At 39.2% G+C, this 144179-nt stretch overlaps 3 protein-coding genes across 3 annotated transcripts in view; 1 reads left to right on the top strand and 2 right to left on the bottom strand.

Moving 5' to 3' along the window:
• The window catches only part of FIRRM (FIGNL1 interacting regulator of recombination and mitosis), a 34756-nt gene extending 16729 nt beyond the window's left edge, over nt 1–18027 (top strand). The window contains exons 10-24 of the mRNA XM_063298559.1: nt 469–533; nt 1856–2004; nt 2640–2769; nt 3174–3360; nt 3975–4057; nt 4315–4366; nt 5168–5257; nt 6203–6388; nt 7062–7184; nt 7864–7959; nt 10750–10863; nt 12837–12941; nt 13864–13944; nt 16096–16215; nt 17607–18027. Of these exons, the coding sequence (XP_063154629.1) occupies nt 469–533; nt 1856–2004; nt 2640–2769; nt 3174–3360; nt 3975–4057; nt 4315–4366; nt 5168–5257; nt 6203–6388; nt 7062–7184; nt 7864–7959; nt 10750–10863; nt 12837–12941; nt 13864–13944; nt 16096–16215; nt 17607–17792 (1767 nt within the window). The 3' untranslated portion in view covers nt 17793–18027. The remainder of the gene's footprint in view (nt 1–468; nt 534–1855; nt 2005–2639; nt 2770–3173; nt 3361–3974; nt 4058–4314; nt 4367–5167; nt 5258–6202; nt 6389–7061; nt 7185–7863; nt 7960–10749; nt 10864–12836; nt 12942–13863; nt 13945–16095; nt 16216–17606) is intronic.
• Nucleotides 18028–18301: 274 nt separating this feature from the next.
• SCYL3 (SCY1 like pseudokinase 3) lies at nt 18302–53776 on the bottom strand. Its single transcript, XM_063298556.1, has 14 exons — nt 53622–53776; nt 50116–50327; nt 47338–47523; nt 45336–45449; nt 44329–44385; nt 32957–33059; nt 31893–32004; nt 30659–30736; nt 25193–25332; nt 24518–24705; nt 22587–22758; nt 21328–21486; nt 19802–20517; nt 18302–18648 (listed from the first exon to the last, which is right to left on the bottom strand). Exons 2-14 carry the CDS (start codon nt 50278–50280, stop codon nt 18589–18591), a joined length of 2250 nt encoding a protein of 749 aa, XP_063154626.1. The 5' UTR covers nt 50281–50327; nt 53622–53776; the 3' UTR covers nt 18302–18588.
• Nucleotides 53777–62250: 8474 nt separating this feature from the next.
• On the bottom strand, nt 62251–134871 carry KIFAP3 (kinesin associated protein 3). The gene is made up of 20 exons (XM_063298555.1): nt 134711–134871; nt 133714–133845; nt 130126–130280; nt 129707–129762; nt 128505–128646; nt 124457–124556; nt 124174–124298; nt 123009–123107; nt 121089–121267; nt 119856–120018; nt 111643–111743; nt 100159–100267; nt 97922–98034; nt 91783–91948; nt 81531–81656; nt 79755–79853; nt 77977–78062; nt 76458–76647; nt 71299–71398; nt 62251–62729 (listed from the first exon to the last, which is right to left on the bottom strand). Exons 1-20 carry the CDS (start codon nt 134740–134742, stop codon nt 62618–62620), a joined length of 2385 nt encoding a protein of 794 aa, XP_063154625.1. The 5' UTR covers nt 134743–134871; the 3' UTR covers nt 62251–62617.
• Nucleotides 134872–144179: the final 9308 nt, after the last annotated feature.

Below are 144179 nucleotides of genomic sequence, written 5' to 3'. Positions count from 1 at the left end.
TAAGCCAGCTGGGTTTTTAAAAGTTAACATTAACACTCTAAACAGTGCTTGGAAAGCAACGAGTAACCAGGGCAGATCTTTCAGTATAGGCATCTTTGACTCTTGCAGCTTGTGCTAATCTATACCTAACTGCCACGTTTTGAGCCAGTTGAACTTTGCAGTACTTTTCAAGGCCGGCTCTAAGTAGTATACATTGCAGCAGCTGAGATGGAATGCGATCAAGTTGTAGATAACATTTGCTAAATTTGAATGACTCAAGAAGTAGCATTCTAGACACAATTGCACAAATAGGTTTCTCAGCACAGCTGAGGATCAAGGAGTATTCCCAGTTTGTAGACTTGGTGTTCTAGAGGGAGCACAACCCTACGTGGACTCTCAGCCTCTGATTCCAGTTTACTGTTGCTCAGTATCCCCTCTGTCTGGGTTTTTTTTTTTTGGCATTTGTATTTAACACTGTTTGCTTTTCAGGAGTTCACTTCTTTCCTGGTGGATTCTTGCTATCAGCTTCATCAGACATACCTTCATATATACAGGTAAATGAAGCATAGCTAGCAACTAACTTGATTTTACTGTAGAATGCTCCCTCCATCAGTGATTTGTGTGCTTAAATTTGGAACTAATTTGAAAGCCATTTTCCTGGTATAATTTTCAAATTTGGAATTACCAAGTATCAAGAAATGAGCCACATAAGCTAAAGTCCAGTGCTGAATGAGTTTGTAATGGTGTTGCTATATTATGGATTATAATAAGAGAAAAGATAATCTCTTGCCTTCCAAAATCGTATGCCTTACTACATGTGTGTTGGTTTATAACATCCGTGGTAACTAGCCACAATAGCCAGTATGGAATTTAAAAATATTAAATTGTTTCCCTATAAGCCAGATATTTTTTTTCCAGGGGATTTCTGGTTCTGATAGCAACAACATCTCCAGACAAAAACCATTCTACTACTTCTCTGCTGTTCCTCAGATTTAACTGTTAAATTAATGGGGGTACTAACATCCAGGAAAAAATTCTTTGCTGCCAGTTCTGGAGTCTTTGGGATGTATATTATTCTGTCAGATAACAGGTAGTTGAAAAACATGTAGCAAACACATTAATCACTAGAAGAGAGAATGCTAGCTGTCATGTTTAGGATGGGCTGGAAAGGGCCAAAGCTTTATATTATTCAGAACTGGAACAGAAAGTAAACCAAAGACAGAGAAGCTCAAAATGTTTATATAGTATGTATTAATGCCCTCCCAGATATTAGTATTTCATGTAAACAAATCATTTTTATTACATTTCTGTCTACCACCAGTTCTTGCCTAGCCAAATTTAAGCCAATTTAGGATCTTTGTCCTCTCTAGGCACACCAACAGACTGCAATTTACCACATAGCAAGAAGAATGGGTGGCCAGCCATGATGTCCCTGTGTTGAAACAAAAGCTGTTGAAAGATGTTAGTTGCTAGGTACATCATTGAAGAGAAAGCGGGTTGAATTATGCCCAGACAAGGACCAAACCCAGTGTATTTATTTAAAAAGTGGCTATTTCCATACATTTGTTTTCAGTCCCTTATTGTAACCTAAGCAATATATTACCAATGGATAGATATTTCTGTGATCAGGATATCAGTTTTTAGGAGACGTTGCAATTGAGGTTTTAATCTAAGTCTCTAAGGCCGCCTGATCGTTCTGCAATGACATTTAGTGTATTTGTAAATGTCTCAGCTTTCTACTATTTTGAATCCTAAAAATTTATTTTTAGTATTTAATATTATACTTCAGTGGTTAGTGGCATATGAAGTACAGTATAAGAAATTGAAGTTGCATAATGCATACAGTAATGAGACATTCTGCATTCTTTTTCAACAGTAAGTTTCCACCGAGTCTTCATGCTTTGGTGATTTCTGAGGCTCATCAGGTTGAAATAGCCAGGGGATTCCTAATGTCACTGGACTCTCTCCTCCTCCCATTGCTTTCCTTTAGGCCTTTCCTAGAAGTGGTGTTAAGTAAAACTTTAGGTAGGTTTAACAGTCCTGAATGTGCTCTAGTACATTAGCTTGCGGCAGAGAACTGTTATTGTATATCCAAAACCTTTTTTCCTTACTAGTTTATTGTAGAATATAGACTCACTGCAACAGTATTGCATGCATTTTCAAATCAGATGTTGACATAATCTAATCAGTTCAAGTTCTTTTATTTTCTTATCATAGCTAATGGGATTTTCAGACAAAAACAAAGGAAGGGAATATGTCAGCTGCATTTGATTTCTGTAGTTTTTTAGGTACATTGTAGGTCAAGCATGAGTAACCATGACTGGTTCTAACTTTTCAAACTGCTAAATAGAACTGACCAAAGCAGAAAAGAAAGAAAGATGCAGTTTAAACTTTTGGAAAATCAACAGCAAGTATTTTAAAAAGATAGGATTCCTAGTAAGATAGTTTAGGTTGTCATTAAAAATTTCAGTCCCATGCTTGTTAGATGCACTATGGTTAAGATATAGATTCTCGTATCTCTAGGGTTGTAAATTTTTGCATGTGGATTTGTTGGGCCTGTCAAACATGAGAACACAATAGAATTTATTTATTTATTTATTTATTTGCTTTCTTATTTATTTAAACAAAATGCATATGCTGTCTGTTCTTCCAAACTTCAGCTCTCTCTCCTGAGCTGCATTTTCCACAGTGTCAGCTTCTTATTTCTATAATGGACATGTTACCATCCCAGCCCCATGAGGTCCAGGCTCTTTGGAACAGAGGAAGTCAGTTCCCAGAAGAGATTCCCAGGTGATTTCTTCCTATTGCCATTAATCTGTGTTGGCATGTATGGGTGTATTTGAGCCAGACTATTCTCTGCTGATAAGCCAAGGTCTTGACATGTCCTGAACTTGTTTTATGGAAACAGATTACATTGTTTTAAGGAAGTGTAGTGTCTGGTTTTAATGAAGCAAGTGAAATTCAACATTGATTTTTAAATTAATCTGTTTTAGAAGACTAACTATTGCTTTCTGTGACATACTGATTTTCCTTTGGCTTATATAATTACTGTCAGACTTGATTTCGTTTTTTTCTGGAAATCTAGTGGTTAATAACATGCTTCAGTCTCTATCTTAGTGCTGTGTGAGGGCTAGTGCCAAGGATCTGGTCACTGATTTGTAGAGCAAGAACTGTTTTGTTTCATTTCCTTACAGGTTCCCCTTGTTTGCAGCCCTACTGCTCAGTCTTCAGCAGTGCTCTAGTGAGCTTTCCCTTCCTGTCTTCTTGCAAGGAGCAACAGAGACAGAACAAGCTGAGGGCCCTCTCACCTTTTACCGCTATGTTTGCATCCACTTGTGTACCTTTATAACATCCCTTCCAGTTTCACATTTCTACTTACTGGTAAGGAAAATTGCAACTCTTGACTTGGAAGAGCTCAAAGATTTTGAACCTTTTTAATCAGGCATTAATTTTGGGAGATTTGGATAGGTCATGCTATACTGATGCATATGTGGATTATGCTAGTATTATCAAGAAATTTGATTTTTTTAAAAAGAAACACACATACCACATACTATACTGTTTTCATTACCACTGTTAAAATTGAGCCCTTATTAGCTTCAACTTTTCAGTACATTGTTGCTCTCTCCTCTATCTGTTCCCCTGTTGCCCCCAATCCAAGTAATTTGCTCATTGTTTAGCTTACTAACTCCTTACTCAGATCGTATCTTCTCTAGGGCTATAAATTACATATTGCAGCATTGTGTTGTTTGCTTGCAATAATTCGATATACATGGCCAGAAGTCTACTCTTTCCCCCAAATTAAATCACTGTGATTTCTTAATGCAACTATTATTATTTATAATTTCAAAATATGCTCAAGGCTGGTAATCAAATCCTAAAGTATTTTTCTGTAGTCCTCTTCAGCTGCAAGTCTACCTTTTCTCTTTATTGCCTGTGGGATGACAGTTAAAAAAACCCTTTTCTTTCTCTGCATGTGTTTGTTTCATTTTTAGGAATCCTCCCTGCTGGAAACTGTATTAGGTCCAAACATGAACACAGCTCTCCTGGCTATGGATGTCTGGTGTTTCCTTGCCCGGTAAGATCAAAGAAGTATTGAAAGATGTGTAGGTATAACAAAGGGTGGCACTAGAGTGACTTATCTACTTATCCTTTACATTTGAAAATCAAGAAGGGTATTCCAATTTCTTCCACTCAGCCTAAAACTGTGCTTGCTTGGAGCCATGCTAAGCTAAATAAGAACTTGAGTCCAAATGTTCCCCTTGAAAGATCACTAATAGTGACTGGCTGGACATTGATTCATATACTAATCTTGCTGTCTTTCTCATCTTCTAGATATGGAACAGAAGACCTTTGTGCTCACCATGCATTTGTAATAGCTTATTTGGTAAGCAGCGTTTGGTTTTGCTTATGAAAAGATACATTTGAACAGGGCAGAAATAGTAAATGGCAAAGAACAATGTGAAGTTGAAATATGTCCACATTCTAATTCCAGAGTTTCTGATACCTTGGAAAGTGTTACTGTACAATATAGGAAAAATGCTAATTTCCCCCCTCCATTGCCTGACTGCTTGTGCACAAAGTGGTAAATACTGGTGTCGTAATTTAGAAAATCAGGAATAGAGAAAAGATAGTCAAAATGATTACTGCACTGGTGATACTGGGCACATATCCAAGCAGAGTGCTTTTGGGTTACATAAAGCAGTATTCCTGGCCCAGTCATTGTTTCTCCGGGGGCCTCTTTCCCTGAATGTTGCCACCTGGATGAAATGCTTTTGGGAGTGCTTGGTCGTGATTAATTTTGGTAAGCGTTTTTCTTTAGAATGGATTTGGCTCCTTTATTAAGCTGCCAGGAGACCTTTACTAAACTATTCCTCGTCTTTGTGTGCTCTGATACTAAACTCCTGAATAAGAAGAAATTCTTGTTTTTTCTTATGAAAACAAAATAAGTGAATTTGAAGTGGTTGATATGAAAGGGATATTGGTTAGTTAGGCTAGATAGTCTTTATGGCAGACATTCTGCATTTCTGATGATGAATCTATAATGTTAAGGAGATAATTATGATGTTGGACTGGTTGCTGCCTAGAATTAGGCCAATGTGTGCGTAGCTGCAGGTTCTGGACATTCGAATAACATTTACTAAATATCCTTTCCTTTAAAAACCAGTTGTTTTGTGTTCCAATTTAGATAAAAGCTTGTCCTGCTGAATGTTATCAAGTCTCTCTCCTAGGGGTGCTATTAAGACGTTTGCTCTTTCTGATGGCCCCTGATCACCAGGCAAGTCTCTTCTGATGTGGGGCAGCTTATAAATATTGGGCTTTCCTTCTTCAGTGTGAATATCAACTCACCAGCTAATATGAATCAGTTTGAATTGATGATAACGTATGGTAAAATATACCTGCTCCTTATTGCAGGACAGTTTATTTCTGATGCATAATTATAACATGGAATGAAAAAGAAAGATTTTCTTTTCCTTTAATATGACTATTACTTTTCCACCTGGTATTAAACCTTTAGGGTGGCTAGAAATACATTTCAGCGTTCTTCATTGTGGCCTCTGGGTTTCTACTGTGTACCCTTTGTGGCTGCTCATGACATCATTCAGAATATTTCAGAGGAGGGTGGCAGGATACAGCAGACTTCTGTGCAGCTCCCAGGGCCTCCTCTGATAGGTATTGCTGAAAATTAGTGGCATAATTCCCATCATTTTGAGACAACAAGCACATGAAAATTATAGTGTAAGTCCCCAAATAGGCTTTGTATAACTTAAAAACCAGAGCCCTCACCACAAAAAAACTCTTCCAAAAAATCAGGCAGACCTCCCCCACACACACACATACACACTTTGGGTTTCTGCGTTCGGTAAACAACTTATAAAAGATGATGGGCTGAAAGTGGCACTGGTGGCTTGTGAAAGTGTCTTGCTTGTCTCTATGAGAGAAGAGGAGTAGCGGAACATGACTCCAGAAAATCACTGGGCACAGTCTGTGAGCAGTTGCATCCCTCAGAATATCTCACAGTACTGACTGAAGCTTTATAGTCTTTTCTTTCAGTTAAAGTATAAATATATTTTAGGCTTATTGCTATGGGTAGGTTTTTAATCTTGGAAAAAAAGAGCAAGTCATATCTTGGATAGTGGAATAAGCTGTGTATTTGAACTTTTTCCACTTTCATGGAGCACTTATCTCACGCTTTTCTGTTTTTGTTTTAACCTCTTTGTAGTTAAAATTCACCCAAAAGTTTCCTCCAAAAGATACTGAGAACCTGCCACTGTGGCAACACCTTTCTCTTCAGGCTCTGATACCACTGCACAGACAGCAGGTTGCTCATGAGCTTTTTGCGGCAGGACTTGTGCGATGTCAGGAGTGGCTGAATAGTGAAAAGTCGTTGAATGAACTTCCACAGGTGGTAAGAAACAACATGAATCGAAGGATTCCTGTCTATGCATTAAAAACTCTTGGGGATTATTTTGTCTTCCTTAGTCCCTACCTTTTCTGGGAAGCCTGTACATCACAGGCCAGTATCCTGTGGTTTTTCTTCATGATACGGGGTTTAGTCTTTCCTGGCTTACAAGGAGGAGTGGCCTGGCTGTGTCCAGGCATCCAGAACTATCTACTGCAGTAAATCTGCATAGAAGATGGAGAGCTCTGAATTCCAGAGCTATTGCTTGAAAGGAGAGTGCAGTTAGTTGTTTTTCTCCTCCTTGTGGTTGCCGAGAAAAACCAGAACATACAGAAATAGCTTCTGCTGCTTTCAGCGAGCAGAATATTCCAGCAAAGAAAAAGTGTAATTGATTTGCTTTAATTTTGGTTTTTATAGCCTCTGAACCTCTCTTAAGTGCTCCTACTAGGCCAGTGTCTCCCAATCTCAGCAACTTTAAGAAGTGTGGACTTCAACTCCAGAATTCCCCAGCCAGCATGACGTCCACTCATCTTGAACTTGCTGAGGCTGAGAAACACCGCACTAGGCACTTAATCTTTGAAGGTAATTTCACCAGGACTCCATACTGGAGGAGCTGTGCGGTTGGAGGACGAGTCCTAGATTATTTCTAACTTCTTGCAACTCTTTCTCTGGTTGCTAGAACGCAGCTCTCTCGGCCTTGCTGTCTATGTGCCAGAGTGCGAGGGAGACCCTGGCGGTGGAGGAGCAAGCTGCACTTGTGGGAGCTCTTGGCCAGATTGCAGCTCACCTGCCAGCTGCACAGGTAAAGAGTGTTTGTTTCAGCGGCCGCTTTAGAGGCAATGAGTCAGAATCAGGGGAGGTACAACATTTTTGTACTTGGAAATCATATTCCACGACAGCAAGTGAATGGTACGTCTTGTTCCTGCTTTTTGTTACAATACCTGTGGTTGTATCTCATTATACTTGCTTCTCATATAAATGACAGCATTTAAGACGTGATGACAATAATCTCTGTTGTCTGCCAGAAGAGGAAGAAAAATGCTGTGTGCAGCCCCCATTTCTCCTTGGCAAAATGACAGTTTTCAGTGGCGTGATCCCCCCTCCCCCCCATTTTCTATTAAATAAGCCCTTAAATAAGTGTATTAAGCTCCTCTCATTACATTACTGCCATGTTCCCTGAAATCTTAGAAGCCAATGGACACATTTAAAAAATGTGTCCACCCTCTTATTTAGAAGGTAGTTTACTTCATAATTCACTATACAAGAAGGGCACATACTCTTGTAAACAGTTTTAAAATATGGCTTTTAATAAGCTGAAAGTTGATCAGTAATAAAAGTGACTGCTACCACAAAGAAACGGTATCTCTCTTCCTGGTGTTAATATTACTAACCACTGTATCTGTAGTTCCAAGAACCTCATTTAGTTTAAACAATGAAACTGGTGCTTGTGGTAACGCAAAATGTTACTTTTATCGATGAAGGTATCCAGTCTAGCCTGTTTCCAGCAAACATTTTGCTTCGTAGTTCAACTTCTCCAGCTTTTCATTGAAAGACTGGAACCACAGTTGCTAATTCAGGTAAGCAAAGATTTGGTGGGTAGGCTTCATGCACAAATGACTAATGTGCTGCTTTTCAGAGACAGTTTTAGCTGAATACAGTAATCGGGGGTTTTATCAATTATGGGAATATGAGAATGCCACATTCCTGCCCTCTGACAATTATGGAAAGTCTGGCTATAAATAGCCAAACTACTTCATATTTCCCAAAGTTCCTATGTCCCTGTTCAGTGAATAACTCCACATTAAAACATCTGAGACAGAGAGCCAGCTAGCCTACATTTGAACACAACCAGTGAAGAAGAGCCTTCTGTCTCTCTGAGTAACTGGTTCTGCTGTCAAAATGCTCTCACTGTTAGGAAGTTCTTTCTAACATTCCATCGGAATCTTCTGTCCTGTAATAAAAAAACCCATTTTTCTATGTCCCACCCTCTAGAACAAGAAATAACAAACACATCTTGACTTTCTTCTGTGTGACATACTTTCTGGCATTTGAAATCTGCTATCCTCCTCCTGTCATCTTTTCTTAAGGCTAAAAATAATTTTTCACAATTACTATCACCAAGAATAGTACCCTCCATTTTATTCCTATGCACTTGATTTGTTTATTTAAAGCTTAATTTTTCATGTATCATTGTTAAATTTTAATCTATTTCTTTCAACTTATTTCTGTAACCTTTGGTGTTAATTGCAGTGCTGCCTTCTAAATATCTCAATCAGTTTTGTGTCATCTACAACTTTGATAACTGTATCATTCTCTCCATCTATTTCAGTAATGAAATTACTGAAGGATTGATCCTTATGGTATTTTGATACCTCTTTCCTGTTGATGAGGAAATGTTGATGAGTGCTCTTTGAGTACAAGCTTTGTATCATCTGCAGATTTGATAAGCATTCCCTTTATTTTCTCATAAAAATTCAATCTTGTTGTATCTCAACTCGCTATTACTTAATGACTTCTCAACAAGTAATTTTTCAAAGGTATTTCATAAGGATTTATGTTTCAAAATATATTTTGATCAAAAATATATGAAATATTTGTATAAACATTTTATATAATTTTAGAATATTTAAAATTACACATAAATATAAATATTCTATTTCATAAGGATTTATATTCTAAAAGCATTTCACAAGAATTCAGTGAGATCTGAAGAACTCATTCAAATTAAGAGGTGTTCCTCAACTTGATCTGTGTATTCCACTGTGCATGCCTTATACAGGCATGATAATTATGGCTAGGGTATTCTTTCTCTACTCTCTGTCTTAAATTTCTCCACTTCCCCTCCTTTGTGGGCTTTAACTTTTAGGTCTGTGTCAGTACCGATCCTTACCAACACTAATTGTGACTGGCTATGGGTGATTTCCTCAGAATAGGGGTAATTTACTCTGCCTGTATTTTTGAAAGATTATCTGGCATCTATTCCATCTTTTGTCCTTCCTGAAATATCCATCAATTTTAAGTCTACCCTCAGCCATGGAAACTCACTGGGTGACTTTGGAGCTATCACTATCTCTCAGCTTAGTCTATCTTCTGAGAAGAAAGTAATTTAAAAGTGTGATGGGTGTGGGAGGATAAGGACTGTTGCTTGGGGCCCCACACATGGAGACTTCCCCATCCAAAGTGTATTTTAATATCTGAACTATCCAAGTAAGAGTTTTCATTCAAGGCAACAAAACGAATCAGTTAAATTATAACAGTACGAGTTATATCAATATTTCAGATTTTCCCACAATTACATAGGTGTACAATGCAGTAAGAAAAAAAAGGGGTGTCCAAATGTCTGTTCTGCCCCCGAGCCTCTCGGAATCTTAAAAAGTCCCTGTTCACAAGGCAGTGATTTTGACAAGGAAAAAAATAGTGTGTGTGTGTGGGGGGGGGGGCAATGGAATACTACATAGACCACCTTGGGCTCCTGGAAGAAAAGTAGAATATAAATCTAATGAATAACAAACAAATACAGGTAGTCCTTGCTTAATGACCACTTGTTCAGCAACCATACAGACTTATGACGACGCTGAACAAGTGTTCCTTACAAGTGGTCCTTGTAGTTACAAAGGTCGCAGTGTCCCCACAGTCACACGATTACAACGTTGCAGCATCCTGTGGTCATGGGATCACCATCTGTGAACTTCTTTGCTGGCTTCCTACAAGCAAAATCAATGGGGAAGCCAACATGAGGTTGCAAATGGCGACCACGTGATGTCTTCGCTTAATAGCGATGTGTGATTCGCTTAACAATGGTGACTGAAAGTGCTGGAATTGCTGTCACTAAGTGGCATGGTCACATGACATTGCACTTTACAACTGTGTCACTTAGTAACAGATATTCCAGTCCCAATTGCCGTTGTTAACAGAGAACTACCTGTAATATTGACCCATTTCAGTTTAGGTTCACATTTTGGATGAGCATAGTGTTATACTATGTTGATGACATTAAATTCCATTTCTGTGTTACCATAAAATCAGGACAAATCGAGCACTAATATGTATATGTGAGTGTGGAATTCATAAAACATGATATGACTATTTCAGTTCTGAGACAAAGTACAAAATCAGTCCAAGCTGACCTGCTACTTACATAAATGAGTTTTTCAAAATGCTTTAGCATTTTTTTTTTTACTTTCTTCAATACTGTATTCAGTGGTGTCTGCATGAGATAAAGGCACAAGAGTTTATCTTATGAAAAGGAGGAAAGGATAAATGTCTGAGCAAGTTGAATCTTGATCATAATAAGTATCAGGCATTATTTTTCAGTGTGACTTATTTTCTGCAATTTTTCTTATGTTTGATACTTATTTTCTCTGTAGATACTTTCACTACAAACTTCCCTTCTGCAACTGAATTCCCCTGATCATGTTGTGGTTGCAGTCTTAGATTTTCTTTCTTCAGTGGGAAAACCTTTCATTCCTCCAGATTTCCAGGTAAATAAAGTGAACTGTCATTCTGTTCTCTCTTTTCTATATGTATTTTCTTTGATGTAACCTTTGGAACTGTTATAGTGAAAATAAGAAATAGCGGTTGTGCTGTTCTTGAGATGTTACTTTTCAGCATTGGCTACTGGATACTATATTAATCCAAAGAAGAGCAATAACCCTTCTCTGAGCTGTCATCCATGCAGTCAAACATGCAGCTCTGTGCTTACACAAAGTCTTCTAAAGCTGAGAAATGTTGATGATGGGGCAGAATTCCCTCCCAATCCTCAATAATCAATGTAGAAGTGATGTAACCCTGCAGTGGAAGGGGCAGGTGGATTACCATTTGCAGATAACCAATCTGTTATCTAACTAATAGGAGGGTTAACCTAACTCTCCTATTAGTTGGTAATGATAATTGTTTCAGGCCAAGTCAAAGTTTGGGTAGATCTACGATAAAAAGCCATGGACAGAGCTGTTGTTCTGGTAGCATGTGAGGATGAAGGGGCCAATTTGGCTTACTGGTAATAACATAATATGGAAGAACTTACTTAACAAGAAGCTTGAAAGAAATGAGAGTGCTTCACTTAGGCCATAATAACAAAGACAAATCCTAAGAATGTCAAAAGGAAGCAATTTTCTTGATGTAATAGGCAATAATTCTGCAGATACCTATATTCCACAACTATAGAGAACTCTATGATCTTGAACATTAAAGAGGAAAGAAATAATGGTCAATGTATGATAGGCTGAGCAACCAATAACTGACTGATGCATGGGAATATAACCACCTTATTAAGATCGACTCCCATAAATTTTGTGAACAACTTTATTGGATGCAAGTCTAAAAGAAAGCATTCAAAACGGAAAAGGATGCAAAATAAATCCATGATTCAGATCTCATCTGAGATCAATATACCAATCTGCATATCTGCCCAACATCAAAGATATTTGGCAGGGTGACCATGCAAAACATTCATGATGAGATGACTTTGTGGAAAGCAAAAATAGGTTGAGTCAAAATCAGGAATTCTTTCTCAGATGGTGTTCACTAGATAGAAGAGGGATTACTGCCTGCTTTTCTGCAAGAACTACTACAGAAGTGTGAAAAAGAATCTATCTTTGTGGTAATAATGAGAATCAAATAGTCTGAATTGGTATATTCTGAGTTGTTAGCAAAGGATCAGTATCTCTTTGGAGTAAGACCCACAGATTCTTACAGTCATAACTCCCTGTCCCACCCAACTCCCCCTGCCCCCCCTCCCTGCTCAGCATAGATTTGGATTGCAATCAACTTTATAATGTAGAAAATTCAGACAAGCTCTTTCAGAAGCTACAAACAACTCAACTTTTTCCCACCAAAAGATTTCATACCAGGCTATTCATATTGGAGGAATTTGAGATTGATCAGAAAAAAAAATCAGTTAGTAAATCATATAGCAACTTGGAGCAATACAAGTAACCTTAGGTTTCCTACAAATGTATAAAAATATGCAAGATTAGGTAAATCTCTCAAGTAAAGATTTGACAGTGAGGACTGTGTTGGTTTTCCTCTCTTTACTGGAAAATTGAAGAATGTAGCAGCTGAGGTCAATTTGCAAGTGAGTGTTAGGCCACAAAGAATGACTTACTACGTAGCTGTAGTTTTCTCACAGGGCAGAAATTTGGTGAAGACACTCCATCTGGACTTGACTCTGAATTTATTTTAAACTGACAGTCATTGATATGTGAGATATTTCCATTTCTTTACTCCTGATGAATATAGTTTGTTGATATACATGAATACATTTTAACAGCTGTGATACGTTATTGCAAGTTTGTTGGTTTGTTCTGGAGGGAGTGAAATGCCTTTTTGTTATTAACAAGCACTGTCATGATTTAATTCTAAGAGCTGTATATGAATTATATAGGTCTCCTTCTGTAATTATTACTTTAATGCATAGATTTAAACGAAAATAATAATTGTATTATTCATTTGTTAGGTTCAGTTTCTGTCCAAGTTGTCCTGTTTGTTTGGTTCTTTGCTGGCTAACAATGGCTGGCTAATACAACAGCATGCCATAGAGTCATTCACTCAGTTTGCAGAGGTAAGAAGTCCAACTGTGCTTTTCAAGTTTTAGATAGTCCAAGTTAAATTGTTTCAAACTCCTATCTGTTGCAAGTAACTAACTTGGGATGTGTATTCCACTTGTGAAGCAAATCCTTTAGAGGACTGATTTGTAATGTAATTTGGAGCAATTAGAAGCAGCAGAAACACTTACCTTGCCCAAAGTACAAGTCCAAAATGTCTGCATTTACCGTAGTTTTGAGAAAAGGCAGAATTATCTTTCATAACCTGAGGTTTGGAGAAAGTGAGGAAACAGAGGAAGGGTTTTCTCTTTTGCCTTGAGATTTGCAGATTTTATTTAAAAAACAAGTATTCTTCCCTCTTCTGCAAGCCTTTTTTTGCATGATAGAATTTAGGGATGGGAACAGTAGGCTGATCACTAGCAATACAATTGTTAGGAAGATTTAACTTTTGCTAGATCAGCATCCTTGAATTGCTTATCATGGTCATGACTGTGTTTCATCGTAACACATCACATTTGCTCAGTACCAAGTCATGTTTCTGGATAAGTATTTTAAATCTTAAAATATGAACTGTTGAAGACACGAAAAAGTGTATGGAGAAGTGGTGTAGCATTTCTATTTCTTCTGAAGTGTATTTTGGTTGTAATGTTTGTTGTTTACATAAGATAATTAGGTACATTGTGAAAAGAATTTTAAAATGGTTACATTAAAATGAATGTATAGGCAGAAAATAAAGATAAGGAAATATGAGCAGAGCAGAATCTTAAGTACCTGACTTTCAGTATTAAACTTACTGGAACATAAATTTCTCCAATGCTGAATATATTCAGTACTTAGTAGATATTCCTTGATCTTGCTTGATTGTTGCACCTAATAAAGAAACCAAATAGCCATTGGTATAAACTGTTCCTTACTTTCCTGTTTTGTCTTTGTATCGAGGGAACAAGCCATGAAGAAATACTTCAGAAATGTCTGAACTCTGTTGAAATTAAAAGCAAAGTTGTTGGCTTTCTCTCCAAGGTATTTAAGAAAACGTAAAAGTGACAATGCAATGCTAGTGTCAAATCTACTTTTAAATTAATGTTTCGTAAGTAAGTATGCATGCTGCATTTATTATTTTAAAACACATTGAGCCTGCAGAACAGGTAGAGCCTTTATGAATCTTGGAACATAATCTAGAACTTTGGCTGGACAAGCCACAAGGCCCTGTGCATTACAGAATTCTGAGTGAGATGACAAGATTTCTGTCTTGTTTTCCTTTACAGTACACATTTGAATACCCAAAGCAAGGTCTCTATAGCCTGTGTGTAGCTATACACTTTTATTTTAAATATTTATATTGTAAAGCAACCACAATTGGGCCTGGCAACTTGGTCACTAAGTGCAAAATCACGTGACTGTGACTGGGCTTACAATTTTACTTCAGCTTTCCTTTCTCCCCAGTCCTCCACTCTTTGGAATCTCACCCTGGCGCTGGGATAATTAGAAGGAAGAGAATTAATGTTTGTATTTACATTCATTGGAGAGGAAGGGATTACAAGAGAGGAAGCAGGCACACAGTGGGGAATACACATCGAAAGCAACGTGCTGGTGGCGGATATTTGCCTAGTGTGCTCAGGGCTCCCAGACCAAGCAGCTTAGGAGGCAAACAAAAGCTGAAACTGATTAAAGTCCTGTCAGTTACAGGCAGCAGCTGCCACTAACTAAGATTACAGAGCTGAAGTTGTTAGCTTACCATTGGCACCTATTGAGGAAGTACCAAGAAAAGCAGCTCAGGAAGAGACTGCTGAGAAGGTAGTAAATGCAGGCATTGGCCGCAAAGTTACTTTTTCATCACTGTTGTAACTTTGAATGGTCACTGCCCGAGGCAGTCGCTGAGGTCTACCTGTACTTTTCTGACTGAAGACAACTTGGGAAAAAATAAACATTAGAGTTTTAAGTTGGATCTTTATTCCTCCCCACCTGAGTGTCCACATAATTTTATTCCTCCTTGCCCACTTCTAGGGCTAAACTAAGGTAACTCCTATGATACAGATCCAATAGAATTATCCATTCAGTCGTATCCAACCCTTGGTGATTCCATAAGCCAGCTCCCTCCATGATTTCCGATCTTGTACAGCTTTTTTCAGTTGTTTTATATTTTGGCCTGTGTCTGCTTTGATTACATCCAACCAGCTTTGACTAAAACCATTTGTTCAGCGACCATTCAAAGTCCCTGCTGAATGGACTTACAACTGGTCCCTGAAGTTACGGCTGTTGCAGTGCCCCCATGGTCATATGATCGCAATCTGGGTGCTTGGCAACCCATTGGCACTTACAACCAGTTGCCAAGCACCCCATGATCACGTGACTGCCATTTGAAATCTGCCCTGCCAAAAGGTGGGGAAGCCAGGAGGGAAGGGCACAAGTCGCCGGGACCTGCACACCCTCCCCAGACCCTCTGTGGTCGTGCTGTGCTGGCCACTTGCATATTTCTGCACACCCACCCTAACCTGTGCTGTACCCCTGCGCATCCTCCCTGACCTGCATGGCACCTCTCGTGCACCCCCACGCACCCTTCCTGACCTGTGCCACACCCTTCCTGACCCCCGCTGCACCCTTGCCAGCCCTTCCCAGAGTGGCGCATCTTGTACGCCCCCGTGCCCTCCCCAACCTTTATAGCACCTCTCACACCCATCCTTCCCAACCCGTCACACCCATGCGTCCTCCCTGACCCGCACAGCACCTCGCGCACCCCCTGAACCCTCCCCAACCCACACAGCACCTCCCATGCATCCCCGTGCATCCTTCCCAATCCACGCCGCACCCACGTGCCCCCCCGGCCCATGCGGCACCTCTTGCGTATCCCTGCACACCCTTCCCACACCCCCGCACCCCGCCCTACCCAGCAGCAGCCACTTGCCTGCCTGCCAGCCTGGGACTTGCAACGTCCTGCTAGCTTCCCACTGACTTGATTGTGAGAAGCTGGCAGGAAGTTGCCTTGCCTAACAACTGTGGGATTCAGTTAACGACAGCTACCAGGACTGCAGGGATTGCTGTTGCTACGTTTTATGACCACATCACTTTGTAATGGAAATTCCGGTCCCAATTGTTGCCATAAGTCGAGGACTACCAGTAGTAGGAATTATTAACAGTCATTAATAGTCATTTTTCTTTGTTATTCTCTCACAGACCAAACACATGGAGGAGATGCCAAAAGCAAAAGCAGATCGAATGAAAGAAGAAAATGCTCTTTTTATGCACTTCTTCCTGGAGGCCAGAGCAGATGGGCAAAGAGCTGTTATTGGAGAGGTATATTGTAGTCTTTTCAGTGTGAAAGTCTAACTTCAGAATGACAAGGGGTATCACAGTGTTATTTTTATGTTGGAAAATTTAGGGTTCTCACCAATACTGTGACATTAACAACTATTTACATGATCTTAGTTTTTTCATTCATGGAAATTAACTCCAATTAAAGCTTATATATCTAAGATGTATATACAGAGGGAGTCACATTTACTAAAGTGGTTGCTAGCAGGATGAAATCTTACTTGCAAGAAGGTGCACCTGCCAGTCATTTATTTAACAATGTTCTAATTCACAAGGTGGTCCCTAATCTTATATTAGGTTATCTGCCTTGAAATTTATTTTTACATTCTAGCAGATCTTCCTAGGCTTATATCATTCTCAGAAGAGAAAGTCTGTTCAGTTCCTCCTAATCTTCTCTGTGTAATAGAAAGGACTACAGAATTGTCATAATACTGCTGTAGGGTTTGTATTTAGAGGAGTCATTTCAAGTAGGGCAGGTAAGTTTTGACCATCTGAAGTCTGTTGAAGCTTTATATTTACAGGTAGTCCTCACTGAACAACCATTCACTTGATAGTTTGGACTTAAAGTACAATGGTGTTGAAAAAAATGACTTACAACCGGTTCTCACACTTATGACCGTTGCAGTGTCCCTGCGGTCACATGATCACAATTTGGGTGCTTGGCAACCGATTCACATTGATGACCAACATAGCGTCACGTGATCGCCATTTTTGACCTTCCCGGCCAGCTTCTGGCAAACAAAATCAATGGGGAATGGAGTGATTCGCTTAATGACCAGGTGGTTTGCTTAATGCCTGCAATGATTTGCTTAACGACCACCACAAAAAAGGTTGTGAAATCAGGTTGGATTTGCTTAATGACCGTTTTGCTTACCAACCAAAATCCCGGTCCCAATTGTGGTGGTTAAGCGAGGACTACCTGTATACAGTAATCTTTTCCCCAAAACTCAGTTTGTAGCAATTGGACTACAGGTGCTTCTATAGACCTACTATTACATGGCTCACACTGGCTTTTGTTTCCAAACTGCCATCTTCACTAAGCAACTGCATAAACAGCCAGTAGTATCAGAGCAGCTTTACAAGAATGTAAGTGAAAAGATGCTACATATCTGCATGTGAAGGAGCTTCCCTCAGCCATACAATCTATTCTTTTTGGTTGCCAAGGAGGACTAATTTCAGGCAGTCTACCCATACAGTTAAAACAGAGCCACTTTGAACCTGCCTATAAGAAACATTATGTAAGCAATGTGGGGCTTGAAAATCAAAAAGCATTATAGAAAGTTGTTGGGTTTTATTGCATTGACTGGGTTCATTTTACATCTCCCTGCTTAAAATCCTTGTTACAGAACTACTCTTCTGTTTTTTAATTGTAGCCCTCCCCCAAGAGGACTTGCTATTCACCCAGTGAGATGCAATATAAGTCAACAGTTGACACTGCTGAAAGGATGTTGGAGACCATGAAGCAGTTGTTACAGAAAGGTCCACCCCCCGCTTGGCTTGCAAAGAAACTGGAAGCATTACAGACAACACTGAACAGCTTAAAGAACAGTATATGTTGATCTGACCAAGGTGCCCTTGGTGGGTGCTTTTAGTACTGTACTGTAAACTGGAGTCGCACACTTACGGTTTGAATTCACACAGGCAGAACTAGTAGTAATTCTGGATCTAGAAAGTTGCATGTTAATTTTATGTTTATAACTTGTAATGGCTTTCTAGTTGAAAAATATTGCAACTGAGTGAAAATAATGATTTAAAAATGTCACGCATGTTAATTCATGCCATTTCTTTAGTTTGTTTTTGTTGTCTTTACTACCAAAACATAAACATTACAAATATATTCAATGATCCCCTTCAGGACATTTTATCTAGGAAATAAACTGTCCAATATAAGAACCAAGATTTGCTGCTATCCTGTGGTATTTCTCTCCTGTCCTAATTTAATCTCATAGTTATTCTACAATTAGCCTTGTAAAAACAGTTGTCATAGGATTCTCTTGTATGCTGATTGTGGAATCAACAGAAACATGTTGAAGCCTAGTTTTCTCATAAAAATAAGTTGCACAAAAAGTTAGTTATTTATCCATTTATTTTTCCTAGAATTTTCCACAAACAAAACAATTGTGGAAATATAAAGCCACATATCTGCAACAACCCCCTTTGTCCAATAATTCCTTGTTAGCAACCAGGGCAGGGAATTCCCTGCTGTAGTTTTGGCCTAAAAGTTTTAACTCAGAAAGGCAAGCACTTGCACTGGTATGCAAATACCGAGTTCTCACTGCCTGGGGCGGGGGATAAAAATGTCCAGGATACTGTGAAAGAAGCTACTGAATTGTAACCAACAGAAGATCTCCATCATCACCAGTTAGTATCTTCTTCCCAATTCAGGTCGTCGTCTTCCCAGCCAACACCATCTACCTGAAATAATGATCAAATCTTGAATTACAGCAGAGACATTATTGAACTGTTTGCACCACTGTTATTTAATGGCAGTTAGCGAGAAAGTGCATTTTTTCGCAGGGTGTCATTTTTCCTTCCCAGGAATAGCAATAGGAATATTAGACACAACCATCTTGGGGGTTGTGATTATCTTGAATCTAACACAATTAAACTCCTACTGATCAAAACAATCTCTTCTTAAAACCCTACCAAGAACCTGTGTGACTTTCCTACATTACTAACTGAAACAGGGATGCTACATCCAACTCAGACACAGAACCCTTCCTGTTGAAGCTAGTCAGTTGCTTACCAACAATATCATGCCTTTTCTCTAACGTTATTACAAGAACTATTTTAGGTTTGTATCTTTTCTCCATTATGAGACTGGTGCTAATAGCTGTTTCCTTTAAGCAGTCACCTGCCAAGAAAAGTCATTTACTCTCTTTGCCAGTGCCATTACTGAAAAACAGAACGCAAGGATTAGGGTTGTACAAAACAGCCAAATTCTGGTGATACGTGTCCTGTCCATGTACAGATGTGGAACACAAGTGTTTGGAGGGGGTAGCAAAAAGTGACTGGTGGTTGGCAGCAGCAGCTAAAGGAATTTATTTATTCTTCAAATTTTGCCACCGCCCATCTTCCCCAAGAAGAGGGACTCTGGGCGGTTTACAGTATGTAAGGAGAAGGAAGGTACTGGCAAGTTTGGAGCCATTAGACATGCTGCATTTGAACTAAAACATGGTGCCTAAGGCAAGGAAAGCACCTGGGAGATTAGTGGGTGGGTGACCTGGCACAAAGGCCACACAGGAGAAGATGGGAGGGGGGGAAAAGCATACCAACCTTATTCATCCCCTGAACCCCCGCAGAAATATGTCTCATCTGAAAATGGAATCAACCAAGTTATTCAAGTTTCAATTCAATCAGATCGTGATCTGTCCTAAACTGTTCAACTGAATCTGTGTTGTTTGAGCACCTCTACTAAGAATGTAGCTGACAGAATGTCATGCCACATCTCTCATGTAACCAACCTGATATAACAACCTTAGTAGCCAACTGATACACAGCATGAGTTTCATAGAATACTGTACTGGAATTCCATGCCCCAGCAGCATTCTGTTCTCCAAATCCTTACCTCCGTAATTTCTGTGGCCGCAAATTTAGAAGAAAACTGCGCTTCTTGTGCATTACTCATAGAGCTCGAAACTGTGTCTGAGTTACTCTGAATAGTAGAATGGGTCTCTAGTTCTGGTAGAACTAAGAGAGATGATGAAGATTTGATATCTGGGACCATATCTGCAAACCAGTCCAGCTCTGTGTCATGCAATTCTTTCCTCTTCACCTGGATCACAAATTCTTCTCCTAAACCACTTTCTAACTTGGAAGACTTCTCTAGAAATGAAGTTTTAGTCAAATAAGACATTTGATTCTGGTCTCTGGGGTAACACCCAACACTGTTGCTGATGGACTCTGGCAAAGGATTGTTTTTTGCAGCTTTGAGTTCTTCTTTGAGCTCAAACATACTTGGAGGCAGCTGCGGCTCTGTGACGTCATTTATCCCTCTAGCATAGGGCCTGTTTCCTGAGGATAGCTGAAAGTTAGGGCTAGAAGCCTCTTGTGTCCAAGATTTCTCTTCTCCATCACGATTGGCAAGACATGGATGGCTGTTAACACAAAAGTCTTTCAGTTTGGTATCAGCAATTCGACTTTTTTCTGGCTTGGGTTCTTCACACTCATTCCAGTCTGGCCATTCCTCTGTCTTCGTCTCAGTCACATGGTGGCAGTTTTTGCCATTACTCATTGTATCCACTCCACTAGGAATATTATGTAAGTGCAGAGAGTCTTGCTCCCCTAGAGAAGACAGAACATACGCAAGCTTTGATTAGTGATTTATTTTCCTGGGAATATATGTATCTACCTACCCCCCCACATACACAAACACACAGGCATATTACTTCCGCTCAGAGACCTGACTATAATACAAGGTAAGAAAACATTCTCTAAAGCTGAATAACAGTTTCCTAGCCTGGAATTCACCTTGTCAGAGTTCAGCATTCAGGCACAATAGGTGTCTGAACGCAAAACTCAAACATGTAGAAATAGAAAGTTAGATAGAGGAACACTGAGATTAGGAATGTGAAACTGAAGCAGCAAGTAAGAGAACTGCCTGCATTCCAAAGACACTGGGATTGTTTGGGAAAAACTTCTTATCAAAGGAAAACAAATTGAGGCCATTACAGAACGGTTGTAAATCTTCAAAGGAAAGGGGGAGAACCATGCAAGGAGTGATGGAATAGTACCAGGCTGTGACGTAGGGGTGTAGAGACTGTTTGAATGAGCTGTTTAGGTACGCAAATTTTATTCAAGGCTTTGACCGGCTTTGTGATCACCTATTCTATTATCCTAATAAAGGCTTTTATCCTATCCTTAATGGCTTATGGCAAAAGTTCTTAGGCAATAGAATTAAGGCATTACAGACCTCACACACCTACTGCTATGAAATTTCATTTCTTTCAGTTCAAAAGAAACAGAGTATGGTGTCACAGAGTTCCCAATCTATTAGCCAAAAGGTACAGATCTGGATTTTGGTTTATTTTGGCAGATGTAATAGTTTGTAGCAGGAAAAGCGAACAGGTTTGTAGCAGGCAGGGCCAAGGTTACCTTTTCTTAAGGCAATGCGAGGACTTTCCCCTGGTACATTTTTCTTGTTGCTGAAGGACAAATTTCCAGAATTGGGGCACTTGAGGAACATACTTGAATTATGCTGTAGTGGCAGATAGATTAGCTTACCCTCACAGCTCATTACATCATCGGGAGAGTCTGTAAGGATATAAAAGACATCTATACCAGAAAAAAAAACAGCAACCCAGTAATATCAAAGCATTTAAAACATTTAGTATTTTTCAGAATACTGTTTTATTGATTTTCTTTAAAAAGATAAGAATTATATGCTCTTATCATAAGATAGGTAAAGTGTTATAAAAACTGCAAGCAAAACAATAAACCAAAGATGGGGAGTCTTTGATCTGTATGCCCAATTTGGCCTTCCAAGGCAATCCATCTGAACAAGAATCCTCACCCCCAGCAGCATGAGTTACCCTACGCTTTTCCCACATCACCCTGCACAAATAAACTGATCGCAGAAACGGAGCCTTCAGCCTTCACTCCTGACACCACAGTGCAACCTGCCTGAACAGATCTGGCATTTGTACTGCTGAATGAAATGTGTTGATTCTATATTTTTTAGAGCTTCTGGGACTGATGCGATCTGACACCTTGTTTACTAGATGATGATGAGTCTCTTACACCACTTTATAACTTGTGAAATCTCGCTGTGAGTGAGATAGGAAAAATAATAAGAAGCTAAGTAAATTGAGCTGAGCAGACAAGTCCTTCCTAGGAAGTTTTAAATTAAAAAATTATTTCCAGAGTCCAGAAGCTGTTCACCCACATATTTTCCATTAAAATATCAATTCAGTGAAACCCAGAAGCATGTCTGAGATCAGTAGACGATCAGTCGTAATGCCAGTTCCTTGATGATTCAGCATATTCAGCAAGCAGCCAGAATAAAATAAAACAGTATTACATTATTACGACTAAGGACTTGCTGTATAAAGTTAATGATTTCTATCTACTAGCTATGCAATTATTCCAAGTTATGTAACATAATTAAACTTTATCTTTGTTTAGAACTCATTAAGTAAACAACCTTTTATCTCAAGGAGAAAATTACTGCAATTTAATGATTCAGTAACTATCCCCATAGGAGTCCTAAGCATATAATTTTGTCCCTGGTGTTTTCCTTTTTAAAGTATAGCACAAATTGTGATTAAGTTGCTCCAATTACAATTACTGTTCCAGCTTCATCAATAGAGCTTGTTTTGTTTGTAGGAGAGCTAAAACTGGCTATATTTATTTACCTTCAGAGGAAAGATCCATGATTTTAGTGAAACTTGGTGCTGAACGCTTGAAGATCTTCGTTCTGTCACCCCCCACAACAATATCAGGTCCAAGTAGTGAGACCAGCACTCCTAAGCTTTGCAGTGTCACAGCCACTAGAGAATCACTAGTATCTCGCAGGCCAAGTAAAACCTAGAATAAGGATATGCTGTCAAATGGAGTTGGCTTCCTACTCTCATTCAGCTAAAAAAAGCAACTTATTGAGGTTAAAAAAATCCCTTCCTTAATAGCTCCAGTACTTGGGGGGGGGGATATTTCCAACAAATTTGGTTTATTGTGAAAACTTATTACCACAACCACACTTACAACTTGGTTTTTTTTTGTAACTCACCCCAAGTTACACCCCAGGTCCCCACTTGGGACTGCACAGCATAGATAAGACTTTGTAGGTGTAGCTACTTAAACCAAAAAAGGTGGGTAAAGGGGAAAATCAGTCCAGATTGAGAAGATGGATAGAACTTCAGAATCATATTCCTGAAGAGAAATGAAAAAGATTGGTGCCAGATAAGGGGCTGACTTTACCTTTGTAAATAATCTCACTGGAAATCAAGTGCTTCCTTAATAATTGTGTTCACTAGAAAGAAAATTTCCCCTCCCCCAACCCCCCCCCCCATAATTATCTGTGCATTGAGGTGGTCATCCACAGCTATCCACAATGACAACATGACAAAATGTGCATCGTGATATCATGAAGCAAACTCCACCCTTTCATACTAGTATCGTATTGTTGCGTGCAAGTACTTCAGGGACAGAGTTTGTGTTGTGAGGTTGCAATGCATTTTGTCACTTGACCTCCTTTGGTCAAAGTGATGAACTGCCTATTTTACCTAGAACATGGTAACAAAATGGACAGGCAGAGAATGTAAATAATTAAGAGCAAGCAGCTGAAATGGAGGGGGAGAAGCAGCTGTTCTCACTTCAAGGGGCGGTGATGAGCACCCTTGTCTTCTCCTCCATGTGCAAAGGACGCAACCAAGAGTCTCCTCTATCCATGAAGGCTATCTGTGTGAATGAGAATGCTGGAAAATTAGCATCCTTAATCATTTGAGAGTTTCGATGATAAACTTTCCTTTACTCACTGTCTACGTAAGAGCAACTGAACTCACTAGGACTTACTGCGGAGTACTGCATAAGATGACTTGTCCTGCAGCCCAGCACAAAAATCAACCATACATAAACCAACCATTTAAGTTTGGAGGGTTTTTTGCAAACAGAAAGAAAAAGCAGGTTAATATTGCAAGGGTCTGTTCTCCAGGTTCCTCCCTCACTTACTTGGAGAAAGTAAGGTAAACAGACCTATTCCTAGCATAAGTAGTTTCTTATCACTCAACTCAGTGAGATTTACTACAGAGTGAGCACACAGAGGTTTCTGCTTCCTGAACTCTAATTACTTCACTCTCCCTATGTGTTTAGTTACCCGTATCTATGGATGCAAGAGGGAAATTCATGTGCAAGAAAGTATGTGTGTAAATGTACATTCAAATCAATTTTACATTGGCGCCTTATTTTACAGGCAGTTAATTTTAATTAGTAACCATTAATTAAATTAATAACTTTTCATCCTATCCCTGCCCTTTTTGGGAATATGACCTCTAGCCAGTTTGTATATCCAGAAACACATATGTGCATGCTCGCGCACGTACACACACACACATACATATCCCACATGCATACATTGGTTGGGAAAAAAGCCTCCAGAATATATCTCAATGAAAGTTGGCAACCCTACCTGACAAAGCAGGGCAGTAGGTTCAATGTTTATGTGTGTGTATATATATATATATATATTCTGTTGAATTTTCTTTTGGGGGAGGGTTGACATAAATTCAGAGTTGCCTCCCTTCCAGATCAGTAAAATAGACTGCTCTAGGTTCCTATCTGCCCTGTTCACCTGTGGCAATATGATGTTTTTCAGCTCTTTCTGTGTAAACAGTTCCGCATAGGCATCTAGGTGAGACAGCAGTACGATCCGAACATGTTCTTCGTGCACCTCAAAGAGTTTCAGCAGTACCGGGCTGACATGTGCTTGGAACACAGCTGGAGACAGCAAGCCATTGATCTGGTTTTCGCTCAATTTATCTGGGGTGAAGAAGTTGGAGAGTTAACATGATGCCAACCAAAACTGGCAATTCAAAGTTGCTGCCACAACTATTATCACAAAGCTTTCAATTTTACATTTAAATATTTTTCTCTGGTTTGTTGAAGCGGAACTTAAAACTAAAAGTCTTTAAAGAGATCCGCTGTCTTTTCTAATGTTTGAAGCACTATGCGAAAAACAGAATAGACAGCTACCTGCTTACTGAAGCCAACTGGAATGAGGAAAGGGGTCAGTATGGCAACTTTCATTAATCTCTAAGGGACAAAAATCCCACTAGACTATATCATCTCAGTGAAAGAGTTAGAGAATCAAGATAGAAAACACGGCAGAAGAGGTGAAAACAGCCATAGCAACTTCTGTCCCCCAATGTATATAACCTGGTTAATCATTTCATCCTGTGGCACTTCATCTAGGGTACGCCAACTCTCAGACTCAATGCATGCTGGAGAGATAGTATTCAATGTTTACCCTTCTTGGGCCCCAAAAGATGAGGAAGAAAACTCTTCACAGCTACTGGCTCAGCAAACACAAGCTGATTGAGCAAGAGAGGTACCAAGCGCAAAGCAATCAGCTTCTCTGACAAGCCAGCCACTCTGTCTAGCAGGAATCTGTATTAAGAAAGAAACTGGTCAGTGCCTCACAGACAGTTTCTACATTTATATTTTACATTTACCACCTCTCACCTCTTTCTAGCATTTCTTAAAATAAAAAAATAGGTCAAACCCATTGCATATAAGAACAAGCTCCATAATTCCTTCCACTGCTTTTTAGCCTCAAGTATAGAAATGTAGTTTTGTAGATATGAAAACTATTAACAATCTAGGAATTGAATTTGTCATGCTTACACTGTTTTTTTAATAACAGCATTTATAGCATTCAGTCAAATCCCATCAAAAAGGCAATCAAAACTTGTCACATAATTAAATATACAGGTTCCTTATCTTATTCCTCCACCCCCCATAACAAAACACAATCTCTATCCACCTCTTCTCCATACCAAGACATAACCATGGATTTGAATGGATCAGAAGTCTCTAATTCATGACATCTGACCAGTAGGAAATTCATATAGACAACCCCAGTGGCGGTGCTAATTTGGACTAGAATATCTGTGGATTACAACTCCTTATCAATCATCAAGTGATCCTCCTGAATACCTGAATCAACTTCAGATACACCTTGAGCATGTACCTTTGGCATTGACAGATGATGCCTGTTTTCTATTTTATGTTCATTCCATAGAAAATATTATTTCGGTGTAGCTGAACTGGAAGATGGCTGGGAATGTTCATACAGCCATTCGTTTTAAGATGTTCCTATATAATGACTTACGTGAACATTATTTCATTTAATAAATATATTTAACAGTTTTAATATTTGATATTAACAGTATTAATATTTGATATTAACAGATCCATATTCAAATACTGTTGTTGTTTATTCGTTTAGTCGCTTCCGACTCTTCATGACTTCATGGACCAGCCCACGCCAGAACTTCCTGTCGGTCGTCAACACCCCCAGCTCCCCAAGGGACGAGTCTGTCACCTCTAGAATATCATCCATCCACCTTGCCCTTGGTCGGCCCCTCTTCCTTTCGCCCTCCACTCTCCCTAGCATCAGCATCTTCTCCAGGCTGTCCTGTCTTCTCATTATGTGGCCAAAGTATTTCAGTTTTGCCTTTAATATCGTTCCCTCAAGTGAGCAGTCTGGCTTTATTTCCTGGAGGATGGACTGGTTTGATCTTCTTGCAGTCCAAGGCACTCTCAGAATTTTCCTCCAACACCACAGTTCAAAAGCATCTATCTTCCTTCTCTCAGCCTTCCTTATGGTCCAGCTCTCGCAGCCATATGTTACTACGGGGAACACCATTGCTTTAACTATGCGGACCTTTGTTGTCAGTGTGATGACTCTGCTCTTAACTATTTTATCGAGATTGGTCATTGCTCTTCTCCCAAGGATTAAGCCTCTTCTGATTTCCTGACTTCAGTCAGCATCTGCAGTAATCTTTGCACCTAGAAATACAAAGTCTTTCACTGCTTCTACATTTTCTCCCTCTATTTGCCAGTTATCAATCAAGCTGGTTGCCATAATCTTGGTTTTTTTGAGGTTTAGCTGCAGGCCAGCTTTTGCACTTTCTTCTTTCACCTTCATCATAAGGCTCCTCAGTTCCTCTTTGCTTTCAGCCATCAAAGTGGTATCATCTGCATATCTGAGATTGTTAATGTTTCTTCCAGCGATTTTAACTCCAGCTTTGGATTCCTCAAGCCCAGCATGTCGCATGATATGTTCTGCATACAAGCTGAATAGGGAGGGTGAGAGTATACAGCCCTGCCGTACTCCTTTCCCAATCTTAAACCAGTCTGTTGTTCCCTGGTCTGTTCTTACTGTTGCTACTTGGTCGTTATACAGATTCTTCAGGAGGCAGACAAGATGACTTGGTATCCCCATACCACTAAGAACTTGCCACAATTTGTTATGGTCCACCCAAAGGCTTTAGAATAGTCAATAAAACAGAAATAGATGTTTTTCTGAAACTCCCTGGCTTTTTCCATTATCCAGCAGATATTGGCAATTTGGTCTCTAGTTCCTCTGCCTTTTCTAAAGCCAGCTTGTACATCTGGCAATTCTCACTCCATGAATTGCTGAAGTCTACCTTGCAGGATCTTGAGCATTACCTTACTGGCATGTGAAATGAGTGCTACTGTTCGATAGTTTGAACACTCTTTAGTGTTTCCCTTTTTTGGTATGGGGATATAAGTTGATTTTTTCCAATCTGATGGCCATTCTTGTGTTTTCCAAATTTGCTGGCATATAGCATGCATTACCTTGACAGCATCATCTCGCAAGATTTTGAACAGTTCAGCTGGGATGCCGTCGTCTCCTGCTGCCTTGTTATTAGCAATGCTTCTTACGGCTCACTCAACCTCACTCTTCAGGATGTCTGGCTCTAGCTCACTGACCACACCATCAAAGCTATCCCCGATATTGTTATCCTTCCTATACAGGTCTTCTGTATATTCTTGCCACCTTTTCTTGATCTCTTCTTCTTCTGTTAGGTCCTTACCATCTTTGTTTTTGATCATACCCATTTTTGCTTGGAGTTTACCTCCGATGTTTCTAATTTTCTGGAAGAGGTCTCTTGACCTTCCTATTCTATTGTCTTCTTCCACTTCCACGCATTGCTTGTTTAAAAATAATTCCTTATCTCTTCTGGCTAACCTCTGGAATTTTGCATTTAATTGGGCATATCTCCCCCTATCACTGTTGCCTTTTGCTTTCTTTCTTTCTTGGGCTACTTCTAGTGTCTCAGCAGACAGCCATTTTGCCTTCTTGGTTTTCTCTTTCTTTGGGATATATTTTGTTGCCGCCTCCTGAACAATGTTGCAAACCTCTGTCCAGAGTTCTTCCGGGACCCTATCTACTAAGTCCAGTCCTTTAAATTGACTCTTCACCTCCACTGCATATTCCTTAGGAATATTAGTGAGCTCATATCTAGCTGATCTGTGCGTCTTCCCTAATCTCTTTAGTCTGATCCTAAATTGTGCAATAGGAAGTTCGTGATCTGAACTACAGTCAGCTCCAGGTCTTGTTTTTACCCACTGTATAAATGTCCACCACCTTTGGCTGCAATGATGTAGTCAAACTGATTTCGGTGTTGACCATCTGAGGAAGTCCATGTATAAAGCCGTCTCTTAGGTTGTTGGAAGAGAGTGTTTGTTATGCAGAGTGAGTTGTCTTGGCAAAATTCTATCAGCCTATGTCCTGCTTCGTTTTGTTCCCCCAGGCCATGCTTACCTGTAATTCCAGGTGTCATTTGACTGCCCACCTTAGCATTCCAGTCTCCTGTGATGAAAATAACATCTCTTTTAGGCGTGTTGTCCAGTAGGTGCTGCAGATCCTCATAGAACTGCTCTACTTCAGCTTCTTCAGCATCTGTGGTTGGGGCGTATATTTGGATCAATGTGATGTTAGATGGCTTGCCCTGAATTCGAATTGAGATCATTCTATCCTTTTTTGGATTGTATCCAAGCACTGCTTTAGCCACTTTACTATTAATTATGAAGGCTACTCCATTTCTTCTGTGGTCCTCTTGTCCACAGTAGTAAATCTGGTGGTCATTTGATGTGAAGTGGCCCATTCCAGTCCATTTCAGTTCACTGACGCCCAGAATGTCTATCTTTAATCTTGACATCTCACCAATAACCACATCCAATTTGCCCTGGCTCATAGATCTTACATTCCAGGTTCCAGTGGAGTGTTGATCCTTAGAACATCGGATTTGCTGTTCACCACCAGCACCGTTGGCCGCTAGCCGTCCTTTCGGCTTTGAGCTAGCTGCGTCATCACGTCTGGGGCTAGTTGAGCTCATCCTCTGTTCCTCCCCAGTAGCATTTTGACCATCTTCCGACCTGGGGGTCTCATCTTCCGATGGTATATCGACATATCTCTGGTTGTACTGATCCATTTAGTTTTCACGGCAAGAATACTGGGGTGGGTTGCCATTACCTTCCCCAGGGATCACATTTAGTCTGACCTCTCTGTCATGACCTTCCCGTCTTGGGTGGTCCTTCACGGTTTAGCTCATGGCATCATTGAGGTGCTCAAGCTCCAGCACCACGACAATGTAACGATCCTTTGCTGAAGATTCAAATATTAAAGAAGCTATAAAGACTAAATTTATCTCCCTTTCAAATAGTCAAGAAAGCAGAGCAATTTTTACTCTGGAGAACATTCCATAATTTAGAAAGAAATACTGGGAAAAGCCTTTTCATATGTTCTTGCCAAATAGGCCTCACTGAATAATGGTGTTCCCCAAATGGTTTCTGCTACAGATCTACTAAACCACAAGGAAAAAGTAAGAGAAGCAACCTCATAACAAGCAACTTCCTAAGTTGTTCAGCATTTCTTTGAAAGGTTGAAACCAAGAGCTTGGGAATTTGCAGATATTCTAATACTGGACCAGTATGATCTTGAAAGAGCCAGTTTGGAGTAGTGCTTAAGGCATCAAGCTATAAACTGGGAGACCCTGAATTCTAGTCCCGCCTTAGCCTGAAGCTAGCTGAGTGACCTTAGGCCAGTCACTCTCTCTCAGCCCTAGGAAGAAGGCAATGGCAAACCACTTTCTTGCCGAGAAAATTGCAAGAACTTGTCCAGGCAGTCGCCAGGAGTCCAGACTGACTCAAAGGTACAAGGGAAAAAAAATCTTGAAGCCAAGAATTGTTTAGCAGCCTAATTCATCATTATATGCTCACGAAAACTTCTGGACTCTTCATAACATAATATAAAATAGCTTTTATATTATTTGTTTGGAAATTATTTTTTATGTTTTGAAGAAAATGACACCACTTGCAAATAAATTGAATGAAATTTTAAAACCTATTTCCTTCATGTGCAAATCTTTATGAAAATGCCAATAAATAGATGCTAATCATTCCAGCTATATTAAGCAACATCATAGGTCAATAGCAGAATACATAAAGCTAATGTAAAAGGCTTCAGGTTCATCCTTTATTCTTTTTCACTGGAAAGGTATAGTACTGGAGAAAATAATGATGCATGTTATTAATTCAGACAAAAGTTCCTGATCTATTCATCAGAATATAATGCTGTAATGAAAATTACAGTGGTAACTTGCTTCAGAACTGCCTTTTTGAAGATGTTCTTCTAATCTTTTTCTAGATTTTTATAAGTTGACTTAACTGCTTGCACAAATGAAAAAAGGGATTAGTTTCTTGCAATTTGATGCTACTAACCAATTTTCAGAAGGTTGTCTGAACTATAAATGAAATCTTTAGCATCTTCCTCAGGTATTTTTAGTCTCAGTTTCTCAGGTTAATATACTATATATTGTAGTCAATCAAACAAAAAAAACTTTATAAAATGCCATGGAAACGAAAATACAAAAGTCAGTAAACAGTCAACGTTTATTCTTACTTGAAAAATTCTGTTTTTTCCTCCTCAGATTTCAGTGTTAAACTATTCAGAAAGCTCACAACTTCTAAGAAATCATTTCTGAAAAAGTTTAAATGGTCATTATTGAGCAAGAACATACAAACAGAATAACTCAATATCCACAAATAAAAATGACCCATATGCAGATAGAATTTCATGCTAGAAAGAGGCAGTCATGCTCCACAGTGCAATGATGCCAGCACACAAATTAAGTAGAGACTGCTCCCAAGAACAATTCAAGTTGAAGGATTTAATATGGATTCCAATATACATAAGAGGACCCCTGCCTCCATGTTTCTATCTAAACTCAGTCAAAATCAGACTTCTAAGAGTGGTCTCTGTACACCAGGCATAAATAAAAATCAAAAATACACACAGTCACATGTACATTGTTGCAGCTTCTTTCAAGATTGTCTTAAATTTGCTAGATGTAAAAATATTAACACACTATTGGATATAAATTTGAAAGACAAATCATGGCATTTTTTCATCTATGGATTGATCATTTTATCTCTAACAGACCATTACAGGTCCAATTCTCAGTTTGCAAAATAAGAATACTTCACTGCAGGCATACATTAAAAAACAGACCTAAATAAAGCACTAATTCCATATTTGTGTAATTATAGTCAGGGGTATAATAAGAAAGCCAGCATGGTGTAGTGGTTAAGGTGCTGAACTAAGAGCACAGAGACCTGGCTTCTAGTTCTCCCTTAGGCACGGAAGCCAGATGAGTGACTTTGGGCCAATCGCTCCCTCTCAACCCTAATCAGCATCAGGCTCTGGCACAGTTTTTTTTTAAACAAATGAACTAACCTATGTCACATCAGAAGCTATGCAATAAAAACTGGGTGAGCACAGTACAAAAACATGTAGACACTGCTACTAAGTGGGACAAATGCTAAGAACAACAATATAATCAGAACCTTGATCATTCTTTTCACCAAAGCTTATTTTGTCAATCAGTGTTGTTTAGGCACTGACTGCATACTGAACACCAGATCTCCTCAAAGCATTGATCATATCTTACCTATCACCAGGACCGAAGCATTGCAGTTGCAGTATTATTAATTAGTTCCTAATGCAAAGCACAATAGAAATTAACTAAGAATACTCTTATTCATTATTACTAGGATCCTTTCACCCATGCTAATTAAAAAAAAACATGTTCAGTAAAGCTTTGACGAGTCAGTTTATATTTCAGCAACTTGCTTACCTAAAATATTCATGAGACAGTAGGCTGGACAATGGAGAGCGGCATGTTAGATCTGGATTTAGCAAAGTAGAGTGTAAGGTATGCTGAAAGCTGGAGAGAACATCTTCTGAAACTAAAACACAAAGTTTAGCAATAAATTCTCTTAGAAACTGAGAACAAAAAGTTTTGTCAACTCAAGAGAGTACAGTATAATGAAAAAGCAGGATGTTATGATATATTCTTTTGCACCTTAAGCAAATACTGTCTCCAGAACAGCAATAATTGCTTTTTCCTTATAGTGGCTATAGAAAGAAAATAAAATGAAGCTAAATAAAGATGGAAGCTAAATATCATGGAAGATTATTTCAAAAGAATGGAAGAGAAGAACATGTTTTCCTACTTAATAATTATGGGAATATAAAACTTTCATGGATACACAGCAAAGTTTGGTAGATTATTTGCTCCACACGCCAAAAAGCACAGAATTATTTTGTTTGGGGTCAGGAAGGGAGATTCCACGTTTTAAAACTAAAGAGAAAAAATAACTTCTCTAAAATTTGTCAACTTTTCTATCAATTCCTGGTCCAATCTATACAGACAGGATATTCAAACCACTGCTGCCTTGATTAATTTTTTGTGTTAAATAACATATAAGACTGATTTTGGAAAAATCTCTCATAGAGGATTCTGATAAACAATCCCTGAAGTCATTCATTGCTGGCTTTAAAAGGCAGCATTTTACAATTGTGAATTGCAGGAGTTCGTAAAGAAACCTACTCTGTTTAATTTAATAACATTGCCTGTTAAAAAATAGCATGGCAGAAATAATGGTCAACTCAGTTCCTTCAGAAAGAAAGAAAGTTCTGCTATGATTCTACATGGACTTTTTTATTTACTAAAATCAGAACTTTCTAATCCTGTGTTCTCTAGGGAGTGACCAACAAGATCACTACAGAAGCCCACAAGCAGAATCATGTTTCACAGTTCCACTAAGCATTTTTTATAAAACTATTTCCTTTTAGCCATTCTGAACTGTGAGTGCATTTATGTCTGAAACAATACATTTTATTTCTGAGGATTCTTACCTTCTTCATTTAAAAAAGTAAGCAGATTTTCTACCATTACACCAAATGAATAGGCATCTCGGGAATGTCCATGGCCTTCCGGAAGAAGCTGGAAGTCTACAGACTGGAGAATAAAAATATTATATGGCAGACACTAATCATTTCAGAAACATTACCTTTCAGTATATAATATTTCCTAAAGAATGTAAAAATATATGTACTTTATCTTTCTACTAAAATAGCCAGAGTACCATATAATAGTTAAAAACAATAAAATCATACCTAAAATACCTAAAATTCTTTCTCAATTGAAGGTCTTAACATGCAGAATGCCACTGGAAAACCCCACTACTGCTACCATCCCTGGAAGGACATTCCAGAGCCACAGACTTTGATAAAGAAATTATAATAATTATTTAAAAGAATTATTTTTAATTCTTTTCCTAGTAAGCCCAAATATGAAATTTGCTTTTTTTTCACAGCAGTTGCAGAGTGTCATGAGTGCCGTTGAGCTGAAGACATCAGCGCAATGGCACACATGACAATAGAAATGAAACAGGGGAAGGGGCTCAAGATAAGTCGCCATCAACTCACAAAGACTGAAGGTCAAGAAACAATGGCTAAACGGATCGCGAGGCACACCCAAGCTGTTAGCGCTAACGCAACGGAGATCGCCCAGCTGACAGCAATCACCGGAGGAATAGAGAAACCGATGATGGGCGATCCCGGAACACCAGCGGGGCCTCGCAACCCCTCACCTACCGGCAGGACGTGTTGGACAAAGGGGGGTGACGTAACCGCGAGTGAGGGGGCACTGACCGGCGCGGGGTATTTAAACCCCGCACCGGCGCGCTCCTGTCACTCTCAGCTTTTTTCCTAAACTGCATCTATGCTGTGAATAAATCAGAGCCTGTTCCACAGAACCAGTGTCTGAGAATTATTCAGAGGTAGGCAGCGCGTGACATAAAGCTGAGAGTCATAAACTCAGCCTCGCCGAGCCCCACCGGACGACAACGAGCCGCGGGAGGAGTAGACGGCGAGAAGACCAGGAAGATGAGGCCGGCGCGACGCGGACAAGGAGGGCGAGCTGCACGGCAAGAAGCGGAGGAGGACCGACCGAGGCCAGAGGCACCGCGGACTCCCGGAGCCATGGACGCCCACCCGACCCAACCCGAGCCTCAGCTCCAACCCCAAGGGGAGATGGCGACGGAGGCAACCCGACCACGGGAGGGAGCAACATACCTCCCGAAACCAGCGGAGAACCCCGCGCCCCACATCGCACCCCAGCAACGGGCGTGGAGCGACAGCCCAACGGCGGAAAGCACGGAGGAGGACGATGGAGACACCCAGCAGATGGCGGAGGAAGCGGACCAACGGCCGAGAGAGACTGAACCCCACCGGCAACCCACCCCCGCCGACACACCGACAGAACCGACCCCAGCAGCGGCGCGGATCGTGGACGAGGAAGCATGAGCGGGTCTCGCGGCCATGCAGACCCAACTGGAGGAACTCCGGACCATGCTTCAGTCGCTCATGCCCCCCGCGCCGCCCAACGACGTCCCCGCACAGGTCCGCACCCCGAGCGAAGCGCCGAACCCCCACGGGCCAAATGAAGGTCAACAGACGGCCCAGGCGGACGACACCACAGGCCAGGAAGCAAGAGGAAGGGCCGCACAAAACGCCCGGGCCCCAAAGGACTTCCCCATCTTCTTTGATGGGAACCCCGCGAAACTGTCGTTCTTTATTACAAACGCCAGGGAGTTCATGGGGAGGCACGGACACTCCTACGACTCCGAAGCGGACAAAATCGCTGCCGTGGCGATCAAAGTACAAGACCGGGCGGCGGACTGGTACGTCCAACTGTACGAGTCCAGCTCCCCCGCCCTCGCCAACTTCCCCGCCTTCATCAAGGAGATGAGAAGCTACTTCGAAGACCCACTAGCCAAAGTGAGGGCGAAGAGCGCACTCCAAAGACTTAAACAGGGCACACGCACTGTCCCAGACTACGCCCTCGAGTTCAAAGCCCTCGCGGGGAAGGTCAGCGACTGGTCCGAGACCACCCTGCTGGAAATGTTCAAAAGGGGGCTCAACCACGACGTACTCCAATGGGCCCTCTACCGCGACGACCCAGAAACTCTACACGGGTGGATCCACCTCGCGGGGAAAGCCGAACACGCGCACCGCACCTTCCTCATGACAACTACGGAAGACGCGAACTACAGCGGCAAAAAGGTACCCGCACCACACGTGGGGACGGCCGGCCCCACATACCCAAAGAAGAAATTTAATCGGGAGCCCTGCGGGAGGTGTGGAAAACTTGGGCACAAGACGGCGGATTGCTTCGCCAACCGACTGCCGACCAGTGCGCCTAAACCCACCCCGAAAGCTAGCCCCAAACCACCTAACCTGGTGCCGCCCCCTCACCGCCGAATGACCGTAGCCACAGCGACACCAGAGGAAGGCTGGGACGCCTACTGGGGGGAAGAGGACAACGTAGACCCAGACCAGCCGGCGGGAAAAGCTCCCCGCCTGCCCTGAGACGCGTTGCGAGGCAGGCGGTGGGACAGCAGCGCGGACCACCTCGACGGAACGACGAAAGCTCCGTGATAATGGCGGCAATTAAACTCTCTGCCGGCAACGGAGCCACCACGGCCGCGGCACTAGTGGACTCGGGGTGCTCAAAAAACCTCATCCACCCCGACTTAGTCGCCAAACTCGACCTCCGCTGCTTCCCCCTCCCCACGCCGCTGGCATTCCACCAGCTGGACGGCTCTACAGCGGGAGGGAAACCAGCTACGATGCAAACCGAGCCAGTCACCCTGCAAATGGGCACTCACACCGAACGCACATCGTTCGTCGTCACCCACATCGGGCGGCCCATTGCAGTCCTGGGAATGCCATGGCTCGCGACAAACAACCCGCGCATCAACTGGGAGACCCGCACCTTCACATTTGGCGACGGCAAGTATCGGGCACCAGTTCCAGCGGGCAGAACCAACCCCACTGTGGGACGAGCAGAGGCGACTACGCACGACAACGCCGCTACCACAGCAGACCTACCGGAACAATACGCCGACTTCTCCGAGGTCTTCGGAGAGGCGGAAGCTGACCAACTACCCCCCCACCGCAAGACGGATTGCCGGATCGACCTGCTGCCCGACGTCCCCTTACCTAGACCAAAGATCTACTCGATGACCCCGAAGGAGATGGCAACCCTCCGGGAGTTCATCGATAAAAACCTAGACAGGGGATTCATAGAGCCAGCATGCTCACCGGTCGGAGCCCTCGTCTTATTCCGGGAGAAGAAAGACGGCACCCTATGGCTCTGCACCGACTACCGGGGCCTAAACGCGGCTTCCCTGTCCAACAAATACCCCTTACCCCTGGTGAAAGACATGCTCGCCCACCTGTCCACGGGCAAAGTCTTTTCCAAATTGGACCTTCGCGAGGCGTACTACCGCATCCGAATCAGGGAGGGGGACGAATGGAAGACTGCGTTCAACTGCCCTCTAGGCGCCTTCCAGTACAAAGTGCTGCCGTTCGGACTCGCGGGGGCCCCCGGGGTGTTTATGCAGCTCATCAATGAGGTACTGCATGAACACCTGTTCAAAGGGGTCCTTGTCTACATAGACGACGTCCTCATCTACACGAAAACGCACAAAGAACATGTGACCCTACTCAGGCAAGTCCTCGACAAGCTCAGAAGGGCACAGCTCTACGCCAAACCTACAAAGTGCGAATTTCATAAAGCGCGCCTAGACTACCTGGGGTACCGAATCTCCGGAGACGGCATAGAAATGGACCCCACAAAAGTCGAGGCGGTGCTGAACTGGGAACGCCCCCGCAACAGACGCCAACTCCAGAGCTTCCTCGGCTTCGCGAATTTTTACAGGTCATTCGCCCGGGGGTTCGCAGAGATAGCCCTCCCCCTAACGGACCTCCTCAAAACCAAAGGGGTGGGGGACACCCGACGCGCCAAGAACCCGGGCACAGTATTGAATTGGACTCCCGCGTGCCAGACCGCATTCAACAAGCTGAAAGCGCTGTTCACCACGGAGCCAATCCTCGCGCACCCGGACCCAGAACGGCCGTTCGTGGTCCAAGCCGACGCCTCAGACTTCTCCCTGGGGGCCATCCTACTCCAAAAGGACCCCACGGGACTCCTGAAACCATGCGCCTACCTGTCGAGGAAATTTTCCGAGACAGAAAGGCGATGGCACGTCTGGGAGAAAGAAGCCTTCGCTGTAAAATCGGCGCTAGAAACATGGCGACACCTACTCGAGGGAGCCACCCAACCATTCGAGGTCTGGACTGACCACCGGAACCTCGAGGCCCTACGAACGCCCAGACGCCTTAGCCCAAAACAGGTCCGATGGGCCCAATTCTTCAGCCGCTTTAATTTCCAGCTGAAGTTCATGCCGGGCAAAAAGAACTTCCTGGCCGACGCCCTCTCCCGACTGCCCCAAGACGAAGAACCCGCCCCAGACACCATTGGGACAGTCCTATCTGCCTCGCAACTGGGGATGGCCGTGACCACCCGAAGCGGCGCTCGGAGGCAGCTCGACTCTACGGCGCAGCCGACGGCGGGACAACCTGCGACCAGACGAAGCCAACCGCAACTACCAGGGGGAATACGCACGGACCTCGCCGCCGCCCTCAAAACCGACCCCTGGTTCCTGGCAAACCCCAACAAGGTAACGATGGCACAGGACCTGGCATGGGGGGAAGGCAGAATCTATGTCCCGGACTCGCAACGCCAAGCGATCTTGCATAGGTCGCACGACGCCAAGCAAGCGGGACACTTTGGGTTCCTCAAGACCCTACACCTAACAAGGCGTCAATTCTGGTGGCCCGCGCTCAGACGAGACGTGAAAGCATACGTAGCGTCCTACCCAACGTGTGCTAGGGCCAAACGGGCACCAGGCAAACCCGCGGGGCTATTACAACAGGTGGCAGAACCCTCCCGCCCATGGGAGGAAATCTCTATGGATTTTATAGTGGACCTCCCACCCAGCCAGAAGAAAACGGCCATTTGGGTGGTGAAGGATTACTTCTCGAAACAGGCCCACTTCATCCCCTGCACGTCGGTCCCGTCCGCACAACAACTAGCCAAACTCTTCCTCATCCACGTGTACAGGTTACACGGATGTCCCGCACGTGTGGTGACCGACAGGGGTACACAGTTCACCTCTAAATTCTGGCGGGCCTTCCTAAAGCTGACGGGGACCCAACAGGCCCTATCCACTGCTTGGCACCCCCAGACGGACGGAGCCACAGAGGTCCTTAATGCCACCCTAGAGCAATTCATACGCTCATACACCAACTATCATCAAGACGACTGGGCCGAACTGCTCCCGTTTGCCGAAGTCGCATACAACAACGCCGTCCACACGAGCACGGGGAAAACTCCGTTCGAGGTAGTCTCGGGGCGCGACTTCGTCCCCATACCGGAGCTACCACAACCCCCGGAACCCCAGGTGGACGCTAGCGACTGGGGACGGAAGATTGCGGAATCGTGGCCAATAATTACGGCAGCGCTAAAGGATGCACAGGCGGCCTACAAAGAGCAGGCCGACAAGCACCGGCGCCAACAACCGACGTTCCAGGCGGGGGATATGGTCTACCTATCCACCAAATTTCTAAAGTCACCCCAACCCTCGAAAAAACTGGGGCCTAAGTACATCGGGCCGTTCCGAGTCACGCAAATAGTGAACCCGGTGGCAATACGCTTGGACCTGCCACACAACCTACGGAGACTCCACCCGGTGTTCCACACCAGCCTCCTGAAACCGGCAACCACCTCACGATGGCACCCAAGCACGCCACAGCCCTCACCGGTGATGATCGACGGGCAACATCACTTTGACGTAAGGGACATACTCGACTCTCGCAGGCAACGGGGAACTTTACACTATTTGGTCAGGTGGAAACACTTCCCCCACCCAGAATGGGTGGTGGCGCACAACGTTAACGCGCCTGACCTGACCCGGGCTTTTCACCGGGCATACCCCGACAAGCCAAAACCAAGGCCAACAAGCCGTCACCTGCAAAACCCCTCCCCCGCGGGCCCCCCCCGCCTCCCGTGCCCCAAGGGAAAGGGCCCCCCCAAGCCCGCGACTTGGGTGGACCTCCCCCCCCGCCCCGGGCCCACGAGGCAGTAACAAGCGTTCGCCAGCACCCTCCCCCCGCCCCGGGCCCACGGGGGAGTGGCAAGCAAGTCAACGGGGCATCCTGGGGGCAACGCCCAGGAGCACACATAACAAAGGCGACGCACTTTGAATAAAAAAGAAGGGCCCTACCTGGAGCCGATAAGCACCCGACCAGCCACGCCTCTCTCCTCGCCGAACTGAGCCAAAGTAGCAGGGTGTGGCCGGAGCATGCGCACGCCAGGGGGTGACCTGGGTGTGCGCACTAAGGACACACCCTAGGAAGGCACGTGGTAGAGGGCGGAACAAAGGGAGGGGCGAAAAATACTCCAGCGGGAATTTCAGAAGTTTCTTTTGACAGCTCTCCTGAGAGAAAAAAAAAAAAAAAAAAACCCAGAAAACTGGGGGGGGGGCACTATTCGGACAGGGGGCAGTATGTCATGAGTGCCGTTGAGCTGAAGACATCAGCGCAATGGCACACATGACAATAGAAAGGAAACAGGGGAAGGGGCTCAAGATAAGTGGCCATCAACTCACAAAGACTGAAGGTCAAGAAACAATGGCTAAACGGATCGCGAGGCACACCCAAGCTGTTAGCGCTAACGCAACGGAGATCGCCCAGCTGACAGCAATCACCGGAGGAATAGAGAAACCGATGATGGGCGATCCCGGAACGCCAGCGGGGCCTCGCAACCCCTCACCTACCGGCAGGACAACGTGTTGGACAAAGGGGGGTGACGTAACCGCGAGTGAGGGGGCGCTGACCGGCGCGGGGTATTTAAACCCCGCACCGGCGCGCTCCTGTCACTCTCAGCTTTTTTCCTAAACTGCATCTACGCTGTGAATAAATCAGAGCCTGTTCCACAGAACCAGTGTCTGAGAATTATTCAGAGGTAGGCAGCGCGTGACACAGAGAGTCAATCAAGCTTTTCATCAAGCTACTATAATCCCAAGTTCCCTTTCATATTCAGTCATCATCAGCTTGGATTCTTTATATGTAAATGTGAGTTCAAACTACTTGAACCAATATGGAAAAAAGAAAGAAAAAACAGAACCAAAAAATCAGAGGGAGGGAGGGAGGGAGGGAGAAATAAACTGGATATGCATAGGAGATAGAAGAGACAGCATATAATCTAGAAGGAGCTGATTGACATATAATAATGGTTTCAGAAAGGTTATGGCCAGAGTAACATGGCACTTGGCAAGAGATATATTAACAACTAAATAACTTTTTGGGCTACGAGATCAAGGACATAATCAGGGAAGGAGTAGATGTGCTGCTTATGGATAGTAAATTCTTGACAATGACGGAGAAAAAGTAACACTATTGGATTGCTTATTTCCCCTATTACCCTTGCATTAGGTGGAGTTGCATTAAGTAGGACAAGACAAAAAACAAGAAGAGGCTCTGGTTTAAGGAAAATGTAGCTAAGTTTTTAAAAGTTCAGGTTTTCAGAACCAGATGAGTTATGCCCAGGATGATAAAAGAGCTTGCAGACATTATTTGAGAAATAATGGAAAAAGGTGATACAGAATACTCAAAACAGGTAATTTCTACCATCTTCAATTAGAGGAATAAACTGAAAATTACAGATGAGAGCCTGGTATCTGTAAAATTCCAGGAAAAAATATTAAGTGATCAAGTTTGTATCTAGAAAAGAATGCATTGGTTTCTAAGACCAACATACGTTTGTCAAAGATAATATTCTTGATTTCAAAATTTCTACTGCTACAGCTAGGTGGGTCAGCAGCTAGCTGAGTAAGCATACTTGACATGCTCATTAATGGTTCTTCTTTAGTTTGAAATGACATCTTGAACAGTGTGTCACAGAATTTTTTCTTAGACCTATGCTAACCAAAATTGTTTAGATACAGGATAGAGGGATTTCTGATAAAACCGACATATGACATAAAAGCTAGAAAGAGCAAAATCAAGCAGGAAGAATCAGTTGAAATTAACAAGATGAAATTCCACAGAGACAATATTGTGGATCTGCAAATTCCTTTCAAAGTTTCATAAAAATTCATCCTTATACCCCAACATGATATTGCCTCCAATTTGATAAGAACTGTTGATGAGCAGTGTTTGAGTACTACTTTTATATACATATATCCATTTAATTGTCAAGTCATCCAGCCAATACTTAATTAGCTTGCTAACCAGAATGTCACTGGTTATTTTGTCAAATACTCACTGAAGTCAAGATATATTATGTCTACAGCATTCCCACTTTCTATTATGGAAGTTATCAAATCAAAATATGAGATAGGTTCATCTGGCACGATTTGTTCTTGACAAATTCATGTTGGCTAAGCAATTTTTAATGTGCTTATAGATAATCTTTTTATGATCTACTTCCGTAATCTTCCCAGGTTTTGATGTCAAGCTGAATAGACTATGTTTGTTGTATCATTTCCCCCCCACTCTCTGAATGTAAGGACAATACTGAGTCTCCTCCATTCATCTGGTACTTTACAAGTTCTCCATAATTTCCTAAAGATTATACATATAGGTTTGGCCAGAATATCAGCTATTTTCTTTAGTACCCTGGGATGCAATTCCTCTGGCTCTGGAAATCTAAACTCATTCAGAGTAAAGGAATGTTTTCTGACCACGATCTATTGTCTTATTCCCTGACATGATCAGTATATTATATTGTTTAAGGTTTGTACAAGCATAATTATGGTTTATGGTATATAGATTGTCTTCGTTCTACCTTAAATTTTTCCACCTTCCCTCCTTATTTGGTCTTAACTCTGGTTCAATCGCTTAGTTGCATTGTTGCAATCCTTGCTAACACTAATCTTTGTTCCTATCGAGCAGACTACAGATTATCTCATTAAACTATTGTACCCTTGAAAGATTATCTGGGGTCTATTCGATCTTCTTTTCCATCCTGGATTATCTAACCAGGTTCAAGTCTACCTTCAGCCATGGAAACTCACTTGGTGACTTTTGGGCAGTCACCATCTCAGCTCAGTCTACTTCACAGAGAGGGCCTTTTAAAAAGTGGATAGTGGAGAATGGCCTAAACTGCTTTGGGCTCCATACATGGAGAGTGTTTCATCCAAAGTACAATTTAATGTTTGAAATATCAAATGGATAAATATTTTTCATTCTAGGTAGCTTTGCTTTGCTGAGGTCAAGATGTATTATGATTAGAACATTTCCACAATCTATTAAGGAAGTTACCAGACCCTAAAATAAAATAAATTTAATCTGATTAAAGCTGTTCTTAACAAATTCATACGGACATCTGGTGATTAACTAATTGTTTTCAAATAGCTTACAGATCATTATTTTTATAATTTGCTTTTCCCAGGCTTTGATGTTAGAATGAGTAGGAACTTACTAGTTCTCCAGAATTTCTGAAAGATAAACTTAGTGGCTCAGTAAGACCATCAGTAAGTTCTTCAGAACCTTAGGATGTAACTCAACTGGCATACTTCTTAACTATGTTTCTTGATTATATTTTAATTAGTCTTACACTTCAGTGTTGCCCTTTTATTCTCTCTTCATAATAGCTTGATAGAACACATATCATTTTCTTAAAGAAGATTGAGTTAAAATAGGGGTAGTTTTGCCTTTATTTTTGTTTTGTTATTTGTTAGCATTTTGCTATGTTCATTGACCAGCTGGTGTTCTTTTAAGTACCTTTTTTACACGTTTCAGAATAAGCCTTTTTTTATTGTTCTTAGCATCATTCACCAACTACAGCCTATTTTGAGCTTTTGCATTATGACACCAACTCTATGATTCCAGGCTACTTCTGTCCTTCCATCCACCCACCCTTTTTGTTTTTAATTTTCACTAACCTTTTTGTGTAGCCACATAGGGCTGCTCTATTCCCCCCTACCTCCCCACCCCCAAACTGGAATTGCATTTAAGTATAACAACTCAAAAGCACAGGTATGTTGTTTGAGAAAATTGGCTTTGGAGCAGTACATGTGAAAAACCTCCAAATGTCATAATAAATTAAGACAAAATTCCAGAGTTAGCAGTGTGTCTAGAAAAAGTAATTAAATTTTAGGGTATATTGCAGAAGCATAATGTCACTGCTAGACTGCCAATTCTGGGCACCATATCATAAGAAAGATGTTGGTAAAGTGAAGGGCATTCAAAGAACAGAAACCAGGAAACTGAGGAGGCTGGAAATTAAATACTATGAGGTTTAACAGAAAGAGCTAGATATATTTATCATGGAAAAGAAAACTTAACAAGGTAACATAACAGATGTTACATATTTCTTGAAGTATACAACTAGAATTTGGAGCAGAATTGTTTTTTATTCCTCCAGAGAGTAAAACTAGAACCCATGAGTGGACATTTGTGCAGATTTTGGTTAAATATCAGAAGAAACTTCCGAAGAGTTGATGATCTAAAAATCATAGTAAATAATGAGATTTGTGTGTATTTTCACTCAATATTGGCATGTTGTTTTTACTCAGTTTGGCAGACCTCAACGCAACAGACTTCAATTGCAACAAAAATCCCCCCTGTACTTAAGAAATCTTACATCATTTATATAATGATGTTATTATATAACTGATGTAAAATGACACAAATTATGCATCATGTGTGTTAAACGATATAAAATTTCATAAACACATTATATAATTTGCATAGTGGCATCATTATGGATGATGTGTTCTTCAATTTAATGGATAACAGGAAGTAACAGACAAGGGAACCCATCCCTGAACTTTCCCATTAAATCAAAGTCTCAATGTACCTGCATAATTCAGAAAAACATGGATTTTGAATTAAAAAAATTATCCTGGTTCACACAGATTTTATGTCACAGACATTTTAAAAATACAAGTAAGTAAGTTATTGTAAAAAATCTGTCTGAATGAATATTTGCCTCAGTTCCTAAATGAAAGTCTTCAGAACTTCAAAAGACATCACATATTAAATTTGCTTTTAAAAGGCACACTGGACTTCTGGATCTGATAAATTTGGAATTCAGAATAAAGATATTTAGGGAAGGAACTCCAGAACCAACATTCTTAAGAATGTAATTCTTACATCAATTTTCTTAGTTTTCCTTACCGATAGGTCCAACATTGCACGGCACCATATCATCACTTTAATATCTTCTATAACATACATGCAACAGATGAAAAGTTACCTTTTGATTGCTGCGCATGTCCAATTAAACACACATTAACAAAAACTATTTTCTGAAGTTATCTTTCAGATTGGCCTCAGCAGAGTTCTCCTGTATAAACAATGATAACACCTACCTGTTCTTCAGGTGGAATTCCTGTCTTCTCTCGTATTGACTTAATACTGTGCAGGAACTACAATGGGTGAAACAATGGAAAGCTGTATTAATGCAGAGCAACATCTGTCAAAAAGAGAAGCTACAGAAGCCTGCACATGTTATCCCTGACCTTCCCTTACCACACGTCCAAATATTTATTACAATACCAAAAACAGCATTTCTCTACCCCTCTACCATTGATACATTATCTGACATTCCAAAATGCCAATGCATTATTCCAAGCTATGTTGCATATAACCAAAAACTTCTGTAATAAGATTGTTAAATTTCAAAATAAGAGGTAGCTTTATCACAGAACAAAATCACTCTACACAAAGGACTAGAACTAACTTGCCTGAAAGGAACAGGAAGTGCAACTGATTGATGTATACTGGATAATAAGAAATGTTGATAACTACTGAAACTTAACAGTAGCTTCTATCCCATCTCTGTTCATTGTACACTGCACAAGTACAGAAAGTCAGGCACTGCTCATTCTTACAGCCTTAATTGTGAAGAGTATAATTTTACTTTTTTCATTTGGTCAAAGCTGGGAAAGCTAAACCCTCACATGCCACAGCAATTAGAAAACAGTAGTGAATCCTAATTTAAAATTATTTTATATCAGGGGCCCACAGAAGATCATGTTCTTTCATCTTTTGCAAAGTATTGTCTTCATTAGAACTAAATATATGTGTGGAATAAGTAATTACACAGTAATTACAAGGTTGCAACAATATCCTTAAATAATTGTTCACTGAACCCTATCAACTGTCTTCAACCTTGTTCAGTGCTGTTAGTTTAAGGACTCTGCTTATGGCTTTGAAATGAGAAATAAGGCAGCATGATGGCTAATGAGCCCAATACACCTTTGAATCTAAAAAAATTCAAACTATTCAAGAGGGTGGAATGCAATGGTGTAGACCATCCAAGGAATAGCAAGTAGTGCCCTTGGGTGTGACAACAGAATAGGATGCTTGACTCTACCTCTGCTGTTGCTTCATTCTGCTTGCAGACAGTTTCCATGCCTCCTAATTTCCAGTGTCCATCCTCACTCACAAATACAGAGGATAAGCAGACATTGTTGTGTGTTAGGTTTCCCTAATAAGTGTTTTTAAAAAGATGAAAAATACACAGTAAGACTGGGAATAGCTAGGCATAAAACTCTTGTTAGTACTAATTAGATATCATGAGACTACAAAGAACAGAGGTCAAAACCACAGAGGAATTTTATATCCCATTGGAGAACTAGAAGGAAGGGAGCTTTAGGCCAGGCCAAGTTTAACTAGTACCTATCAGTTTATTACTGACACACATCTGGACAAAAAGAACAAGTTATGCTGCTTAGAGATTTTCTTACTTTAGTTACAAAAAAACTCTCACCAAAAATCACTAAACAAACTAGTTAAAGGCACTCTGCTCAAATACAGCTCCAAATATGAAGAGCTGAAATCAACAATTCTGCAGTTTCAGTTGCCTATTACATTAAGCAAATACTTTTATTCTGCCGCTTCTTATTGTTACTTTATTTACACAAGGCATCTAGGGCCAGATAATTATTTCCACCACCAAGTATGTGTTTAATTAGAAGAAATTCATCTCCCACCCCGAGGCACAAATTAAAATCATGCTGTTATTTCTATCCAATATGGCTACCTTTTTTCTCCTACATGGTCTCTTATTCCTTATTCTTCCCACCAACCCTTTCTAGTCCATCTTAACGAAGTCTAATGTAAAATTCAGAATAAAACCTAATAGGCTGTTTTAAATTATTACATTTGTATGAAATTGTGTTTTATCTGGGTTTGAAACAGAGCATGCGACAATAAGAATTTGTTTGATTTTGAAAATAAACCTATCTGCCCATGAACCGAGTAAGTCAGACATAAAATAGTGACTTAAAAGATTGAAGGACTTCTTTGTGCCACTCCCAGATTTACTCCAGACGTGCCTGTCCTCATAACATTGGCTTGTTTCAAGAGATGAATCAGTACTTTTTCCACTCTGTGCCGGTTTATTCAAAACTGGAGCAAAGGTGGAGGTGTTTTTTTGTTTTTGTTATTCCTGGACTTGTAGGCAATTTGTTTTTATGTTTGGTTTTCCTCTTACTTCACTAAACTTCCCAGCTGCTGGGTACAAAAAGCAGTGTCTGCAACTTAACTGTGCTAGAGAAGGAATACAACCACCTTTATCAGCAAGCCTTTGAGTAAGTTTCATCATCCCTATTTAAAATGCCCACTCTGATTTTCCCTCCTTGTATAAGCAGTACGCTAAATTCTTGTTCACCCTGTCTCTCAGCCTCTAGCTTAGGTAAAATATTACATTTTCTCCCTCCCTCCCTCCCTTCTGCAGTCTCTAGACATCAACCTACAACCATTGTCAGAGCGACTCTGAAAATGTTTGGTTGTAATAATGCTGACGTATTATTCTTCCAGCAACCCAGCTAACAAAGGCTTTTTAATTGAGATAGAATGGCACTTGACAAAAAGGTAGCTCCCCCTCCTGTAATGATGTAGCTGCTTATTTTCTTTCAGAGAGCCACATAAATGAAATGAAAATGTGATGGGGGGCAATTAATTTTCTATTATGTGGATGAGGTTGAAAGGATTTTTCTTACTCTGGAAGCTGTGGCAGCTCAGGGGGCAGGACAAAGTTTTGGTACCATTTTTGAACTCTCCTATTGGTCAGCCTGAAAGATAATTGATTGGCTCATGAGTTTTCTTTGCCTCTTCTCAGCTTTCTGAGGCTGACAAAAGTGGAGATGATCAAAGGGTGACTCCAGAATGAAAACTGTGCTGTGGGCACATGCCCTAAATCAGGCCTATGATTTAGGGTTGAAAAATGAGAAAACTAAAGGAGTAAAAACAAATATCTGACATTTGATAGACACACTAGCCTAGATTACACTACCTTGTAATCAAGGTAACAAAATAATAAAGCCTGTCTCTATATGCAAACTGCCTCTCCCTTTATTTTGACTGGAACTTACCCTGTCATGGAGGAACACAAGAGCCTGCAAAACATCATAGATTCCAGCACATATCTCTGAAGAAGAGAGAGTCTCCAGGACTTTCTCCAGTGCTTGCACATGCTCTGTAACCAGATGGATTCCATCTACCTCCACAGTACATGAAAGGAAGCGCAGAAGGCAAGGGTGGCGTAAAGTTTTCAGGTGCTTTCAAAACGCAAAACAAACAAACAAACCACTCAGTAAGAAATACCTATTATCGTACACAGACACACCATACCCAACAGTGAAAAGGGAAGGAAGACAAATATTGCACAGTTTCATTCTGCGTCGCATGATTTCCATATGGTTACTAAGCAAATTGAATATTTCATCAGAATATTTGGACAAAATTAATTCTAGTTTCCTCTTTTGCAGTCAGAATTTCCACCTATATATTTATATCAAACTCTAGCCTCATACAGTACAGAAAATCCTGGCACTCCAAAAGCCTAATTTCAAACAGCATCAAACAGGTGATTTACATGCAGGCTATGCTATATTTTTCTGTAAGTCTCTAGTGCTTTTAAAGGCAACTCACTTAAGAATTCCATGAAATGTTTCGGTTTCCAGTAGCAAATGCTCTACGCACAAAATGTCTGCACACATCACTTACTATGATCCAGATAATATAAATGCAGTCACAAAATCAAGAACCTTTAGGGCTCCCAAAATACAATAGTTTTGACATTTACTTCTTAGAAATTTTCATAGGTTTCTATTTGACGTGTATAATAATTTTAGCCCACTTTTCTTAAAAGTAATTCCATATTCTTATTACATATTCCATAAAAATAAGGATAAAATCCACTTGGATTTTCTTATTTTTATATTTATTTATTAAGGGTAATTATATATTTATACATTGTATTTATATTTTATGCTCACTGTTTTAATTGACTATTTTATTATAAACCGCCCAGAGTCCCTCCGGTGGGAGGAGATGGGCGGGGACAAATTTGATAGATAAACAAACAAACAAACTTACATATTTATAGAATCTAAGAATACTTAAAACTTTTCCAACTATGTTTAAGATCATATTACAAAAACTAACCCCACATGATCTGATCATGCCTTTATTTCTTAAAAGAGATTAAAGCAATGGAAAAGGCACTAATAAAATTACAATTGGTAGAATTATTTTTGAGTTCACCTAACTTGAAAATATTTATAATAAAAGAATTTTGAAGGCAAATTGTACTATAATTTCACCTTCCTTTACTAAAGATATGCAAAACTGATGATGTTACCCAGTCAGGCAATGAAATGTCTGTAGGCAAACAACCAAGCTCAGAGAGCATCAAGAACTCCACATATGCAAAATATTTTGAGACTGAAATGTCCAAATACTGAAACATTCCATTCCAATTTTACCAAAAAGATTCTGATGTCAGAATGGCCTGTTTGAGGGTGGAATACTTCCAATAAAATTAGAACACATCTTGAAAACTGAAGAAAATATTTTGGTCTTAGAACATTGCAACCTTGAAATATTTTGCCCATGTCTACTTATACAGGTGAAACCGTATATATTTCTTTTCATTCACTGTAAGTTTTTATTGAACTAAAAACATTGAACAAGGTATTCATAAACCACAGCAATTTGGGGGAAGAGCTCAAATTCACAGCTAATCTGTCTGAATTTATTTAACAAAATATGTAAGAAATATGTATAATTTATTCTGCAATGCCTGTAATTTACTAAAGAACAGCCAGCCTAAACAGCTACAAACCAGCAGAACTTTATCATAGCACTGTGATCCAGAAACAAGAATCAAGCCCTCAGATGCCAACTCTGCCCCCATGTTAAGCTCTAGTGTAAGACTTAACAACAGCACCAACAACATCAAGAGCTTACACTTGCCTGTCACTGTAGTATAAGCTATCATCCCAGGCAATGTTTTATTGTGCAAAGGACAAGCCAGTCAATCTTGATGCAAAATATATGGATAGAAACCTGATATCAGAAATGGCAGTATCAAAAAAGCAGTAATAGAACACTTCAGCTCCCAGGGGTATGCTGTCATTGGTTTCAAGATGGCAATTCTTGAGCAAAAATAATTAGAAATACCATATATATATAAAATATGTGTGTGTGTGTGTGTGTTTGTGTATAGTACTCTCTCTATATATATATATAGTAAAACAACTAGGCTGAATTTATTAGGGAATTTCTCTTGCATTTAACAGAAATAAAAGTTCCTAATTATATCACACAAAGTTAAGTCACCAGAGTAAGATCTGTGTCACAGCCAGCAACTATTATGTAAAATGGCTAGTTTCTACAGATAATTATCAGTGTCTGAGGCACTTATATTTATATATCTAACCATTATTATTATTTTCTTCCCGTGCCTAGCCTTGAATGTAAATAGAACATAAAATGCTAAGCATACTGTAACTGCTGACTGAGCTTCTTGTGAGAATACAGTCACTATCTTTTGTAAAATGGTTTAATGTTTCTACAAATCCAGCAAATATATTTAATAAACTATAGGAAAGCAACTATGACCAAGCAAATTATATGAAGATAACCATATTCCTCTCTCAGAATAATACTCTGTGCATCTGAAGATACATACTACAGTATCTACAGTATACAGCAGTAATCACTAGGAATTAAGCTCTTTATCTTTTTTTTACTGCCATTTCAAAGGCCATGTGTCTTTTCCCTATAAATTGCCCTTGAAATTTCTACTGCAAAGAGACTACAGAAATGTCTAAGCAAATAGTAATAATGTAATAAATATTAAATACCTTGGCAGCTCTGTTAACATTGTCTTCATTCTCTCTCTTGTAAACAAAGACTGAAGCAAGTTTGTCATGCTGCAATATTGCTGAGTAAATATTAACTCCAGAAGGTAGTGTAAATGGAGGTTCTTCCACTGCATCACGCTTTAAAGCACTGTTCTCTGATCCCATTACCTAACTCAAGGTGTCTTGGAATATATTTTATAGTGACAAAGAAGCTTTAAAGAGAAGTAATTTCAGACAAATTATTCCAAATATTAACGTAAAATTCCTTACATTCAGCAGCATCCATACCAAATTGTGATGATGCCATCATGCAAATGTTACAATTACATATTGTGTTGCAAGTGTGATCCAAATACATATGTCACAGCCTTTACATGATGTCATCATGCACATGTCACTTGAACACCCCACACCCATTTCCTCTTTGTACAAAGCAGGAAGAACATAAGAAAAAACAACTTTCCACTGTTTTATGCTGACAGAAGTGAGATTAAAACTGAAAATGTAAACAGATTAGTTACAGAGTAACCTGTATTAATCAGAGTAGGTCTTCCAAGTAAATATGCCTATGGCTATACTGAATTAACCTTAAGGAAAATGTCCAAATGTCCACCAATGCCTTGAACATAAACATTTCAAGTTTTTAAATATACTGTGCATATCTTAAAGTAAACACAACATTGTTACTGAGGACACTTTAACCGAAAACACTGAAAGTACATTGTACCAGAATTTGTCTTTTTTGCCAATTCTGGAAAGAAAGAAGTTACCACATACAGATTATAAAGAAGGTTAGGCATACCTGGTCAATTTGTATGTGCCACTGAATCTCTAAATGAACAGAAGTTGACACAGGCTCTACATGATACAAATTTAAATACAACAGATCTAAAACACATCTCCAAATCAACTATGAGGTATTACAGGAAGGAAAGATCAAAATTTTGAAATGGTCTTCACAGTAACCAGATTTGAATATTGTTGAAAATCTGTGGGGAGAGCTCAGATATTCAGTACATGCAAAAAACCAAAGTACATTTTGAGCCCCGTAAAGAAGACAAATAGGCAAATATAAAGACTTTTAACTCACTATAAGAAATGTATGAAAACTGTTATTTCAGCCAAAGGAGGTTTACAAAGTTCTGACTGAGTTTCCAAGGGTTTGCATCTGCCCTATATATGGTTTTCTTACTTTGCATCTGCAAGCAACTGCACATAAATAGTAAGTATGCATTCAAGTTTGTAGAAAGATGTATTTAAATTTGTATACATGGTACAAAGGTTATCAGCTTCTTTTCACCTAGGGATTCATTGAAATATTTTGTAAACGTTTTTTTCTTATTATATAAGCGCATATATAAGTATCAGTCAAAGCAAATATTTGTAGGTCAGGGTTGAACTGTGGAGTCCTTGGTGCTCTCTGAGCCTTGTTGTTTTCTTGCAGACCTTTCATTGCCAGACTAGGCAACATCTTCAGTGCGAAGTATCTTCACACTGAAGATGTTGCCTAGTCTGGCAATAAAACGTCTGCAAGAAAACAACAAGGCTCAGAGAGCACCAAGGACTCCATATATTTTTTATTTATCCAATTTGTCCCTGCCCATCTCTTCCCATCGGGGGACATATATAAGTATGTATGTATGGATATTCTCTATTCCTATAGGCTTCACAAATTTGTCTTTCTCTTTGACTTAAAAGAATACAAAAATAACTGAAAATCATTTCAAAATCAGTGACTGACCATATGAACTAAGGCCCTCTGGTGGTTGCTTATTGTTTGTTAATTATGTTTTGGCAAAATTGTTTGGCTTTTTTTCCTCCCTAGTCATAGGCTTATACAATGAAAAAAGTACATTCATAATATTCCAGCAACTGTTAAAGAACACTTTTTGTGCTTAAATTAGCCAATAAGACATTTGTTATCAAAAAGACAAGTACAAGTTTCCCTTGCATTAAGCAACTTAAATTCTTCTTTGTGAAAGGTGAAAGGTCCCCTGTGCAAGCACCGAGTCATGTCTGACCCTTTGGGGGGATGCCACTTTCGCAATGATTTTTCGGCAGACTATAGAGGGGTGGTTTGCCACTGCCTTCCCCAGTCGTCGCCTTCCCCAGCAAGCTGGGTACGGACCTCGGAAGGATGGAAGGCTGAGTTGACCTGAGCTGGCTACCCGAGAATCCAGCTTCCGCTGGGATCGAACTCAGGTTGTGGGGAGAGTTTCGGTTGCAATACTGCCATCTATCACTCTGTGCCACACGAGGTTGTGTTAAATTCTTCTTTACCCATGTATTTTTAATTGACTTGGTTGATTATTTGTTATATTTAACTGGCTTTCTGTGTCCAAGTAGAGATAATGGATGGAAAACATAAAGCACAAATTGAACTGATAAACAGTAAATGGTGATAAACAATAAACATTTCAATCACAGAAAACTGAAAGTTCTGAGGCTCATAGAACAAATCAAATCAAATCAAATCAAATCAAATCAAATCAAATCAATTCATATTTATTCGGTCAATGACCAGCAAAATTTAAAAAGAGAAAAGCAAAGTAAAACAAAGAAATACAATAATATACTACCGACTACCACCACTGCCCCTTTTTTACAATGTGAAGCAGCACCTTCACCAAAAAGGCCAAAACAGTCTCATTACTCTTATTTATTTGTAAATGCACAAGCCACTCATTTCCATTTTGTGGCTCTAGGTGGCTTACAACATACTATTTATGTGTTCACTCTTAACTCTCAAGATTTCACTCTGCTTTCGAGCTCAGCTATGTCACTAAGTGAAATTCTGATTCATTCACTCACAGAGACATACACAAGTTTTGGCCACCTATCTAAAAGGTTGTATATTGTGGCATGCCTTTTTGTTGATCAAAGTCCACTGTCAGAAGTAAGGAATAGTTGCTCTAAGCAGAAAAAACGTGCTTCACACACAAAAGGGCCAGAAGATCATGAAATGAAATTATATTAAGTCTGTAACTTAATGTCAAACCATCAGACCTACTCTTATGTATCATTATATATATTTCATTGCATTGCATTGCATTATTTTTGATAATGGCAATTTATCCCATTATCTTTTCTGCAACTCCATTCATACACAAGGGTGTGAAAGAGACAGAGAGAGGGAGAGAGAAACTGACTTATCTAACTGGACTCTGGTCCACAAATGTTTCTATTAATATTTAAATGTCACAAGACTCTCCACCTTTCTGGAATAAAATTCTATGACGATAAAACAGGGCACAAATAATGCTTTGACGTTGGGCGGCTCTCTTCCTTTGCTAAACTGCGCCCCAGCGCTGATGACAGGCAGCCTACTTACTGCATGGTAAGCAAATCACCCGGACCGGGACGAGGGCTATCCTGAGGAGATAGCGATCCCAAAGTTAATCCTTTCCCGTCAGCTCCGAACTGAGCAATCATCCCCCGGTTACCGGGAAATCAAGTCTCCCTGAACTGCCCGGGCTGTCCCCGCCGGTTGGCTCGCGCCCTCTCACCTGCGGCCCCACGGAGGGGGAAGGAAAGAACCGAGCTGTCCTCGCCTCCCCGGTTCCTCAACAACCACTTCCACAACAAGCGCTGCGGGAAGGGGAAAGTAAATTTCCGGCTTACGCAAACCATAGAATCACACCGGAGGATCGACTGACGCCCACGAGATCGTCCTTTGCTCCGCGCAGTGGTCGGTGGCGCCATATTGATTGAGGGCACGAGAAACTGGCAAAGAGCGCTTCGTCGACGGAGCGGGACCTCGGTAGACTGTTAATCACGGGCACGCGAAAATGTCGGGAGGGAGGAAAGAATATCGGTTAGGCAGCTAGGGAAAAGGCTAGTATGTCCCTATTGCAACTCCTGCTACAGGTAACTTCTAATAGCATATTGCCTTTTCATGCTGTTCGGGATTGTCGCCTTATTACGTGGCAAGCAGCGATGCCTGGAATGCATCGCGTTGTCCCCGACGGCACTTTCACGCGGCAGCACTAAAGCGCCGTTCTCCGGTGCAGCAGCAGAAAAGTGCGCCTGCGGGAAGCATCGCGGAGTGCCCTTCCGACAGTCATTGACGTTGCAGAACTTCAAGGCAACGAAGCAGGGGAGCAGCTCTGCCTGGAGGGAGGCAAGTGGGGAGTGCCTCCTTTGGGCCCCTTTCCCTTGGGTCTGCTGCTCTCAGTTCTGCGATCCCCGCGGGCTGCATCAAATGAGTTCTTCTACCCGCTTCTCCTGCCACCCATGGCAACAGAAGGAGGAGGGAAGAAGGGACCCAGTTGCTCCTTTTTTCCCTTCTGCTTTGCTTGCCAAGGATGCCAGGTGAAGGGGGAAAGAGAAGGAGGGGAGGCAGGTATTCTTCAGGCCACAATTTCAGAGAAGCTTTTTCCCCCTTTTGCCACAAGGGGAAGAAAGTGGGGAAAGATACCAGGTCTGTACTGAGATGGCTTTGGTTGCACTGGTGGATGGCTTTTGGCGGGATTGGGATGGGAACAGTGCATGCTTCCTGGCCCTCCTTGACTGCTCAGCTGCCTTGGTAGTCCTTCTGTACTGGCCTAGAGGGTTGTGAGTGAAGGGCATTGTTTTGCAGTGGTTCTCCTCCTTCCCCCATGGCCACTCCCACTTTGTATTGGTGGGGAAAAGAATGGTCTAACCCCAGGTCACTCAGAGCTCTACCCTCTTCCCCTTCCTCTTCAACACCTTTAATATCTATGGAGCTTCTGGGAGAGGTCATCCATCAGCCTCAAGTGCAGTATCATCAGTATACTGCATCTGACTATACTGAAGACACTCAGTTGTACATCTCTGCCCCTGGCTGTCCTGACAAAGCTGCTAGGGGTCTGTCCCAGTGCCTGGAGGCTGTGGGGGCTTGGGTGGGGAAGAACAGCTTTGGCTCAACCCTGGCAAAACTGAATGGCTGTCGGTTTTGGGCCCTGTGGCTCCTGGAATTGGAGAGTTTCCATCCTTGACTCTGAGTGGGGTTGGCACTACCTAGCTCAGACTCAGTGCACAATATGGAAGTCCCCTGGACTTTAGGAACGGGTGGCAACTGTGGCTAGGGGGGCTTTGCACAACTTTATCTTGTGCACCAATTGTGTTCCTTCTTGGATTGGGAAGCTCTGCTCATGGTCGCTCATGCCTTAGTCATCTCCTAATTACATTATTGCAACACACTCTAAATGGGGCTGCCCTTGAAGACCATCCTGAATGCAGTGTTAACAAATGGTTGTGGGCGTTTACCACTATGCAATTCAAGGTGCTGGTTATCACCTTTAAAGCCCTATATGGTACAGGATAGGATTACTTGAGAGACCCTTGTCCTTAGGGTATCTGCCTGTCCCACAAGCTCAGATAAGGAGGGCACACTCTGGGTCCCTTCACTGAAATAATGCCGTCTTGTGGGACCCAGGAGATGTGTCTTGGTGGTGGCTCCTATCTTATGGAATGAGCTTCCTCCTGAAAGGAAGTTGGCCCTTGTTTCAAAGTCTCTTCCAATAATAATGTGTTGGAGGTTCATTTATACTAAATGTCTTTATTAGCTAGTAACTCCCACATACAGCCTCCTGTTCTAACTACTTGTTGAATAAAACGAACTACTTCCAGGGCCAAAGGCCGTACTTCCCAGCAGAGGGTGTGCTTCCTCAATCTCAGTCCTTCCCCTGTGTTACCAACTTTGTCCTCCTGACTCTTCCACTTAGTTCCACCTATTGATACAGCCCTGGCCCTGCTGGCCTTTAGAAAGGCTGTTAAGACCTGGCTCTTTCCTTGGGCCTTTGGGTCATGATGTGTTGGAGCACCAATTGAATGATGTTTGGATCACCCATTTTATTATGATTTTATAATAAATGGGTATTGCCCATTTGTATTTTCTATTGAATTTCTGTAAGCTGTCCAAAGTCACTTTGTTTCAGGTGGGTGGATATGAAGATGTAATTAATTAATTAATAAAATAACCTCCTGTTGAATTCTAAAATACTGTTGATCCAGCTCATGCTCTTCTAACTTGTGGAATTGCTCCTTAAGTTCAGGAAGAATTTCAAGGATTTGTTTCTGATTCCCTGCTAATCTCTTAAAGGATGTATAGGCCGCTGCATCAAATCCCCGAGTTTTCGTATAAACCAGGATGATATTCCAGGTTGCACCTTGCCCATCTGTCAACTTCCTTTTTTTTTTTTTGGTCAATTGTCCAAATGCCAGCTCAGATACAATTATTTTAAATTTTTTCTTAGGTTTTCTTCCAAGCCACCTTCCCTAATTCACTATTCATAGCCATCAGCATTTACCCTGTTTAATAGATACAGAGCCTTGGCTTGATCTCTGATATTCCATTTTGCTTGGAATTACCATCCATTTATGTGCAACTTTTTGAAATCAGTCCTTCCATTCAGCACCTTTGGTTAAGATTCACATTTACATATTAGTAATCTCTACCTCCTATTTCTGTTTTATTGACTATTCTAAAGCCTTTGTGTGGACCATAACAAATTGTGGCAAGTTCTTAGCGGTATGGAGATACCAAGTCATCTTGTATGCCTCCTGAAGAATCTGTATAATGACCAAGTAGCAACAGTAAGAACAGACCAGGGAACAACGGACTGGTTTAAGATTGGGAAAGGAGTACGGCAGGGCTGTATACTCTCACCCTCCCTATTCAGCTTGTATGCAGAACACATCATGTGACATGCTGGGCTTGAGGAATCCAAGGCTGGAGTTAAAATCGCTGGAAGAAACATTAACAATCTCAGATATGCAGATGATACCACTTTGATGGCTGAAAGCGAAGAGGAACTGAGGAGCCTTATGATGAAGGTGAAAGAAGAAAGTGCAAAAGCTGGCTTGCAGCTAAACCTCAAAAAAACCAAGATTATGGCAACCAGCTTGATTGATAACTGGCAAATAGAGGGAGAAAATGTAGAAGCAGTGAAAGACTTTGTATTTCTAGGTGCAAAGATTACTTCAGGAATCAGCGTCAGGAAATCAGAAGACGCTTAATCCTTGGGAGAAGAGCAATGACAAATCTCGATAAAATAGTTAAGAGCAGAGACATCACACTGACAACAAAGGTCCGCATAGTTAAAGCAATGTGTTCCCCGTAGTGACATATGGCTGCGAGAGCTGGACCATAAGGAAGACTGAGAGAAGGAAGATTGATGCTTTTGAACTGTGGTGTTGGAGGAAAATTCTGAGAGTGCCTTGGACTGCAAGAAGATCAAACCAGTCCATCCTCCAGGAAATAAAGCCAGACTGCTCACTTGAGGGAACGATATTAAAGGCAAAACTGAAATACTTTGGCCACATAATGAGAAGACAGGACACCCTGGAGAAGGTGCTGATGCTAGGGAGAGTGGAAGGCAAAAGGAAGAGGGGCCAACCAAGGGAAGATGGGTGGATGATATTCTAGAGGTGACGGACTCGTCCCTGGGGGAGCTGGGGGTGTTGACGACCGACAGGAAACTCTGGCGTGGACTGGTCCATGAAGTCACGAAGAGTCGGAAGTGACTAAACGAATAAACAACAACAATCTCTACCTCAGTTAATTCATTCTGGCATTCTATTGTCACATTTCATTTCTTCCAAATGATGTACAGACTATGCGAGAATTTGCTTTAAATCCATCTACCTGCTTCGAATGAATGAATGAATCTTATTACTGTACAGCCAAAGGCCAGAGATAAAAGGTATAACTGAAATCAGCTAAAGACAGTAAGAGTAGGGTAATACAGGCAATTGTGCTAATTGATATAAAGAGTAAGTTAACAACTGTGGAAGACCTTTCAGTAATTGATACCTAATTTTCACGGCTGCAGCACAGTATTTTCCCACGGTCTGAGTTATAAATGATTTACAATGTGAAAGAAGGATGAACCTGTAAGTGTTGTCAGATCACCCAGGGTACTGATGTAAAAGAGGCAGAATATAGGCATTATGAATATCCATATAGATGGCACAGTAAAATGTTGGACTGTTTCAGTATCTCCAGTTTCACACAGGCAAACACATTTCTTAAATGGGATTTAAGAATATCTTCCCTGTAGTAATGCTGAAGGCAAAATACTGTGCCTTGCCCCAGAAGTAATCTTTTCTTAGTTTGGGGAATGTCAGTGAGGAGAGATAAATGACCATTTCCCAAAAGCCCTTTGTCACCCAAACCCTATTTCTCTATGACAAGCTTTTTACTTCTGCCTGAAATTCAGTGTCGTTCAGTCTCTATAGAAGTGTGTGTTTGGCATGGTCATGGCCCAAGGTTTGTAGAAACTCTGATGATAACCCACAAATCATTAGGTTTTGTTCTATGACATTGAACTTAAGGGGCAGTAATCAGTCATAAAGATGTCAGTTTTAAAAAAAGGTGTGTCTGACTCACGCCATGGTCTTCCCAATTGCCACATATGCCTGTGAAAGTTGGACATTAAAAAAGGAAGATAGAAGAAGAAATGATGCATTTGAATTGTGTTGGTGAAGATTATTGAAAATACCATGGACTGCCAGAAGAACAAACAAATCAGCTTGAGAAGAAATACAACCAGAATGTTCCCTAGAAGCGGAGATAACTAGGCTTAGACTCTCATACTTTGGGCACATCGTCAGGAAAGACCGATCGCTTGAAAAGGACATCAGGTTTGGTAAAGTCGAGGGCCAGCGGAAAAGAGGAAGACCTTCAATGCGATGGATTGATATGATTGCCGCAACAATGGATGCAAACATTGGAACAGTCAGGCACATGGCGCAAGACCCAACAGCATTTCGTTCTGTTATACGTAGGGTCGCCATGAGTTGTAAACGACTCGATGGCAACTAACAACAACAATCAGTCATTATTAATGGAAGTAGTCCTGACAGGAAGAACTGAACCTTCAGCTCAGCATCAACCTCCATGCCCTAACCGCAAATTTAGGCATCCCTGTTCCTAACCTGAGGAGGGCATTAGCAACCCCTCTGGGTCAATCTTAGAAATTCATTTGGAGCACCTCAGGAGTATTATTCCTAGCATAAAGACCAACCTGGGCTTTGTGCAGTATTTGGGCTAAGGTTTTAGCTCAAAACAGTTTCAAAGCAGCTTGTATTAATTTGCCTCCTTTAATAAAATAGAATCCACTTGCAATGTGTTGGAAGTTCAGATGTTTAGGAAGTTGTGGTTTATGTTTTTTAAAAAATATATTATTGTTTTTAGTTAAGGTTTTAAAATTTCACCTTGGGAACTACCTGGAGAACTTCAGCTATGTCATATACAAATGAAATATCTATGCAATTTATAATTTTTGGATTATGTAATTTTTATTTTTAACTATTTAAATGTTAAAGTAATCCAAAACTTTAAAATTTAAGTCCGAATTTTCTTTTTCCCAGGATCAAACATAAATCCATTTCTGTCCCCAAGGCAGTGAGAATTAATTTGTATTAATTAATTTTTAATTCCATGGTTGTTTGTATTCCACCATAGCAATATCTGGTGAGATATAAATACAAAGCTAGGGTATTTTAACATTGTGCTAAAATGTTATAAGGATATATAAAATCTCATAGTTCATATATTACAGGTTCAGAGTCCAACTTTTAAAGAAAGTTTCTTTCCCCAATTTATTTATGTGGGATTTGTGTATATAATCTTGATTCATATTAATTATTGAGAAGCCTGTTATTAATTGTCCAAGTGCTCTGAAGCCACAGAACTGAGGATCACGCAGGCAAAGCAGGTGTCTATGTATGTTTACGCGCTTGGAATTGCTGTAGCTTTGAATTGCTGTAGCATTTTAACAAAAAGCAACAGTAAAGTGTAAAGCTGTTCAAGAGAATAGTTCTCCATGCAGTATAATGAAAAGATTCAGGGGAGAATTTTCCTGTATTTTGGACAGCCAAATGAATGGAAATTTAGATGTACCAGAATGGAAGGTCTAGTTTTTATTTCAGTAGCAATTATTTCTGCTTCTTATGGCAGTGAGACATTAGAATATGGTTTCCCAGGTCATTCTGGGGCTGAAAAACACAAAATGTATACTCAGGCTTGTACAATATGAATCATATTAGTACCATGTTAAATATAAGGTGGTATAACTTTACAAGGTTTCATGTAACGGTAGGGTCCCATAAAAAGCACTTGTCAGAGAAAGATAGGTATCTTGCATTTCAGAGATGAAACTCACTTCATGTTTCTAGACACATCAGTTGGGTTTATAAGGCTTGGCGTGTTGTTTTTGAATCACATGCTTGTTTATGATCCACACAAGTATGATTTATTCTCTAAATCACAATTCTATACAGAGGTAGGCAACCTTGTATTCCTAGTGGAGGCAGAGATGTGTGATGCACAGAGACTGAGGAAGAAAGTAAGCCTCACAGAGTTTTAACACACACTTTAGCACATTCATGTTTCTTATTTCTGGGAAAAAAAATGCACTTCCCCAAACTGATATTGCTGTTTGAACTCTGTGTCCACAGCTACAGAACAGATGCCATTTAACAGTTGTTAAGAAATAAGTTTTGATCAAGAATGTCTACTCTATGACAATGCATCTACCTACTGCCTAGGCCAGCAGAATGTCCTTGAAACCAGTGCCAAAACTGTATACAACAGATGCTACCTCCAATGTTCCTTTCACGTTAAAAAAATGGCTTTCAAACAAAACATTAGCAGTCTCTTAGAAAATGACCATTGCATAAACATACCTTTCTGAAAATTACTAGAGGTTTTGAAGACAAAAAGGGACAATTTATCATATGACATTTTTGTCAGCAGCTTTTTTTCCCAGTGAAATTTAACAATAATGATTAACCCTGAGCTGTTCATCAGACTATGCATCCTATACATCAGGAAGGTAAATTTGGCCGAGTCTCTCAACTGTGACTCCAGTAACAAACAAACTTAGAAAAAAAAATCCTTTGATGCCTGCCTGCCTGCCTATCTATCAATCAAATTTCTAGTACTGCCCATCTCTCCCAAAAGGGGGGATTCTGGGCAGTTTGATCTCCCCCCCCCCCAACAAATCAAATTGCCTGGTAAGAACAAATAGCGCTCAGTGACAAAAAAGTTTCCCATTCCTGCTATATAGCACTCTGATCTTTCGCTACTGTAGGAGTCTTTTTTTTTTAAGGGAGATAGGTCAAATTCAAAAAAAGAGAAACCTCAATGTAATTTATGGAGTCAGAATCTTCCACAGCAGCTTTCTGAAGGAAACAGGAATTGCGGAATATATTTAAGATCAGAGCTCTAACAAACCAGAAAACGCATGGCACCATGTGTGTGGTGGAGGTGATAATGATGAAAATAAATGACAAAGGAAGGTTAAAACATTTCAAAGCTGAAGATACCATTTCAGGAGTACTGTAACTGAAAAGAAAAAAATGCTGAAATTCAGTGTTCCTTCTTGCTCAGGTTTGCCTATCAAAAAGAAATTGAGCGACTTTGGCCTTCACAAAAGGTACATGGGTTTTCCTTTTACAGTACATGGCTGCTCTACACGGCTCCTGTACTAGAGAGGATAATGTCTGTAAAACTGAACATCTGTAGAACTTCCTTCCCCAGCTAAGCACCATGAATATTTTTAGCCAGTGTGCCAAAACTGGCTAGGAATTCTAGGAGTTGCAATTCGAATACATCTGGAAGGTGCCAGTTTGAGAAATAGTGATCTAGAAATCTCTAAAAGTGTTTTTCTTAATAGGTACAGATAAGTGACTGCACAAAGATGTTTGTTGTTTTTTGATTCTAGGCAAATTAGATAAATTAAGAAAAAAGATTTACAATGGAATATTGCTGGGAAAGTTGGTGAAAAAGGAACTCTGTACACATCTTGAAATTACTGTACACTGTACTGCTTAGTCACTGTTCCTGAAAAAGAAAAATTAAGCTTAAATGTATCCTTGGCTTCTTGTGAGCAACTGTCTTTTTGGTAATGCACAGAACATTTCTGACACAGGATAAATACCAAAGTTATCAATTGTCCTGCAATTTGCAAACAGCATTATACAATCTGACATTTATTTCAATTGATATTAAAGTCATAATGTATATGCACATCTGTATAATTACTATGAAATGACATCAGTACAACTTATCACATCCTGGAGAAAATCTCACAGAAAGGGAAGGTGCAAATCTAAGAATGTTACTCAGTTTTCTTCAATGACATTAAAAAAGATAAACCAGTTACATGTTTTACACATCAATTAAATTTTTATTCAAAAACAAAGTAGTCATATTAGTTTAACTCATGGACCCTAGGCATATAGTGTAACAATTACGTAGTCTATTTTAATGCAATTAAATTAATTTCTTAATATACATAACAGTAACTTTCCAGTTAGTAGATTCCAACAACCTCTGGGGAAAAAAAACACGAAAAATAATGTATGGATGGAGAAATAAGAGAATAAGTGAATTACTAACATTTTCCTGGGATGACAACAAACAGGTATCACAGTCCTGTAAACAGTAGCATCATGCATTGATAACGGGGGGAAAAAAGTCCTAATTAAGACACAATTCAAGAATACAGGAAGTTCAATATGACAGACTGCTTTATCGGGATCCAAAGTTGTTATAGTAGTAAGGTTCATCTGGTCGATAACCATAAGCAGTAGTTGGGCGGCTTGGAATACCTATGGGCTGGCCAAATCCATCCACTGCAACACTATAAAGAAAAGATGACAGACTTAATGTTTATAATACAGATATAGAACACTGTCTGTGCAAAAGCGTTTGAGTTTGGGGAATAACAGTAAACCGTGGTAAATTATTTAATGTCAATTGTATGCAGGATACCAAATAAACTATGTTCAATCTAACTGCTAGTTATGATGATAAAGGATTTTGAAAGTTGTTGTGTAATACCTGACATTAACATAATACCTGACAATAACTTAATGTCTGTTATTGTATTATTGCATAGTAATAGAATTTTGTCTTCCAAGGGATGAAAAACTACAAGCTGCAGTTATCTGATGAAAGGGCAGTCATAAACTGTTCACATAATCAACCTACTCATGTGAGCAGGTTAATATCTGGATCATGATTCAGACTTTAGCTTGTTTACGGAAGCAGGCTGATTGTTTGAGTTAACCACTAGTTATTTGATCACTGGAATCAACTATACCTAAGAGACAAGAAAAAAGTGGTAAGGGAGAAATGATATAAGGAAATAAAGCAAGGAAACAAAAAGAGAGGCAGAAGCCAGCAGTGGACAGTTGTAAGGGACTGTTGTTAAGGAAAAAAATTCCATGTGGGTAAGGAATCACAATTAGTTGGGCTAACAGAGCCCATCTCCGATGGCATCATTCTCACTAGCAGCAGCCTGTCCTTTAGGGCAACAGTATAGGAACTTGGAGCAGCTGAAGGGCTGTGCTAAAGACAGCCCTTCTCTCCCACCTACATCAGTATTTACCAGTGATAGCTGCTGCTTTGAAAGGGGGAAATGTCACTTGCCATGTCATGGTGTGTGTGCATGTACACACATAGGCTTTTAGGTTTGGACTGCTGGTCTACAAAAGAAAAACTGCTTATTCAGTTCCTCTTATTTTTACCCCAAACCAGTGTGGGTAATGTGCAAAAGTAGCAAAATGAAACATGCAGGCAGAACAGTGAGAAATCTAGACCTGTGTGGGTGCCACTGATGAATATCACTGTGCTCCCCCAGGCCAATTAATCATGGACTGACAAAGGGAAAGGGGAAAAAATGGGCTTGACTGTGCTACTTGTTAAGCAGTGGTTTTCACTATGTTAAATATATGATAATAGCTGGCTTTACATATAATGCTAAAAAGAAATCAAAGCACACTATGGCTTGCCACTAAGTTAGGAAAAACTGTGCTAGACAAAGACATGTGCAAGAGAGAGTTTCATTCAATCCATTCCCTTGAGAACATCACAGAGAGCACAATATTATTTACATGAGTGCCTCAGTTTTCCTATACCAAAATTGACTGCAGCTGTGCTGATTAAACTGAACAATCGTGTGATCAAACTGTAAAATGGGGTTGAGTCCAGCATCCAGACCTGATGGGAAGTGGGAAAAAACCCAAGCACAGGCTAACAACTTCCTAGATAGTGTAGTTTCTCTCCTCTTCTTTTGGTTATAAATACTTTAGATATTTTAAATGTTTCTTCTAATATATAGGAATCCATTTAAAAAAAAAAAAACCTAAATGTGGATTAGGCTTTAGCTTCCCAGGACTGAGTTTTCCCCCAATTCATATTTGTGGTGCCCTTTAAGTGCTGTATGAGCCTCAGCTGCAGTTCTCAATTGCCAAGGAAACTGTGGGTGGCCCAGGAATATTAATTATGGTCTTCCAATTCAGAAGTAAAGAATGAGATTCTTCCTCAATTTATGAGCTGCATGAATGGCACAACCATTACTAGTCTACATTATTACATGCATGCACAAAGACATACATCCACCAGATATGTTGTTTTATTTAGAATGAATACATGTTTTCATAAAATAATACAGAAACAGTTGACCCGGTGCACACATGCCCAATCAGAAATCTTTCTCAGTGCTTTCCAAATAAATGTCAAGACACTCTAAAACTACATTAAGGAAAGGATTTACCACAAAGTAAACCAGACTGAGTTCTCTTTAATGTTTTGATACGAAAATCAAAATTGTCAGCCATTTGAATTCTAATCTGTGCTAAGTCCATTTGATATTACTTCATTCTCAAGAGCTACCATATGCAAAACTGCTACTGGCAGAAGCTAATTTGAATATATAGGTTTGTTTTCCCATTAGAGATTGCTGTCTCTTCTTACCAGCAGCAATTCTTTAAGGTCTATGATCTTTTTCCAGTCTTTCTATAAATATGAAATATTTATTTAAATATTTATGTGCTGCAAATTAGAACCAACTACATCTAAGGATGAAAATAAAAATGCCTATGAAGTCCTGATGTTCCTTAACGGCAGAACTTGTGCACCCAACTTCTTGCGCTTCTTTGCTAGATATAGGAGCCTGCTGTTTATTTAGGAGATACTCTTGAACCACTAGATGGCAAGCTATCATCTCCAGTTATCACTAGTTCTTTCCAGACAGTTTCAATCTATTTCAACTTAGCCAAACTGCCCCTGAATATATTTTTAATTAGACAGGAGAGAGAATCATGGCTTTAATTACATTCTGATCAAATCAATCCTTCTAGTTCAAGAAAGATGTAATTAGGTGCAGTGTCTTCACGTTGAGGGCTTGTGATGTTTTGGTTATTTCCAAATGACTTACATATGCAGTGGCTCAGATGTGTCACTCTGCAATGTTAAACCATGCTTGTATTAAAGCATTTGGATTACAAGGAATAACCCACATCCCAAGATACATGCTGGTAAAGATTCAAACCTACATGCAAAACTGATATCAACTGTTTTTCTAAAAACATAAAAATGCATTAATGACAAAACCTGAGTGAATATGCAGAGCAATTCGTAGAAATTGACAACCTGAATGTCAGGTGGGATATGTAACTGGCCAGTGTATGCAAATGGAGAAAGTACAAAATGAGACTTGAAAATTATATAAAGTTGTCTTTTCAATATAGGTAATTTCTAAATAACGTTCTACAAGATGTATACAAAATGAAAGAGGCAGATGGTTATAACTCAGTGTTTTATTTACATGTATGCCTGTATGCTTAGAAAAAAATCAAAACATAAGGTGGGAAGGGCTGAAGCAACTCACCAAAGGAAAGTAATGACTGGAAGATGGTGTTGTAGCAGAGAGCAGCTCAACTTAGGTAATTGCGTTGCAGTGCTTACTCCTGAATGTCTTAAATGTCTCCATGTACTCTTATTATATGATTTTTTCCCCTCTAAAATCATTTCCAAGTTATATTTACTGTTTCTCCTACATGCACTTCTCTTGAGCACAGTAACTTGTTTTCTCTAGTGCCAGTCTTGTGACAATGAATTTCACTGTAAGCTAAAAGTTAATTTAAATCTTATGGTTATTCAGACTACTAAGCATAATCTAGGAGTTCTTCACAGCGACAGCTAAGCTTTCCTTCTAAGATATTGCCAAAGAGAGAATGCCCAAAAACGCAAGATAAATTTTGTAAAGCTAAATTACACATCTATTTAGGATCCCTAAAGACTGAGATGCTTTGTAGCACTAAAACCACATTAAAAAATTACAAAATCCCTGCAACCCATAGAAGCTTACATTGTTCATAATCTTCCAGAATTTAACTGAGACACTGCTTGTTAATCTGCAACAACAGAATAGTCTCTATTCTGATTTTTGCCTAAGAAACTCCACTAGTCCACTTTTCTGGTATGGACATTTGCTTAAGCACCAACGATATATACTCAAACTCCGCTCTGAAACTGTGAAAGGGGTCTGGGGATGCATGCAGTTTATTCTTTGATAGAAAACCAGTTTCCTTTTGCATTGAATAAAGTACTGCTTTGAATCCACATGCTTTAATTTAAACTAATTTTACAATTATTAAAATACAATCTCTGAATTTTTCTACTGCAGAGCAAGATAAGGCTTGCCAATTTTAAGAAGCAATTATACTGCATGTAAATTATTTAAACTGATCATAACTTTCAAAACTGTATTAATACTTACTGTAAGGATAGCCTCTCACCTTCCTTCATTCTTGAAATCACTTTTTATTCTTCCAGCAATTTGTAAATATATCAGTCATGGTAAATTCCTACCTTCATCACACAGTTCTTGCTATGTCTTTAGTCTGTTTCCTGAATCTTGATACACCATATTGGCATATGTGATTAAATCTTTCTTTCTATAGTTTTTCCTGAAGTACAAGGCATTTGATAGTGAAGCTAATGGTGAAGTCAGCAGACTGTTTTTAAAAGATTCTGTATTTTTACCAAATTTTGTCTTATAATACCTTTTCAAATTCTTTTCTTCTTTGTTTTGTTACAATCACAAGTACCTGTAAAGTCCATTGGCTAAGCTGACTCCTTCTATGGTCATTCTCCAAATCTGAATACTTATTTATATACAGTTGATTGTGGATTCAAAATAAGAAAGTAGTGAATAATGTTTGAGAGCTCTCCATAGATTATTCAAGTCTGGGAATTGTGAAGGCCATTCCAAAATTTCTGTTTTCTTTTCTACAAATACTTCATGGTCAATTTGGAGGTATGTTCTGGGCTATTGCCTTGATAAAATATCCAAGCTCTTTTCAGCTTCAATTTCTTTACTGACTGTGGGACATTATCTTCTATAATATATTGGTATTAAGTTTAACCCATTCTTCCTTCCATTAGGACAATATTTTCTGTGATTCTGGCTACCACAAAACTCCAATGCATAATAGAGCCACCTCCATAATTAACCAGGTGTTCTTTTCTCCAAATGCATCCTGTGTTGCTATGGTCAATATTTTTGCTTTCAGTCCAAAGCATTTTTTTCCCAAAATGTTTCAGGCTTAATCAAGGGTTTCCTTTTGAAACTTAAGATGACTTTTGTGATGGGTTTAGAGAAAAGGTTTTCAGTGACATGCAAATCCTTGTTGTATAAGCAATAATGTGTCAGTCTGTGGACAACTATTCCAGTGTTTGTTCAATGTTTCTGCAGGTCTTTTGTAGCTTCTGTTTTGCAGATATGGGCAATTTTTGGGCACTTTTAGCAGAGATTTTTTCTTGGTTTCCCAGATCTTGCCTTGACTTCAACAATTCCATGTAAGTTCTATTTAACAATGTTTCTCATATTTGAAATTGCTAGCTCAAAGCATTTAGAGATTTTTGTATAGCCTTCCCCTGTTTTATAAGAGTGAATTATTTCCATTTGCAAATGCTCAGACAGCTGCTTAGAGCAGCCTATGATTGTTGAAAGTAGACAGAACAGCAGTCACAACCAGAGAGGTTAAGAGGGTCAGATTATTTGTTCAGTTTGGAATTGTCATCACTTAGCTAACTGTAGCCCTAACAAGCCAATCACATTTTAGAACCTTATTAACAAGTTTGCAGTTAAAAAACCACTGAATCAACTGGAAAGGTGTCCACATTTCTTCACCTGCCATTATTCATAGGTTTTTTTTTTTAATCTGTAAACAATTGTACATGGGTATCCACACACTGAAATTTGCAGAAAGATGTTGTGCTTAACTTTATACCTTGTAGAGGTTGTGTCAGCTTTTATTTACTTAGAGATTTACCGAAACATAAAATTTTTCCAGGGCTGCATAGATTTTAGTATGCAGGAGTATGCAAAAGTTCTTTATAGGCTACCCTCAAAGTCACGCTGCACCAATTAAACAATCATACTCTATTTAATTAAAAAATGGAGCAAGAGGTACATCACCTTCAAGAAATAACCCATTAATATGTGGAATGGTGAGGTTACTCCAGCTCTTTAACTTTGAATTATTCAAGCATGCTTACTTATAGACTGAACTCTGTTACGCTTATTATCATTGAAAAGCCCCTTTGTCAGAGTCTAGCTTTACAAATGCTAGTTCAGATATACAGTTACTTTAAAAAGAAAAACACAATAAAAATTACAAAAGACAAGATGATTAAATCACATGTCCCACTTGTACCATATAATGGAGCTCTACAAGGATTCTGCTGGCTGTAGCTTGGCATTTAACAGCAAGTGATCACTAAGGAAGAAATTTTATTCCATTTAACTGTTGCAGATTTACTGCAGTGAAAAATGGCTATGTAACCTTAGAAGTGACAGAACAGAGAGATCAAAGCCACAGTCTGGAAATTAAAATAAACCTTCAGGCTACTTCCTGCAAGAAAATTCACTCTGGCAAACTAAAACAGAGTCCACCTAAAAACTGTTCTATTTTATGAGCTGTCACATTAATTCAAGTGGTTTGGACCAGTCAACTTCAGAACATCGTATTTCCTTGTTTCTGTCTCACATACTTCTGTAAGCAGTTTTGGGGAGAGGGGTAGGATAAAAATAAAATCAGGATTCTTTCCCTTGGATTGAAACTGAGAAGGTCATAGCTAAACTCATTAAAATAAACAGGTTTTCATTTGCACATTCCATTCCCATTTACTATTTTTAATTTTTATTTTTTCAGACCTGCATGTCGCATACATTTTCTTTAATAACACTTCTATATTGTCTTCAATTATTGTTTAAATCAGTTTATACAGCCCAGATGACTTGCAACTCAGGCACTGGTCTATTCCTAGCAGCACATCTGGAGGAAGTTCAGTGAGAAGTAAGAACACAGGATTTACTGCTAAGTTTCAAAAGCTGACCATTTTTGACAGTTTTCTCCTGGGACATGCAGAAAATTGAAAGTTTCATTGCTCAGAATTTTTATGGAATTAGACAGCCTTATATATTTGGCAAATAAATAAAATTAGTATATCTAAATTATAGATACTGCTTTGTGTGCATTAATGTAAATTAATACAAAATAAAAGTCATAGCCACTGAGAAAAACAATTATTATTGAATAATACCTTAATCCAATCAAATCTTATATAGTTTTGTCCCAGTGCAACTGAAACAAAATTGAAAATTGTCAATCATATCTTAGATTTTACTTAATATTTCTAGAGCAACTCCTCACCATTTAACCCACGCAATCATGAGTTATGATTCTATGATTAAACTATGATTTCAAATGTGTTAAGCTATTAGCAGTGTAAAATGCTGCCAAATACAGTGGTGCTTAAGTTGTGAACCCTTTTGAATTTTCAATATTTCTGCATAAATATGACCTAAAACATGATCTGTTTTCCACACAAATCCTAAAGCTAAAGAGAACTAATTAAACAAATGAGTCAAAAACATAATACTTGTTCATTTGTTTATTGAGGAAATCCAAAGTTACAAATTTGTGTGTGGCAAAATTCTTCTAAGAACGTTGGCATTTAGTAAATTGTTGTCAGTGATGGCAGCATCAGCTCCCAAATAGCCTTGTTTGCTTGTGAACTGCATTGCCACTAATGACAAGAGCAGCCTTCTTTCTCCTCTTAACACCATCCTTTTCTTTCTTAACAATGGCAATGATGCAGGAGGAGGTTGCTGCTTTCCAGATTTATCCCGCTTGTCAGATTTATGCTCTCTCCACTGCCTCTGTTGATCTTACCCAGTCTCATCCCAAAAAGAGATGTCCATTTGAATCTTCTTCATCTGTACAATTTCCTCCTCAGATACTCTCACAATTTCCCTGGTATATGTACATGTACATTCTAATGTTCTCCTTTATTCAGTTTCCCTTCCTTATTATTTCTTGGTTCTTTTTCACCTTAACGTGCTTCTTCTTTCCACACTCCACTCCACTCCTTTCCACATCTACTCTTTCTCGTTTTTTTACTGTCTCCAACTTTTCTGCACGTACAGCTGTCCACTCAACTTCTGTCCACAAAGGACTCCTAGCCTTCGTCATAACCCAATCTTTCTTCAACTGCCTTTCTCTTATACTCTCCTGTCCCCAACCTTGGACATTGGTAGTAATCAACTGGGCAGTGACATCCTTAGGCTGAACGGAATGGAATAAAATAAAAATTGATCAAACTTGCCCAGACAAAAGGGCAGCACTGTCAAAGCCTGCTCTGAGTTTTGCTTCTCATTTTACCTGTACAAGTCCACTATGGGCAGCTGTGGTACCACAAAGATTGGGAACTCCTGGGATACATACATTAAAATGTTTAATTAAAAAATAAGTGGAATGCTTTATTTCTTGCCGAACTCTAAACCCCAATGAGATCAGTAGTTTTATTTGTGTGGGTGAAGATGGAGGTGACAAGTTCAGTTATCATTTTTGGGTGTCACGGTATTATAGGTTTTTTGAATTCCTGGGCCAGATCCTTTCCATTAAATTTTCTGATTTCACATACATGCTTTATAGATATAAGATGCTTCATAATTTTCTTCTGTCCTACTGAACCACATGATAATCTTTGTTTCTCTGTTTGCTTGATAGACTGACCTTATTAAAGGCAACCAAAATACCTGGTGCATCATCAGGGACTATTGATGGGCACCAAAAATGTCCACGATATAGCATATGTGCATCCAGCTGCCAAAGCCATTTACAATGTTGTTAGTTCAGGGGCTTTCAGTTAGAATATCTATGGTGCTCTGCTACTAATCTTCTGTGGGGCATCATATTTTATGTTACATTAGCATAGCAGCTCTTCTGCCAAATCTTACAGGCCCTGAAAGAACTCAAGAACAGCTTTGCATCCTAAAACGTTTGCTTGGAAGTATACAAATGATAACTTCTAATCTACTAATATATATTCAGCTTTTTCTAGAAGCAATTTACCTGCTAGAGAAAGGATGCTGACCCACAAGATCTCCATTCTGAAGATGGTAATCACTGAAGAAATCAGGACTTATTGCTCCATCATGTGTTATTAATCCATCTATGAAAACAGAAAAAAATAGGGTCTGAATGTGATATTTCTAAAGTAAAATGTTAACAGTAAGGGGCTTGAGATTTTGTTTTGGAACTACTAAGTAGCATTAGTTTCATGTACTACAATGAAAAATTACAGCGTCAGTGGCAGATTTGTCACTTCCACTTACCATGTAAATATGTGTTTGAACATTTCCAGACAAGCCTTTAAAAGAATTTTGGAAGTGGTACATTCATGGATTTTGAAGGGCTCAAGGTGAATAACTTGGCTCTTTTGGTGCATGGTCAGTTGTTATTTTCTACAGGGGTATGCTGTTGATTAGAAGACTACTATTTTTTTTTTACCAGAAGAATAAGAAAGAGGTTCTGAAGGAAAAGCTCTTTTGCCTTAAAATTATCTTTGTTCCTTATGATTAGAATCCAACATTGTTATTACATAAATGGATATTTTTAACACTTGGTAATTGATCCTCCATCTGCAAGGGATGGTTAGTTGAATTTGCTTCCTTTCTTTGCCTACTGTTATAGGCCATGTGGAGATTAAAAAAAAAAAAAGGACAAGGACATTTCAAACCCATAAAATACGGTCAAGAGATGTAAAGCAATATGACCTAACAGTGAAAAAGCAAATGCAGTTACTGCAACTGTTAACTTACTTTCTTTCAAGGGAAGCTGATAATTTATGAAAAAATTATATATAGAAGAATTGTTTTTGTTTAAGAGAAGCTTTAAGACAACTTCTGAAAGATAATGCATTTTAGGTAATAAGGTGGCTGAGGAGCTGATTCTAAGAACCAATGGACATTTGGTTTGGAATCTTCTTGTATTTGCTGTTTTTCTTCTGTACTTGCTTTTCTTTTAGCCAGTTTTCTTCCAGTATCTAAGTTTGGTTTTATGGAAATAGAAGGCAGACAGGCTAGTCAGAAAAGGGTTAGATATTCCTATCCATATACTTCTGTTGCCATTTGTGTTGTACCTACTATTTTATTTGTGATTCATACAACATGGATTTGAACTCACAGTTCTGCTGTCAAATATAATTTGGCCTGCAATCACAAAACAACTGGTTGTTACGCTTGTTATGTCTCTGTAATGTTAATACTACAGACCATTCTCTCCTCTGAGTCCTGCTGTGCTGCCTAATTGTGGTACAAGTAGTCTTTATTTAGCAACCACAATTGAGACCAGCAACTTGGTTGTTAAGCGAAGTGATTGCTAAGTGAAGCCACAACTGTGCTTAAGAACTTACTTCAGCTTTCCTTTGCTTTACTGACCTACAAAGGTTGTGAATGCAAGGATTGGTTGCAAAGTTGCTTTTTCATCGCCATCATAACTGCAAATGGTCACTATATGAGGCAGTCGCTAAACAAGGACTACTTGTAGTGGTGGGGTGTTCCTGGGAGGGATAAGAAAAGAATGCCAGGAATGTATGCCAGGAATATGCCTCATCCCCATTACATCAACCCATTCCACCCAATCATGCAGAGGGCATGTTGCGGACCCCGTCGGTAAGGGAGTTTCATCTGGCGGGGTCCAGGAAGCAGGGCTTCTCTGCAGTAGCTGCCACCCTCTGGAACGTTCTGTCCCCAGAGGTGAGGCTAGCCCTGACAATCCAGAAGAACCTGAAGACTTGACTCTGCCACCTTGCTTGGGGCGGGAGGGGAGTAGTTACTCCTGGGGATGGCTGGCGCCTTAGAGTGCTCCTCACACACATGGACTGTGCTAGATCATCTGCCATTTGGATTTTATTTTTATTTTACATTTATATGTGATGATTGTATTTATATTTTATACATTTGTATTTACAGTATATTTTATGATTGCTGTTTTAATTGTTTGTTTTTATTGTAAACCGCCTAGAGTCCCTCTTGTGGGGGGAGATGGGCGGTGGCAAAATTTGAATAAATAATAATAAATAATAATACAAGCAACATAGGCAGCAAATGACTGTTTTTCTTGTTGTTTACAACCACAGGTCTTTTTAGTTTTCTTATTTCATGTTTTGAGGAGAATGATTCCCACCTAGAAGACTTAAGAGGTAAAAACTGAAGACCCAGATTTCTGCTTGTCCCACAATAACAAATTATGCTAGGATCTTTGGGAGATGATTGAGCAAAAACGATCCACTGGTTTTGAGTTGAAAGTGATCCACTGGTTTTTGTGCTGGGAAGGGCTAATTGGGTTTGTTGGTTAACACCCTGTACCTGTCACAAACCAATACAGTAGACTCTACTGTAAAAAACCTGGTAGAGAGACAAGGGGCAGAACTCTTCTTACTACTGATATTTCAGAATTAGTATGAACTCATTGCTCTAGCCATCAGGCCTTGGGACACCTTCCCTTGAGGCCTGCATAATTTGGTATGTGTTCCCATTATGGTTCTATGGATAGGAGGATGGTCCATAATTTTGTCCTCAACCTTTCCCTACGAGGAAGGAGGATGATAAGACAATAAACATGCTACAAATTTAGCTATTTTCCCACTTCCTCTGGTCCTTGTATTGCTGTATTGGGACTGGGAGAAAAAAATCCCCTGCAAAAGGGAAAGATTCTCTTAAACTAATGGTCCCTGTGCTCCCCCCCCCCCACATCCATACCTAAAAAACATGGTGTGGGAGACTTGCAGATAGGAAGACTAATAACATTAGTTAAAAGTAACAAATTCAGAATGAATAAAAGTAGCTCTGATTATACATTACAATAATTCTAGGAGAGCATAGTAGCTGAAATTAGAAATTTGCACCGCTTTCTATGACAGCCTCAGTATGTGTTGCAATATGTCCTTTAAAATACATAATCTCTCCCACAGTTCATCATATTTTTGGAATTACTCTTAGATAATTCACCATTCAAATGGGAATTTGAAAGTGAAAAATTACCTGATAAATTCAAGTAGCAATTGTTTTAGCATTTGTGACAACAAGCTAGCATCACATAAAACAGATGCAAAGTTAGGACTGTTTAAAGAAGACTTCTCCAAACCAAGCAAATATATGTAAACATATTGTAACAAGACTGAAAAAAATAATACAAAGGAAAACATATAGAAAAATTTCCCTTTCTGATTATCTGCTTATATTATAACCAGATGTAAATAGCAATGAATTGAATAAACATGTTTATTTCTTTCTAAATATCCCTTAGAGAGAGCATGTGTCACAAAGATTTAAGTTAAACAGACTCACAATACAATTTTAGGTCAGAACTTGAAATTGCAAATGCTATGGGGCTTCCATTTTCTTCTACCCACTCACTCCTAATTTGAGATAACACCATTACTCTCTAAAAATTCCTACCTCTTGCAGACAGACTGGAATGGAGCAGGAAAATTCAGAATATGATACAGTCTCATACATCTGGATTATTTATCGATTGATTTTTATTTATTGAACGTATTTATATGCTATTGCGATCAAAAGCATCTCTATGGCTTACATTATAGTAGTTAATGATTTTTAAAAGCCTTCAGTTTAAGGGGAAGGTGCTAATGTTTAAGGGAAATTACTAATACTTCAAAACCCACAAAAGTTTTAAATTCTTTGCTTAATCTTATATAATGGTTTTTAGAAATCAGGCCTCCAGAACTATAGTCGCACTAGACTTTCAGGCCACAGCTTCAAGTGTACCAGCTTCAACTGGTACAGTATGCAGCAGCTTGGGTAGTGATAGGACCTCTTAGGTACTCCTATATAACCACTCTACTGAAAGAGCTGCGTCGGTTACCAGGCGCAATTCAAATTATGGTTGCAGACCTGGATATCTGTGGGACTACTTTTTCCCTCTGGCTTCTGCCTGCCCAATAAGATGGGGACAGGTGGGATCCTTCCAGGTCCCCTCTCTTAAGAAACATCATCTTCAGGGACCATAAGGACAAGCATTTTCTGGAACAGTATTCCTCCCAAGATCAGATTGGCTCCCACCCGTTTTTTCAGAAAGCCATTAAAACATAGGTATTCCAGAGAGCTTGGGAGTAGATTTGAGATGAGATGGATCCTCTTGCTATGGATTTGGATAATGCTGGTTGTTCCTCAGATTACTGTTTTGTTTTCTTATTAGTTGATTACTGTCTTTATTCTAATGTTTTGTAAGCAGCTTAGAGGCTTGTTTATTTAGAGTGGCATTTAAATTTTAATAAATCCATGTATAGTTTTTATTTAATAAGGAACAGAATTTGAGATAGGGGAAATGAAAATGTCTGTTATGCTCTTACATATTGGGCCACCTGGCTGACCACCAGCCCACAGATTTTCTTTTTCATTTCTTTTAAGTAAATAAATCTTGGCTTTGTTGTTCTTGCTTTATATAACACGAGTAGGCAACCCAGCCATCCACAGCTGGTTAAGCCCTCCAGATATTCCCAATATTCTATAAGATCCAGTGACCAGAGTTCTTCTAGTACATAAGCCACATCGTTAGAATTCTGGCTGATGTTCTGCTGAGATCACTTGGCCTTTCAGGAACAGGGTTTTTCAGAATAATTAATGGCTGCAGCCATAGTAAGCCAAGAGGGTGACAATCAAGTCTGGAGACACAGGGATGGCTTTAATGTTCCATTCCCAAAATCTGAAGCTGCATCAAGACTGTTGGAGTGGGGCTAGGGGGAAGGAAGAGATCTGGAAGTACCCAAGTTTATGTGCGTGCATGCATGCATACATTCAATTATGTGTAAATATCTCTGGGTATTAATGTGTATAAAAGAATATTAATCTATTCCAATCCCTTTGAACCAGCAAACTTTTTTTAATTATTCCAGATAAGATGTAGCCTCTGCCATCAGATTCACAAAATAGTCTTCAAATCCTGTGAGAGTCTTGCTTGTCAATATATACAGAAAAATCTCTTGCATTAACAACTTTAATATTGATAACAAAGGGGAAACATGCATTCAGTTGCCTACAGCCACAATTAAGCAAACTAACCCTAAGCCTTCCCAGTAGGGAATAACAAACTATTTATATTGAACTTGCACATGACAGGAGTGTATTGCAATCTGTTCCAAGGAGCAATTGCAAGAAGCCTGGGGGTGGGAAGGGAGAGCAGTATGCTGCTTTTTGTGTCAGCCTTACCAGCACTGTAATAAAGATCAGGTCTTTCTAGAATGTCCCCTTCATGAATATAGGGTTCAATGCGGTCGTCCCCATACAGGTATTGCTCATTTTCATCCATTTGCCGGCTTTCCACCATTTCTAGCCACTGAGAGTTGTGCCATCGGAATTTCTCACTTTGTATCTTCTTAGCCCACTCTTCATCGTATTCCTGTTTGGACATTTAGAGATTTAATGTTAGGATTTCAATGGCATTCTTTGTTATCTTTGTCTTCAAAACAAAATCAAACATATTGCAAGAAGGTGAGGGGGTGGAAAAGAGGAAGATCAAGTTCAAACAGCAAGTAGAAAACAAGCAGTAATTAATTTTTTTTCTTATTCGAACATCTGGTGCTGGAGTTTTGGCTCTCAATGTAATTTATTTTGCCTGTGAGAGTAACAGTCAAAATCTTAAACTAAGTTATAAAGAAGAGTGATAATACCATTAAAAATAAGAGCTTAGGAATAGCACTGCTGGGTCTGACAAAAGCCATCTCTAATCCAGGATTCTATGTCACACAGCCACAACCAAGAAGCAGAAGATAAATGGTAGTCTTCCTTAGCAATTGGTCTTTAACTAACACTAAAATGAAACACAACATTTACAGTATACCTTTCTTTAATTCTAAATGTGGCCCTAGTTCCAAATGAGTGCTACCTTGTCTTACAGTCAACAGTAAATTTAAAATTATTCTGTGGTGGTCATGCAAAAAAATTCAAAACTATTGGAAAGAAATATATTTTAAAAAATTATGATATTACATCCATTAGAGTATCTGGAAATATTGTAATTAATCATTTAAAATATTTGTATCATTCAAGAAAAGAAAACCCAGCATTCTTGCATGCGTTACATATTATTACAATTGTTTTATAAGTGAATATTATCCACATCAGATAATAGATATGGATTCCCTGAATACTTAAAAAAAACTTTGCAGAAGAATTTCACATATAAAGAATACATTATTTGCATGTTAAAGCATTCACCAGTCCTGTATTTCCATTTTGCCTATGTTAAAAATCAGTAAGTATAATAAATATATAGTACTAAAATATTCTTGTTACATAGTGTTCAATTAACGATGGCAACTGGGACCAGGAACTCTGTTGCTAACAATGCACTCATAAAGGGCAATGTCACTTGACTTACAACAGTTCTGGCAGTTCCAGCTGCCACAGTTAGGCGAATCCTGCACAGTTGTTCGGCGCAACATCACTTGATCTCTATTTGCGATCTCCTACCAGCTTCCCTATTGACTTTGCTTGTCGGAAGCCAGAAGCGAAGGTTGCAAATGATGATTACGTGACCACAGGACGCTATGACCAACATAATTGTGAGCCAGTTGCCAAGTGCCCAAATCATGATCCCGTGACATCTGGGCCGCTGCAACAGCTGCAACTTCGAGGACCAGCCATAAGTCTCCTCGTTCAGCAACGTCGTAACTTTGAATGGTCACTGAACAAATGGTCATTAACTTAGAATAAAATGATCACTTACTGCTATTATATCCAGTGTATTATCACAGACTTTACGGATTTCAGAGTTTTTATCATGCATCAGGTCTATAAGATATGCTGGAGCCTCTAAGAAGATAGAGTAAAGGATCTAAAACAATGTTGGAAGCTTCAAACTGGTGATATTTATGATTTTGCTGTAAAAGATACACCAAAAGAAATAAAAGAAGGAAACACATGTACTAATCACATGCTTCATTATAAGTTATAAAGGAAGGGGACAGTCCCTTTTAAGTTTGAAATACTGTATTTATTTAAGAAGTAACTTTTCCCCAAATAATTACCTTTGAAAGGGAATGTCATTTTACATTCACTAGAATATCCTAAAAGGGGAAGGAAAGGGAGCTACTTCATGAAGAATATAGACATGCTAGCTCTGCCCTCCTGCTGCTAGCTTCCACTGGCAGACAGTAAGTCTATGCAGTGGAGTGGAATGTCTCCTCTATCCATGGGAAGCGAACAACTGGAAAATCAAGGTATCATTAGAGAGGCTCTATTCCAGACACTCTCTCTTTACACATGGAGGGGACCAAGATGCAAATCAGGCTAATATATTTACTTAATAAATTCATAACCAAACTTACTTGAGAGAAAGAGCCCCTGATCTCTATAGGACTTACAGCAGAGTAAACATGCATAGGTTGCCTTGAGCTGAGCTACACAGATCTATCTCCAATGGAGCAGGAACCTATGCATTACTTATAATAAAGCAGTACATACAGGTACTGGGAATTCTGCTTTCAATATTAATTTAGATGAAAAAAGGAAAGACAGTAGAACTAGAATCCATCCTTCAGAATTATAGCTTATTCCTGTTCTTCCGTATCTCCCCAGACAAAGGAGTAAATAGAAAGCAGGCTTAGGATAAGGCCTTGGCAGTCTTCCAGAAGTCTAGCCTATGGCACACTTTCTTCCTCCCCAGCTCCATTCATGGAATAATCCCAGTCATATAGCCAATTCTGAAGCATTTCCACAAATAGCTAAAGTATAGTATGTGTTTGCTTACCACACAAATCCTACATATTGGCTGAAGAAAGCTGCATATGCCTGAAACAATATAATTCTATAACTTGATTAGTTAATCTGCTCATTGGCTATTGTTTCTATTTCATCTGACACCCTCATATTCCAGGATGGCATTTATTTTGTCCATCCCATCCACCTATATTTTCCCTTTTTTGCAGTCCAATTGTTTAACTACCCCATGAGAATCAAGAAAAGGTTAGAAGGATTGTAAGCTGATGGGACATTACCTTGCACACTTGCCTGCTAAATGAAAGATACCAAATTCAGAATTGGATGGACACAACCTATTCTACTTTTCCATTTATAAATGAATCTTGACCTGATAATTAGTAAGAGAGTGATCAAGGGAACATTTTCATCTGCTAATAAAAACACAGCTATATTGATGCCGGTGGGATGTAAATGACTGTTGAAAACAACACTGAAATATAGGCTTGCTCTGTTTTGCAAGCTCTGTTGCTGAGTAATTGTGGGACAGAAAATAAACAATCACATAGATCACTACATTTCCATATTAGGTACACTTGCCTTCCATTCCTTTGCTATTTGTCACAAATTGGAGAAAGTACAAAAGTCTTGGAAGGACAAAAACAACAGCTCCACATGCACACATGGACACACACGGATACATACAGGGTTAGCTTCTCATTTGTCACTGCATGCATTCTCAATGCTAATTCCAGCTGTCTTTCAATTAAAAGCATTAATAACAAAGGAACACTTGATAAAGGATACGAGTCTCTTTGATGATGACATCTCTAGTGGCTTGATGGAAGACCATCTGGTAAAACACATAAATGATTTGGCACACAAACTCATCATCTTCCTGCTGAGCTATAAAAAGAAAGATTATCCTGTGTCATATTTTAAATCACTGACTACAAGCAGTCTAAGCCACATGAATAAATATACCAATTTTGTTAGAATACTGTACCTACATGTTTTTACTAAAGCTAGGAATAATACTTTTCTGAAAACCTATTTAATGAACACTGCATCCAATTACTTATTAAAGAAAGAAGCCTTAAACTAGATTAAATCTATAGCAATGGCAACATTTTCAGAAGCAGCTGCCCTCTTTTTTTAGATAACCACCCTGCCCTCCCTGCTTCCTTTACTCATACAAATACATACACCTTATATCTCAATGCAATCCATACATACGGATCCTTTCTTTTTCTCAGGCAAGAAAACATAGCAGATTGTCTAAAGAGGGAAACACTATTCTTGTTCCAGAACTTCATTTGACTTCCACTGGGAAAACAAAAGCACCTTCTTTCTTGGTCAATGCAGCTTACTTCAGTCTTCATCATGAAAGATGGCAGGAAGAGTTGGGATCAGAAAGGAGAAGTTGTGAACTGAATACAGTCAGTTCACTGATTTCCTGTAGTCTTAAAAGATACTTTGTGCCCATGTCATTATTTAAAATTTAATTTTAAATCAATTCTGAATGAAGTAGCTGCATGGAATCAGAAGAAAAGGCGGAGATTTAGGACCATATCATAATCCCACAAAGGAGGTACTATGCTTGGCAAATAGATAGGACTGCGTTTACTCATTACTTCAAGCCTCTAGCCTGACTAAATGGGACTGTACTGGCTCAATTTAGACTTCTGGTCCACTCAAAAACACAGATGGACTCCTAAACAGACTGTTAATCCCAAGAAAACATTCCCTGAAGCCTCTTATTTCTGTGTCTTCCAGATCTGTGGTTCTAGGCCCACCATCATTCCTGTGGCCTTAGATGATACTCAGATGAATCCCAGTTGGGATCTGGGGCTGCAGGTATCTCAGTAGCTGGGAACAGTTCTTCCCAACTTGTCCAGCTGGGACATAGCCCCTGGTCCCCATCAGTCTCTAAAACCTCCTTGGCTTTTCATCCTCTGAGTATGACTCCACCATGGGTCCAGGAATCTTGAGAGTAAAACTATATTTTATATCTTGAAATTCTAGCCAACATTTTGTTGTGCAAGATAGCACAAGAAATGTATAGAGGAAAGTAAAAAGTAAGCTATTTAATGCCCTCCCTTGCCAACTCCCTTCACCATTTTTTCCCAACAGGCATGCTTGAAATATGGTTTTGGGACACAAATATGTTGGTGCTATGCCAGCAAGAGAGCAATAAATGGTGGAAGGTACTCTTTAGCTATAAATCACACCATGTACAACCATGGCTCACAAGGCTGAAATCCAAATCTCAAGATTTCAGCTATAACTGATGCCCACTTAAAAGAAGCTGGACCAAATTAATTTGCATTCTGAACTCTAGGCTGTAAGCACTCAACCAAGCCTTAATTTCTTCTATTAAAATTAACATTGCACAATTTTACTTGGTAAAATTTGATCTCATTTTTTGTGGGGAATGGGATGCGACTTCCTAACACTGTACTGAAAACCTTGATTCCAGCACACTATTGCTAAATTTTGATAATGAAAAAATTGAGGAATGGGTAATTTTTAATGTGTAATAAACAAACATTCAAAAAGTAGTGTGCAACACTTGCTACATACCATTCAGTAGTTCAATAAGTGCTGGAATAATCCCTGATTTAGCTAGCAGTGCTGCACAGGAATCATCCATTGATACAGTTCCAATCATTATCACCACTTCCAAGACAAGGTCATCTTCTGCTGAACCTGATAAATTTAAAAGAGCAGCAATATTACAGCCCCTAGTGGGATGCAGACCTCTTTGCTTGAAGACCTTCACAGCATCTCTCAAAATATGAGCAAACTTTGTTAAATTACAGTGACATAATCATTGCTGCCCTGATATGACATGCTGGGTCAGCTTTCAATTATCACTCAACATGAACACTGAACATAACATTATGTCATCACAACTGTTGCACCAATTCTTAAAGCACTTATTTACAAATACACTAGACTAATATAAAAGATAAAATGTTCTACCCTATGTTCATTGCAATTGCAGCTTTTTGAATGATTACCAGGCACTGTAAAATCCATGGACCCTTCAAAAAAACTCATTTCTCCCCCCAGTCTATGCATTTGTGCACCACCCTAATGTGGTGATTCAAACTCAAAATAGTTATTTGGAAATAAAAGGAAGTAAGTAGGGATGTGCTAGTCATACTCTTCCAAGAACAGAACATTCCAGGGAACACTGGCACATTCTATTTTACTCCTCGACCATGCCAATCCAGCAATTCTGTGTGTATAAATTTTTTGGAACAGGAACAGTTTGTGGTGTTCCAGTTGCAATCTGGCCAGCAGGGTCTGCAGCAAGCCACAAGCAAAATTATGAAGTATGCATGGTGACACCATGATGCCAAACCTGCCCTTATAGCCATCCTGACATCTGAAATATATATGTTGCATTATTTGCATCATGATGCATGTTTCATCAGTTGTCTCCCTTGTCCCCCCTGAGCCTGGCCCCAATTCAAACTAGGAACCATTTTTACTTCGAGGTTGACTTCTAGAAATTCTCTGGACCACCGCCAGGATGACTGGGTAAAGCATTAACAGAGAAAAATGAAATGTTCCAGTACTCCCCAGAACATTCCATTCTTGGAATGGCATGTTTGGCATATAACTAGAAGGAAGCTTGAATTATTTTATCATTCATGTGTCCCAGTAAACAGCAATTCACGGTTTATTTTAGTTAAACACAGGAGACAGGAATAATACAGGAATCCTTCCTAGTACATCCTTGTACTCTCCAAACAGCTTTCTCTGACAGGCAGCACCGGCTGCTTATCTAATTGTGGTTCTTCAAATGGTCATCTCAGAATTTACATATATTTACATTTATAAGACCAGTTAATACTACTACTGTTCAAATTTATGCACCAACCACAAATGCTGAAGATGAGGAAATTGAAAACTTTTACCACATGCTGCAATCTGAAATTGATCGAACATGCAATCAAGATGCTTTGTTACTAGAACTGGAATGCGAAAGTTGGAAACAAAGAAGAAGGATCAGTAGTTGGAAAATATGGCCTTGGTGACAGAAAAGACACTGGAGATCACATGACAGAATTCTGTAAGACCAATGATTTATTTGCAATACTTTTTTCCAACAACACAGTCAATGACTATATACACGGACCTCGCCAGATGAATTACGCAGAAATCAAATTGATTACGTTTGTGGAAGGAGAAGATGGAGAAGCTCAATACTATCAGTTAAGGCAAAGCCAGGAGCTGACTGTGGGACGGATCATCAATTGCTCATGTGCAAGTTCAAACTGAAGCTGAAGAAAATTAAAGCAAGTCCAAGAATACCAAAGTATGATCTAGAAAACATCCCACCTGAATTTAGAGATCACCTCCAGAATAGATTTGATGCACTAAACACTGATGACCAAAGACCAGAAGCGTTGTGGGAAGACATTAAGAACATAATATGCGAAGAAAGTGAAAGATCATTAAAAAGGCAGGAAAGAAGGAAAAGATCCAAATGGATGTCAGATGAGACTCTGGAACTTGCTCTTAAACGCCGAGTAGCTAAAGCTAATGGAAGAAAGAATGAAGTAAGAGAGCTAAATAGAAAATTTCAAAGGGCAGCTCGAAAAGATAAGGAAAAATATTATGATGAAATATGCAAAGACCTAGAGCTAGAAAATCAAAGAGGAGGAACACGATCAGCATTTCTCAGCTGAAAGAGCTGAAGAGAAAATTCAAGCCCTGAGCTGCTATCCTTAAAGATTCTATTGGCAGTACATTAAATGACGCGGGTAGTATTAAGAGAAGATGGAAGGAATATACAGAATCACTGTATAAAAAAGGATTAGTCAATGTTCAGCTATTTCAGGAGGTAGAATATGATCAAGAACCATCAGTATTGAAGGAAGACGTTCAAGCTGCACTGAAGGCATTGGCGAAAAACAAGGCTCCAGGAATTGATGGATTACCAATTGAAATATTTCAACAATCAGATGCAGCAGTGGAAGCACTTACTCTTCTATGTCAAGAAGTTCGGAAGACAACAACCTGGCCAACTGATGGAGGAGATCTCTATTCATGCCCATTCCAAAGGAGATCAAACAGAATTTGGAAATTATTCAACAATTTCGTTGATTTCACATTAGCAAAATTTTGCTGAAAATAATTGAACAATGTTTGCAGCCTTTCATTGATAGAGAACTACCAGAAGTCCAGGCTGGATTTAGAACAGGATGCGGTAAGAGAGATATCACTGCTGATGTCAGATGGATCTTGGCTGAATGTAAAGAATACCAGAAAAATGTTTACTTCTATTTCATTGATTATGCAAAGGTGTTTGACTGTGTGGACCATAACAAGTTATGGCTAATATTACGAAGAATGGGAATTCCAGAGCACTTAATTGTACTCATGCGGAACCTGTACACGGATCAAGAGTCAGTTGTTAGAACAGAAAACGGTGACACCGAGTGGTTCAAAATTGGAAAAGGAGTGCAGCAAGGTTGCATATGTTCACCCTACTTATTCAGTATGTATGCTGAACAAATAATTAGAGAAGCAGGAATGTACAAAGAAGAATGGGGTATCAGAATTGATAGAAGACTCATTAACAACCTGCGATATGCAGATGATACAACTTTGCTTGCTGGAAGTGAAGAAAACTTGAAGTACTTGCTGATGAAGATCAAAGATTGTAGCCAGCAATACGGACTATGCCTGAATGCGAAGAAAATGAAGATTCTCACAAATGGACCAATAAACAATGTCACAATAAATGGAGAAGAAACTGAAGTCATCAATGATTTCATTCTACTTGGATCAACAATCAATGCCAAGGGAAGTAGTAAACAAGAAATCAAACGATGTATTGTGCTGGGAAAATCTGCCATCAAAGACCTATCTAAAGTTTTCAGAAGTAAATACATCAGTTTAAAAACAAAGGTGTGTCTGACTCACGGTCTTCTCAATTGCCACATATGCCTGTGAAAGTTGGACATTAAAAAAAGGAAGATAGAAGAAGAATTGATGCATTTGAATTGTGGTGTTGGTGAAGATTATTGAAAATACCATGGACTGCCAGAAGAACAAACAAATCAGTTTTAGAAGAAAAACAACCAGAATGTTCCCTAGAGGCGGAGATAACTAAGCTTAGACTCTCATACTTCGGGCACAGTCAAGACAGACCGATCACTTGAAAAGCACATCACGTTTGGTAAAGTCGAGGGACAGCGGAAAAGAGGAAGACCTTCAATGCGATGGATTGATACAATTATACAACAATGGATGCAAACATTGGAACAGTCAGGCATATGGCACAAGACCTAACAGCATTTAGTTTATTTATTTATCAAATTTTATCACTGCCCATCTCCCCTCAAAAGGGGCATTTTGTTCTGTTATACATAGGGTAACCATGAGTCGTAAACAATTCAACGGCAACTAACAACAACATTTATACCTGCTCAGGCTATCATTTGGAATATTTTTGGCAGTTATTTCATCTTCCTCTCAATGTGTATGCCTTCAGATTACCTTAACTTCTTCAGCCAATGCATGTAGTAACTTTCAAAAGCAAGCATTTATATCAGAGCTTTCCAAACTTTTCAAGTTGGTGACACACTTTTTAGACATGTATCATTTCGTGACACAGTAATTTAGTTTTACTAGCAAACAGGAGGTTAAACTAACCCCTTATAAGAGATAAGGACACATACACAAATTAGCGGTTAGAAGCCAATCGGACCTCCTGTTATTCAGCCCTCCTTCCTGCTCATCATTCTCTCACGCTGATTGATGGCGGTGATGGCAACTCATGCCCCACCAATCAGCTGCTTTTCTTCTTCCCATGCTAGGCTCTTCTCAATTTTCGCTCCTTCCCCATTGTTTCCTGCCAATTGATCTAACGGTCCTAATGGACCTTCTTAGTCTCCCTCTGACTCAGCCTCCATCCTAACACACTGCAGGTGCGACCGTGTCACCGGAAGTCACACAGAATCAGTTATTTCGACCCGATTACACATACTGCGCATGTGCAGTACCTGTATGATCCCTTGACTGCACAACACACCTATACACTGCAGCCGACATACTAATGTGTCACGACACACAGTTTGAAAAGCTTTGATCTATATGGATATTTGGATGAGTATGAATGCTTAGATGACCACCTAAAGAAGTATAGTTATAGAAAAGCATTAAGCAAAATTGTTCATACATATGCAATTTGTAAACCGCCCAGAATCCCCCATTGGGGGAGATGGGCGGTGATATAAATTTAATAAATAATAATAATAATAATAATAATAATAATAATAATAATATATTTTGACCCCTTCTTTATATTCTCTATGCATTACACATATGGATAATTTGCAAACTTTAGTTCAGAGAATAAGGTAACTCTACCAAAGGATGCATGTGTATATGTTCTGGTGTCCAACTTGCAAAGCTGAGTATACATATGGCTGAGATCAGCAAATATCATGGAATGCTGTAGGAGAAGCAATCACTCTAGTGAAAAGTGTGTGCAGTCTTCAATTATTAAAAATAGTACATTTATTTACTGATCAACCCTATTTCCAATGAAATCATTAATGTTATTCATGAGACTGGTATGTGTGGGAAGGGAGAGCTGCAGAAATTTATTTTATTATTTTAATGGGTCATGGTATAACAAAGTTTGAGAAGCCCTGAGTTGGTACAAGCCAATGCTGAGTGAGCATCCAAACTCTGGAATGTTTTCAATTGTGAGGATAGGAATGAAAAAAATGTATAGCATTAAATTACATTCATTCAAAAATAAATGAATAAATAAATATAATCTTCGAATCCCTTTTGGATAATTTTATTGTTAAATAAAATACAATTTTTTTCTGTATTTGTATTTTATATTGCTATTTTAAAGTTTATACTACCCAGACTGCTAATTTTAATCTCTTTTATTGCACATGTGTAGCCAAAGCAAGCATCTTAGCATTCTTTGATTTAATATTGTCTTTTAGTGAAAATTCTTTGTTCATATGTACCTTTCCTAATTACCCTCATATTATCAATTTAGTTTTGGATATTTGAATACCTATTTCTTTGTGCTCATGTTAATGATGGTAATAAAGTTATTTCAAAAATGTAATTTCTTGATTGGGGCACCCCCCCCCCAAATTTTGTTATTATGGAATGTCAAAACATTTCAAAATGTTTCTGAGACACTTGCTTCCTGAGCGGAGGGAGCTGCTCATTAAAATGATTCTTTCAAGGATAAAAGACCATGGTTTCAAATAGTTTTCCCATAAGTCCAGAAAAAATTACAAAGACTGTCCATAGTGGAAAAGAAACTGTCCATGTTTTTGGAAAGTATCTTGTGAGCATGAGAATAAATTCATCAACCTAATCAAGAAAATAAAGAAATAAAGACTACCAGCCAGACTGGGATGTATCTAATGTTACAGTTCAAGTTCAACCTGGGAAACAAAAGGCAGTGCTATGAATGATGCTGATTATACACCACCAGCTGAGGGAGATTCAGCTCCAGAAAGACAGAACTACAACTTGCTGACGAAAGCTGAAAGCGTGTGTGTGTGTGTGTGTGTGTGTATGCATGCCTTCAAGTTAGTGTCGTGAAACCATAATTTGCTGTTTATTTGTTTAGTCGCTTCTGACTCTTCGTGACTTCATGGACCAGTCCACGCCAGAGCTTCCTGTTGGTCGTCAACACCCCCAGCTCCCCCAGGGATGAGTCCGTCACCTCTAGAATATCATCCATCCATCTTGCCCTTGGTCGGCCCCTCTTCCTTTTGCCTTCCACTCTCCCTAGCATCAGCATGTTCTCCAGGGTGTCCTGTCTTCTCATTATGTGGCCAAAGTATTTCAGTTTTGCCTTTAATATCATTCCCTCAAGTGAGCAGTCTGGGTTTATTTCCTGGAGGATGGACTGGTTTGATCTTCTTGCAGTCCAAGGCACTCTCAGAATTTTCCTCCAACACCACAGTTCAAAAGCATCGATCTTCCTTCGCTCAGCCTTCCTTATGGTCCAGCTCTCGCAGCCATATGTTACTACGGGGAACACCATTGCTTTAACTATGCGGGCCTTTGTTGTCAGTGTGATGTCTCTGCTCTTAATTATTTTATCGAGATTTGTCATTGCTCTTCTCCCAAGGATTAAGCGTCTTCTGATTTCCTGACTGCAGTCAGCATCTGTAGTAATCTTTGCACCTAGGAATACAAAGTCTTTCACTGCTTCTACATTTTCTCCCTCTATTTGCCAGTTATCAATCAAGCTGGTTGCCATAATCTTGGTTTTTTTGAGGTTTAGCTGCAAGCCAGCTCTTGCACTTTCTTCTTTCACCTTCATCATAAGGCTCCTCAGTTCCTCTTCACTTTCAGCCATCAAAGTGGTATCATCTGCATATCTGAGATTGTTAATGTTTCTTCCAGAGATTTTAACTCCAGCCTTGGATTCCTCAAGCCCAGCTTGTCACATGATGTGTTCTGCATACAAGTTGAATAGGTAGGGTGAGAGTATACAGCCCTGCCGTACTCCTTTCCCAATCTTAAACCAGTCCGTTGTTCCCTGGTCTGTTCTTACTGTTGCTACTTGGTCATTATACAGATTCTTCAGGAGGCATACAAGATGACTTGGTATCCCCATACCACTAAGAACTTGCCACAATTTGTTATGGTCCACACAGTCAAAGGCTTTAGAATAGTCAATAAAACAGAAATAGATGTTTTTCTGAAACTCCCTGGCTTTTTCCATTATCCAGCAGATATTGGCAATTTGGTCTCTAGTTCCTCTGCCTTTTCTAAACCCAGCTTGTACATCTGGCAATTCTCGCTCCATGAACTACTGAAGTCTAGCTTGCAGGATCTTGAGCATTACCTTACTGGCATGTGAAATGAGTGCCACTGTTCGATAGTTTGAACATTCTTTAGTGTTCCCCATTTTTGGTATGGGGATATAAGTTGATTTTTTCCAATCTGATGGCCATTCTTGTGTTTTCCAAATTTGCTGGCATATAGCATGCATTACCTTGACAGCATCATCTTGCAAGATTTTGAACAGTTCAGCTGGGATGCTGTCGTCTCCTGCTGCCTTGTGATTAGCAATGCTTCTTAAGGCCCATTCAACCTCACTCTTCAGGATGTCTGGCTCTAGCTCACTGACCACACCGTCAAAGCTATCCCCGATATTGTTATCCTTCCTATACAGGTCTTCTGTATATTCTTGCCACCTTTTCTTGATCTCTTCTTCTTCTGTTAGGTCCTTACCATCTTTGTTTTTGATCATACCCATTTTTGGGTATGGAGTTTACCTCCGATGTTTCTAATTTTCTGGAAGAGGTCTTTTGTCCTTCCTATTCTATTGTCTTCTTCCACTTCCACGCATTGCTTGTTTAAAAATAATTCCTTATCTCTTCTAGCTAACCTCTGGAATTTTGCATTTAATTGGGCATATCTCCCCCTATCACTGTTGCCTTTTGCTTTCCTTCTTCCTTGGGCTACTTCTAGTGTCTCAGCAGACAGCCATTTTGTCTTCTTGGTTTTCTCTTTCTTTGGGATGTATTTTGTTGCCGCCTCCTGAACAATGCTGCGAACCTCTGTCCAGAGTTCTTCCGGGACCCTATCTACTAAGTCCAGTCCCTTAAATCTATTCTTCACCTCCACTGCATATTCCTTAGGAATATTAGTGAGCTCCTATCTAGCTGATCTGTGCGTCTTCCCTAATCTCTTTAGTCTGATCCTAAATTGTGCAAGAAGAAGTTCGTGATCTGAACTACAGTCAGCTCCAGGTCTTGTTTTTACTGACTGTACAGATGTCCGCCACCTTTGGCTGCAAAGGATGTAGTCAATCTGATTTCGGTGTTGTCCATCTGGGGAAGTCCATGTATAAAGCCGTCTCTTAGGTTGTTGGAAGAGAGTGTTTGTTATGCAGAGTGAGTTGTCTTGGCAAAATTCTATCAGCCTATGTCCTGCTTCATTTTGTTCTCCCAGGCCATGCTTACCTGTAATTCCAGGTGTCATTTGACTGCCCACCTTAGCATTCCAGTTTCCCGTGATGAAAATAACATCTTTTAGGCGTGTTGTCCAGTAGGTGCTGCAGATCCTCATAGAACCGCTCTACTTCAGCTTCTTCAGCATCTGTGGTTGGGGTGTATATTTGGATCACTGTGATGTTAGATGGCCTGCCCTGAATTCGAATTGAGATCATTCTATCGTTTTTTGGATTGTATCCAAGCACTGCTTTAGCCACTTTACGATTAATTATGAAGGCTACTCCATTTCTTCTGTGGTCCTCTTGTCCACAGTAGTAAATCTGGTGGTCATTTGATGTGAAGTGGCCCATTCCAGTCCATTTCAGTTCACTGACGCCCAAAATGTCTATCTTTAATCTTGACATCTCACCAATAACCACATCCAATTTGCCCTGGCTCATAGATCTTACATTCCAGGTTCCAATGGCGTGTTGATCCTTAGAACATCGGATTCGCCGTTTACCACCAGCACCGTCAGCTGCTAGCCGTCCTTTCGGCTTTGAGCTAGCTGCGTCATCACGTCTGGGGCTAGTTGAACTCATCCTCTGTTCCTCCCCAGTAGCATTTTGACCATCTTCCGACCTGGGGGTCTCATCTTCCGATGGTATACTGACATATCTCTGGTTGTACTGATCCATTTAGTTTTCACAGCAAGAATACTGGGGTGGGTTGCCATTACCTTCCCCAGGGATCGCATTTAGTCTGACCTCTCTGTCATGACCTTCCCGCCTTGGGTGGCCCTTCACGGTTTAGCTCATGGCATCATTGAGGTGCTCAAGCTCCAGCACCACGAGAAGGTAACGATCCTTTGCTGAAGGAAACCATAATAGGGTAATGAATTTATTGAGTTTGCTCAGACTAAAATTGGACAAAATCTCCCATCTTTCTTTGGAACAGTAATATATCAGGCATAAAGTCCTGCCTGTTTTTCCAAGGTGGGGATTGCCTCTCTAGAGAACAGAGGACTTCTCCAGTAAAGGTTTTGCCTTTTTTTTTTTAACATACCCAATACAAAGAGTGTCCATCAGAAGGGGAGACATTTTATGATAAATTAGTACATTTTTGAAGAATTTCCAGAATGCATCCAAAGCAAATGAAGTTAAACTTAAAGAAAAAAGGAAGTTACAAAAGCAATAAGGAAAAATAAAATAATGCTGAGTAAGAACAATGTTCTTACTCAGAGGTGTGTATTGTTCTAAAAGGAATTAAAATAACATTCAAGAATATGCACTCAATAAAGGGCTATCTGCTGGTGAAGAGCTAAGCTCAAGAACTTTCTGAATGATGCCCCCTGCAGCAGCAGATCCTATATGTATGATCCACAGAGACCACAAAGATGAACCTTTAGATAACATTCTATGAGGTGCAAAGGGCTACTACCACAAAGGAAAAATCAGTTTATGTAATTCCTAAAATATTCATATGGACCCATACTATTTGGTGGCTCCTTGTGTGTGATTCTTGGCTCTTCATAGGAAACCAGGTTGTCTTAGCTATTTTGGATAGTATTTTCTATATGCCCTCTTCATTCAACATGCTGTCTACAGTTATGAGAGTTGTAGTTCCAAACAGTATGAAATACTCCACTCCTGTTGGAAAGTTTATGGATGATTAAATATGTCAGCATAGTAAATAAGAAGGTAAGATGATTCGTTCATGTCTCCTTTGTTTTGTACGTGTGAAAAATATCTTAAGTTTCTCCAAACACTTGGATTTTTAACCCAGCTATTGCTGTTTGGAAAAATAACTGTAAGAGTTTAGCAAAGAAAAATCCATGCTAATTGCATGCCTACTTCTATGTACAAACTAAAGATACAGACCTGGCTTTAATTTATCTTTGAGATATGGTACCATTTTGTACTCTTTTAACACGAGTTCCCAATCCAAATCAGGTAAGGTCAAATTGGCCAATGTTCCTAAGCATTCTATCACAAATTCCTCCTCTTCATCATTAGATATCTGAGCAGCTAGATCACCAACATAATCCTAAACAAAGCAAACAAAGCAAGATTTGAGAGACGTAAAAGAGGAAACATCAGGAAATCAATGAGAACCATTGCATTAACTCAGCCATACAATTTTTTCAAAATCATTGCCAGGCTGATGTTTTACAGTGAAAACCAGAAATGATCAAGTTTAAGTAAATGCTTAATAAAACTGCTGTAGACTAATAAATTCTATTGGTTTCAGCCAAAACTGAATCAGCCAAAAGTCAGTGTTTATAGTTTTGTATTCTTCTTTCAAACTTAATTTTCTCCATCCTCCTTTAGATTCACAAACAGGAAAAAATAATGTGACTTGAATAAAAAAAAATAAGGAGGGATTGTTCACTACTTTTAACCGCTGTTTTTTCTGGATAGATGGATGGCTGAATTCTGGTATTATATTTATTATATGAAATTCAGTTTATATGCATTATTGTAGCAATTTTGTTAAGCAGAACAGTTATTATACTTACAAGGAAGATACAGGGTGCTAACACGGAAAAGACTGCTCATCTACAATGGTGTTCTCTGAGTAATCATCTGTTCCTTCATGCATATGGGGTTCCATACCCGTGCAAAGTTTATGTCGGGAAATTTCGTTAGCTGAGAATATTTTAGGTGGGAAGTCTACCCCCTGCAAATCTCATAGGCAGGGCTCCAGCTCTCCTCTAAGTTCCCTAGGACAAAGTAGCAGCATCAGAAATACAGAATGCATGCTGGTGCAAGTAACTTTGGAGAAAGTGGCTGGGTTGTGTAAATGCACTGATGGCTGTTTGAAGAACGCAGGTTACAGATCAGAATCTATTCTTTTTCATTATGGTCTCTTCACATCACATATACAGGTGCCTAATAATCTTACCTAAAAGGTAGAAAGTCAGCTGCCAATTGCAAACCAACATGGAACAGCCCATGCAAAGGACAAGAATGACCCTAAGTATTCATTCAGTAATGCTTCCACATATGGAAGTATAATATCATGTTGCTGCCTTGCAGAAGCCTGGAATCAACACTCCTTGGAGAAGGGCAATTGAGATGCGCGTTGCTCTGGTAGAGTTTCATCAGACTGTGGAAAAGGTAGGCATGACAGAGTATAGAAGAATGCAAGCTTTTCCAAGACTTGTTTCATAAAACATTGTGATGAAACTGGGAGTCCCCTTTGGGGAAAATAATGAATAGTTGTTGAGAATGGCAGAAAGACTGTCTCTGAAAATCTAACAAATGTAACAAATGGGCAACTTGGTAGCAAGAATGGAAACAGAAGTGGGATGGTTGGAAATGATGCCACTTTTGAAAGAAAAGAGATTTCAGATATAAGACCACTTTGTTGGCACAGAATTAAAGATACTTGTCTGGAGGGAGGGGGAGTCATCTTTTATATATTTGTCTTTTTCTTTCTTTTTTTCTCACTTTCTTCTATCTCTTTTTATTTTTTACTTTTTTATATTTCTTGTAGTCTGTATTAGTGTTTTATCTTTGTGTTTTAAAATCATAATGAAATTAATTTAAAAAATTAAAGATCACCCTGAAGGACAAATAACTCTCTCACATGTCACTCTGACATTACTGCTACAAAGAAATTACAGTGCAGGTAAGTGGAGATCTGCCAAAGATTCAAACTGCTTTTGTATGAGGCTAGTAAGAACACTTGATACATTTGATCAAAAGTCAAAAGACAGACTGGAAGATAAGAGATTAGCAACTAAACTTTTGGGAAATACGTCAGAAGAAGATGAGAGTGAAGAAAAAATAACTCTATAGTTTACAGAGATTGCTACAAAATACACAGCCAATGATGACAAAGCTATTTTCATCTAAAGGGTAAAAATGAACTGGCTAACTAAATCTAGCAGGCATATAATAGGGTCCATCTAATTGAAAGATGCAAAAACTGAAAACCAGATGAAGTTTTGTGTATAGAAATGTGTGATGGAAAATCAATGTCCAGCTATCAGAACCTCCAAGATCTACTGAGATCTTAGGCTAAATGAACCATGCTGCCACTTGCGGTGATTGTAGGTTTGAACAATGCAGTTTATCTGGATTCTGGGATAACATGACTTTGCCACAGAAGATGAAAGTATGACATCCAGAGGCACTCTGAAGTGACAACAATCCACACTGGAAATTGATGCAGAAAGAGAAGAATCTTGGTGGATCAGTAAAATGAGACAGAAGCCCAACTGAGGAAGTCTGCCAGATTATTACCTAACCTGCCAATAATGTGTGATTAATGAGGAGCCTTGAAGGATGGTGTGAAAGCTGAAGCTGGCAAGATGGAAAGCAAAGAGCCACAGACCAGACAAGTCCGTTATGTAAACAGGTTGGGAAAAGAGCAGCAAAACACATTTCAGCTTGGGAAAAGAGCAGCAAAAATTCAATTAGTATTCAAAGGCAAGAGAAAGACCTATGATTTAAACCTTGGGCCTGACACTGACACACACACACACACACACACCTGGATTCCTATGCTCTATGGTAGCCTATCTTACGTGTGAATGAGTTCTTCTAGTCAGTTATGCTGTTAGTTGCCTAGTGAGTACTGAAGGTGGGTTGAGCATTGAAAACATTGCAATTCAAACTGTTCCCATATGAAGTCTGGCAGATGTGCCAATTCCAGATGCACTGGAACTTCTCATAACGTTGGCTAGGCTCTCTTTTCTTTGTTCAAATAATAAACTACATTGGAGTTGACCAATGTTGTTTGAACAACATGGTCCCAAAGGATAGGTTTAACAGCTTGAAACATCTCTACTCCAACAGGGTTCTAGGGAATTGATGCAAAGAGAAGTTGCTCCAGGTATCCATTTCCCATTGTCAAATGATTTGGTATGGTCCCTAGTATAGGTGCACTCAGCAATTTGGCATGCCATGGACACCAAAGCAGTAACCTGGCAGAGAGGCAAAAAAATCACAAGAATTGAATATATCTATGTTCAATAAATTTGACTGATCATGACAACTCAGCAGAGGATTTCCAAAAGCTGACACACAAATCAAAACTGCCTAATAGATGTAAGGTACAATGAATGTGTTACAATAAAATGTTATGAGACAAGAGAACCCAGGAGTCAATGTATGGCTATATGTCATTCAGACCTGGTATGTAACCATGACGTTACAAGAGTTTTCATTTTGTGAAAACTCTTAGTGCAGACAAAACACAAAATGGGAGAACCTGTAATTGGAAAGTCTGAGTCCATGGCAAGTCAATGATAATTTTTGCAGCATGGCCAAGGTGTGGGCATATGATCCTGAGACTGGTTAATCACAAGTAATCCTCCTATATTGAGTTTCATGGTAATAATTCACTTGTTTCTGTCTCAAGGGTTTAAAACTGGACAAACCTAAGCATCCTTCTTTGGGATGGTGAGAAAGTGGGAATAACTATCAATGATGCAGGCCTCTATGGAACTCGTTCTACTGATCTCTTACATAGGATAGTATGTATCTTTTAAAGTCTAAGTGGTTGAGGAGTCTAAAAAATTGTAATATATAATCACTGGAAAAACTACTGTATAATCGGAGATGACTTTCAAAAACCAGAGACTATAGTAATTATCTCTCCTGCCTCCAGATTGTTAGGAGTAAGATGGTAGATGAGACAGTCCCCAGAGGGAAAATATCCAGCTGGTACAGAGATTGAGAGAAGATACACAGTATTCTGGGTATCAGACTGTCTGACCCGAGGATGAGAGCAGGTAGGCCGGATAAGTAGTGAACAACAGGCCTGTGGATGGAATTGTAGGACAGAGGTTGAAGGGCTCTATGTCACCCAATCTTGTATGCTGTTTTTCTCATCTCAAGCATCTACCCATGATATTGTCCATGTTTGCTCAAAAAAGGCCTTCCTAATCAAAGGGTAGATCCTCTACTTGATTACAGTATTCCTTTGAAAGACCCAGTGTTTGTCACCATGCCTAACACTGGAGAACAATTCAAAAGGTTAATGCTGCCATGGATTATTAATAGTAATCCACTGCAATCAATCAATCAATCAATCAATCAATCATTTATTCATTTATTCATTCATTCTTTGAATTTCTATCACCACCCATCACTCCCAAAAAGGGGACTCTGGGCGGTTATGGCCTTTGTCAGCTGGGATGGATTTCATTTGGCTCCTGGACTACCCTAAGACGTGTATTTTGAGCTTTGGAGTGGTTTGTAGAGTGGTAATGGAAGTAGTTGTCTCCTGTTCCCCTTCACCCCACCACCCCTAAAAAGACCAAACGAACTTACAAATAAAAACACAGGCTTTGGGGGTTTGTGGGGGGGGAACAGGGTGGAAATGAGGGCAGTGCGCTACTGGGAGGCTAGAGAAGTGAGGTTAATGGCCTTCTTTACACTGTAGCTGTAATAACAAAAGGAATAGCCTGAATCTGGGAAAACTCTAGAATCCTAAATCATCTATCATTTCTTCAAAGAGCAACTCCAGGAATATCAGGATTGTGCTAAAGGGACATAATGCTGCCAAGGAGGACACAGATCCTGCATCTCATGCTCTGATGCCATGGCAAAAGCTGCAAGCTCACTGTGTAGAGACAGCTGTGGTCAGACCTTCTAAGATTTAGTGAAGTCACTAATGGAGGAAGGTGAGGGTGGTATCTGGCAAAGAATTGTTAGACCTGGCATTGGTACCAAAGCATAATGAATGGTGGCTTGGGATTTTTCTTCTTTTTATCCTTTGAACTCTCAGATTCATTCTTTCAATTATATTTCCTCTTTTTGACTTATCTTCAGATGGAGAAACTACACATAGTACACAGAAGTTAATGAGCAAATGATCAAGAATAAGGCAGATGTAATCCCAAATAAAGAAATGACCTTGTCAATTGTGAACTTATTACCACTCCTGACTGGAAACCTGATAGTTAGCCACTGAAGAAGTAATGTGAAACAAATTACCATTGTTCCAAGGCTATTAGGCACTGTGGGGATTAGGCTACTTGAAAGTGAATTTCCATCCAAGAGAAAGGCTCAAAGCCAAAATGAATTATTTCTTCAAGCCTACTTTGAAAATTTTTGGTGTTGCACACGTGTATCAACTACTTGGCTCTCACTAACATAAATAGGACTAACTAAATATAATAGCAGTTTACTATCATACCTGGACTAATTACAGCCACTGGCATCAGAGTCTGTCAGGAAACTCAAGAGGCCAATGCCCTTATTCTGTTAGTTTGGAGCTTTCTCACTCTTTTTTAAAAGAATGAGGAATGAAAGCACAAAATGGAAGGAGAGAAATAATAACAATCAGAAAAGTTAGGCTGAAATTTAAAACTAAGCTCAGTTCTTCACAGGAAAGGCAGAGAAAATTCCTAATGAGGTACCTTCTCTGGCAGTCAAAAAGGAACTGAGGGGAGAGCAGAAACCCTGCCTGTCAGCATGCATAATGGGTAAGCTTCCTGTCTAAAATGTCCACAGCTATGAAAGATTCCTGATGTAGACCTTGTGCAGGCACAGAGCCAAAACGTAATAAAAAATAGGTAATAGGTGCGTATGATCATATAGTTAGTTCAATGCAGAAGTGAAATTTAAATCAATGATTTCTAGGTCTAGAGCTCATTTCTATATGCAGAAAAGCGATCAGAAAAGCAGTATCATATTAACTGATGACAGCCTAATATTTCAAAGGCCACATGCAGATAAAGAACAAAAATGTTTAATTAGTTTAATAATCATCAGTTACTAATTCAGTGTTTGCACACGTTCAGTTAAGGATAGCAGTACGTATATTTAGTAAAATCACTGACATGCCTTAATTATAAGTTGAACAAGTGAAAGGTGCTACACTATAACAAGCCCCAAAATTCCACAGTCCTGTGCAATTCCAACAGAATTAAGGCACACACAGTCATTTAAAAAGGATCAACTGCTAGGTGTGACATGAGTTTGCTTCATCCAATATCTCATTTCAGAAATCTAGAACTTGAAAAGATGGAAGTTACTATCCTTACAATAAACAAGAGCTTACAATAAATAAAGTTTTAGTTGGTCCATCATGTTGAGATATGTTTCTAATCATCTTCATTAACAATGGGTCCTTGAATTTCAGTGCTCTCTTCATCAGCATTTTCAGCCCATTTCCTGAAAACGTAGGAAGACAGATGAAAAATTTATGAATCAATTAATTATGCTGTCAGTTCCACAGTTGCCATCATAAAGCTGATTTTTTTAAAACATAAAGGAAACAAAAATGATTTTCACCTCACTCCTGACCACTGTGCTAGGAGCCAAACCCGCCAGTAAAACTACAAGCAAGGCTTCCCCAGCCTTTCCCGCTGCATCTAAAGCAAGAGCTGTATGGAACTACAGACAGTAACCTTTCAATTACTGAGATCCCATGCCATTTAGGACTTTAACATCTTAAATTGGACTTGACAGCTCACAGGCAACCACTGCTTTCAGGACTGCTGTTATGTGGCCCCATTAAGAGTTATATGGCATGGTTCATTGAAACAAGGCTATCTTGGTCCAAATAGCATTGTAGCTAACGCATCAGCCAAAGCTGAGCATAGGTCTTCCTTGCCACCAAGACTATCTGTATTTCTAATGACAGGAATGGAACTGAGAAGATTTCTCAAACTATGTACCTGTTCTTTCAGAAGGAGCACTACCTTGTCTAATACTGGTTATCGTCTAGTTCTCAGGCCAGAAAACCACCTAACCACAACACATTTGTCTTATCTAGATTCAGCTTCAGTTTATTAGCTCCCATCCAGTCCATCACTGCCTGAGACAACTGCAAACCACCTGCATAGTCCCTGATTCAAATGGAGGCAGAGCTGAAAGTTGCATACTGATGATAACAAATTCTGAGGACTCTGGATGACCATCCCCACTGGTTTCATATAGAGACAGAACAATAGAATAGAAAGAATAAAACCTATGGGATCCCACAACTCAAACATTATGGAATGGAATAGAATAGAAATTGCTCAGTGCCAATCTCTGGCGGCAATCTTACAAGTAGGAATGGAACTACACAGTGCTTCCAATTCACAGACTACTGAGCCATTCCAACGGTAGTCTGCAATCAATGATGTCTACAGTGAGATCCAGGAGAATAAACACAAAAATACTCTCCATGCCTTTCTCCCACTAAAGATCATCAATCAGCACAACCAAGGCTTTTTCTATGCCATATCTAGGCCTTAAACCAAAATGAAAGATATCCAGATAATCTATTTTCAAGCCCTTTCCAGTGCTCTCATGTCTAAGGTTTGGCTAAAATTATATTTAGGTGAAACATCATCACATTCCCAAAGAGCAATATTAACAGATTTTCAAAAGCACAGATATAACACATTTAACACTTTCTAACTTGTATCAGATTATTTTAACACAAAAACAGAGGAAATGCTTATAATTTTTCCACACAGTACTAAGATTCTGAATACAAAGTTCAGAATATATAAACGAATAGTATTATCAAAAATGTACTAAAGAATTCAGCTGTAATCTAACTTGATATATAAGCAGAAATGAGAGCCAGTTTTGTGTAGCGGTCAAGGCATCAGGCTAAAAACCGAGAGACTGTGAGTTCTAGTCATGCCTTAGGCATGAAATCAGCTGGTGACTTTGGGGCAGTCATTCTCTCAGCCCTGGCAACGGCAAACCACTTTTAAAAAACCTCGCCATGAAAACTGCAGGGACTATTCCAGGCAGCTGCCAGGAATCAAAAACTGACTTGAAGGCACAAGAAAGTTAAAAAGTGGAAATAATTTTCCTAGGTTTTTTTTTAATATTATATTTAAATACTAATACTTCTTGACATACAGTCATTCTAATAACAAAAGACATGGAATGAAATGTAGAGAAGAAAAGAGGTTGAAGAATTCTCTGGTTTTCTATCCATTTTCATTCCTTTCTACCCATTACTTTCCTTCCTATAAATTACTCTACTCAACTTGAACACAAGATATTTTGGAAGCCGGGTAAAGTAATAGATAATATTATATATATATAATTATAATCATACATACATACATACATACATACATACATATATATATATATAAAATTATATATAATTATATATAATTCCAAAACATAAAAGGATTGTATTATTTTAATCAAAATAATTATTTGGTTGAAGAGGAAAATGCAATTTGGCTCACAAAACATTTTACACAACCAAATCTCTCTAAAGCCAGTTGTTATATTGCTCATAGCCAGCCAGCAACCTTGACCATACTCTTAAATACTCACCTTCACAAATTAGTTGTACATTCCTCTTGTTAGCAGCCAAATTAATGCAGAAGGAAATGAGTTCCAGATCAACACGTTCATCAGGACACTCAAGCAGCATCTTCATTAGCTAGCAACATATGAATTTTAATCCATTAAAATTTTCAGGACATCTATTTGTAGCAGCATAAAGTGAAGTAATTTCTCTTTAACAGAAAAGGGGAATCTTTTTCTATTAAGGGCTATCAATCCACAGAAAAAGTTAATGAGGTGGTAGTCAGAGGCAACTGATGGATGGGAATGTTTTATAAGGTTTGACAATTTGTTAACATGGCTTTGCCATCTGGCCTGGGGAACTGGTGGTAGTAGTATGGAGCCTGCAAAATGGCTGTACTGTTAGTGAGAATGATTGCACTCTCCTGCAGATTTTTTTTCTGGTTTTAATATTTTGTATTATTTTAATGTTTTTAACAAACATTGTTTTTTTGTTATTTTGTTGTATTGTTTTGTGTTTTTAACTTCGTATGCCACTCAGAGTCACATATGTGAGATAGACAGGTACATAAATTTAGCAAATAAATAAATAAATGGGAGGTTCCAGAAATTGGCAGATAGGGAAACACTGTTAATAAATAATTCTTTCTTCCTGCTATCCATCTATACCTACTGTATCTCTCACAAACACAAAGTAGAAAAAATAGCAAGAAGCATACAGAACACCATGTAAATGATCAAACACCAGTAGTATAACAGATGAACCTGTGTGCCAAATGTTTTTATGAATATATCATGATTATTACAGCTGATAAACAAGTATATGAAACAGCAAAATAAATGAATTATGATAGAGCATTAGCCAAAGGGCAAAGATGGGAGATGCCCAAGTATCATTCTTTAGGTCTAGACATTTAATATGCCTCTTGCCTTGATTTCTTGCTTGTTCTGAGGAAAAAAATTACAAGACAAGAAAATTTTGCCCATTTTAAAAACTGGAGGATTAATTGGTCTCTTTAAGTTCTTATGATCTTTAAGATCTTTATTATCTACAACCAGTGTCAGTATTTTTATATACTCTGAAAACCAGAAGCTGAATTATTCATTCCCATATGTTCTGGGGTCTCTTATCACAGCAGCAGCACTGAATTCACCTCTCCTTGGTATTTTAAAACCACTGGCTATTACAGTACTTGCTCTTCCTTTTAGCTATGCATCCATTGCTGCTTCTGTTGGCTCCTTCTGCATATGAACAGGAAATGCCAGCAGGCACTCTGGATCTTGTATTTCCTAAGAAAGCATGCTAAAGTGAAAGACATATTTCTATCTCTCAAAGTATTTCCTGTAGAACTGCACTCTTGCTCTCTGAAAGTAGAATCTTGACTCACTGCTCAGTTACTTGAACACAGACAAACCCTTGGGTTCAATTTTCATTGGATATTTTGCTGGGGAAACTAGCTATATCCAACTCAATGCACCTTTGGTTTCCACACAGAATTAAAGCATTGGCTTTCAATAGGAAGCTTCTAAAGAGGCTTGCTACAATCCAGTGTAATTGCATGTATGGTTTTTGGTATCATATTCAAACAACTAGCAATGGAAAATGAATGAGTTTGTAGAATGGTAATACTTAAAAGCATTGCTTAATAATAATTGAAGTCCAAGCTGCATTTCTTTCTTTCTGAAAAGAGAAATGTTGAGGGCGAGGGGCTGCAAAGTTGATTAAAACAGGAGCACCAAAGGGGATCTCTCTCACTCTCTATTAGCTCTTTTTGTAACCAAATCTACCATACACAGAATTTTTCCATAAGAGGATAGAGAACAGTCAAGATTTTGATTGTAAAAATGGGCCTCAAGAAAAGTTATATAGCCCTTTCCTGGGAATTGGACTTCTGGGGAAGAAATGGTGAGCTGAAGACAGCTCTGCTAAAAGCACAGAGGATGACCGCAGCAGAATAAAGAGCCAGCAAGTAGAACGGCTTTTCCTAATTCCTTTCTGGACAAGGAGAGGACTTGGGATGGCCGCAAGTGCTCCAGACAGTTGCTTCTTGCAAGGAGACCGCAAGACAGCAGTCTCTGGCAGGTGTAAAGCTCTTGGAGATGACGGAATAGCCATCTTGCTCAAATCATGGTCAGCGCCTTCAAAAGGACACTGGATTTACATACTTCCTTTTCTAATCACTTTGGAATTTGCTCGTTAACTGCTTTTCAGCTATTTTGAAACTTTGAATGTCTGAAAACACGGGGGGAGTTTCCTTCTGTGAGATTCCAACCAGCCTCTGACTCAGAAAACGAAACCCTTTCTGAGTCAGAGGGGGAAACAGAAACTTACCAGGCAGAAAGCGAGAAAGCGAAACCCAGAGATGAGTCAGCAGTGCAGGAAAAGTCACAGACACTGATTGGTCAGTCTTTGGAGGATTTGAATCCTCCAATCAGCGCGTGCGAATGATGGGTGGAAAAGCGCGTGAAGGAGAAGGCAGCCTGATTGGCTGCAGAAGGGAATAGACACACAAGGATTGGCATAAAAGGCAGACAAGCGAAGAGCAAGCTGCTGGAGACAACTGATCCTTAGAGCTCGCAGTTCCAGAAGAGTCTTTACCAGCATCGGAAATGATGTCTGTAGCCAGAGGGGAGTCAGTGCCAGTGTTTCCTATTGGAGAGGACCTGGATCCTGCAACCACTGCGACAAAGGATCTTCTCCCTGTCGAACCCAGCAACCTCAGCCTCACGTCCAGCTTTGGACCTCTTCGTTGTCATTGTGCATGTTCCAGACACGCTTCCAGCCTTGCTTCAAGTTTCCAGCCATGTCCAGAGTATCCAGTCCAATTTGTCATGCTTCAAGCCCTCAGCCTTCCTCAGGATCTCCAGTTCAGCCTTGCTGTGCTTCCAGCTCCCAGCCTTATCCAGAGTGTCCAGTGCAGCTTCATTGTGCCTTCGACCTCCAGCCTTGCCTTGAATCTCCAGCCCAGCCTAGCCGCGTCCTGGTTGCCTAACGTTGTTCAGGAACTTCACATCTATCTTGTCGTGAATCGGATTTTCAACCTTGTCTAGAACCTGTGGTCCAGTCCGGTAGTGATTCAAGCCCTTCACCTAGTCCAGAACTTCCAGTCCAGCCTAACTGTGTGCCAAGCTTCCAGCCTAGTCTGGAATCTTCAGCTGAGTCCAGCCTTGCTTCAATTTATCAGCCTTGGTCCAAGTCTTCAGCCTTGGAGTATCCAGCCCAGCCTGGAATCTCCAGCCAGGTCCAGCCTTGCTTCAAGTTATCAGCCTTGTTCCAAGTCTCCAGCCCAGAGTCTCTAGTCCAGCCTGAGTCACCGAGTCCAGTCCAGTCCTGCCTCTAGAGCCAAGCCTCGTACAGTGGTTCCAGTTCAGTCTCACCCAGCTTTCCAGTTCCAGCGTAGTTCGAGTGGTGTTCCAGTTCATGGATGTTTGTCTCCAGTTCCAGTAGTGCCACATGCCCTAGTTTCTTCCAGCTTTCCAGGTCCTGACAGCAAATCCTGCTCTGCTGTTTTACCACAGTCTCCTCCTGCAACCTTGCCAGTTTTCCCGTTGCACCCAGTTGGTCTTGATCAAAATCAGTCTAGGTCTTGATCAAAATCAGTCTACCTCTTGACCATAAGGACTTATTTATTGTAAATAGTTATTTAATAAAGAGTATTTTTATATTAAACCTGCCTGGCTGCCTCATAGTCTGAACAGGACACCTTCAATCCTTAGCAAAAGAAGTTTTAAATACAAGTTTAAGGATTTTTTTTTAAAAAATATTTATTTTGGAATAAACAGCAAAAGGGCGATTAGAACTTTGATTCTGGAAAGTTACAAATGGACTAAGGGTCCAGATAGATTAAAAATAAGATTTTGGAATTAATTTTAAGAATCATTCCCATGGGAAAATGCTTTTGTTTTGAATTCTTTAAAAAAAAACCATGATAGGATGGGACCTTGAAGGTTGGACATTACAGGAAACTAGAAGGAACTAAAGGTTACAATTAAAGGGTAAGAACACTTAAATTTTACTTACTAATACCGAATGGAGCAAAATATTTTAACATTGGACATATTGAAGGATATTTTTGAATGATGGACCTGAAGCTAATTTTAAGAGTGTCTGCCTCTAAAGATAGACTATGTTCAAAAGGTGTTATACAAGAGGAACAAGTTTTACTGGAAAAGACTGAGACTGATCTGAAAGTGGGTTTTAAAAATGACAGGCTACAAGAATGATATGGAAAAAGATGCTACACTGGACATACAAAAGAAACCAGCTAATGTCTTAATAATTAAAAGGGATATACAGTACAAATAACAAACCAAGAAAGTGACCTGGATATACTGGATTTACAAAAGAGGCTTGTTAAACCTTTGAAGAATTCTGTGAGAAGGAACAAAGAAAAAATGAAAAGAAATCAAGTTCTAGGACATTATTTGAAGAGACTAAAGATCAAGATTGTTAGAAGTAAAAGGAAGCATATAAAATTGGTTTATTTGATCAAGGTTAAAATAGATATGTTGTTGTTTCTGGTAACCCTTAATGGACTTTTGTGGATCAGGACTGAAATGACAATGTTTTAAGGATTTGTTTATAGATAAGAGATGGGATATGGGAGGAAGAGATCATTTGTTGTATTTTAAGAGAAGGTGGTAAGTTACTAAAATTGTTTATAGTTGTTGTGATGAAGGTGGAAGTCATTTTTTTATATATCTTTTTTACTATATTCTTATTTTTTCTTTCCTTTCTATTTTTTCTATTTTCTTTTTTTCTGCACCTTCTATTTTTTTCTTTTTATTCTTTTTTTTTTTAGTTTGCATTAGTTTTTTATAATCATTGTAAGTATAATTTTTAATAAAATTACTATATGAAAAAAAGAAAATTAGATAGCCTTTTCCTTGACATTCAGAAGCCATAAAATACAGTAATACTGATTTGTTTGAGTGGAAAGAGCTACCAAGCACAATGTATCTGAGGTTCACCTTCTATCAGAGATTGTCAGGAAGAGATGGACTTTCCCCCTGCCTTCTGCCCTTACCTGAGGGGGAGAGTTTCAGACTGGAGAGATAGGTGAACAGGATGCAACAGTGTAGGAAGTCCCCATTCCTTGCTTGTTCTCCAGAGGACAAGGAAATTCCTCCCAGACACTCTGACTTCAAGAAGGATGGAGGAGTAGGACTTCATCAGCTGAAATACAGCTGGAGCTAGAGGGAAGGTCACAGGCCTATGAGTTTCTTCATGCTTAGGAGCAAAGCTCCTAGCTCTTCTATGGCCAAGGAAGGAAGGAAATGGAAACAGACCTGATATGAAGACTTAGTCAGGGAAGAACAGAAGCAAATGGCCTGAGATTAGACAGGTCCGTTGCAATAAAAACACACAGGGATCTACCACTCCCCCCACCCTATTTATTTATTTATTCCTTGCATTTCTTCACCACCCATCTCGCCAAAGCAACTCTATACAATAGATGTTATTGATCAGTCATCTGACCCTATCAAAAAGATATAAAAACAATACAAAGAAAACAATAGGACATATTCATAATAAACAGTCTCCCCTGCAGTCAACCCCAATCTGTTCTAGGTAGTTCCATTCTCTTCAAAATGGTGTTTGACATAAAAATTGCAGTATTCCTACTACATGCAAGTTTGTTCCCTGCAAGAAGTATGACAGTTTTTTCCAGGTATCCCAATATTTCTTAGTTTTTAAGTAAGGATCTAAGTAAATGGCCCTTTCCACAGAATATAGTTTGAAATCAAATACGTGTGATATCTTCAGCAGCTGGTGCACCACATATACAAAGTCTTTCTACAAATGGAACTCCATGGAACCTCTCGTATCTTACCATGGAATTGTTCAAAGCGTGCTCTAGAGAAAGCTCTTCTAAGATGCTGGGACATATAATGTACTTTTCTATCTGACAGGCTGAATTGTGTTGAGCCAGGTACTTCAAGAACTTAAGACAGATAGGACTTAACCTGCTCTATATGTTCCTTGTCCAGGCTCCAGTTGTACTTAGTCTGTCTATTCCTGAAGACAACCACCTTGGCCTTGGCCTTATTAATGTTAAGATATTTAAATACACAGTATGAACTGAACCTGTGCAGTAATCTTATCATTCCTACCTGGGAGCGCACGATTAATACCATTATCATCTGCATAAAGTGGGATGATTACACATTTATTTTTAACTTTAGTTCATCTGGATCTGCCCGATATATAGCCTGAACTTTACATTTTGCAACTGGCTTTCTTCAAATTAACAACTTTTCTATTATCTATAATAAAACTATCTTATGAACAGCTATGGCCTTGAATCTCTGCCTGTGAGTCGTTTAGTTCTAGTATAGGTCTGGGTGAAGGCTGACATTTGAGAGACCACTGGGGAAAGTTAAGTATAGATGTTTGTTTTATCCCATCTGTGCCAGAACAAACATCCAGCTTTGCTCTTTCCCAATAGTGAAAACCTGAAAGGAAGCATATTCTGCCCTCAGTCATCCTCCAGGCAACTAGTTACTATGGGGTTGTGCAGCCTGGGGCAAGTGTGTGTGTGTCTGTGTACGTGTACGTGTACATGTACATGTACATGTGTGTGTGTGTGTAGTGTATGTATGTATGTATTATTATTTATTAGAAGCTGCTGTAAGAATGAAACTTGAAACTTAATTACAGCCAGAGATCAGCATAGAACAATATAATACAATTTTTTTTAAAAAAAATCACAAAAACTTACAAAACCAGTCAGGGTAGAGTTAAACCTGCTATGGTATGTACTGATAATAAAAAAATAATAAATTAAAGGTATAAGAATATGTATCTGTAAGAATAATTAATACACTATTAAGAAGCTATTATAGCCAGAGACTTAAAACTTTTTTTTAAAAGTGCCATAAACTTATTTATGCATATTTAGAACTGAAAATGAATCCTTTTATTAAAAAAAGTTTAAGTATGTCATCACTACTGAACTGAGTTCCTATACAGGAAAAAAAAAGGAGGAGGAGTCCTGTAATTTTATCTAGAGTAGTTCAAAGTTTTTGGAATAATCCTTTAGTCTGAGTTCCATGTTTCCCATTATGTCTTCATTTAATTTGATTGCTACTCGTGCCACTTCAAAGGAAAGTGTAATTGCTGCCAAATAGGAAATATCAAAATTAGATTTGTTCTGCTTTTACTGCGCCCATTGTCATCTTTTCTTCATTTAGAAGGAGAGCAATAAAAGGGCTACAATGGGTGCAATGAAAAGAGAGTAGTTTTCAATCAGACAAGTCCCATGTTGAGTATCGGATGCCAGAGTAGAGGACTAGAATCACTGTGTCTAGACTCTCTGGCACCTGACTTCACTTATTTACCAGTGACCAGAGGCCAACCCCCACTGCTTTCTTTTCCTACACCTCGGTCCAGGTCCCTCTATCCCCAGCTCACACATCTTTGAATGATTATGCCAGACCTGCATGCCTCCAGAATCTCCTCTGACTGGCTACTCCCTAACTATAATGTTTGAAGTAAAGCTCTGGTTTCTGAACTTCAGCAGATAATCGAGGACAAAAGCTAACAGGGCTGTCAAGTGAGGACGTTTACCAGCATTAAGCTTAAAAAGTAGCCTACAGATCAAAGAGAGGCCAAATAGAGAAGCATAGTGGAAAACATGTGGATAAGTCAGCTGCAGCTTGCCTACTCTTCTGTGAAAGAATATTGAATATCGCTATGACATCACTGCACAACCATGCTCTTTGATTGGCCAGACTATTACCGATAAATGCTGTTACAAACATATGGTTTATATTTGCACCTATTTAAATAACGCATGCGATGCTGGGGTCTAAACAAGAATGGACTTTTAACTATAACTACAATTGCTTCCATTAATCCAGGGAAGGCAATGAGAATGTTTTCCAGCGATATTGCATTCTTATTAACTATTAAAATGTTGCAAAACAATACTATGAGCCTGCAAGTTGCATACCTGAAACAAACAGAACTTTGAAAACAGAAATCAGCAACACATAGTCTATCTGACACTTCTTACAGCCTGCAGAATTATGATAAACTGGAAGATTGTAATTTACGTTTCTGAACAGGAAGGCTCAAGGTCTCAATCTCATTTTTTTCTGATAGATGAATATGGTCTCATTTTTTATTATGAAGAATAAGGAAGAAGTAAACATCCATTTGGGACTATTTCTAAATATAAGTATTATCAATAAACAGTGCCTCCACAGAGCAATGGTCATAAACAAATACTGTATTTTTAAGGCTATTTAGAAGTACTACCAAAATATATTTTTGTTGCATGTGAACAAAAGAATTGGCAAGTGATGTAAATATAGTCTATATTGGACAGAAGATTCTGATAATTTTACTTGCAAATTATATGCTTATATTTATTCATTTATCAAAGCATACATAAATAGATCTCTTTTCAGACCAACTTACTTAACAAATTAGAGAGGTAACTTGCTATAAAGTAAATAAGATACTTAAAAATACTTCAAATTCAGGCAACTTCACATTAAAGAGATGTTTCATTATTTTTAATTTAAGAACACTGTTAATGCATATATACAGGACTGCACTTGAAAAGAATAATTTTGTAACTTACAGTTACAAAATACAGTTCCCTGAGGCCTGATAGATATTTCAAGGGTTCTTCCAGGGTCAAAAAGTTGGGAAAGACTGGTCTAGAGCCATAGCTGTGCCTTACTCAAAATTCTGAGAGGAACTAGCTATTAATTATTTTCAATCAGACGATTAATATCTACATTTATCAATAAACTTAAAGTTCTTTCTTTCTGAACGGGATAGCACTCCTCCAGACAGGACTGGTGCACAATTTGTGGGTCCTCCTGGACTTAAAGCTCCTGCTCAAAGAGGAGGCCAGGAATGCTTTTGCCCAGATTCATCTGGTGCACCAATTGCACCCTTTCTTGGGCTGAGATTCCCTTCTCACAGTCCCTTACGCCTTAGTCACCTTGCATGTGGACTACTGCAATGCATTCTACACGGGGCTGCCTTTGAAGACTACTCAGAAGCTGCAGCTGGTCCAGAATGCAGTGGCATAAGCAATTATGGACCATCTTCTGCTGCATGAGATGCACTGGTTACCAGTAACATTTGGTGAAATTTAAGGTGCTGGTTGTAACCTATAAAACCCTCAATGGTATAGCACCTGACCATCTTTCTTCCATTGTTTCTCCCTATTTGATAAGATCTGACAGAGTAGGTATGCTCCAGGTCCCATCTTTGAAACACTGTCTTCTAACGGGACCTAGGCAGCATGCCTTCTCTGCTGCAGCACCCGCCCTTTGAAATAGTATCCCAGCAAAAATTCAAGTTGCCTCAAACCTGCTGTCCTTTAAATAGGTCTTGACACTTGGCTCTTTCTCCAGGTGCTGGGTCAGAAAGCATATGCCTTGGTGGGAATTTTATTCTGTTAGTCCCCATGTTTTCCCCTTCATTTTAGTTTTACTGTACTGAATGTGTTTTTGACTTGTATGCTACCCAAAGTCATCATAAGTTGGGCAGCCTATAAATTAGATAAATAAATGTAGGATTCCATCCAGTTAATATAAGATTTTATTAGATTCAATTCAAAGCTGCAAATTTGTTGAAATTTATGAAGAAATATTGAAAACTCTAAAATACAGTCCTATAGTAATATAGTTGAATAATAATTATATTCTTTTCAGGGCTGAATCAAAACAGATGTTAGGGATATGAGATTACTATCTTATGTACACTTACAGGAAAGTATGCTTGACTAAACTCAGTGGGGCTTATTTCTAAATCAACATTCATGATGCTACAGTATGTGTGCGTGGGGTGGGGCGCAGTTGTGTGTGTATACCTAATACTGTTATACATCTTATTGCTAAAATGTTGAACTATAGGCACTGGAAAAAGCAAGCATCCATTAACATCTCTAAAGTTTCAGTATGCCTTTCACAGTAAGAAATCTGAATGCCTAAAACTTTGTAACATGCAATATAACTCATTAATCACATTCACAGATTCTTAACAATATTGTATAAAAATATATTTCACACTGCCAAAATTTGTAGTGGGATTTTTACATTTAAGTATCAAAATTTCACTACAGAGTATGTAGTAAACACTGTGGACCTCACTGTTTATAATGAAATAAGACCTCTGAATGACTGGACTTCAAAAATACTAAACAAAGGTTAATTAGTGCAATAATTAATTTGATTCATGTTGTACATACCTATATACTATTAAAACTCTCATGTCTGTTTGTAACCTTCAACTGGGTGAAATGGTGCATCATAGGGCAACAACTGTGAACCAAACTACCTCAAATGGGCTAACTTACAGAATGCGTCCAAAATCCAGGACCTATTACTTCCATGGGATTTAAATTTGGCAAAGTTGTAGCCACTTCAGCACCACTGCACCTTCCAACTACACTTCCCAGAAACCTGTAGGTTGCATGGCGCAAGAGAAGATGGGAGAGGTGTATCCCTGTCCTTTTTCCTGCCTCCCTCTGGCCCCTGTGCCCAATCAGCTGGCGTTAAGTCCCAATGGGCCAGTGGCAATTGGCCTCTTTGGAGCCGAGGCCGAACTTTGAAATCTCTTTAACAGTGGTGGGTGATGAGGGAAGGACAAGGGAGCGACTCAGATGCCTGCTGGCAAGGTAGGGCTGGCTGGGGGGCACTGGGGGTCAATGAGTGAGCCCTCTTCCTCCCTGGAGGAAGGAGGTCCTTGGGGATACACTGTGATGGGGAGTGGGGGTGCAGTTTTCCTCGTGGTCCACAGCTCCTTTTCTCCCCTTTCACCCCAGCAAAGTGGAAGGCAGTTCTGCAGGTCAGCCAAGGAGGAGGAGTGATTTCCGATGCTCCCTGCCAACTTCCCACAAGGAAAGTCAATAGGGAAGCCAGCAGGAAGTTTGAAGTCTCTCCCTCTCCCACTGCTTTTTTGCCCGCCTGTGGTCATTCTGTTTCTCTCTTTAGGTGAGAAAATATCTCTGAAAGGATGGCCCAATGGATCATGGGTTGTCTAGTATGTTCTAAAAACTGATATATAACTGGAACAGAAAATTATCAACAAAGCAGAATTACCAAGAAAACGAATGTTTTGAATGAACCAGATCAAGAACATTTAAGTTATTAACATAACAATCCAAACTAGTGTCTTTATTGAGAAATGGATGGAAATGTAAAGTTACAATGACCTAAATGTAATATAAAAATCTCAAAAGCAAATTAGGATAAATAAATATATTCCCAAAACTTGCCCTGAGATACTTCTAAAATACTTTTTTTTAAAAAAGACTTGTTTAAATACTATCATTATAATTTAAATAGTACAACCATAATGAACAAAAATAGTGCATTTGCATGTAGAATCAAAGGATATTCAACAAAACTGAAAGGACACAACCAGCTGCAGAATTAGTATCACATTACTCTGCCCTTAAGCTTTACTTGGAGACCCACTGGCTGCTGACCCTTGCTTTAAGGACTTTCAAGACAGAACTAGTATGAAGGAAAAAACATACCTACCTGAGGTATACAGTCAGTATAAGCAAACATTGATTTAAAACGATCATCCATGCTTATATGATACAGAATACACATAGCCACTTGTTTATAATTTTCATTTCCTGGGGGAGGAGGAAAGAAAAACACACAAAAATGTGCATCTATATGAATTAGTCACATCTGATTTACATTTAGCAACATTTAGAAACTACTCTCAAAGCTTACTATAGAAGGAATAGTCTCATTCTTTAACGATTATGACTTTTTTTTAAATAAAAGATTTTCAAGGAAATCTCATATTAGGAAAACAAAATCAAAGAAACCAGTTTAGTTTCATATCGCTATTATATAGTCCAGATATTACTGTAGATAAGCCCATTCACAGATAGCCGGCCTTCAATTTTTAACCAATATACCATGAAAATGGCACCAACCATGGAAAAGCTGACCCTCAAAATTTTCATGTTTTAATTTTCACAATTGGCTTATCTGTGGGTGGTGTATTTTCATGGTATTTTGGTTAAATGCTTGAGGGTTGGCTTATCTGCAGATCAGCTTATCCATGAGTATATGAGGATACTTTAAAAAAGTATTACTGTATATAGTATATGCAGTATATATTTTGTTTACTTTCCTCATAGGTATTTTTCCTTTAGAATAGGCTAGGTCTAATATTGCAAGGATGTTGGTGCTGTAAATTACCAGTTGTTTTCCCTTTTATTAGCATCTCCTGCTTCCCCATCCCATCAATTTAAAAAGCCTAGTAACCAAGAGCAAGATTTGGAAAATTTGATAAAGGGTTGTATACAGAGTGAAGTGGGCAAATAAGATTCCTTGTGCAGACCAGACAAATTGTACTCTGGGTACAATTTAGTTAAATGCTTTGGACTGGAATCAGGAATGAAAAGTACCTTAATATACCTTACTACTTTATAGAGAAAGTCTGTAAAATTAAACATTTCTAAGCATCATATGGAACGTACACATTACTTTTACAAAGAACATGGAAGTTTGGGTGAAAATAATTTTGTATGTTAGTTTTATATCACTATTATATAGTCCAGATATTACCGTAGATAAGCCCATTCACAGATAGCCGGCCTTGAATTTTTAACCAATATACCATGAAAATGGCACCAACCATGGAAAAGCTGACCCTCAAAATTTTCATGTTTTAATTTTCACAATTGGCTTATCTGTGGGTGGTGCTACAATATTCGTATTCAGAAACATTTGCCCCCAAGCTTCAGATAATGAAAATACTCTTGAAAATTAATGATGGAAAGTGCATCATATTTCTGAAATGTACACTTACCTTCATGTAAGTAAAAAAAAAAACACCTACCTGTAGTCCTCACTTAATGACCATTTGTTTAGTGGCGGTTCAGACTTACAACAGTGCTAAAAAAACAAGACTTACAACTGGTGCACACACTTTCAACTGTTGCAGTGACCCCACGGTCATGTGATCACAATTTGGGTGCTTGGCAACCAGTTCGCATTTATGACCATCACAGCATCCTATGGTCATGTGACTGCCATTTTCAACTTTCCTGACCAGCTTCTGGCAAGCAAAATCACTCGCTTAACAACCACATGGTTTACTTAATGGCCACAGTGTTTTGCTTAATGACCACCACAAAAAGGTAATAAAATCAGGTTGGATTCACTTAATGACCCACTTAGCAACCGAAATTCCAGTCTCAATTGTGGTTGTTAAGCAAGGACTACCTGTAATGCGATTTTCAATACTCTAACAAAAACATTTCTAGAGCTAAGTTCAGTCCTTAGCCCTAAGTTGTCTAGCCTTACTGAACTGTCTGATTCTTATGTTTGATAAAAGATCTTATTTCTCTTCTAGATATGAAAATGTACCTTTAAAAGGCAAAAAAAATATATATATATCACCAAATCTCAGTTTTATAGCCATGTTTTTGATCTGAATGTCCGGAAAAGTATGGGTATCACCTCTGCTTTAAATTTATTTTCTCATGTGCCTTGTCCGAATTTTTTAAAAAAGGATTATTTAAGTTTGTTTGTTTTTCAATTAATCATAATTTGAAATACTTGAAATAAATTGTGGGAGAGGAATTAGAATGGGATTGGTGGAAGTTGCAAGTCTGAGGGGTCTGTCATTCTCTCCATTGCATCATTTGCCAATGAAGGCTGGAATAATCAACACAATCCCCTCTGGCACTCTCCATCCCATGCAGAAATTATGTTTTCCAGGAAACCATTGCAGGAAATGAGCAGGAGAATGTTTCTGAAACTAGTATGCCTCTGGTTTGTAATGAGATTACCCAGATACAGGTTGTCAGCAATAACTTGTCCACCATTCTGCACAAGTATGTCAGTATCTATCTTAAGACAATTGGTATCATAGTGCTACTATCATTTGTTTTATTTACATGAGGCTCAACAATAAGGAAAAAGAGCAACAGCCAGAAGACCAAAAGCCCACTGACACATGACTCAACATGAAAATTAGATTCAACTGTAAATAGAAGCCAAGAAAGATTTTTTTAAAAAGTCATCATTTTTAAAGGCATAGGGAGAAAAATATCATAAAACCCTTCATTAGAATGCCTCACAGAGCATTAGAATGCCTCACAGAGTCAAAATTTATAAACTACAGACTTAAAACCTGAGCCCTTAGAAACAAACATCCTGGACATTATGCATTATAGCAATAAATCTAAATAGTGATGAGCTCACTGACAAATAGAGTGAACAGAAATACTTCCCACAAGAATTTATCATGAGCGAACCAAGTAATTCATGTGAAGTTACATTCAGCTGTCCTTTGCATTCATAGTGCCATTCTAAAATATTTGCTCATTCCCAGATGAGGGCAATTAATGCTCAACACACCAGCCATTAGCAGCCATAACTTACTTTTCTGTGTAACATATTGCCATTATAAAATATACTCAGTGGTTTATAGAAAGAATACTGTTTAAATTTGCATCTGTAGTTCATCTGGAACAGCTGGGGTGGAAAAATATAATGTCCCTTGGGCTGTTTTCACACAGTTTTCAACAAATGTAAAGGGCCAACTATACATATCTGGGATCTCAAGTTCAAAATTATTCTAAGCTTTTGAACAGTAAGCCACAAAATAGCAGTTGTGGAGCAGAACTATTTTATTCTTCTCATTAGCATACCACCCCTAAAATTTTAAGGCTAGAGTTTCTGACTTGGGGCTTGCCAGCCTCATTCATCAAAGCCAATTTGAAGCATCTGACCTACAGAATGCATTGCAATGACTGGAAACTCATGCATATATGCAAGAAGTGTATGCTTCTGAAGAGTTAAAAATGCATTAAAAGAGATATTTACCTGCTGCTTGCTATATGAAATGCCTTCTTTTGCTGATCTCCATACTGTCTTCAACCATTCCCACATAGACAATGACTGGGTTCACACATGGGCTCATACAAGCCGTAATTGATTTTGACTTGGTGTGATGTGTGACTCCAGACACTATGATTTGTAAACACAATGGTTGAAATCAGCCTTCCCCAAACCCAGTGTCCTCTACCAATTCCCCACCTCTTAGTAATGGCCATGCTGACTAAGGAATTCCGGAAGTTACCCATGCTTCCAAAGGCACCTAAGTTGGGGAAGCTGGTTTAAGTCAATGGTGAGTTCAGATGATATAGAGGAGATCACTGTAAGTAAAGTGCACACTGCTGGAAACCAGCAGATTCTTGATTCTGGCCCTGACCTTGCTGGCATTCCAGAAGGGGCCGAAGATACAGTTTTGCCATCAGGCCTGTGGATCCGGTAACAGTAGTGTGGAGCCTGCAAACTGGCTTTTTGTTAGTGAAATTGACTGAGCGCTTCTGCTGGTTATGTTTTTATGGTTTTAATAGTTTTTACTGTTCTTAATGTTTTGTTATGTTTTTTTGTTATTTTTGTATTGTTTTTGTATTTTCAACTTCACTATGTGAGATGGGCAGCTACATAAATTGAACAAATACATACTGTTATATGTGAAACGCCTGCTGACTCAGTCGAAGTTTGGAAAATGCATATTGCCAACTATTTTTTACTTTCAGAATCCCCCAAAGTTGATATTAAAAACTTAAAAACTTAAAATCAACAATGTGATTTTAATCACTCTCTTTCTCCATGCTATGTAGTAGTACTGGAGTAACACTATGCTTTGAATTAAGTGATTTAGCACATCAACAATGGACAGCCTTTTTATGAATCATGGTTTGTACAATTTTTGGACAGGGGGGTTGTTGTTAAAACTATTTTTTGATCTCTGATGACCACAGGAGTCATGACTGCAACACAGCAATGCCACTAGAGAGATTATAGTCAGAATTTTTAAAGTGTTTTGTGAAAGTCAGTAGAGTTGTTTGAAGTAAATAAGATCTGTGGATCCTACCAAAAGTTTAATGCACCTACAATTCTGCATTGCTTTGGTTGCTTAAAGGAAAAAAATCACACCATGGTAGCTCATTAATAAGATATTGAATTCAGCAGCATGATTTAAGGTCACAGGAATTGCTAGAAAGGGATTACGAAGTCTAAGACGTCCAGGACCACAGGTTGTCCCATCCTCCTTAGAAATATACGTTAACTTTGGTGGAAGATAAATCACCAGTTAGATTTCTTTAAATGTGCACAACTGAAAAAAATAATAGTTATCATTTACTACTCGTATTTGGGAGATAAAAGACTTTCCTGTAGTTGTTTTGGAAGAAAATATTTAATACTTTGAAAAACAATTTATTTAGACCTAGCAAGCAAACCCACTAGCTGTGGAACTATCTAGCTATACCAGAATATCCAACAGTGTAACTAAAATGGGGCAGAGCAACAGGCAGAATAGAAAGAGAAAGGGAGAAGCACACTTATGCTATGTCCTATACTGCATTTTTCTTATCTATTAACCTTAAAGCTTAATACAAAACATTCCTCCTTCTCTCCCTCATTTTTATAATGTATTTTTCACTGGTAAAATACATAGTCCTGGTGTTATTTTAGAATGTCCCCAAACTGGGATTTTTATTAATAAAGTGCTCCAAAAGGCATTAATGTTTGACTGAAAATCCTAGCCTATAGTCTGACAATACATGTAAGATTTCCCATAAAAATGGACAGACTTACGTCTGGTTACTCCCATTCATACTTGAATAATGTTTTGCTAGAGGTTGAGTAAGAATGGAATTACCACTATTCTTCCCATAACACCATTCATTTCAGCAACTTCAGGCCTATATAGATTATATTTAGTGAGATGGTTGTATTGTATGTTAGATTTTGGTGCACTCTCCTCTGATCTCATTTATATTTTATGTTAATTGTTTTTAATGGTTAAGATTTGTTTTGTTTAATTTATTGTATGTCACACAGAGTCATGATAGTGAGATGGGAAGCTATATAAATTTAATAAAACAAAAAAAATGGACCGGGGGGTAACATTTATTTTTCAAGATATACATGCTTCCTAACAGCACAAAATCCACCTTCAAAATAAACCTCTGAATAGTTACCATCATCTGCAGACCAAATATTTTATTCCTCATATGATTCAATCAATTACTGCTAGGAAGAAATGGACACCTCAGGCAATATTCACACACAAAATATTAAAACCAGCTGTGGCAGAACCGCTGTACGAATGAAGGTTTCTCCATTTAATTGGGAAAACAGGAGGAAGTATAACATTTTACTGCTGTGAGTAACTTCAAGCAATCTTGATAAGATATTGCTGAACTCTTAAGGCAGGACATGTGCTTTCTGTTATGATCTGCTGCATATAACTCTTATTGTTTGCTCACTTAATCAGGTTGGGAAATGCATGTTTCTTTATAGGATATATTAGACTAAATAAGAAAAACATTGCTGCTGTTAAAAGCAGCTCCTTTCTCATACACATGTGTAAACTGTGTGCTTAACATGCAGTTTTAAGTTCAATATGAAAAGGACATAAAGAGTTTTTTAAAGCTTTTTGAAAGGACCATCCATAAAAACAACAGACTGTTAATAAAAATTAAAAGGTGAGACAGATGAAGAACAATAAAAAGCAATACATAAAATCGATTAACACAACAATTTAAAATGATACTTAAAAGTTTGTGAAACCTTTAATTTTTTCAATATTTCTGCTTAAATATGACCTTAAACGTGATTAGATCTCCACACAAGTGCTAAAACTATATAAAGAGAACCCAATTAAACAAATGAGTCAAAAACTTTACACTTGTTCATTTATTTGTTGAGGAAAATGATCCATAAATAAATAAAACATTTTATTGATATAAGATGAAACAAACAATTGATCTCTGGTGTTTCAACAAAAGCAGCATTTCCCCACTGAACTGATCAGGGAGAATGAAAAAAGATAGTATCAACAAAACATGATAATCATTTACAGCAGGGTTATCACAGAGCTCCAACTTTAAAATGTCAATGATGAAAATTTTGTGAAATCTTGGGCTATCAAAAGTAATTCTGTAGAGCCCAGACTTCAAAAAATAATTTACTCCAGTAAAATTTCACCTTTTTAAGAAGCACCTATAAGAACTTGTGGAGATTGCCATATTCTGATGACTGCTATGTAACACGTATTTTTGTATTTTGGAACAAGATGTCAAATATCTTATGTGGAATTAGTTTTATGCTGTTCTAGAAAAATCAGTTTAAAATTCATTGCATGTCTGACACAAAAAGAATGGTCACTGTTTTGAAATCTGAAGTATCACCACGAAAAATAAAAGGAGGAGTCAAGATCAGAACACAACACCCAGATGTTCATACCAGTTACATCCAGTAGGTTGCTCGGCAATACCACGATACCCCATTGAAGCATCAATTAAATTCTTCCTGATACCCAGAAGGCATTTAGTTGTTATTTCAGTTGACTTTTTTTTCTGTTTTAATTTGCTATATTGATGCAGAGTGATGGGCGAAATCAGGTTTTGTAGCAATAATTTCTCCTGATGATTTTGTGAATTTGTAATATTTTGATATTAGAAGTTGGGCTGAGACTGTTTGTAGAGTTTATGTTATTACTGAACACAACGTTGCAATGCCATTTAGCATGGATCTATATCACATAATTATCTAGAGAATATATGGTAATGGGATGGGAGTAACATGTATCAAATGTTTGATCACGTCTTTTCAGGTTAAAACTGGATCCATTTTGCAGAATCCAGCCTGTATGTATTAAAGACCTGCTAGATGAGGGAAAGGTTAAAAGGGATCATCTTGTTTTTTAGTTCACTTGCAATTTAGGTCTGGGAAAATGGAATCAGAATCCTAATACTCTATTGTTAATTCAACCATACTGAGGTCCAGAAACTTTCTACATAGGGTGTATACTTCTTTTAGTCTCAATAATTGAGATACAGGTATAATGTTATTGTCATTGCTTAGATTCAGGGAGAGGAAATGTTTTAGTTGACACATTTGCAGTTTGGAGAATAGGTTGTGAGTGCTCTAATAAAATAACTGTCATGGAAAAGACTTATTCAAAAAACTGTTGACTTCACTGGTGAAAAATCACTCATGTGGTGACTTTGATGTGTGTAGAAAATTATAAAGTAACTATTCAAGAAGATAAAGTAATTTCCAGCAGCCCTTACAGTTCTCAGGATGCTCTGCCACCCTAACAACTTTCTTTTCCATTTCCTAGGCATGCATAAATACTTCCAAGGAAAGCCCTGGATTGTAACTACCTAGTATTATTTCCAAGAACACCTTTGATACTTGTATGGGGCCCAGATGCATTTCTGTAAAGGAAGGGGATGGTAAAGGCTGTTGCTTTGTGGCATGTCAGTTTCTCATTCAGTTAAAAGATTCTAAAAAGTCAACTGAGATGGGAAGCAGACTGGCATCAAGGGAAGCATTTGTATACATATTGATTTGAAAGAGGCACTCCTCCAAATAACTGCAGCAGGGCTTGAACTGCTCCTTGTTTTTTTCAATGACTTGCGGATGATGAAACTGGCTTGCAGAAAATCATCTTATTTTGCAGATAAAAATATTAATGAATTACTGAAATATTCTAACACCTGTAGAATATTTCTGAGAATATGTCATGAATGCTATGACAACATACCCAAATATTCAGACATTTAGAGCAATTGTTAACATGTTAATCATACTAATCAATAGAAAAATATAACTCTTTCATGAAATTCTAATAAACAATGAAGCATGATTATTAGGACTAATGCTAAGTTTCATAGTGAGAAAAGAATTAAACCTACCCAACAATGCAGTGAGTTTTGGAAGAAGTCCTACTTGCACCATTTTATTTCTCAAGCCTGTGTCAAAGGAAAGGTTCAGTAAAAGTCTAAGAGTAATATTCAGAAGATCTTCATGTTCACATGGTATCATTTTCACTAGTTTGTCAATTATATCCATTTCAACCTATGTGAGAAGTATGGGGAAAAAACGAAGAAGTCTGAAATCATATTGCAAACATTTAACACAAACTGAAGAACAGTTAAAGTTTAATAATAAAAAAATATTTTCTCCAGTATGTAGCAATAATTATATTAAAAATTAGGCTTGCTGAAATTTCTCATGAATTATGGTTTTTTAATTCTTAAAATACAGATAATTCAAATATCCTTAATACATTTTAGTGTCTCTGAAACTGGTTCATTTTAGCTCAAATTATTGTGTAAATTAGTGGTTGGCAATCTTCAGGATAGCATCATGCTCCAAAAGTGAGGTAAAGAATGAAACAATTTGTCATTCTACTTCCATTCTGAGATACTGTCTATGTGCTTTAGGGAGCGAGGTATTAGTAATACATTGCTTCAAATAAAGTATATCATGTTCAACAATGTATCATTTTAAATTATTTTTAAAAATACATTTTGTTTTAAGAGTGGTATTCCAAATGCCTACAACCACTATCAATTCAGAAGGGACATATGATCATGATTAAAAGGTAAATTAAATTCCTCATCCTCTTGGCAACATTCCCTGTTACATGCCTTCCTTTTAACTCAGTTGGATCCAAATTTAATCAATACAATTTGTTAGACATAATATTATTTCAGCAGGCTCACCACAATAAATATGACTAATCTACAATAACCTAATGTATATTTATATATAGGGTGTTTGTCCTTTGAATATCTGAGATTAACTTCTATCAGCTGAACCATCTACTCCAATACAGTATCATATAATTCACTGTAAGTCACTGTCTTTTCAAGAACTCATTTAACGATCGCTCCAACCTGAGACTTCAGTTCATCTTCTCTACTTAATGAACCTGAGATTCTTCTGCACAATAAGTATCTTCCGTCACTGAACTACTTTATGACTTTTCCCCATGGAAACGCATGAAGCAACAAATTGTCTGATGCATAGTATGGGCTGCTCAACAGATAAAAACAAAATGAATATGCAGAAGAAATTTTACAGTGTTTTGTTGACTAGCTGTCAACATATTTTAATATTTCAAGAGTACTATAAAAATATACCATATCATTTTTGTTCTCCATAAAGATGCTGAGTTTCTTCAGAAATGACACAACCAGTATTAACAGTTCAAAGTTATCTCGGTCAAGAGCTTTCACCAACATGTGTACAATATTCTTGTTCCTCATCTTCAGTTCAGTTCGTGTGTCCTCAGCAAGATTTAGCAGCAAATAAAGAGCAACTGATTCATCAGCAGGCAAAAATAAAACACACAATTGAGAGATTATGAATACTGTCTGCTCACTGTATAGTGCATGAATTATTTCAAAGATCTGGGCCATCACAAATATTTCCTGAGCAAAGTTCAGTGGAGTACAATTGCAGAAAAAGAGTATGCTGGTTTTGCTCCCTAGCCTATCTCAGCAAAATGTGAAGTCTGATAGTCTATTGGGAGAAAATGTGGTGTAATCTTTCTAAAATATACTCTAGATTAATTATCAGAAGATAATTAACATGGCTTATCTTACATTATTTTAATATGAGCTTATCTTCTTTATCACATCCATCAATACCAACTCTTTTTTGTATGTACTGCATATTGTGTACAACTTTTGAACTTAGATTCAAAAGACAAATCAAGACATCTACATTGCCTGTCCCCAAAATGTGTGTTTTTCATTTCTCTGGAGATTTTCAAAACGCAATTTTTTAGGACAATGCATGCCAGCCTTATTAAGCAGACCAGACTAAGAAACAGACACAGTGCAGATCTAAGCTATTTTTATTAGAACAGCTATAGTAATAGAACCTTGCAAATCTGAATGTGCTACCTTTCCTCCCTCTTTTACCTTCATGAGGATTGTGGGGGGGCGGGGGGGACAGAGGCTGCCTGAGGCATTTTCACAAATTACTTTCTTGGCCTGGCTCAGGTTTCCTTCATCTGATTATTGCCTTGATAGCAGATCTTCCTTCTGTCCTTCAAGGCCATCCTCTTTATCCACTAAATTGCAACACTTTTTGGTTGTACTGAACTTAATGGTTAGTGATTAAACCAACAAAAGGTTAAGTTGACTCTACTACCTGTCAAATATATTACTTTACTAAAATAATTAATACAAACACATATTAATATAAGTTTCTGAACATTTTAATTCATTCAAATTATGAGCAGAAATATCTTGTAAAATTAATTTTTACTTTCAAGTTACAATCATGTTACACACTTATAAACTCTACTTTAATTAATGAATACTGGGGATCATATTCCTCCTATTCTACAGTTATTGCAGTATTTCCTGCCTTTCAAGATACAAAACCTTGTAAGCCACATAAGAAGCACCATCAGGATACATATAGGGGATGAGTATGTGCAGAGGAAAGGAAAGAACAGTGTCTGAGGTGATCTCTGCTTGTCTCCTTTTCTCTCCTGGAATTTTTCTGATAGGCCAGTGAATGGCACTGACCTTCAGGGGGAGTGAAAGGAGTACTAGCGGGGTGATTTCACCTGTCTGCCACCTTCATCTAATGAGCATTCAAATCAAACATGAACTTCTCAGAAACTCTTTCTTTGCTTGATATATTTTCATTTACAATACTGTATACCAGTTCTGGAACTTGTTCCTCCATTATCATTATTATTATTATTCCACTATATAACATAACGCGGTGAACATTCCTTACATAAATATTCTTTGATAGTCATTAGCTGATACTTCATTGGTTTAACTTATATACTGTGCTCTTAATTCTCTGCACTAACCTGAAAGGGATTGTTACAAATAGACAGCCTGCCTCTGTATTAACTTCTTGTAACATTTGCAAAACAAAGATAAACACCACTAAAATGAGTTCTAGGTAATACAAATAGCTCCAATTCTAACTAATAGAATAAGCTATGCAGTCTTTCAGACTTCCCATAATTTTTTTTAAATGCTGAGAAAGTGTCTACAGTATATCAGATAATCAAGAATCAAAATTTGTACCTCGAAGTAGTTGTTCTTGCTTAACCACCAGACCTTGGTACTTTTTAAAGGTTTTTTCATATTCCTTTTTCAGTGTTTGATTATCAGGATCTTCATCAAGTGGATATTTAAAGATAAGGATATGCCCAACACTTAAGAAATACAAAACTTATAAGGTATTCTTTGATCACGAGTAGATGGATATGTCCGGTAGGAGTACTTGCTTCAATTACAAGATAGCAGCCATATTCATATAGCACAATAAGACAGGATTCTAAGATTCTAAGAATTCTGGATTACCCTGTTGAGAAAGCCTACTGGCACATGCTATGCTATCATTCCCATTGGGCTTCTCCTGCTTGCAAGAACAATTAAACCCATCACCAAAAGTTCTTGTAATATGTTATATGCAGGAACTCTGGATTACCTTCAGATCAAAAGCAACAGCTTACCAGAAACAAGCCAGAAATTCCAGTTCATACACAACACAAACCAACCACTGAATGGATTTCCATGATTTGCTTAGCTATTTCTGCTAGCAGGAGAGAAGCAGGAATGAACGAACAACAATGAACATCAGCACATTTGTTCATAGTAAACCAGAACCATTTGGAGTTTCTGGCTTAATGTGACATATCAACAGCCCCAGTATCTGCCAGCCCCTGTAAATACAGCTATCCAAATAATAAGTAGGAGATTTGCTGCTACTTTGTTGATTTAAGCAATATGCTATGATCTTAGATCTCTGCACTAACCTGAAATAAAGGGACTGCTACAAATAGACAGCTATTAATTTCTTGTAGCATTTGCTAAACTAAGATAAACACCACTAAAATAAGAGACTTTTTCCATCTATACAGAAAAGATACTAATATTCAATTCATTCTCTGATAGCAGATTCTATATATCCAAAAGGGCACCATCCTTATAAATTATATATTCAGTCTTGAAAGCGTTACTGAAATGTTTTATTTCAAAATTAAAGGATAAGGGAATCTTAAGAACAACCAAATGAGTATGCTGAGTGAACCCAACAAGCTGAGTAAAATGTTGGGAATGGAGGTAGAGTAGAGTTTTCTGGAAAAGAGAAGGATTTTTGTCAACTATGAACCAGAGTGTTCTATGCTGTAACAATATGCTGGATTCATGCCTGTCCATTAGTCTGCTAACAACAAAACAAGGATATCAGCTTTCTTCTTCTTGGTAAGTTCCTCTTGCCAGAGTTCATGTCTCTTTAGCTCATGATCAATGATGTTCATGCAAAGAGCTCCAATTTTATAGTGTGTAATCAGTCCGTGAAACTGAGAAAAGCTATATTAAAAAAGAATCAAAATCAGAGTGACTGGCTCCAAAGTAAATCCTCTATAACTATTCACCCACAAGCATGACTTAATAACTACAGCTGTACTCATTTTAAAATATGAAGCTTCCAGAACATATTAACATAGATAATATATTACTATACATACCTAGAGAAACAGAAAAATATATATATTATATTAGTAGCAAGTTCTACACTTTGTTTCCAGTCCTCTCGTAGAACCCTGGCCAAAGCACCCAATGCAGTTTCTAAAAAGTGAGAAGAAAGAATTGACTCAACAACAGAGTGAAGTTCATATTCCTAATGCACTGTAGTATGTCTTCTGCCAAATGTCTACATCAGACAAAGGTATCACCAATTCAGGTTGAAGAATCAAGGCTATCAAGAACCTCTGCTCATTTCAGTATGAACCTAGTGATATAAAAATTATTCTGCAAGGCTGACCAGCATGTGAACCTTTTAGTGGTCAAGCTAGCCTCTTCTTCCGCTTCCCTCAAGGAATTGCCCGCTGCCTCTATGAACTGTGAAGCTCTGATAACAGGTTTATGGCTTTCCTTTTCCTAACCTTTCTGCTCTCTAACAATGTAGCTACTTCCACTCTAACAAGAATTGTCCCAACCTCTTTCCCACTAACGATGAAATTGATTTCCCTGCCTTAGAGAACAAAATAGTTAATCTTTTGCTCACACTAACCACTTCATCATTCCATCAACTGATGCCTCACATGCATTTTAAGGAGCAGGAACTATCCCTGGTTCCCACATGCATGCTTTTGCTGATACGAATAGACAAGTCTCAATTTCGGGATCAATCACTCTGGTACCATTTCCTGGTGCTGGATGAGAAGGGGGAACCTGGTATTATAAAATTGTGCACCAAAAGACTCATAAGCACAGACACAAGTCATGATGAAAGGCCTCTCCTGCCACTGCCTGTCATGGTTGAACAGGACGAGAGCTCCCTTTTGCTTTTATTAACATCACTCTGCTTAATAAACTTTGTATTTTATTGTAATTCTCTATTCTTCATTATTTCTTCAGGAGCTCACCCATGGTAGCCACCACGTACAACAATTGGCACAGTGAGCAGGATCCTGCAGAAAAAATGTGTGGTGCTAGAAAGGGGAAGAAAGCTCAGGGACAGATACTGAGTGTCCTGTTCAAACTATGAAGCGGCCAGGCAGAATTATTATCAAAACATTTTTTGTTAAATAACTATTTACAATAAATAAGTCCTTATAGTCAAGAGGCAGGCTGATTCTGATCAAGACCAACTGAATAATAACGAGGAAACCGGCAAGGTTGCAGGAAGAGACTGTAGTAGAATAGCAGAGCAGGATTCACTGACGAAGACTGGAAGAAGCTAGGGCATGTGGCAATGCTGAAACTGGAGACAAATATCCACAATCTGGAACACCACTAGAACTAGGCTGGCACTGGGAAGCTGGGCGAGACCGAACTGGACCTTTTGAGCAAGTCTTGGCTACAGCGGCAGGACTGGACTGGGTGCGGTGGCTCAGGCTGGGCTAAAAATTCTGGGCTGGAGGCTCAAAACAAGGCAGAGAACTCAAAGCAAGGCTAGACTCAGCTAGAGGTACTGGGCTAGGCTGGATACTCGGGGGTGGATGCTCGGAACAAGGCTGAGAACTCGAAGCAAGGCTGGACTTGGCTGAGGATTCCTGACTGGGCTGGAAGCTAGGCACATAACATGGCTGGACTGGAAGTTCTGAACTAGGTGAGATAGCAGCATGCCTTACAAATAGAATTCCTGGGACCCAACATGGAATTATTTGCTGCAGACATGAAAGCTATACTACTGAAAAATGCTCCCTCACAGTGGAAGGGTCCTTTTTTGAGCAACTTGAGACCTGTGGTGGAGCAAAGGATCTGGGACATGGGAATGACACTTAATCACCTAGCTCAGGTACAGGAGGAGAAAAGCGGTGTGACTAGTAAAGCAAGTCGACTATGGGTGAAAAGGGGCTGTCAAAGTCAGCAGACAGCTGATGTGAATTGACCTCATCAAGGTTGGCATCCCCAGAGAAAAGACAGATAAGCAGCCGAATCCCAAGATCTTTGAACAGGAGCTGTGAGTCCAGGAAGATCTCCAGAGAAAGAAGAAAACCACCATAAAACTATGCTCCCATCTCCAACCCATGGAGACAGCTCAGAAGGATACCGTGGTCAATGGCATCAAAAGCCACTGAAAGGTCAAACAGCACAAGGACGGATGTGCCACCAGCATTTTGGCTCCATCACAGGTCATCAGCAAGCATGACCAAGGCTGTCTCAGTACTAAATCCTGGCCTAAAACCAGACTGAAATGGGTAGTCAGACTTACCAAATCAACTTTATTTAAAAAGAAAATAAATAAATAAAAGCCCTGAAAATTACAACAGAACATGCAGTGTTCCTGCCAGGCCCCAAGAAAGTGCTGGTCTACTAGCAATGAATGTTTTTTTTTTTTTCCTCAGCCTGGAAAATGAAATGCAAGGTTGATATTAGACTCAATTTCTTAATGTTGTATAAAGAATAAAAATTCATTAGATTTACACAACACAGAAAAAAGAAATTAATCCTAATACAGGTTCTTGTCCAGATTTATTACTTCAGAATTACAATTTCCCTGAAAACGGATACTGCCTCTATATCAGTAACATGGATATAGAGGGAATTCTATTCCCTCCCATATGTTTCCCAGCTTTTGTTCATAGCTTCTTTCTTAGTTTTTTTCATTTGGTTCTGCCTTTTCTATCCTCAGGATAGAAGAAAGGGGTGAGGTAGCCATTTGTTTTATGTAACTGAGAGCCATCCCTCATTAGAATGCATAGTCTTCATTTGGTAAGCAGCCTGGAGTATTGTGAAGTCTGGCAGCAGAGACTACACTCACAACAGCATCAAAGTTCAACATCTTGTACACTACTAGCCTCTGCAGTAGACTTCTGCTGTAAGGGGGCATTAAAAGATCAACAAAACTGATTTCTTTAAAAGCCAACTTCTCCTTGGCAATGGGGAAATATTGTCTGCAATATATCTTAATTCCTTCCTTTAAATGATTTTACAAAAATGAAGTTACAATGTTTTTCGAGAAGCCATATTTTCTTCCAGCAGGTTTGGAAAAACTATCCACGAAGGGTTTATTTTAGCATGCAAGAGCCTTCATTTATCAGGCCCATAAAAGAGTTTTTTAAAAGTGTTACTTTTAACAAATAAAGTTCTACGGTAAAGAAATACCAGAAATGTTAATTTCAATTATAACTCAAATATAAATTCCCACTTCAAACTTGCCTTCAGTGTATATTCAAATCTATGCATATTTACTTGAAAATAAGCTCTGCAGATTTCAGACCTACTTCTCAGTAAACCTACATAAAGCAAGATGCAAACTATACTGTTAAATAAGTCATTCCTGCATTCCTAATAAAAAAGAAAGTGATCTTCCAACGAATAGCTAACATTTAAAAAATACATCAGACCTACTCTGAAAGATTATTTCCCCTTCTTTCTTTAGTCCGCAAGCCTTGAGAATCTCTACTAATTATAAAGATAATTGTTCCATATCCAATGCTTTTTAAAAGTAATTTACTCAATTTCCTATATCTGCAGACACTGGAATGTGCACAGAGTCAAAATTATCTTTAAAGTATGCCTAACTTGCATCCTTATTGGCTCACGTACGGAAAACACAGTCATTACAACTATGGTAATTTTAATGAGAATTTGTGTGGAATCTTATACAATACGTACATTTTCAATCCCAACCTCCCCAAAATGTCTGGACCATGAATCACCATGAATAAAGTAAAAAAATCGGAATAGTACCATACCAAAGAACTTTAACCATGTCATTGAAAGACATAGCTAAACTGTAACAGAGATAAACCATTTCTGTTATACACAATTTCTTCTACGTTATATATTCAAACTAACCAAGCCAAGATACTCACTATTACCAAAAATAGCGTACTATTACTGTACTATCTCATGATAGCTAATTAATAAATGAGTTCAAAAGTCAGTGAATAACTATTGTCTGGGTTATTCTTTTCTGAACAGTCACACCTTAAATTAATGATTTGTTATTCTGAACACAAATAAACTAGTACTTCTTTTGAAATTTATTTGATTTAGCTAAATTTACTCCACTTATTGAGCCAAAAGTCAGCCCAACTGTAATAGCGACAGTCTGATAATTACCATTAAGCAGGAGTTCTTCCAGATTATCAGGGTTTCTGGCCAGCTGCAGAATAAGTGCAGAGCCACGAACTTTATCAGGAATATCTTCATATAGTAATTCAATGTACTCATCCATGTCATTAATATTAGCTACTTCATCAATCTGAAAACATCGGCAAGGAAAATTAGAATACAGAGGAATGCAAGAAGTCAATTTGCAAATGTTTATATGGAAAGTTAAACATGAAAACAAGCAGTGCAAATGCATTCAAGAGAGAATCATTCATATTAAAAACTAAAATATAATATATTTTATAAATATAATAAATATATAATATAAATAAATAAATAAATAAATGGAATACGATTTTGCATAAACAGATCTGAGGGAGATATAAAAATTCATTAAAACTGTCCATATTACAGTTTTTATGGAGCTCAAAGTTGAACTGTCAGGTTCTTGGTGTTCTCTGAGCTTGGTTGTTTTTCTGCAGTGCACTGATAATGCTACCTAGCCTACCGGAAAACAATCAAGCTCAGAGAACATAAAAAACCCAATGGTTTTTATTTTCGGAATGGACCTGCTTCCTTATCAGTTAACACACAAACAGGAGAAAATGATAACAAATTATTATATTTCAGAATCAAAGTAAAAAGAAGTTTTGAAGGACATGCAGATGTGCCCCAGCACCTGTCAGCAAATCCTGAAATCAAACATGCCTTTTCCAGGATTGCACTGTGGCTGCAGAAGGCAGTCATGTGAACTCAGGAGAAGATGCAGCTACTTTAAGGAGTTGCCAGCAAACTCTATGTTAGAACTCTAGATATGCTCTGAATCACCTTCTTCCCTTTAAATCTGAAGTACCACATAGTCCTATAAATTATAGCTAATATTCAGATACAGCTTTAGCCCTTGTATTATAGTAAAATAGAGAACTTTAATAATTATTTTGTTCTGTAATTATTGAAACAAGGAACACAGAAAACCCAAAAATAATGGATTAATTTCCTATATATACAAACAAGGAACTTTTTTTAAAGAATACCTTTTGAAATGTAATAATTTTGTTGTATTTTATATAATAATATGCAATTGAACAATGAGGGTATATAAGATTCAAGTCAATATAAAACAGACTCATCTTTAGTAGTTTCAATATTTTCAAATAAAATACAGGTTTCAGAAAAAACAGTAAAATCTAACTGGATTCCGCTGTACCTACTTCCATCCCTTCAAATGGTGGTGGATCTTTTGGCTTACTGGATTTTTCTTTCTTTTCTGTGGAAAGAAAATACAGAATAATGGCTTAAATACTTTTTTAAGGTCTATCCTTACTTTTGTCATGTTTAGGACAAAAGGGTATTTAGGGTGGGGGGAACTGATTAAGTGTGAAATCAGCATTTCTACATGCATACACTCTAAAGGTTTAAATATAATTCCCCACAAGCAAGTTCAATCAAAATCAATAGAGCTAAACTTCATTTCAATACACAAGTGATAATAATTTTTCCATAAATCTACCAATTTTTCTGCTTGAAACAGAGGTTGCCAACAGCACTGCCCTTTCCCTTTCAATATTCTCAAAGGAAAAAGTGCCACACCACAGACAATTTGTTTCCTATCTAAACTTGTTTTGCCCACCTTTGGCAGATGAGGTGTCTCTGCGATTTTGCAAGTAATAGAGCAATTGTTCCACCTCAGCCAGTTTGGAAGGGTGAATAAGCTTGCATTCCTCTACCACCTTCCGAGCCAGGGAAGAAATGTCGGTATTTGCATTGAGACTTTTCAACCGAATGCTGTAAAATAAAATAGAGGAGCTTTCATTTTCAGCTTGCACAGAAATCCTATTTTCAACATTTAGTTTTAAATATATAAAATAAAATGTCTTAAAATATAAATTATGTTACAATTTCAACCTTTACTTTTGCAGACCAAATTGTGGCAATTTTGCTTCCTTGTTTTATTTAAAGCACAAACCTTCACTCATAAGCCCCAGACCTCATTTAAATCTGCTAGCTGGCATACTAATATTTGGTACCAATCGAAGCGAATATTTGCAGCTCAGGGTTGAACTGTGGAGTCCTTGGTGCTCTCTGAGCCTTGTTGTTTTCTTGCAGACGTTTCATTGCCGGAACAACACCCCTACCAACACAAGCAGGGCAAGCCACGGTATATAAACTGAGAGCAAGGCCCACTCCCTCTTTGCACTGAAGATGTTGCCTAGTCTGGCAATGAAACATCTGCAAGAAAACAACAAGGCTCAGAGAGCACCAAGGATTCCATACTAATATTTGTATTTATTCTCCACTGCACTAGACAAAGCCCACATAGAAAACACCCAGTGAACAAAATGCAGAAACAGTAAAAAGTATCAGATATATCAGGAGACAGTAATCCATTGCAGGTAGTCCTAATTTAACAACCATTTGTTCAGCGACTGTTCAAAGTAACGAACGCGCTGAAAAAAGTGACTTACAACTGGTGCCCAAAGTTATAGCCGCTGCAGTGTCTCCACCGTCACATGATCAAAATTCAGGCACTCAGCAGCCTACTGCAACTCCCCCACCTATCTCTCCCCATCTATGCCTTTTTGGCCCCCTGCCACTTTGGCCTCAACCGCCCCTTGCCATCTTCTTGCTCCCACTACTGGCAAGATGTGCCCAGCCTGACTGATCCTCACTAAGGCATCAAAGGCCGGCTTAAAAAGAAACCTTTTCAGAAGCTTTCTAAATGTCAGAAGCAAAGTAGCCAAACATATTTCCAAGTGCAACATGGTCCATATTGCTGGGGCCAAACCAAGAAGGCATCTTATGACCCACACACCCCTCATTTCACATGGGAGCTACAACTTAACCTAACTGTAGTAGGACAGACAGACTTATTTTGGATAAGATAACCCAGTGCCATGCCATGTACTTGGAATTGATCCAGAAGCCTACTGACAACCAATGCAGTAACTATAAAAAGGCATTAATTATTCTACAATGGCCACCACCAGTCTGGTTGCCACATTTTGTAGCAGTTATAGCTTCCTAATGATCTTTTAAAACAGCCTCCATAAAACTTCTGGCAATGGTCAAACTCATGATGATAAAGTTGTGAGTCATTGTCACAAGCATTTTTGTCCAGGAAGGGCCATAGCTGATGTACTGCTGAAGGGGGAGTGCAGGTCTATCTGCTGCTCCAGCAGGAGCTGAATCCAAGAACACACCCAAGTCACAACTCAGTGGAAGCATGACCTAGAGCCATAACTGGAACCAAGATTTCAGGGAGGCCAGGATGTCTGTGGACAAACAGCATTTCCATCTTGCTCAAGGTAGTCCTCGGGTTACGATGGCAATTGAGACCAGGATTGCTGTCGCTGAGCAATGTGGTTGTAAAGTGTGATGTCACGTAACGTGACTGCATTGCTAAGCAATGGCAATCCCGGCAGTCCCAGTTGCCATTGTAACCCAAGGACTGTGCGAGTCGTTAAGTGGGAAGAGGCAGAAGTCCCAGGCAAGGAGCGCAGGGCCAGTGTGCGGGTGCCACAGGGGGCAGGGGGGCCATGGGTGGGTAATTTTGAATGGTCGCTGAATGAGTAGTCATCAAGGACTACCTGTAGTTTGTTTCTCTCCATCTAGTCCCTGACAGTAAGCTCAGACACCAGCTCAAGACCAGGGGGGTGAAATATAATTTAGTATCATCAGCAAGATAATTTACCCTGAACTGGTATATGACTTCTCCCAACTGTTTCATAGAGATGTTAAATAACAGAGGAGAAGACTAAGCCCTATAATATCCTACTTTGGAGCAACCATGGGTTCCATCACCCTTCCCACATGACTATCACCTGGAATTGCCCACAACCCTTGCAGGTCCTCCAACAGGATATATGGTCAATAGTACTGAATGTTGCTGAAAAGTCTAATACGAATAGAAGGGGCATAATCCCCCCATCCAGATCCCAACTAAGGTCATCCATTTCAGCAACAAATGCTGTTTCCGTCTCAATTTAAACTGGGCTTGAATCTCGACTGAAAGGGGTCTAGACAATCCACTTCTTCTTATGGTTCTTCATAGTTGATTCCTCACTAACCTCTTAATGACCTTCCCCCAAAACAGTAACTTCTCCAAAACATCAAGACATGGCCTCTTCAACAGAGAGTAAACCATCACTTACTTCAAGACACTGTGTACTTGGCCACTCCCTGGCCACCCAAAGGAGCCAGTACAGATACAACTCTAAGAGGCAGAGGATTCTATCTACATCCTCAGGTTCAAAAGTACCCCACCAGATAAATAAGCACTGATAAGAAAAGGTGTGTACTGCATGCAGATGCAAAAAAGACTGCTCACATTAATCCATTGCAAACTTGAAAAACATGTATTATGTTCCATGTTCTTCAGGAAAATCCTGACTTCTGACTTCTGCTTTCAGGCTGAATGGCTAGGGACTAGTTTTCTGGTATCCTGATGTTTTGCCACCAGCTGTGGCTGACATCTTCAGAGGCAGAGCGAGCTGCTTTGTAGTATATTTCTTGGCAGCTCACAGGCAACTGAACAGGGACTGGGTTCTTGTACCTGAACCTGGGAAGTTGATCTCAGGCCCATGTCATGGGAGTCTAAGAAAGTAGGTTCCTGACTGGTGTATTTTGAAGAAATTCCAGGAGAACTGGTTCCAGATTGGCCTGTCCTTGAGCCAGTACAAAATCAAGCAATTACTGTAGGCTGTAAACCACTGTTTAGTTAACCATAGTAAACCATGATAAAATAAGGTGTTCAAACACATGCAAAGGGAAAATAAATACTATCAGTTATTGTGGGAAAAGGGCTTGCCATCATGAAAAGAGTAAGAATATTTTTCTTTTACAAAAATAAAGCAGCAAACTTATTTTTTCATGGAGAGTTGTGGTTAAAGCAAAGACACTAAAAGCTCTCATTGTCTCCTTTCCTAAAGATAAATCTAAACCCAACTTAAAGTAATAGATTCATTTTCTTTCTCTGAGTTATAGAACTTGGAAAAGTGCTACATTAAACATATATTTTGGATCTCTTAATAAAATATAACATTTCTTTTGATATCTTTTCTTACTAAATATATCAAAAATATAAAATTGAAGTTAAGGCTTCAGATTTTGTTTTTCTAATTCAATCTTTAAAAAAAACTTTAAAAACAAAACATTAGGTATCCAAAATGTTTTATCAAAGGCTTTTGAACAAAAGTGTGTTTGAATATTGTCAACTTACATTTTTTGACACTCCTTACGCTCTCCCAGCATAGGATCTCCCATCTCCCCAAGAATTGTAGCTTCCACTTCATAATGAACTATAAGTGCTTTTTCTGATGGATGTACATCAATATTTCCTCCTTTTACCTTTCTGGTAAGTAAAAATTCAATACATGAGCAAAAAGCCCTGCAATTTTTATATCAGATAAAACAAAAACAAATCTTTAATATTTTTCCTTTTTGCAGTTCCTCACAAGTTTGAATTTTAAAACTGATCAAGATAATCTATATTTTGTTTTATAAAGCAATTGTTACATAACTGGCATATAACAACAAAGCTCCTCTCTTATATTTCTAGCTTGTGAGCTGTGGAACTTTAAAAAGAATGAAGCTATTTTCCACCAAAAAGCAGTAAGGAGAGATAATCCCTGATATAAGTACAGAGAATGGCCATTTCCCATGCTAAATGTAAACAGGTACAATACATTTATTATTTTCCCGTTATAACAGCCTTGGAACAAGTTCAAGGCCAGCACCTGCATTATGTCATTAAATTCAGTGGACTAAACGCCAGCAACTTATGCCTGGGATGAAGCGAGCTGTTATCGACTAAAGCTCATACCCGAAGTCTGGAGAACTGGAGATGCCCTCCGGGTCGGAGCTCCAGGGGACCCAGCAAAAAGCTAAAGCCACCGCAGGGGCAATGAGCCCGAAAAGGGTGCGTTGGCCTCGCCCCAGACCGATCCCGCTTTTCCACTAAAGTCTTTTCCCTTGGTATCGCCCAGCTACTGGGCTCTGCTAGGCACCACCCCGAGCCTGGGGCGGCTCAACATCTTCTGCAAGGCCAGCCGCCTTCGCAGAGATCGACTACCCGCCTCCCCGGCCCAGGCATCCATCCCCTCCTGCCATTTTCTCCGAGCAGCAGAGCCGCGCCCCTCCCCGGCCTTCTCCTCCTCCTCCTCTCGGTTCAATACTTCGCTCGCTCTCCCGCTCCAGTTTGGCGGGGAAACCATTACCTTTTGAGGTACCGAGCATCCTCCCCCTGCATAGCGGCAGCGGCGACACTCAACCGGAAAGGAGGCAGGGAAGGGCAGGTCGGCCGCCAGCTGAGCCGAGAGGCAGGGATGGGTTGGGTTCCGTTACCAAGGGAGAAAAAGCGGCCTGTGCTGCGCAGGCGCAAGACGCAGTCCGATGCGCAGGCGCAGAGAGTTCCTGTCGAGAAGAACGCCCTGCTTGGGGGCGGCGCGTGAAAGCCGAACCCGTAAAATTCGGAGGCTGGCGCGCCGCTCTTTGTAGTGGTGGGAGTTTTAATCTCGGCTTGAACTTGAAAGTTTTTATTTTGTGATCGTGGGTAGGCTGAATAAGCATGCTGAAGAGTAAAGATACTGTTGTTGTTGTTTATTCGTTACGGATTTTTAAGTTTTCCATAATTAGAGTCCAGCTACCTTTGCTTTTTTAAATTCTTAATTCAGCCATGCAATATTGACATGTGAGCACACGGTGATTAAAAAAAAAGATGTAATTTAGCAATAAAACTGAATGTGGGTTTCACTATATTACATGCTTAAGCATAATTGTCACTGTCTACACTGCATGATTTAAATTTTTCCTTAAATTCACTGTGTAACCATCTCCCAAACCCAAACAAAGACAGTTGATTTTAGGCAGAACAATATTTCCAGAGAGAGACAAATCACCTGCTTTTTAATTTTCATTTATACTGTAACGTGAAAAGTAAACATTAGAGCTTACAGAAAGTGTATAGAACAGAAATAACAGTTACTTAAGGGGTTGGCATCCTCTGCCCCACAAATACACCACTTAGTTGATGCTTCAGAAATGTGGCGTTAACAGGACATTTATGAAGTGATCAAGTTCTCCACAATACAGACATGGGCCATGTGTGCATCATCGGTGCAACTTCTCTGAAGCAGATACTGGAGTTCTGCTAACTCCTATTTCTAAGGGTTCAACTACTAGTGTTTCAGTGTGTGGGAGGAGAATAAAATGAATGAAAGACAATAGTGCCATGTTCCCTTCATGCTCATATTCTGTGCTAATTCCTTTAGTCTTCCATCATTACCAAAGCAGACCTGGATACTAAAGCAGACCTAGGGAAACTCAGCCACATACTCATTGGTGATTGGAAAATATTTGACTGCAGGAGAAAGTGGTGCAAAGTAGAAGTCTGAAGGAGGAGAGAGAGAGAGAGAGAGAGAGAGAGAGAGAACCTGGGTGGGTGGAAAACAAGCAGAACCTGAGAAAACTGGCATCTATTGTGATGGCTGGAATCCAGAAGAGGACTGATGTTGTGCTGCAGGCGTGGTTTGGAGGATTCAGAGGTGGTTTATGGAAAGGAACCTGGGATAGCAGAAGACCAAGTGAAGACAGAGCATGGGAGCAACAGGATTGGCCTAGAATATCTGGAAGTGGCTACAAACTGGTAGTGGCTGTAGGAACTTGGAGCAGTAGAGGAAGAGATTGACTTGTTGAGGTGTGAGCCCTCTGGTATGCTGTGGCAGAGCCATTGAATGCAGCACCAAACTTGGAGAAGTAGCAGCCTCATATGCTGGCAAGCTATTGGCAGATGACTACATACTAAGATTTTCAAAATGTTGAAAACAAGATTTTCTCTGAGTTTCCTTTATCAAGATTTATTGAAAAGGAATAAACTAAAATTTCACCAACCAGGTTACCTTCACTGGAATACAATTTATTTTTCAGCTTATTTATTTTTCAGGCAAAATATTTTTCAGTTATTAAAAAATTTTCTGTGAACAGGCTAGGAGGTTAATCACTTGTCTGATACCTAAGCAATGTGCAGATGGCCAGGATGTGAATTCCTCTCAATCGCTGAACATAGCCATGACAGGTACTTTGTCAGTTATTGCTACAGCAAGCAGGCATCTCAAAGGGCAGGATTCAGCTGGAAGGGTGGTGCTGCTGCTGCTGCTGCTGTCTGCCAGCAAGCATCCACAGAGGGCAGAGCATGTTGGAAGTTTGTTTGAGGACTGGGAATTGTCTGGAGTGGACTTGATCAATGGTCAGAAGAAGTGAAGAGGCTGGAGTTGGTGGTGAGGACCACTGCCCAGGTGAGAGGCGGTAGGTGATGGTGGAATGCTGTCCCATGAATTAAGACTGTGGGTTTGCTGAGGAGCTCCAGGAGATGAAGCAGCAGAAGAGGGGCCTAGAACAACAGTGCTGAAAAACAACGTGTGAATATGACCAAACACAAAGACAAGCTGAAAAGATGTTTTATATTTCAGCAGTACGACAATATGAAACATACGTACAAATCAGCCATGAAGTACTTACAGGAAAGAAAGGTAATGGTTTTGAAATGGCTGCGAGACTAGGCTGAAGCTGTCATAACCTAAAGATGAAGCAGGCATATAAGCAGAGAGAACAAAAAGCCAGGAATCTAAGATCCCATTGGGGAGGTAGATTAGAAGGAAACAAGTTGTGAAGGAAACAAATGTCACCTGAAGTTGGGCCTGAGCACATGGAACCCACCCCCCATCCCAACAACAGCTACTAGACTTTTAAATTAACAAGGCAAGAGTAGCTGCCAGTCTTGTGAATCAACAAAGCAAAGACTTTTGGGGATAAAAGGGGTCCCAAAGCCCACCCACTCCTTCAGTCATCTTTGGATTCAGATTTGGTGGCTTCTGTCCCTTTAGCTAGTGCCTAGCAGCCTAACTGAGAAGGATGTGGGTAAGTGTGTGTGTGTGTGTGTGTTTGTGTGTGTGTGTGTGAAAGAGCAAATGTACATTGCAACCAGTAAAGTTTTGTTGTTACTTTAAATTCACTGAGTTTCCGTGTATTACAAAGAACCTGTTGCGCCTCAGTGTTTGGTTGGAAGTGATTAGTGTGTGCTCCTAATTATTTCTCGGCTATTGACCAGGGCTGTGTGCCTTGTCTGCTCAAGCTGCACCTATCTGGAAAACCCAGGTAGAAAGCAAGGGGGGCTGACAAGATCTGCGTGCTTCAACAGGCTGTGGGTGTGTGAGTAACCATAAGCCGAACCTGGGAGCGTGTGTAACATGGCCTTCGCAGTCCCTGGATTTGAATATTACTGAAAATCTGTGGGAAGATCTCCAACATGCAGTCCATGCAAGGAGACCCAAGCATATTTCCAAAGCTGAAGAGTTCTGTAAGGAAGAATGGGGGGAAAAGTCCAAAAGCAAGCATACAAAGCTGGTTACGGGAAACATTTGGAACCCTGATTTTTGGAAAAATCAATTACAATAGAAAAAGAGGCCAACAGAAAAGTTGACTGTATACTATCACTCAAGAGAGAAACATGACTTTATACAAAATTCAAAGAAGCAGTTCTTCCTAGACAGTCCTAGCGTAGTATTGTCAGTTGGGTCAAAAACAGTCAGAAGCAACTAAACAACTGCAACTATTGTGGAGGCCTTCTTGGCAGCTATACCTACCTCTTTGCTCCAGATGTTTAGGTTGGCTTTTAATTGTATTATTTATTTATATTATTTATTTTTGTTGAATAATAAAGACCTCATACAGGAAAGTGGATGCACAATCCTTCAAATAAAGTTGTAAGTAAATACTGCATAGAAACTTTGCATATGTACCTTTGAAAGCTAGATAGCTGCCTAAATGCTGAACCAGGCTATTTGTGCATCTGTTCCAAGACTGTTTTTTTCTGACTGGCTGTTCTCTGAAATATCAAGCAGAGAGCAAGGTCCTTCCACATCATTTTGCCCCGATCCATATTTAGAAGCCTGCTTTGCTACCAAGCTGTGGTAAATCATTGCACAATTCATATCTGTATAGGAATTCAGCATACAGAAACAAGCATAGATCTATATTTTCATTCATGCACATATCCCATAGGTGAAGAAAACAAGTGATCTTTTATGATTATAAACCAGAAAATTATCCTGGAACGTTCTGAGAATGGTTGAATAGATTAGAAGATCTCTGAGTAGGAGACTAAATTAGATTATAAATGTTTGTCATCTCCCTGCTGAAGTTGTATTTGTTATTTGAAAGATAATGATGATATTTTAATAACTGACTACCTGAAGGATTAAAGCATTTCACATTAATAACTGATGTTATTCATGCAGCTCAAAATACTTCTTTCCTTTGTGGCAGATAGGATATAGACTTGAGTACTTCCAAAATCAATATGCCATCTCAAATCTGTTTATAAAAATGTATCATTTTAACAGGTTTGTATCTCTTATTGTATTATTGCATTTTTTTAACCTTAAAATTGTTTGTCACTTTAGGACAGAAGTCAGCCTACAAGTGAACTGTAGTGAATGAATTATGCACCAAGTAGAACCAACCACCCCAAGGAGATTTTGAGACCAATATAAAAATACCCAAGTGGTACCTCTGCCCATGACATACAGTTATGATGGTTTTACAGTTCTGAAGAATGGGTCTATGGCTTCCTAGCCAGTTATTTCACCCATTACCCTGACCTGTGTTACTCTTCTATTTTGGTCTATGATGGTGGTTTGAGGTGGTACCTTAAAAATAGCTTTGGTAATGAAACAGCCATTGTTGTTGCTCAGCCCAGTATATCAGTGACGGGTGAACTGTGACATCACTGTACTTCAGACTTAAGGGCTGGGAGAAAATGGGAAGTAGATGTGTGCTTTGGCTATTTTTCTGGGTTGGACTAACAAAAAGATATCCTCTTAGCTACACAAAAGTAGGTATTTTCTTTAGCCCACTTAGTTAATGCAAAATATCTCTGGTTAACCACCGGCTTTTATTCTAGTCCAAAAACTGCAGATAAAAGGACTTGAAAAAAGGTACTTTAAACATCCACAAAAACCAATCTGCCATTTTGTACAGTGTAAACTAAAGAAGAGAAAACCACCTGAAGTCTTTTGTCACAGGCAAAATGTAGCTTTGTATGTATTTGGTGCCTGCAAATGAACAAAACTGCATATAATGGAACTGTAGATAATGAGGGCTACCCATATATTAGTAATGTTTTCCTATCCATTAGACTCCAGAACAATTGACAGTCTGCTTCTTCTTACCCATAACTGTCAACATTGTGCTTTACAATTCTGCATTCTCAGATTCTTGAGAGAAACAGACATTTGTGATAGCAGACAAACTCCGTTAAGAGTTGATATCAGCAACTAGAACAACATCTCTTGATTTTAACTCACAGCAAAAAAAAAAAAAGCAACCCTTCCCCTCGAAGATTTTAAAGATCAAAAAAACTGGCAAGCAGTGGAGCTGATAAAGGATTCTGTTGCTGTAGTCTTTCCAGCTGATTTTTTTTTTATTATTTTACAAAGGCAACCACATAAAACACATCACAGGAAATCAAATTAAAAAGATACCATAGTATGCATGATGGTGGCCAAGTCTAGCTTTGATGGTAGCTTTTATTAAACTTGTCAGTTTTAATTTAGTTTTAGCAGTGTGTATGTGTGTGTGCTTGGTGAGGAATGTTATTTATTGTTTATCAGAACCATAATACATGGTTTAACTTTTTCTCTCCCTCCCTCAAGCTTGATGAAAATCAGGAACTACTAAAAGGGATGTGTGTGTATGTGTGTATTGTCAAGATTTTGCTCAGAGAAAAAGTAGGTTTCCACAGACTGTCATTCCGATTAAAACATCACATGAAGCAACTCCTGTTAAATAAAGTTCCTATTAGGTTTTTTAATTAGGTGTTCAGTGTGATCTTTAGATTAGCTCTTACTTTCCAGGAAAGGGTAATACGTAGCACGCAAAACTGTCCTAAGGGCACTGGAAAACAATGCCAGGTCCAGCAAAGCTGCATTATTGTGAGCTGCTCTTCAGTGGGGAATGTGAACCTATCAAGAGCCAACATCTCTTCCAAATTTGGGTGAACAAAATGAATCCCCTAAAGACCATGCATGCTAAAATCTCCTTGGACAGGGTCAACAATGGGACAAAAAAGGAAATGAGTGGACCTTACAGGTTTGTCGTAATTTCTTTTTTAAAATGTTGGTCTATCTTTAGGCCCGGAGAAGCAAACTTGTCTTCCTCTGAGGAACAACCAACCAACAGAGGGCAACATGCCCATATGGAATTGTTTTTGCTATTTTTCTCTTGGAAAATATGGCAGATATTCTAAGAATGATCTTTTAAGTTCAGGACTGAGCCTCAAAAATTCACTGAGAGCATACATTTAAAAATACTTATCAGTCCAGAAACAGATGTTTGTTTTTAGACACCCAAAATATATATACTTTCAGCATCTTTCATACATATATACAACTTTACCAAGCAGTGCTCTTTTGGGGGAAACCTAAACATGAAATCCCTTCAGGGTTCTAGAAAATAATACCCTAATGAAACAGTTGGTTTTTTGTTGCCAAATACGTACATTTCAATAGTCCGTCACAGCACTAGCTACAAGTTGGTAGATGTTAGTAGTCAGTAAGACAGAAAAGCAGGTACATTAATACACGTAATAAAAAACAGCTTCTGAACATCTTACTAGAGATGCTACCCTGCTCAAAATTACTCTCAATACATATGCTTTCCCTATCTTGTAGATAGGAGCTTTGTGATTGTATTGCTTGTCATCTTTCACCAGCATGTATCCTAATATGCTCTTTATTATATTGTAATATTTAATTAGCAGGTTTATAGTTCTCCGTAGCACTTCACATAGGTTATCTTGATGGTCCTTGGAAATCCCCATAGCATAGACTAGTATTCTTTCCATATTCCATATGTCTGTCTGAAGAAATTAAGATCAGAATGACATTGCTGAGCCAGCGTGATTTACAGCTCTGTGGACATGAATTACAACTAAAGAAAATTAATATCTTCCTTCACCCTAAATAAGGCCACAGGAGGGGTTATGCTGCCAAGTAAGGTAACTGCACAGTGGTGGGCTCTGCTCCTTGCTGAATTGATAAGGTATATAAATGTAGCCTGAAGCAGGTAGGAGGTCCTAACAATCTCAGATAAAGCTGAGGATTGGCTAGTTAATATTTGGATGGAAGACTTCCAAGAAATCCCATAGTTATAGGCTTGACAGGGAACTTGAAAAAAACAAACACCCAGAAGGAAGCAATGGCAAGCCACTTCCGTACCGTTGCCAAGATCAATTGTTATGTTCTGGTTGAAGAATAAGAGTTGCTGATCACAGTATATTGAGTCTGAGCTTGCCATTCCAGAGCCTATCTTTTAAGAATTTATTTTCTGATTAAATTACTGTGTATGTTTTCAGAGACAATCCTAACAATGAACTTGCTTGCTTAAAGAATGAAGGATTTTGGATTTTGGATTCAGGCTGTGTATTCAGCATTTATGGTCTGATCCCAGAGTACTCAGACTTTAGTTTTAGCCTGAGGATCTGAAATCAACATTAATCTTAGCTTAGGCTTCAGTATTTGTCATAGAACATAATGAGATTGCAGTAAAAAAAAAAGCAAAGGATATCAATTTGTTTAAATATCAGCCTCATTTTAATAAGAATTTTATTAAGTTTAAAGCAAAGATTAAAAACTACAAAAAAGAAAAAAACTAAAAAAGTGAGAAAACAAGAAAAAGAATTTTAAAGATTACGTAAGAAATGACTTCCGACTTTCAACAACAAGAATATACAGCAATTTCCATAATCAATCCCTTATTCTATATCAAACAGAGATCACGTTATTTCTATAAATCATTCTATTAGCACACATAAAAATCACTAAATACAGTTGCTCCTTCCCCTTATATTAAAAAAAAAAGAAATATATAAATCTCTAAACCAGCTTCCCTCCCCCAAAAACAACATTTATTTAATTATTTCCTTCCTAGCACTATTCTATATATTTCTGTTCACTATAATAAAAATCAAATTATAAAAACATATAAATTGTCTACTTTTATAATTAATAATACAACAATCTTAATCCTATTAAACCTGAAACCAAACAATTATTATTATACCTTACAGATAACTTATAAACCTTAAAAATCAAACAGATCTTCAAGAGAAACCAATAAATCTTAATCCAAATCATTAAAAAGAAATGAAATCATAAAAATCTCAATGTCAATCCAATTAAGCATTCTTAAATTTTTACCCCACTTCGAAATATACCAAGACATTTACATATCTCCATTTTACACACAAGGCATTTTTCATACAGAAATCAAACAGCCCAACTGCCCCCCTTGGAAACTCAGTTCTCAGCAGAAAACCTCCCACAGAACAAAAGCACTTTTTTCCCATAACATTCCCTCAGAAAAACAACTTTGTTTGTTATCTGCTGTCCCTTTAACCCCTTCACCACCAGAATATAATCTTTGTCTGGCATTTCAGCGAAGACTTCAGTCTCACTGTCAGTAGAAACATCTCTATCTTAGTAGAATCTTCAACTTCTTCCACAACATCCTCAGCCAGATGTCACATTTGAAGCAGATATTTTCTGCAATATCCTGAATATCTTGCAAAATAGCTTGATGGGGGGGAGGGGTTGGTAGAGTGGGTGAGAGCGACCAGGCAGGGGGGTGTTTGTGTTTGTTGAGGATATCAGTGGGGGTGGGTGATGACCTACAGGTGCTGACAGCTAGTGCTATAGCACCTGTTAGGTTTTTACTTTGCCCCTTGGTTGTGTGTATTTTGTATGTATGCTGTTTGGAGGGGGGTTCTCTTTAGATCAAGAGGGGAGGTTTGAGGATGGGGCATGGAGAGACTTGTGGGGTAGATACGGTGTGGGAGCAGATCTCAGTGGTGTCAGGTATGGAAATATGGTGGAAGATGGGGGGGTCATTTTCAGGGAATGCGACCTCGATGCCTCATACTGATCTTGCTTTCCACCCCGCTGAGCTCAGCCCAATGGCCTGGTCAGCAGATCTACAGTTGCTTGGCCCACATAGTTTTGCGCAAGCCTAGACTTGCCCATGTGTCACCTCTTTTGTGGGAGCTGTATTGGTTGTCAATTTGCTTCCAGGTCCAATTCAAGGTGCTGGTTATCATCACTACATGACTTGGGGCCAGGTTATTTGCAGGACCGCCTTTCCCCATTTACATCCACCCAGCCCACCAGAGCGGGGAGGCAAAGCATATTGTGGGTCCCTTCAGTTAGGGAGGTACAGTACATCTAGTGGAACCAAGGAAAAGCGCCTTCTCCATAGTGGCTCCCTCCCTTTGGAACTTCATTCCCCCAGGTACAAGATTGGCCCCCTCCTTGCTCCTGTTCCAGAAGGCCCTGAAGGCGTGGTTCTGTCAATGGGCCTGGGGTCCCCAAGCTTCAGAGCCAATCAAGTGGCTGGTATGAATGTGTTTGCTGCTGCTGGGGATTTTCTGTTGTGTTTGGGGCTCTTTGGTTATTGTGTTTTTATGGTTTTTAATTCTGTAAGTTGCCCAGAGTCATTGTGTGTGAGTTGGGCAGCCTTATAAATCTGATGAATGAATGAATGAATGAATGAATGAATGAATGAATGAATGAATGAATGATACTATCAAAATTCTGTGAGAATGGACAGGTCCCTTTTAAGGTATAATTCCTGCAA

This window comes from Candoia aspera, chromosome 3 (assembly GCF_035149785.1).
Source record: "Candoia aspera isolate rCanAsp1 chromosome 3, rCanAsp1.hap2, whole genome shotgun sequence".
Lineage (NCBI taxonomy): Eukaryota > Metazoa > Chordata > Lepidosauria > Squamata > Boidae > Candoia > Candoia aspera.
This window is presented reverse-complemented; position numbering and strand designations above follow the sequence as displayed.

Coding starts and splice junctions, on each gene's coding strand:
- SCYL3 (XM_063298556.1), bottom strand. CDS start 50,280: ATGGGATCAGAGAACAGTGCTTTAAAGCGTGATGCAGTGGAAGAACCT. Junction 30,737..31,892: donor CTGTCTCATGAATATTTTAG/GTAAGCAAGTTG, acceptor AAACTTTTTCAG/AAATGATTTCTTAGAAGTTG. Junction 24,706..25,192: donor TCTTTTGGGGCCCAAGAAGG/GTAAACATTGAA, acceptor TCTTCACCCCAG/ATAAATTGAGCGAAAACCAG.
- KIFAP3 (XM_063298555.1), bottom strand. CDS start 134,742: ATGCAGGGGGAGGATGCTCGGTACCTCAAAAG. Junction 124,557..128,504: donor GGAAGAACTCCTGCTTAATG/GTAATTATCAGA, acceptor CTCACTTTTTAG/AAACTGCATTGGGTGCTTTG. Junction 100,268..111,642: donor ATACTGACTGTATACCTCAG/GTAGGTATGTTT, acceptor ATATGTTGCTAG/CTAATGAAGATGCTGCTTGA.